Raw genomic sequence first — 142,964 nt, forward strand, 5'->3', positions numbered from 1 at the left:
GGACGACGGAGAATGAGATGGCTGGATGGCATCACCGACTCTGTGGACATGAGTTTGAGTGTACTTCGGGAGTTGGTGATGGACAGGGAGGCCTGGCGTGCTGTGATTCATGGGGTCGCGGAGAGTCGGACACGACTGAGCGACTGAACTGAACTGAACTGAACTGATAGTAGCAATAAATCATCCCAAAGTGAAATTAAGAGAACAATTCCATTCACCATAGCATCCAAAGGAAGGAAATACTTCGGAAGAAGACTAATAGACTAAAAAAAGATGTGTGTGACTTCCACACTGAAAAATACAAAACTTTGCTGAGTGGAGTTTACAAACTTCTACAAGAGAGTGTCTCTGTTCATGAGTCAGGAGGCACGATGCTATCAGAGGGTGGTTCCCGCCAGTGAGATGTGTGGATTCTCCCCAGTCCCTGCCCAAATGCCCAGAGACTTTTCTGTAAAAATGGAGAAGCTGATTCAAAAATGACCATGCAAAAGATCTAGAATAGACACAAAATTTCGTGAGGAAGGGCGGGGACAATGGAAGACTTACTCGCCCTCCATGATTTCAAAACCCAGCGTTATGATAGAAGCATCATGACAATACAGTTTTGTTGTAATTGTAGATGTAGAGCTCAACGGGACAGAATTGAGAGTTCATAAATAAGCTCATTTATTTATGGTTCAGGAATTTTTTTTTCAAAGTGCTAAATCCACATGGAAAGGATAAATCCACTTTTCAACATGTGGGAGATCCACGTACAAAAAAAAAAATGTGAGTTTACACCACTTCCTCAAAACATACACAAAAATTAATCCATAGGAGAAAATGTTCATGACTTTGCCTTTAGACAATATTTTCCCAAATACAGCACCAAAGCCCAATCCGTGAAAGAAAAAAAGTCAATACAGTGTAATTCATCGAAAATTAAAACTGCTTTCACATATCCTTTCAATGGAATTCTGGTTAGGAATAAAAAGAAAAGAATGACAAATCTGTGGTATAGCATGGATCAAGGAAATAAGCCTTGTGACTCCGTTTCTATGCAATTTCCAGGAAAGGCAAATCCAGTAGAGATGGGAAGAAGAGCAGTGACTGCATGGGAGTGGGCTGGGAAATCAGGGATTAACTGTAGATGGGCAGAGGTCATCTTCCTGAGTGATGGAAATGTCCCAAAACTGGACTGTGATGAAGGCTACATGGCTTAGGAAGCTGACTAGCAATCACTGAATTGTACCTTTTCCATGGGTGAATTTTATGGTATGCAAATTACACTTCAATGAAACTGAACAGTGCTTCTTTCCACCCAGATTTTTTAATCAACACCTTCCCTCTTTGGCAGCTCCTCTTCCATCCAAACCACTATTTTCACTCGTTTTATTCCTACAAAATTCTAGACCTTACTTAACATTGGTTAAGTAACACTCAAGGTAACAACCATTTGGTCATTTTCTGGAGTCGACCTTGACTCTCTGAGACAAGGAAGAAGACCTTCTTCCAGCAGGTTCTGGGCCTCACATCAGGGGACAGTCACTCTTCCTCTGAGGAAACACTTGGGGATGTGGGTACAGAACACCTAGCTCCCTACCCCATTCAAATGCAATGCGACAGGCACCCAGGACGACTTCCTTTCTTTCCCCAGGAAGAGATCTCTCTGGCTTTACCCAGGATCCAAAAGGACGCTGCTCAGCAATGTCCCCTTTCAGACTTTCCCTCATCCCTGAGACACACAGTCTGCAGGTCTGAGGGATGCCACTGTAGCTGGCCAAAATCTTGGCTTTCTCTGTCTACTGCAGACAAATAAAAAACGTGAAGACAGAGTGTGGTGGCAATAGAAAGGTGGCTTTAATTCTCAGCCAGCAGAGAGGGGAACAAAGGAGGCTCGTGCCTCAAAAACTGAGCGCCCTGTCCATGAGGAATCTAGGGGCCGATATAAGATGAGGGCTCCCAGGCAGGAGTCCGTGATGAGGAACAAAGCTCTTAGGATCTTGATTTCTTCATCTTGCACTGTTTCAAAGTCAGTCATAGACTGGCGCCAGTAACCCAGTAATTGATCCTGGCAGTTTGGTGACTCTGTGGCCTGTTTTCTGATATGTAACTACAAGGGGAAGGGTCTTGGAAGGGTAAACACCAGATATCAAAGAAAAATAGATGTGAAGTATAGCTCCTGTGGGCTTCCCTGGTAGCTCAGCTGGTAAAGCATCCACCTGCACTGCAGGAGACCCCGCTTCGATTCCTGGGTTGGGAAGGTCCCCTGGAGAAGGGATAGGCTACCCCCTCCAGTATTCTTGGGTTTCCCTTGTGGCTCAGCTGGTTAAGAGTGCTCCTGCAATGCGGGAGACCCGGGTTGGGAAGCTCCCCTGGAGAAGGAAACGGCTACCCTCTCCAGTACTCTGGCCTGGAGAATTCCATGGACTGTACAGTCCATGGGGTCACAAAGAGTCAGACACAACTGAGCGACTTTCACACTTTTATAGCTCCTGTAGAGTTAGGGTGCAGAAAAGCAAACCTTAGTTTCCGACATTCAGAATTAGGAGCAGTTAAATTAAAAAAAAACTAGGAATGTTCAGGCGTACTCACTGTTCTCTTTACATTCTTTCTTTTCAGAAAAGGGGGTTAAAACAAGCTAATTCTTCCTGATTTCCTTTTCACTGCAACACTACCACCCAGCCTCATCATAATCATCTCCCACAGAAGGCACCCAGCTTCCCAAAGCCCCAAACCACCCTGCCTCAGGCACCGAGTGCTCCTTCTGAAGCCCCACCACCTCACACTGTGTTGCCTTGCTGTGTGGGACTAGGGGACATCTCTCCACCTTCCTCATGTGACTGCAGCTCCTAGACCATCGCTCTAGGTGCAGGGGTGTTCTGCTTCTCCTGCTGTCCCCACTGCTCACACGGCCTTCCACAGAGCAGAGCCTCCATGAGACTCTGGGTGAGAATAAGCCAGTGAGCAAGGTACTTATTAACTCCGACCAATTTTACCCTGATTTCTTTAATAACTAATGCAAATCCAACTAAACATAGATATTTTAGTTTTATAAAATAACAGATTACCTAAGGTTTTAGAGTTAACTTTTATTTTTTATTCTCTATTTCCTTTTATTTCTTTCCCCATGCCCATAGTTTTGGGGATCTTAGTTCCCCAACCAGGGATTGAACCTGGGCCCCAGCAGTGAAAGCGCTGTGTCCTAACCACTGCCTTGTCAGAGAATTCCCACTTTCTCTATTTCTTGACTCCACCAATTTTATTGTTCTTTCCCATTTCCAAGAAAATTCCTGTTCTAATGAAATTTTAGCTTGTTCAGGGTCACAAAATAAAATAGGAAAGTTCCTAGTCTCTCTCACAAAACAGTAAAACTCCTGTCCTTAAACTGGGTAAGTGCCAATACATCTGTGATCATTGTCATTCACAAAGTTAGATATTGAAGTTTATTAAGACTTGAGCTGAAAAAAACAACATTTGAAAAATTCCTAAAGAAAACAGAGAGGAATCTCCATGTCACTGTGGAAAGAAAGAACCCAAAGACGTCCCACCAACTTGCCCAGGCCCTCAGGACTGAAATGGCTGACCGCTCCCTCTTCAATCACAGAGGGAAGGATCAGCCTCCCTTCCTGCCCCCAGGACACGCTGTTGGACGTGGGCCTGGAAGGAGCCTGGCTGCTGCTCTGGCTCAGGGCCCCTCTTCCTCCTCCCTTCAGCCTCTATAGATGGGAGTGGGAAGGACCTGGAAGCCCCTTGATTGATTTTCAGCAGATGCTCTAGGACGTGCCACTAGCTGGTCTCCGCATGGGCCTGGGGACCCCACAGGAACTGGTAGAGAGCGGGGTCACTGTGCGGCACCTACTGATATTCCAGGTACCCCTCCTGAACCCACTTGGGTCAGCATTCCCTGGGCTCCCATAGATGCAGTGCTCCCTCTCAGCATATATGCCCGTGTCGTTCAGGGTTTCCCAGATCTCCTCCTCATGAGGACAGCTGCCCTCCAGGAGGATCATGCCTAGAACCACCACCAGGAGGCCGGCCTTGGGCATGCTGTGCCCATCGCTCACTGGCATGTAGGTGTGCTTCATGTGGCCCACCTCCCTCACATCCACGCCGAAAACCAGCAGATACAGTGGGTCTGGGTGTGTGGACTCGGCACCTTCCTGGTCCTGCCAGGTGCTTGGTCCCTCCTCGTCTTGGCTGCTGGAGGCCTCATCTTGAGATGGGCTCCATGGAGCAGCGGCCATGGCAGGGGGTGAGGAATAGCCACCCTGAGGGCTCGTGGGGGGACTGTGCTTCAGCAGCAGCCAACTCCAGCTCCTCCAGGGTGACCAGGAACAGGACAGAGGAGGAGGAAAGCGAGGAGCAGGGGAAAGGGATGCAACCTCCTCCTCCTCCTCCTCCACCTCCACTTCCTCCTCTCTCTAAATGAACTGTCCCTCCACTGGGCTCTCAGCCTCCTTTGGGTCCTGAAGTTTGGCCTCACTTTCCTCGTGGAGCTCGCTCTTCCCAGGCATGATGACTGGGATCAAACCACAGACAGAAGTGAGGCAGGGTGTCAGATGGGGACCACAGGCCTGCAAGAGAGAGGGAGTGTGAGCGGCCTCGCCGAGAAACCCACCCTGGGTGGTCTGACACAGGCCACCGACAGGTCTCCTCTTGAGGGGTGCTCTCAGGCCTCATGGGGTTGCTCCTCCTGGGCAGGCTGTCCTCTACTAACCCGAAGAAGGAAGTGATGTACAGCAGAGCCCAAGGTTCCAGGGCTTTTACGGTGGGAAGCAGTGGGCCTTGTGGGGTCCCATCTGCTCTGGGATAGGGAGCCCCTGATGCACGCTCAGGGAACCCACCTCCCCTAGACTCCTGGCGCTGCCTGGACCTCCTCTGCTCTGCAACCTGCGGACACGAGCTTCAGACCTGTGCTTTCACCTCTGGGTTCCTGGAGCCCCTGTGAGAGGAAACAAGGGGGCACGTTGGCTTGCAGACTGTGGCATGGTGCTGGGCCCTCGGTGCTGACAGGAGGACTGGACTGTACTTGGTGAGGTTCCCCTTGTCCTGAGGTGAGTGATTCCCCCCTGTGCTCACAGAGGGCCCTCCGCTTCCTCCTGGCAGGGTCTGCGCCCTCCTGTCTGTTTTCCTGAGGCAAAATTCTCAAGACAAATTCCCTGTACTGAAAGGAAGAAAGAGAGGGGCCCTGAACACTGGTCAAGCCTGCCCAGGGGCTAACAGGGCTCCCAAGGGACAACAAGGGGTGGCCATATTCTGTGGAGTCCCTCTGTGCTGGGAGGATGGTGGGCAGTGAGCTCAGTCTCCACCTTGACACCCTGGAAACCCTGGGCAGTGCCTTCTGTTGACTGTGACCCGTCTCCTTAAGCAAAGGCCTTAACATTCATGACACCGGAAGTGAGAGCACCAATGCAGCCACCTATTCTGGGTCACCCCAGTGTCACCAAAGGGGCAAGGCAGGCTGGGCTCCAAGTACTGTGTGTGAGGAGGGGGTCTCCCCAGTGCTCCCCCTGACCTCTGCGAGGGCCTGAGTCCAGACCCTCAGAGGAAGGCCCCCTGGCCTTGACCAACCATCTGGCTGAGGAGGTGGGCCTCAGGGCTCTGATGGTTCCAGGGCTGGCAGGAGGGATTTCTGTGGCCCCTTCTTTGTGGTGGAGGTTGGGGTTCCCCACTCCTCCTCAGGGTCCTCACCTTGACTCCTGGTGACTCTGGGACTCCCCCTGCTGCTGAGCAGACATGCTCCCCAGATGGCTACTGCGGTGCAGCCCTCCCCCTCTAGGTCCGCCTCCACCGCAGGCGCTCCCCCACCCCCACCATGCAGGGTCCCCGCTGTTCTGGGGAAGCTGCCTCCTCAGTCCGTCCTCAGGACCTTCGCTCTGATTGCCGTGCAGCCTGGCCTGACCCATGCTGACCGATTCCCCCCGAAGCCTGAGCCCTCCAGAGCCCCCCAAGCATCTTGGCAGGAAGACTGCATCATCCTGGCCTCTGTGCTGGGCTCCTGCGGGGATACAGAGAACCACCCTGCAGGTGGGTTCCCTTCTTTCTGAGCAGGGGACCCAGCAGTCCTCCACAAGGGCAACCTCAGGCCTTTCCTGCTCAGGCTCACCCTGGGGCCCCTTGAACTCATCCCCTTCCTCCCGAACCCTGAGACGCTGCAGTAGGGGAGGGGTGTTTCCTAGTCATCCTCTGGGTCCTCCCTCACTGTCTGATGGAGCCCGGGCCCCTCCCTCTGCCCACCTGCAGCCTCCTGACCCTTCAACCCAGACCTTCAGCTGGCCCAAATGGAGAGGCTGCCCTCAGGGGGCAGCACCTGGAGCCACACGCCCAGGCTCCAGGGTGACAGCAGAGGTGGAGAGGGGGACGCTGGGTTCTGGGGTCCAGGGGCCGACTCTCCCTCAGGGTCTCCACCTAATGTCCCTGCAGGTCCTGGGCGGCCCGTCTGCATTCAGACAGCGCAATCCTCACACCAGGACCCCAGCCAATCTAAGACCCTGATGCGGAAGTTGGGACACACCACATTTGCTCCTCTCACCTGGGGGTCTCCCAGGCCTGGCAGCAGGGATGGATTTCACTGTGGTTGCCTCGGGGCCCGGGGTCCCCTACGTCCTCCCTCAGTGTCCTCACTTTCACTTTGGTCCCATGTAACCCTCCCCTCTCCCCGCCTGAGTGCCCACCCCTATCCCAGGCTCCCAGTCTCTCTGGGACCCAGATGAGGAAGTCAGCACAGGCTGCTTATCTCGCCCTGCAGCCTCCCGCAGCTGAGGGCAGGCCCAGTTTCTCTGGGACACTCCACCCTCACCCATATTCTGGAGTCCAGGGTCCTCCCAGTGTGCCCTCAGGGTCCTCACTGTCTGTCCCAGTAGTCCCTAGGCTTCTCATCTGCCCACCTGAGCCCCCACTCCCACCCCCATTGCAACAATCCCAGTCTGGCTGAGACCTAATGCGAATGTCAGGACCCCCTGCCACGTGCCCATCCTCCTGGGGCCTCCCAGGCCTGACGGCATGGGTGGGCTTCTCTGGACACCCCACTTTCCTACTGCCCCACTTTCCAGGCTCCAAGAGCCCTTCACTCCTCCCTCTGCTCCTCATGTTGGCTCCCTCCAGGACCTGGGCTCCTCCCTCTGCCCCCTTGAATTTTCTGCCCTGAGACCCATGCCCTCCCCCTCTGGTCCTCTGAGGTAGAACCGAGGGGGTCTCACCCTGATGAGCCCATTCGTCTGGGGTCTCCAAGGGAGGACACAGATCCTGTGAGGTCTTTGTGTATATACTTAGTGCATTGTACTCTCTGACCCGTGTTTAACGGGTTGGACATCATATGTCCTTTTGCTTTGACTATCCCTCATCTAAGTTTTGTGGATATAGATGATTTTCCTTCTATCATTTGTCCTTCCTCCACACTTATATGTGGTTGATTATTATTCTATCTGTTTATTTGCTTTTTCCAATGAGATTTCCTTTGTAATTTTCATAGTTGTAATTGTAACCTGTTCTTTTCAACTTTGAGAAGTCCTGTTAAAATTTCTTGTAAAATTGGTTTCATGGTGCTGAACTCTTTGAGTTTGCTTTTCTGCAGAACTTTTGAACTCTCTTTCAAATCTGAGCAATAGGCTTTCTGGGTGGAACACTCTTGAATGGAGTTTTTTTTTTTTTTCCTTTCAGCGTTTTAAAAGCAAGGTGCCCCTCCCCGTGGCCTGCAGCGTGTCTGCTGAGAAATCAGCTGATAGCCTAATTGAATTTTCTTGTAGGCAACTTACTGCATTTATCTTGCTGCTTCAATATCCCTTCTTTATCTTTTATGTACACTTTAATTACAATGTGTGTTGATGTGGTCCTCTGGAGGTTGATCCTGCTTGGGACTGTAGGTGTTTCCTGAAACTGGAGGTCTGTTTCCTTTCCCAGGATAGGTAACTTTTCAGGTATTGCATCTTCCATTATATTATCTAACAATTTCTCTCTCTCTTCTCTTTCTGGGACCCATATAATGCAAAGGGGACAGTGAGTGATGTTATTGTCTCAGAGGTCTCTTAAACTATCCTCATTTTTCAAGCTTCTTGTATATATTCAGCTTGAGTGATTTCCACTACTCACTCTTCATTTTCTGACCTGTTACTCAGTATCACCTAATATACTCTTGATACTTATTGGTGTACCTTTAACTTCAGCTGTGGCATTCTTCAGCTCTGTTTGGTTCTTTGTTATGTTTTCTCAGTTTCATTAAACTTCTCACTTCAGTTCAGTTCAATCGTTCAGTTGTGTCTGAGTCTTTGCAACCCCACTGACTGCAGCACGCCAGGCTTCCCTGTCCATCACCAACACTTGGAACTTACTCCAACTCATGTCAATCGAGTTGGTGATGCCATCCAACCACCTCATCCTCTGTCATCCCCTTCTCCTCCTGCCTTAAATCTTTCCCAGCATCAGGGTCTTTTCCAATGATTCAGTTCTTCGCATCAGGTGGCCAAAGGATTGGAGCTTCAGCTTCAGCATCAGTCCTTCCAATGAATATACAGGACTGATTTTTCTTTAAAATAGACTTGTTGGATCTCCTTGCAGTCCAAGGGACTCTCAAGAGTCTTCTCCAACACCACAGTTCAAAAGCATCAATTCTTAGACCCTCAGCTTTCTTTATAGTCCAACTCTCACATCCATACATGACCACTGGAAAAACCATAACCTTGACTAGACGGACCTTTGTTGGCAAAGTAATGTCTCTGTTTTTTAGTATGCTCTCTAGGTTGATCATAGCTTTCCTTCCAAGGAGCAAGTGTCTTAATTTCATGGCTGCAGTCATCAACTGCAGTGATTTTGGAGCCCCCCAAAATAAAGTCTGTCAGTTTCCATTGTTTCCCCATCTATTTGCCATGAAGTGATTGGACCAGATGCCATGATCTTAAGTTTTCTGAATGTTGTGTTTTAAGCCAACTTTTTCACTCTCCTCTTTCACTTCCATCAAGAGGCTCTTTAGTTCTTCTTCGCTTTCTATCATAAGGGAGGTGTCATCTGCATATCTGAGGTTGTTGATATTTCTCCCGGCAATCTTGATTCCAGCTTGTGCTTCATCCAGCCCAGTGTTTCTCATGATGTACTCTGCATATAAGTTAAATAAGCAGGGTGACAATATACAGCCTTGACGTACTCCTTTTCCTATTTGGAACCAGTCTGTTGTTCCATGTCCAGTTCTAACTGTTGCTTCTGGACCTGCATACAGGTTTCTCATGAGGCATTTCAGGTGGTCTGGTATTCCCACCTCTTTAAGAATTTTCCAGTTTGTTGTGATCCACACAGTCAAAGGCTATAGTGTAGTCAATAAAGCAGAAGTAGGTGTTTTTCTGGAATTCTCCTGATTTTTCAATGATCCAACGGACTTTGGCAATTTGATCTCTAGTTCTCTGCCTTTTCTAATCCAGCTTGAACATCTGGAAGTTCACGGTTCACCTATTGTTGGAGACGGGCTTGGAAAGTTTTGAGCATTACTTTGCTAGTGTGTGAGATGAGTGCAACTGTGCAGTAGTTTGCGCATTCTTTGGCATTGCCTTTCTTTGGGATTGGAATGAAAACGGACCTTTTCCAGTCCTGTGGCTACTGCAGGGTTTTGCAAATTTGCTGGCATATTGAGTGCAATGTTTTCACAGCATCATCTTTTAGCATTTGAAATAGCTCAACTGGAATTCCATCACCTCCACTAGCTTTGTTCATAGTGATGCTTCCTAAGGCCCACTTGACTTTGCATTCCAGGATGTCTTATTCTAGGTGAGCGATCACACCATTGTGATTATCTGGGTCATGAAGATCTTTTTTGTATAGTTCTTCTGTGTATTCTGGCCACCTCTTCTTAATCTCTAATGATTCTGTTAGGTCCATACTGCTTCTGTTCTTTGTTGTGCCCGTCTGTGCATGAAATATTCCCTTGGTATCTCTAATTTTCTTGAAGAAATCGCTAGTCTTTCCCATTCTACTGTTTTCCTCTATTTCTTGGCGTTAATCATGAGGGAGGCTTTCTTATCTCTCCTTGCTATTCTTTGGAACTCTGCATTCACATGGGTGTATCTTTTCTTTTCTCCTTTGCCTATCACTTCTTTTCTCAGCTATTTGTAAGGCCTTGTCAGACAACCACTTTGCTTTTTTGCATTTCTTTTTCTTGGGGGTGGTCTTGATCACTGCCTCCTTTACAATGTCACAAACCTCCATCCATAGTTCTTCAGGCACTCTGTCTATCAGATCTAATCCCTTGAATCTATTTGTCACTTCTACTGTATAATTGTAAGGGATTTGATTTAGGTCATACCTGAATGGTCTGGTGGTTCTGCCTACTTTCACTATGTAACTTCTCACTATGTACATCTATTCTCTCAAATTCTTTCAGCATCTTTACGATCATTACCTTAAACTCTTTATTTGGTAAATTGTTTTCTCCATTTCACTTAGTTTTTCTCCTGGGATTTTATCTCATTCCTTCAATTGGAACATATTCTGTCCCCTCATTTTTTCTAATTAGCTATTTTTATTTCTATATCTTTAGCAGTTGGTTTTATTTCTTGATCTTGGAGTAGTGGTCTTTGGAAGGAGACAACCTATGTATCCCAACAGTTCCCTGCCCTCTTGTCACCAAAAATATATTCTCTAGTTTTGCCCCCGTGGGGACTGCTTGGTCCCTTCGCTTGAGGCAGGCTGACTGGGGTGGGCAGCCTGGTAGGCATGGCTGACCCCTGGTCTGCTTGGTTGCCAGGCCTTACCTTGTGCAGAGGCTGATGATCACCAGTAGGTGCAGTTGGATCATGAGGTGTCTGGCTTCTGAGACCTGGGTGGTCCCAGGTCTAGTGCCAGCACACTGGTGGGTGGAGCAGTGTTCTGGGGTGGATGGTTACACAGCCAAGGGTTCCCAGATCTAGTGTTAGCCTGCTGTTGTGTGGAACTCATTCCTGACACAGCTGGTTTCAGGGTCCAGGGTGCCCTGAATCAAGTCTCTTCCTTCTCTGGAAATCCAGCTCCTATAGGGTCCCTGGTCTGCTGCTGGCCCATTAGTGGGTGGGCTTGGACCTGACATGGCAGGCTGTAGGGCTACAGTGGACCTGGGGTTGCTTCCTTCTCACTGTTGGATGCAGTGAGGGTCCTAATGCAACTGGCGTGCTCATGGGTGGGGCTGTGGCCATGCTCACCTATCTGTTTGGTCTGAGTCTTCCCAGTACTGATGCCAACAAGCTGCCTGGTGGGGCTGAGATATCTTGCCATAAGTGAGAGGGAGGATTTCAAAATGGCACTTGCCAGCACCCATGTCCTTTGGTAGAACCAGCGCCCTCAGGTGGCTGCCACCAGTAGCTCTGCCCCAGGGTGAGCTCCATTTACCTACTGCCTCTCCAGGAGCTCTCAGAGATGAGCAGGTGGGTCTCGCGCAGGCTGTTTCAAATTACTGCTTCCACACAGAGTCTTGGAGTGGGTGAGATTTTCCATATGTATTGAAAGAGTGGAGTCTCTAGCTGCTAAAACTGCCTGGCTCTCCTAACCTAAGAGTAAACCTGTTTCCTTTCAAACCCAAATGTTTTGTGGGTATGTTGTCCCAATGCATGACCTACAGGCTACGTGCACAGCATGGGGCTCGGACCCGTCACTTCCTGGGAAGAACATCTGCAGTGACTATTATCCTACCATTTGTGCATTGCCCACCCAGGGTATGGTTCTTGACTATACCATGACTCTGCCCAGCGTACCCATCCTGATGTGGTTGCCTTTCTATAATATATATATATATATATATATAAATGTGTGTATATAAATATATAATTCTATACATATTAATTTCATATATATTTCTATATATAAAATTATATTAATTTCATCACAGACTACTGCTGAATCCTCAGTGTCATACTGTTCCTCAAGAAGACCATTGAGCTACTAATGGTGAGTTGATCAAATATCTCACTTTCATCCTTGATGGAGGAGAGGTCTATCTTTGCTGAAATTGATAGGTACACGTTCTAGATGTGGGTTTCGCTTTCCTGCTAGCAGTGCCTTGTCTGGTGCCTCTATTTGAGGGCTCACAGAATGCAGGACTGAGTGACACAGAATATTTCATAAAACCATCCAGGACCAAGAGACCCTCTAATAGGACACCAGAGGCTCAGAGGCCAAGTGCCCATGAGATCCAAAGTCGCTATCTCAGCCTCCACCTTCCAGAAGCTGCTGGTCTTCTGGAGCAATGGAATGACCTCTACAAAGCAGACGTGATGTGCACACTGGGATATGAGAGCCCGTGGTGCTGGGGTGTCACCCTCCAGGGACCGGACACGCTCCACATCTGTCATCCTTAGTTCCCCCACAAGGTAAGATGCATGGTCCTTGAACCAGAGGGTAGAGTGACCCCACTGATCACCACTCCCAATGACCCATGACCCCACCTACCATCACTGCCAGTGACCCACAGGGAACTTGGACTTCCAGTCTCCCACGAGGAGGTTCTATACTTCCACAGCAGGACTATCCACATTAGCCACATCTAGCTATTTACATTTGACCTCACATTATATTATGGTAGAAGGCCAGGCCCTGGGATACACTAAGCACATTTGAGTTCACAATACAGTCCACAGTAGCCTCATGTGGCTACTGGTTGCCCTATTGATGGTGGTGACACACAACAGGCTGTTCCCAAAGGAAGAAGTTTTCCCCAGGAGATACAATAGCAGTCCTACCAATCTATGAGTCACGGTTCCCATCTAGGCACTCGGAATCCTCCTGCTCGGGACCAGAACACACAGAGAACTGTCCCCATCCTGGAAGGCAGAGCTGACCTTGATCCTAAGGAGTGTGTGGGTTACTCTGGCACAGGGGGAACAGCGAGGAAACATCTCTAACAGCCAGGTGATGTGTCTTGGGTTCCTCCTCCATTTTCCTGGAAGTGGCCGAGGTCCTGGCTGAGAGTGCAGGGGATTTAGAACGGATCTCAGGCAAGAGAGAGTGACCGTCAGTTGTGGTGCAGCAGCTGCTGCAACTGTGAGGGCCCAGCATTTGTCCAGTCTTTCTCTCTGAGCTTCTTTAGGAGGAGTGGAGACCAACCAGAATCCTCAAGGAGCTGTCCTCAGAGGAGGCCAACTCTCCAGATGAAGGGAGTGTATGTCAGTGCTGGGAGGGGTGGATTATAATGGATGCTGTGGTGCCACCCAGATCTCCTCTTTGTCACTAGCCCACTCATTTGCCCAGGGCCACCGGTGTTGGTGGATGAGGACTCAGAGCAAAAGTCTTCTCTGGAATTGCCCTCCACTGAAGGGGCTGCCTCTCTGGGGGAAGCTCGTTGTGAGAGACTACTCACAGGATCAATTGGGGATCATACAGTGGCCTGAACCCCTCACCTTGATTAGGTTGATCTCTGCAGGGTCTTCCTTTTTGATGTCTGCCTTCTGAAAATTACTATGACCACCGTGCTCTTAAATGGCACCAGAAGTGAATAACAGAATGAAATGCAAGTTACACACACAGACTTAGCCTTTGGAGGTTGAAGTCATGGGCTGGGATGATCCCTGTGCCCTGTCAGAAGTTCCAGGAATATGACCCCCATGTATTTGTGTTGGACTCAATCACAAAGCTATATCTCAAGGCTTCTGTGCCCTGATGGTTATTTTGGCAGGTCAGATCATCTTCTTGTCCCAGAGAATAAACGGAACAGAACTAGCAAGCATTTACCAGTACTATTATGATAAAAGTATTTATGCATCACACAGTAAGGCAGAGGAGTATGAATGAATGGACTCCGAGTTAGACATTTTCAATTGGCCTCCTGTTTGCATTTCATGAAGCACAAAGAAGTGGGCTTCAGGCTGGATACTTAGAAATGTTAGTATTCCCTGTGACAAGGAATAGTTCAGCTACAGTTGAGGCACTTACAATCAGCCTCCTGTTTGCTCTCTGAAATGAATAAAACAATAGAGACAGCGTAAATAGCCAGGGTTTGTCTGTTATAAATACCTAAAGTAACAGTCATGGCAAGGACAAAGAGGGGCAAAACCCTGTTTGAGTAAAGGATAAAATATCTCCACTCCCCCATCTTTTGGGACAAGGGAGACACCAGACATGTGAAAAAAGGCTCCTTGTGAGTCAAAAGTCAAGGGATAATGCCAGACCATAATGAGTCTTGATCCTCACAGAAACCTTCACTTTGAGATCCATCTTGGCTGAGGGGTGTGTGTATGAATGCAGGGGAGTGTCCCAGGGTAGGTCAGGTGTGGAAAAGAAACCAGATAATTGGCCGGAAGGAAGACAAATCTTTACCGCCTCTTGACTGTGCTCCTGCTCACCAGGTGTGACATCCACACTCTTTCTCACCAGGATTGCATCTCTGCCTTGTTTCTGTCTCAACTAAACTATTTCTTTATGTGCTCTCCCACTTGTTGTGTTGTTTCTAACGATACACTTTGCACCTGCATTTGCAGTTTCTGTCTCTGTGATAAATGCATTTTTCACTGGAGGCAATGATCCATGACAAAACAGCTTTCAGCCTCTAGCCCTTGCTAGTCTCCTGGCTAGGATTCCTGGCTCTCATCTAGGTTACCCAGGATCAATTCCTGGGCAGAGAATTAAGATCTCACTTCACACAAATGCTCACTGCTGCCTCACAAGATCAGTGCCACTGGGAAGAGCCCAGGTCCTCACCTTGGCCCTGAATGGACTGAGCCTGGACAGAACTTCCATCAGTCAGTCAGGAAGGAGCATTTTCTGCTTCTTGGGAGCTCAGCCCATGGATGTGGCACAAACCTGCATCCAGAATATCTTTCCACCCCATCCCAGATATCAGCACAAATGGGATGCTTTTCCCCCAAACAATGTGCTATTGTTATTTATATGAAAAGTTTTTTTTCTGTCTTTGTATTTATTTATTTATTATTTTTATTTTTATTAATTTAATTAATTTACAGTATTTACTTACTTTACAATATTGTATTGGTTTTGCCATACATTGACTTGAATTCACCATGAGTGTACATGTGTTCCGCATCCTGAACCCCCCTCCCACCTCCCTCCCCATCCCATCCCTCTGGGTCATCCCAGTGCACCAGCTCCGAGCACCCTGAACCATGCATCAAACCTGGAATGGTGATTCATTTCACATATGATATTTTACATGTTTCAGTGCTATTCTCCCAAATCATCCCACCCTCGCCCTCTCCCACAGAGTTCAAAAGACTGTTCTGTACGTCTGTATCTCTTTTGCTGTCTCGCATACAGGGTTATTGTTACCTTCTTTCTAAATTCCATATATATGCTTTACTATACTGTATTGGTGTTTTTCTTTGTGGCTTACTTCACTCTGTATAATAGGCTCCAGTTTCATCCACCTCATTAGAACCGATTCAAATGTATTCTTTTTAATGGCTGAGTAATATTCCATTGTGTATATGTCCCACAGCTTTCTTATTTTTTATATACAATATTGTATTTGTTTTGCCATACATTGACATGAATCCACCCCGGGTGTACTTGTATTTAAATTGGTGAATTGGTCTTGTATTTATTCCCAAACTGTTGTAGGTTTACCTAGGATCCCATGTTTCCTGCATGCAGCTTCCAGTAAGCAGAGGGAAAAGACACATGGACAAGGACCTGGAGTCTCTCCCCTGCCTTGCAGTGTATTCGGTGCTGGTAGGTATAGCTTGTGATGAACACAATGCCCGTCGTATGTTGAGGAGTTTCTGGGAAAGCCAAACATGCATTGAATCTCCAACTGTTTCTAGTCACCACTCTGTATCATCGGCACTTTCAAATGCAAGATCTGATTTAGCTTCCAAGGCTCTTGGGAATGTCAGGGAGGGTCCCCCCGGCTCCCTCCAGTGCTCTTTCTGCCCTTCCCTCTGCAGTGATAGCACCCACAGTCTCAGCGAGCTAAGGATGTGCCCCTGCCTCCTGATGCCAGACACAGTCTCCTGCTGGAAGTCCCGGCTGCCTCCACATGATGGAACTTGCCTGAGCACCTGCACAGGTGCCCACAGGCTCCCCAACAGCCCTGAGCTTCATGAGGGGCAGGTATCAGACAAGCGACAGTTAGAGGACAAGAACAGTGGGAGTTTTCTTATAAAATCCAGCTAGGATATGCACAATGCAGCACTTTTCAACTCCAGGGAGGATTCTGAGGTGTGTGAATTCAAGTTCAGTGCAGATTTTGCCACTGTGGTTTCCATAACCCCTCCTCATCTATGGCTTTAGGGCCTGAACACCTGGATAAGCTGATCCTTTAGGTTAAGTGCACAGCCACCAGTTTCAAAGAAGACATTCCATTAAAATCCTACCAAAAGTTTGGGAGTGCTTACCAAGACTTCTTCAAGTATATTCTCCAAGACTGAGTAGATTGTGCAGCAAACCAAAGTCCACTCCCAAAGCAGCATAAACAGGTGTCTAACTGTTCCTGACCATAGTGTAACTTCCCTTCCTGCCCCAGGAAATTTATCTAGGACAGAAGAGGATCTTCTAATGTGTATGTCCCATTTCAGATTTTCTTCTCACTCATAAGACACTGTGTATAACTCAGGCTGCTGCCACCGCCCAGGTTAATTACCATCACCTCTCACAGAATGAACGCAGTTTCCCAAAGCCCCAAACCACCCTGGCTCAGGCACCGACACTCAAGTGCTCCTCCTGTACCCTGCCCCTGGTTCCCCTGTTCTGTGGAACTAGGGGATGTCTCTCCACCTTCCTCATGTGACTGCAGCTCTTAGATCATCACTCTAGGTGTTGGGGTGTCCTGCTTCTCCTAGTGTCCCCACTGCTAACACAGGGCTTTCCACTGAGCACAGGCTCCACAAAGGTCTCTGGAGTAAATGAGCCAGAGTGGGGCACATAATAAGTCTGATCAGGCTTTGTGTACTTTCTTAAATAATAACTTGAAAAAATCCAATTGAACAGAGATAGTTCAGCTGTATAAAAGGACAGACAAGAAGTATAGAGGAACTCAGCTCAAATACATTTTATTTTTTAATTCTTACTAAGTAATATCGTACTTCCAAAATAGTTATATTCCAAGTCCATGGAATCTTGTTCAGGGTCACAAAATAAAACGAAAGTGTTCACAATGACTTTTGAGAAACAGCAAAACTCTTGTTCTTGACCTGGGTAAGCACAAACACACTGTGATCAACGTTACTGACATGGTGCGACACTGAAGCTCATTAAGCCTCCTATTAAAAGGAACAACATTTGAAAAATTTCTAAAGGAAGCAGAAGTGGATCTCCATGTCATTTAGAGAACAGGAAGCCAAAGATGCTACACACCAGTTCCCCCAACTGGCCCAGGCCGTCACGACTAAGGCTGAATGCTCCCTCTTCAAACACACAGGGAAGGCTCAGCCTCCCTTCCTACCCCCAGGACAAGCTGCTGGATGTGGGCCTGAAAGGAGCCTGGCTGCTGCTCAGGCTCAGGGCCCCTCCTCCTCCTGCCTCACACCTCTGCACACCGGGGTGGGAAGAACCTGGGACCCCTGCCATTGACCCTGCGCAGGTAGTCCTTGACTTGCTGCTTGCTGGTCTCCGCATAGGCCCGGGGACCCCACAGGAACTCGTAACGAGCAGGGTGACTGTGAGGCACCTGCCGGTACTGCAGGTACCCCGCCCGCACCCACACTTGGGTCAGCAGCTCCTTGGGCTCCCCATAGATGCCGTGCTCTATCCCAGCAAATACCCCCATCCTGCTAAGTGCCCCCCAGACCTTCTCCTCAGGGACCCGGTCCCCTTCTAGGAGAATCAGGCTCAGGGCCGCCACCAGGAGGCCAGCCTTTGGCATGCTCTGCCCATCCCTCTGCATCTCATTGAGGGTGAGGCCCAGGGTGGGGACCATGGCATAGATGTGCTCTCTGGGGTCCACCTCTTTCAAATCCAGGCCAAAGACCAGCTGCAGGCACTGCGTGGCTTTACGGAAGACCACGGGGAAGTGGGCCTGGTTATCCCTGAGGACCGTATTCAGCATTTCAGCCTGGAAAATCGGCTCCTTGGTGCCATACTTGAGGAGCAGGAACTCCAGTAGTTGTGTCGTCATCACACTCAGAGCCTGCTTGAGCAAGATCTCCGCATCCACGGCGGCAGCGGAAGATGAGACTGGAGGGGAGGAGGCCAGAGGGGTTGAGGCATCCTCCGCCTCAGCCCCCAGAAGCGGCACCTCCACTGTACCCTGGGCCTGGATTTGACCCTGAAGGTCTTCCTCAGGAGTGTAGAGCTCATTCGTCGGGACCACAGGCATGATGACTGGGGTCTTGTGCCCAGTGTGGTTGTGGCAGGGGGAAAATGGAGACCACTGACCTGGGAAAGAGAGAGAGTGTAAATGGTCTCAGTTTTGAAATGTGCCTCGGGTGGCTCTGACTGAGGCTGCTTACTGGTCTTCCTTGAGGGCTGCTCTTGGGCGTTACAGGGGCACTCCTCCTTGGTGGTAAGTCCCCTGTCAAATGAGGAAGAGAAATTCTGATTCAGGGTGCAGCAAGTACAGCCTGAGGTTCTGGGGCTGACAAGATGGGGGGAATTAGGGCGTTTTGAGGTCCCTTCTGTTCTGGGATGGGGAGCCCCTGTGCACACTCAGGACACCCTCCTCACCTTGACTCCTGGCACTCCTGTGGCCTCAGAACACAGACCTCAGGCCTCCACCTTTGCTTCCTGGTTCCTAGAGCTCCTGTGAGACAAATGGAAGGGGCACCTCGGGGGTAGAGTGTGGCACAGACCTAGGCCTTCTGTGCTGGTAGGAGGGGTTGACTCTGTGAGGTCCCTCCAGATCTGGGGTGGGTAGTCCCATCGGGGCTCACGTGTAGTGCTCACTTTTCCACTGGAGTGGCCTGGACCCTCCCCATTTGGGGGCCTGCAGGGAAACTCAGAACAAGAGCTAAGTCTGGACAGAAAGTGCTGAGGGGCCCCATACGCGGCCGCACCTGCCTAGGGCCTCCGGCGGGTCCTAGGCTGGGGAGATGCTGGGTCCTCACTTCTCACGTCCTACCTGGCCTCCCAGCACTGAACGGAGGGGCGGGCGTCTGCTCAGTCCTCCCTCGGGGTCCAGGGAGTCCAGCCTCTGCAGACCTGAAGCCTCCGCCCTCCACCAGAACACCTCACCTTAAGGCCCCTAAGAAAGAGGTGAATAAACTGCTCCCCCCTCTGTGGGGCCTCCAAGACCGCCCCCACCCTGCCCCTCCCTGCGCAAGAGCAAGGATCCCTCCCTGCCTCGGGGTCTAACAGCCTCAGTCCTTCCTCGCATGGAGCCTAGACTCTAGGCAGGACCCGCGATTGTCCCGTCCGCCATGTTGAAACCCCGCCACTTTCACCAGGTCCCCAGGCTCTCTGAGACCCGGATGTCAGGAAATCCTGCACATGATCATCCCGCCCGGGGACTACCAGGGTCCCCTCTGTTCCGGGGTTGGGTTCCACTCCTCCCTCAGTGTCCTCACCCTGACTCCCGGTAGGACCTGGGCTCTGTCCTCTCCCTACCTGAGGCCCGGCTCCTCACACCAAGTCCCCGCTCTCTCTGAGACCCGCATGTCAGGAAGTCAGACAGGCTTAGTGTTCTCTTCTCACCACAAGGGGTCCCAGGGCAACTACAGGGGCGGGGATCTGTAGGCTTCCGTCGGTCCTCCTTCAGGCACCTCACCTTGCCTCCAGTCAGGACCTGGGATTCTCGCCTCTCCCCAACTGAAGTCCTGGGCCCTTGTACCAGGGCTCCAGTCTCTCCAAGACCCAGAAGTCAGGAAGTCAGACCATGCCGGTTTCGCTCATTCTATCCCATGGACACCCTGGACTGATAACAGAGACGGGCTACTCTGAGGTCTCCTCTGATTGCGGTCCACGGTACCCTAGTCCTCCCTCAGTGACCTCAACTTGACACACCACAGGACCTGGGAATCGGCCCACCTGAGTCCGTGCCTCATGTGCAAAGTCCCCAGTCTGAGACCTGGATGTCAGGAAGCCCGCCCGCTGTTTCAGGACCCCAAGCTGTAACCCGGATATCAGGAAGTTAGACCACGCATGTTGGGCTCATCCTACCCCCGGGCCACCAAGGACCAACAGCAGCAAAAGGCTTCTCTGAAGTTTCCTCTGATTGGGTTCCATGGTCTTTTCAGTCCTCCCTCAAGATCCTCAGCTTGACTCCCTGCCGGAGCTGGGATTCTTCCCTCTGCCCACCTGAGGCCACTCCCCCATACCAGATCTCCAGTCTCACTGATACCCAGATGTCAAGAAATACGGTATGTATTCATCTCGCCCAAGTCCTCCCAGAGCCCACTCAATAACGGGGTCCAGAGTCCCCACAGTCCTCCCTTAGGGTCCTCACCCAGACTTTTTCAGATCCTAAGATCCTCCCCTTCCCCTTTGAGGCCCCTCCCCTTATATCAAGTCTCCAGTGTCTCTGCAACCTTGTGCTCATGCAGCGACCAGGGTCTCCCTGGACTAAAAGCAGTGACCACCTCTATGTCTTGGGGTCCCAGCGCCCCCCTCAGGGGTCTACCTTGACTCCTAGCACAGCTGGGCTCCTTCACTCTGCTGACCTGATCCCGAGGGCTGTGACCCAGGCCCTCACTTCTCTCCTCACAGAGGGGTCAGTGGCGTCACATATGACATCATATCCAATGAATATTCAGGGTTGATTTCCTTTAGGACTGACTGATTTGATCTCCTTGCTGTCTAAGGGACTTTCAAGAGTCTTCTCCAACACCACAGTTCGAAATTTAGGCTACCCACCACAGTATGCTTGGGCTTCTTTTGTGGCTCAGTTGGTAAAGAATCCGCCTGCAATGCGGAAGACCTTGGTTCAATCCCTGGGTTGGGAGGATCCCCTTGAGAAGGGAAAAGCTACCCACTCCAGTGTTCTGGCCTGGAGAATTCCATGGACTCTATAGTTCATGGATTCACAAAGAGTCAGACACAACTGAGTGACTTAAAAAAAAAAATGATTATATGTGCTTATATACTCATACATGGCCAAACCACAATGTATGTACGAAACATGTATATGTGGGTGTATGTTTGGATTTTTAGCTATGTATTAATTTTTGGACTACAGTGCTGCTGCTCAATTGCTTCAGTCATGTCCAACTTTTTGCAACCCTATGGACTGTAGCATGCCAGCTCCTCTGTTCATGGGATTCTCTAGGCAAGAATACTGGAGTGGTTTGCTATTTCCTTCCAGGGGATCTTCTTGACCCAGGGACTGAACTCAAGTCTCTTGCATCTCCTGCATTGCAGGCAGATGCTTTTACCACTGAGCCACCATATATATACTTAATTTGTTAAAGAGTATCTGCTATTACTGTTCGGAGAAGGCAATGGCAAACCACTCCAGTACTCTTGCCTAGAAAATCCCATGGATGGAGGAGCCTGGTAGACTGCAGTCCGTGGGGTCGCTGGGGGTCGGACATGACTGAGCGACTTCACTTTCACTTTTCACTTTCACACATTGGAGAAGGAAATGGCAACCCACTCCAGTGTTCTTGCCTGGAGAATCCCAGGGACGGGGGAGCCTGGTGGGCTTCCGTCTATGGGGTCACACAGAGTCGGACACGACTGAAGTGACTTAGCAGCAGCAGCAGCAGCTATTACTGTTTAGATCTATCGCATACTCCAGTCCTATATTTAGTTTCTTCTTTGTATCTGTTGAGATAGCACTTTTTAAAGAAAGGTAAGTCCTTTGCTGGCTGGTATGTCAGGTAGATATTTGCACAGACTCAGGAATCAGTTTGGTTCAGTTCAGTCACTCAGTCATGTCTGACTCTTTGCGACCCAATGGACTGCAGCACGCCAGGCTTCCCTGTCCATCACCAACTCCCGAAGCTTACTCACGCTCACGTAAGTCGAGTCGGTGATGCCATCCAACCATCTCATGCTCTCTCGACCCCTTCTCCTCCCACCTTCGATCTTTTCCAGCATCGGGGTCTTTTCCAATGAGTCAGTTCTTTGCATCAGGTGGCCAAGGTATTGGAGTTTCAGCTTCAGCATCAGTCCTTCCAATGAACACTCAGGACTGATTTCCTTTAGGATGGACTGGTGGGATCTCCTTGCAGTCCAAGGGACTCTCAAGAGTCTTCTCCAACAGCACAGTTCGAAAGCATCAGTTCATCGGCACTCAGCTTTCTTTATGGTCCAACTCTCACATCCATACATGACTATTGGAAAAACCATAGCTTTGATTAGACGGATCTTTTTTGGCAAAGTGAGTCTCTGCTTTCGGTTACCTCAATTAATCTGCCTTTACGGCTGTCCAAATGTTACCCCAGGGTATTTATACCTATGGACTGGGGCCACCTCAGCGTTGTGCGATGAAATTGGAGCAAAGTTTAAAACCTTGTCTCTTTAGCCATCCCACCTCTGCACCTATGCAGCCCAGAGCTCCTCCCTCACTTCCCCTCTGCTCCCCACCCCCTCCCCCAAACCCACGAGCCAGCTCCGCACAGTCTTCACTGTTCTTCAGGGCTTTCTCATGTTTTGTTGTTTAGATATTGTTTATAACTATGTTTTTAAAAAGACTTTTTAAATATAATTTTATTTATTTGTTTATTTTTGGCTGTTCTGGGTCTTTGTTGCTGCACGGGCTTTACTCTAGTTGTGGAGAGCAGGGGCTGCTCTCTAGTTGTGGTGCAAAGCTTCTCACTGCTGTCTGTAGCTTCTCTTGTTGTGGAGCAGGGGCTCTAGGCACTTGGGCTCCAGTAACTGTAGCTCATGGACTCCAGTGAAAGCCGCTCAGTCTTGTCTGACTCTGCGACTCCATTGGTTATACAGTCCATGGAATTCTTCAGGCCAGAACACAGTAGTGGGTAGCCAATCCATTTTCCCATGGGCTGTAGGACATAGGCTCAATGGTTGTAGCATACCGGCTTAGTAGCTCCACAGCATGTGAAATCTTCCCGGATCAGGGATAATGCCCATATCTCCTGCATTTGTAGGTGGATTCTTTACCACTGAGCCACCAGGGAAACCCAAGATTTTTATTTTTATTCTTTACAGCACTTTTCCATGAACACAAAAATAGAGAGATGCTACAGTGATTTTCCATTTACTTCCCGGCTCCAAACAAACATAGCCTCCTCGGTTATTAAGAACCCCACCAGAGTGGTACATTAATTATAACTGAGGAACTTACACTGATATGTCGTAATCACGCAGAGATTATAGGTTACACTAGAATTCCCTCTTGGCATTGTACATTCTATTGGTTTGGACAATTGTAAATGAAATTCCACTCTCTAGATGTACCAAAGTTTATCCTTTCACTGACTAAAGAACGCCTGGTTTGCATCTATGTTTTGACAATAATAAGTAAAGTTGCTAAAAACATTCATGTGTAGGTTTTTGTGTAGACATAAGTTCTCAAGTCTTTTGGGTAACAACCCATATGGTTGCTGGATCATACAGTAAGAGCATGTTTAGTTTTGTAAGGAACTGCCAAGCTGTCTTCCAACATGCCTGTGCCATTTTGTATTCTCACCAACAATGAATGGGAGTTCTCAATGGTCCAAATCCTCAACAGAGTGTGGTGTTGTCCCAGGAGCAAAGTTTGGCCATTCTAATAGGTGTGTAGAAACTGTGTGTGTGTCTGGGTGTGTGACATCATCAAGCGATATCTCATGCCGACTAATCACTAGGGATCAAACTGGGAAAGTCACAGCCAGACTAAAGCATTTTAAAGTCCTGAAACATGTATATTATCATATGTGAAATGAATCGCCAGTTCAGGATCGATGCATGTTACAGGATGCTCGGGGCTGGTGTGCGGGGATGACCCAGAGGGAGGATAAGGGGAGGAGGGAGGTGGGAGGGAGGTTCAGGAGGGGGAACTCATGTACACCCGGGGCGGATTCATGTCAATGTATGGCAAAACCAACCAATATAATATTGTAAGATAATTAGCCTCCAATAAAAAATTTAAAAAAATAAAAAATAAATAAATAAATAAAAAAATAAAGTCCTCCCTGAACAATCAGGAAGCAGCTTTGGGCACATTATGTGAGCAGGTTCACGTTCTCTGCACATAATTCTTATCCTGACTGCTTTCCAGAAGGAAAAGCCGAAAACAAAATTAGAAATATGAAAGAAAACAGCACATTAGGATCAGAAATGGGTAATTCAGAGCGTTTCACACCTTGAAAGACTTTGTGTGAGGAAGAATGGTTTCAGATCATGGGGTGTAGAGGAGACCCTCCAGTTCCAGGCTGTGCAGGGGAGATTCGGAATGAGGTTCCACACCCAAGGAAACATGCACTTGGGAGAAGAGGTGGTAAGTCCAAGGCAGAAACGCTCCCTAGACGTCCAATGGGTCCCCTGGGAGGACCCTCTTTCTCAGAGCCTTGTGGAGGGGTTTGGATCAGGATGGTCCACCTGGGAGTCTTTGTGCTCCTCCCCCTGGCCGTTTCCTACAGCCCAGAGCATTTGCCCTGCCCTGGGCCAGGACTGTGACCATCACCCTTGCTCGGTCTAGACAAGTTATGCCATATGTAACAGTTCTGACATGTGAGATGTGCCATTTCCCATAAAAGATTTTCAGGGAGAAAAGAAGAACTAGATCAATCAATGTACATGAGGGTCCGAAGATATGTACTGGTTCGGAACCTTCACAGTGTTGGGGAAGGTACATCTCTGACCCTCAGGAACAACAGCTACATCCACTGACCAAGCTTTTTACAGACAGCTCACATCAAATGGGAACTCACACCGATGCTTTCACCTTGTACTGTTATGAGACCCATTTTACAGCTGGAGAAATCCAGACTTTGGGTGTCCATGATTTCACTGGGTTATCAGTAGCAGGATACATATTCAAACTGAGCTTCATGTGGGTTCAAAGCCCCATCCCCCCAGGGGCCTGACCTGTCTCCCTGACGGACAAGAGGAATCCAGCTGTCCTCCCACCTGATGCCTCAGATCACATAATGGAGAAAACAGTGAAGCCAGGCACCATTGCCCATGAGAGACTGACACAGGATTTTGCCCGTGTGGCCTCCCTAGCCCCATCCAGAAACCACCCCTACTGAAGCGGACACGAGGGCCATAGAGGAGGGATAGGGTGTAGGACGGAGGGTGTGAGCATGGAGAAGGCTCCTGGATGTGGGGGTTGGAGGCCAGCCCGCTGAGGATGGCTCTTATGTTCAGGCTACAGCCCTGCTCTCTCATTCCACTGCCCCCTCTCCTCCCTTCTCTCCCAGCTCCTGGGGATTCCAAGCTCTCCTGCAGACTGGATGTCAGGCAGCGGGAAGCCTGTCCTTTAAAGCACAGTGATCATGGGTCTGGTGGACTCACGGCATCCACAGGGGAGTGAGTATCTGTGCCCTTCAGGGCTGTGTGGACACACATCCATCTGGGTACTGGAGCATACAGGACCTGCTCTGTACATATACCTGGTATCTCCATATATAAGTATATAAGATCAGGTAATCTCCAGACATTATACATATATATTGGACACACACCACACAGACATGTGAAATGTATTCCTCTCTGTGAATGAGAATTAAACAGTGAAAATCATGTCACTCCAGTTGGTAATATTATCTACTCATCAAACCAAGGGTTCCCCTAACTCACCTGCTGCTGTTTACTCTCTACAGCTGAAACATCTTTTCTGCAAAAGATTTCTGAAGTCTGGTGACCAGTGAAGGGGGCCCCATGAGAAGATATATGGTTCCTTGTGCTCCCCCACAGTAACAAGTGCCACAGCCCCCCCATCAAGCATCTGTGTCGGGACTGCAGTTTTCTCTAAAATGTCAAGGAGGCCCCCCCCCAGTGAGGACAAGGGGGTCCAGTTACCCCAGAACAGAGGATCCCATAGAATACAACTTCACCTCTAGTGGGGATCCTGGGGACCTGGGGCCAGCCTGTCAGACCTAGACCCCCACCTGGCTTCCTCAGTGAACTCCTGGAGTCAGAGACCTGGTCTGTTGACAAGTCTCATGTGGACAGAGGGAGGGACCCACATCCTGCAGAGACTCCAAGTGAAGACCAGAGGAGACTGAGGGTTCCCAGGGGATGCATGTGTGGCCCTCCTGACAGCCTTAGGGGACCACGAGGCATGGTGTCCAGATGTGACATCACTGATCCCACTGGGAGGTGGGGAAGTGACGGCCTGGGTCACAGAGCTTGGGTTCAGGTCAGCAGGGTGAAGGAGCCCAGCTGTACTAGGAGTCAAGGTAGACCCCTGAGGGGGGCTCTGGGGCCCCAGGACATACAGGTCATCGCTGCTTTTAGCCCAGGGAGACCCCAGCAGGGTTGTGGGAATGAGCCCCCCAACCCCGGTTTCCCTTTCAGTTGTCCTTGCTCAAGAGGGCTGGGTCTCTAAGGGATGCAAAGTCAGGTGGGCAGAAGGTGTCAGTGCCCAGACTAGCTGAGAGTCATGGTGAAGAGCAGAGGGAAGGCTGAGGGACTCCCAGGACATCATCTCAGCCCATGGCATCCTCAGCCACTAAGAAGACCTTAGCTTGGAGCCCTGATGCAATGTCCACAGCCTCCTCCTGGGGCTTCAGGGCAGTGAGGCCCTTGGTGTGAGGGTCTGGTCTCTGCTTTGGACTTTGGCATCCCAGGACCTGCCAAGGCTCAGGATGAGGACCCAGAGGGAGAACACGGGTGACCCCACAGTTCCATGCCTCTGCTGCCAGCCCTGGGCATCCCCAGTGGTGGGATGAGCACTTCACAGGGTGTCCTGACTTCCCTGTCAGGGCCTCAGACAGACTGGAGACCTAGGATAAGGGGTGGGATCTCATGTGGGCAAAGGGAAGGGTCCAGGTCCTCCAGGAATTCACAGGGAGTACACTGATGGAGGACTCAGGGGACCCTGGATCCCAATCTGAGGGGACCCCACAGATCACGCCCCTACTTTTGGCCCTGGGAGATCTCTCGGTGTGGAATTAGTAATCCAGGCCAGTCCTCACTTTGTGATATCTGGGTCTCAGAAAGACTGTGGACCTGGTAAGAGGGACGGGGCCAGGTTTTGGGAGAGGAGAGAATCCCAGGTCCTGCCTGGAGACAAGGTAAGATTCTGTGGGAGGACTGAGGGGACCCCAAGGGAAGACTGAGGGGACCCGATAGATCCCCGCCCCTGTTATCTGCCCTGGGAGACCCTGGGGTGAGAAGAGCACGCTAGGGCTGTCCTGTCTTCCTGACATGCAGGTCTCAGAGAGACTGGGGCCCTGGTGTGAGGAGCTGGGCCTCAAACAGGGAGAGGATGGAGCCTAGGTCTTAGCAGGAGTCAAGGTGAGGACCCCGAGGGAGGTCTGAGGGGAGCCAGACCCCAGAACACAGGGGACCCTGGTAGTCCCCGGGTAGGATGACCTCCTGCAGCATTTCCTGACATCCGGGTTTCAGAGAGGCTGAGGACCTCCTGAGAGTGGTGGGGCCCTAAAATGGCAGACGGGAGAATCCCGGGTCCTCCTGGAGTTCAGGCTCCATGCGAGGAAGAACTGAGGCTATTAGACCCCAAGGCAGGGAGGGATCCTGGCCCTTGTGGTGGATCTTGGAGGCCCCAGAGTGGGTTGAGCAGTTTATTGATCTCTGGCTTAGGGGCCTTTGGAGGTGAGGTATTAGGGGGAGAGGGTGGAGGCTTCAGATCCGCAGAGGGTTGACTCCCGAGATACTGAAGCAGGATTGAGTAGGCCCCCACCTCTGTGGTCAGTGTTAGGAGGCCAGGCGGGAGGTGAGGGGGCGGTGAGCACCGAGCATCTCCCCAGTCTAGGACCCGTGGGAGGCCCTGGGCAGGTGACACCACACATGAGGGCCCTCAGTGCTTTCCGTTCAGACTCAGGTCTTGTTCTGAGTTTCCAGGCAGGCCCACAAAGGGGCGGACCGGGACATCCCAGGAGAACAGTGGGCAATAAAAAGGAGTCCCGAGGGGACCAACCACCCCACAACTGGGGGACCTCGCAGAGTTCATCCCTTCTACCAGCACAGAAGGCTCAAGTCTGTGCCACAGTCTACCCCCTAGGTGCCTCCTCCAGTTTTGATACAGGAGCTCCAGGAACCAGGAGGTGAAGGCAGAGGTCTGTGGCCCGTGTCCACAGGTCTGAGAGCAGAGGAGGTCCAGGCAGTGCCAGGAGTCAAGGTGAGGAGGGTGCCCTGAGTGTACACCAGGGACTCCCCATCCCAGCACAGAGGGGAGCCCACAAGGCCCTAATCCCCCCCAGCGTGTCAGATCCAGAACCTCACACTGTGCTGACTGCAGCCTGGGGAGCCACCTCACGTCCTCCTTCACGTAGCCAGGGGTGAGGCTGATCTGCAGGAGCTCCTCTATGAGGCCCCAGAGCACCCCTCAAGGGGAGATATGTAAGTGACCCGAGTCAGACCACCCAGGGAGGGTTTCTCAGCCGAGGCCACTCGCAGCCCCGCTTTGCTGCAGACCTGAGTCCCCATCTGTCCCCCTGCCTCCTGTCTCAGACAGAACTCCTGTCTGCAGTTCGACCCCGGTTATCATGCCTGGGATGCATGAGCTCCGCCAGCCTGAGAGAGTCTTTCAGGACCCAAGAGAGGACTCGTGTCTGATGGAGGCACAGTTCATTTGGGGTGAGGAGTAACAGAAGGAGGAGGAGCTGGAGGTGGAGGAGGTGGAGCAGGTGAAGGAAGGAGATGCAGCTTCCTCCTCCTCCTCTCTCCCATTCCAGACCACCCTGCAGGAGGTGGCTACTGCTGCCACAGCCAGTCTCCCCCAGAGCCCTCTGGATGTCTGCCCCTTTCCCACTGCCATGGCTGTCACCCTGGGGAGCCAATCTGAAGACCATGGCCTCAGCAGGCAAGATGAAGTGCCAGGCACCTCACGTGACCAGGAAGATGCCAGGTTCTCGCTCCCAGATGCACTATGGGTGAAGAAGAAAGAGCTGGTGCAATTCCTGCTCAGCAGGTATCTTGCCAAGGAGCCGATCACAAAGGCAGACGTGCTGAATAGTGTCCTCAAATATTACCAGGACCACTTCCTGGTGGTCCTCGGTCAAGCCTCAGAGTACCTGCAGCTTGTCTATGGTTTGGAGGTGAAGGAGGTGGACCAGAGTGAACACACCTGTATCCTTGTCCCCACCTTGGGCCTCACCCTCAAGGAGATGCTGAGGGATTGAGCAGGTGTTGGCCAAAGCCAGCCTCCTGGTGGTGATCCTGTGCCTGATCACTGTGGAGGATGACTGCGCCCCTGAGGAAGAGATCTGGGGAGCACTCATCAGGACACTGATCATCGTGTGTTTGTACTTAGCCAGTTCAAGAACAAGAGATTTTCTCTTTTGTAAAAGAGATTGGAAATGCTTCCATTTTATTTCGTGGTCCTGCACTAGATAACATGGAATTAGAATGATTTTGAAAACGGGAATTTATTTTGCAGTGACATAGTTGATGGAAGAATTAGAAAATAAAAAGTGATAGTAGTGAATTCTTGCTTTTTATACTTGTTGTCTGTCATTTTGTACAGCTAAGGGATCTCGGTTTATTTGGATTTGCCTGGGTTATCAAAGGAAGTGGCAAGTAATCTGAATCAAACAGCCCCTGCTCACTGGCTCACTTATTCTGAAGACCTGTATGGAGCCTCTGCTCCGTGAAAGGCCCTGTGTTAGCAGTGGGGACTCTGGGAGAAGCAAGACACCCCCGCAACTAGAGTGATGGTCTAGGAGGCACAGTCACATGAGGTGTGTCGTGGGAGTGAGGGGAAATGGCACATTGCTGTGAGGTGTCCTTTTGGATCTTGGATAAACCCCAGAGAGATCTCTTTCTGTGGCAGGACGGAAGGGGTCCTGGCTCTTGCTGCATTGCTGCTGACCACAGGGATGGAGTAGGTGTTTTCTACCCCATATCTGCTAGGCATCCTGCAGAACTCCGGTCCCACTCCCTTGAAGTGATGCCCAGAAATCCATGGACTGATCCTTTCTTTCCTGGCCCTGGGGACCCAGAACTCACAGTGTTAACCAGCTTTTAATTATCTTGATTGTCATTGGGCATTGCAATCAAAGACTCGACATTTATTGGTGCTGAAATGATGAAAATAAGGGTTGGGATGGAAGACCAGCTGGGACACAGGCAAAGAGCATTTCTTGCTTCTGTTTCCTGGAGGAACATGGGTCCTGCTGGAATACTCCTCCACACCCAAATTTCACAGTTCCTCTAACTGGAAATGGGGCTTGCCGGGTAGCTCAAAAGATGAAGAACGTGAGGCAGCCAGGCACCGAGTCCAACACACACGCTTTGTGAGCCAAGGGACACTTTACAGCAGGCCAAGGGTTACCTGCAAGGACAGACTGCTGCCTGTTTCTGGGCCTGTGGGCCTCTCTGCCTGCCAACACTCAGCACAGCCCCCAGCCTTCCCCCATCACCCCCTGGACCCTGTTCCAAAACAGGGAGTTTAGACCAGAACAGAGAGGGAAAAACACTAACCTGTTTCCTAACAACACATTTCTCTCAAGCACCCAGACCAAAATGAGTGGCGATGCCATCTTTTTGTAAAGGTCAAAGACCCAAAGCCTCTCCCTGAGTCCAGAGCAGCACCACACAAGAGGAGTGCCGGACCCCGAACCCCCACCAAGTGGGCAGCACACCCCAGGGCAGGGCCAAGTCAGACCGAATGAGATGGGCACATACAGGGCACAGCAGTGACTGGACAGTGTCACCATGAGCTGGTCTCTCTGTCACCTTCCCCTTGACAGCCCAGCCTGGACAGGCCTCCCGCCCAAAGGGGGTCAGGTGCTTGAGGATGTCCACCTGGAAGACGTCTTTCCCGGCCCTCCCCAGGACGGGCTGCAGCAGCCAGCGGGGGTTGGCCAGCGCATCAGGTACTTCTGTTGAAGGCTGGGTAGCAGGGCTTCATTCTCCAGCGCCTCCACCTTGTCGGGACCTAGGTTTTCTGGGCACAGCAAAGTGTCCCCAATGTCCACAGACCTGTGTGCAAAGACAAGACACAGAAGGAGAACAAGGTGTTCAAAGTCATACCTGCTAGAGCCTAAGACCGTATCACAGAGGGGACCCGAGGTGAACTGGGCCCACTGGCTGAGCCTTTCGGAAGGGCTCACCTCAACAAAGGGAATTGGGGGCAAGGCCAATGAGGGAGGGAGCTAAATGAAAGGGAGAGGCCTGGTGCTCCACGAACCCACCAGGCCACAGGCAGCTCTCAGTCTGCCCACTGCAGGCCGCAGGGACAGAGCAGGAGGGCCCCAGTGGGGAGCCTGTGGGCATCAGGTCCGCAAGCGACTCACCAGCAGAGAGGGGATGCAGTGGGGCCTCATCCCTGGGGAGTCAGGGGACTTGCTCAGGCCCAGCTGTAGGAAGTGTGGGTGGGGAACCCAGGCTGGGTGCTGTGCTGCCTCTCGTGGTCTCTGCCGGGCATGCACACACACACATGGGGACACACACACACAGACACAAGTGCCACCTGCAGACCTGGACCCACCTCTGACTCTCAGAGCATAAACGGGGACTGAGGCCCAGAGTGGTGGTCAGGCACCTCGTGCCACCATCTCCCAGCCCAGGGACCCTCGATGCCCCTCTGAAGAAACCCTAGCCCCCCACCCCCACCAGCTGGTTCAACAGAAAACAAATGAGCACAAACCGGCTGAGATCAAGGGCAGTTCCAGGGGCCATGCGGGCAGCGCAGGGCAGGGCACTTGCCCGGCAATCGTCACTTGCCCGCGATCACTCTGCAGCTGAACTGGTCCCCGTCTCTCAGCAAGGCCTGGATCTGGGTGGGGCTCATCCCCAGCCTCTGCTCCAGCAGCTCCCGCCAGGCTGCGTCCTCCCAGTCCCGGTGCCGGATGTGGATGGCCAGGGTACACTGCCGGGTCCGCATAGCACAGGCCTCCACTGAGTTTCCCGGGTCTTGACACCATTTAAGACGAATCCCGCGTAAGGCTGTCGGAAGGACAGACAGCCGGACTTCATCTCCCAGGGCTCCCAGGACCTCATGTGGCTGCAGAAACACAGAACCACAAAGACCAGGAGCCTGACACTGAGGCCTCCAAGCTCACAGCCCTGGGCCAGACCTCAGCCCCACGTGCCTGAGCATCCTCCAAGCCTGCTGGAACAGAGGGGAGGATCACAGAGGCCTGGCTCCTTCCATCTGTCTCCACATGGTCCGCTGACAGGGGGCGGTGACCCAGAGGACCCAGCCATCACATGCAGTTTGTGGGGAGGTCAGGAAGGTGGGCAGGACAGCAGAAGAGAGGCACGAGGTGAGTTCCAAGACAGAGGGACTTGAAACCCTAGGAGCACTGAGGAGGGAGGGTGGGTCCCCTGGCTTCACAGCCCCATGGCCGGGCTCTGGTCGTCTCCCAGCACAGAAAGGCAAAGTCCTGGATTTGGCTTCCTCCACCCCAGGCCCCCACTGCACCCCTCAACTCCCCGGCCCCCATGCCTGCCCATGCTCTGCAGATCCCCGATCTTAGCCCAGGGCTGCTGAGGGCCGATCTGTGCTAACCAATCTGGCCTCGGCCCTGGGGCCACCCTGGACCTCAGATGGCCCTGCCAGGAGTCTTCCCCTCACCTTTGGAAGCTGTCTTCCTCCCAGCCCTTCCCACACCATGGCCTCCACTGTCAGCAGATGCCCCGGCCCCTGCCCAGAACCTAGAGAAAAAGCAAAGAGCAGGAACTTCTGGGACAGGCATGCTCCATGTCTTTGCCAGGGCCTGCGATGGCACCACACAGGGATCACAGAATTCAAGCCTCAAATAACCTGCTAGGTTACTGTCACCTCATTTCACAGCTGATGAGGTGCTAAGAGATAGAGATAGCCCATGACTGCAGGGGACCTGACCACACACACCTCCATTCTCACTTCTTTCCTTGTACCTGGAGGGAGTGGGGTGGAGGCAGAAGAGCAGAGCAGCGGGCCTGAACCTCAGCAGAGTCTCAGCACCTCGCAGGGAGCCTCCGTTTCCACGTGGCTGTGAGGACGGGGACAAGGTCCCAGAGGAACCCATCCTAGGGCCTCCTGGGCCTTTCCTTCCCTGAGCACAGAAGAGCCACAGTTCTCACAGGCCCACGAGGCCCCATGTGATCTGGCTCCTGCCCTGGCAGCCTGCTCTCCTCACCCCTGGATTCACCTCCAGTAGCCATTAAGGCCACCCTTCCATCCTTGGAACATTCCAGTGTGTTCCTACCTCAGAGCCTTTGTAGGGTGTGAGGAGTCACATCAGGTTCCCTCAAATCCAGGTGCTGGAGTCTCAATCCCAAGGACCTCAGTGTGTCTGTTTTCACCTCCCAGTGTCGGGGGTCCCACAAGGTACTGACTCTTCCCTCCTGAAGGAAGGGAAGGGAAAACTCACTGTGCCAATACAAGCACTTGACGTGAACACACCGTCACTGACTGAACCATACAGGAGGAGGCCCGGGGCACAGGGCTCACACCCGAGGTGCTGACACATGCCAGCAAATGGCCTTCTGCAAAGGCTCTCCCGTGTCCACTCCCCCAACCAGTCGAGCGTGCCATGTCCTCACGTACTGGCTGGCCCCGAGCATCATCATCCCACTGAACCTTTACCTGCTGGGTGACAAAGGGTCACCCTCTTCACTGGGTGAACACATCACAATGTTCCCTTCAGTCACACCTCTTGTCTTGATACTGCGCACAGGCACGGTAAATTCGAGTGTTCCTGGAAGTTACTTCAATACAGGACGGCTAGGAATAACTTGAATGTTTACATAATTGTTAGCAAGCCTCTAAAATATGTTTCTCCAAATCCAAACTACTTTCTCCTGATTTAATCTCCCCATAGCCAGATTCCCAATGTGCCCATGGTCACTGTATAGCCACCCAATACAAGAGCAAGAGTGATGGAGACAGCAGAACGGACACAGAGGTGCCCCGAGCCAACTGTGGCTAAACCACCTTTTGTAGATTTTACAAACCGGACGACCGGCATAGACCATAATGTCCGGGCCGCTTGCAGGCCTGGAAATGCAAATGACCCTGAAGCTTAATCTTAAACTTCATTAGCTTCACTCTTCATCTCTGTCTGGTCCAAAGAGTTACAGAAGGGAAACCAAACGCTGAGAAAAGGCTTGGGACTCAGATAACAAGCCGGAAGGGAGGAAGGTACCCAACCAGAGGCAAGGATCAGGCAATCAGGACGAATTCCAGACAACCAGAATGCAAAACTACCTAGGAGAGGGACTTCTCTAGTGGTCCAGGGGTTAAGCCTCCTTGCTTCCACTGCAGGGGACCTGGGTTCGATCCCTGGCCGGGGAACTAAGATTCCACATGCCTAACATCAGGGCGAAAAGAAATAAGTAAAAATTAAAGAGACATCTACATTTACTGAGGGCTCAAAAAAAAAACAAAAAACTACCTGGGAGTTAGTGACTAGCATTTGACCTAAAGAATGGAGACATAGCTTGAGTTGGGACATCACACAAGGACCCAAACTACAGAGCTGTCTTTCCTCCATGGTTGAGGTGAGAAACCTGGCATGATGTTGGGTAGACACTGAGTGGTAGGAAGAGGAAGCAGTTCAGGGGAGGCAGGCTTCTTGAACCAGCATAAGAGAAGAACCATGCTGGGCCAGCACAGATTCAAGTCAAGTAATGCAGAAACCAAAAAGACAAAGACAATGCTCTAAGTTTGTCAACACTGAATTCCCGGATGTTACAGTCATAGCATCCAATGTGTGCTGAGCTTGAAAGGACCTTCTAGGTTCCATGTTCCACACCACATCTTCTTTGGGGACAAGGAGCAGGTCACTAGTGCAGGGGTCAGGACTGGCCCCTTGGGGTTGGACTCCTGTCTCGCTACCACCCACACCCCACCCACTCTGCAGTGTGCCACTCAGAGCCCGCCTCCCTCTTCTCACAGGGAGAGGTATCCTAGCACTTCCGATGCTTCTACAGAGAGTGATCCTGTGTCCAATGGGATTACTGACATACTTGCCTTGCTTACCCGCTTGACACACACTGATGCCTGGGCAGGGCCAATCTCATCACCTGCCAAGTCCAGAGTGGTACGGCAGAGTTGATGAGTGCCAAGTGACTCGAATATAAAGAAAGCTTAGCACCTAAGAATTGATGCTTTTGAGCTGTGGTGTTGGAGAAGACTCTTGAGAGTCCCTTGGACTGCAAGGAGATCCAACCAGTCCATTCTAAATGAGATCAGTCCTGGGTGTTCATTGGAAGGACTGATGTTGAAGCTGAAACTCCAATACTTTGGCCACCTGATGCAAAGAGCTGACTCATTTGAAAAGCCCCTGATGCTGGGAAAGATTGAGGGCAGGAAGAGAAGGGGACGACACAGGATGAGATGGTTGGATGGCATCACCGACTCGACTGACATGGATTTGGGTGGACTCCAGGAGATGGTGATGGATAGGGAGGCCTGGTGTGCTGTGGTTCATGGGGTCGCAAAGAGTCGGACACGACTGAGCGACTGAACTGAAGTGACTCAAAGCCAAAAGTCAGCACCTAGTCATTGTCTCCTCTGGCAGAAGCATCTCTGGCAACAGTACCAAGGTAAACTGGGCCAAGTCTTTATCCTCAGAGGGATTGCAGTCTAGCTGGGGTAACATTGCATACATGCCCATGTGCACATGCACACACACAGAAACAGGAACCGCCCAAGGTAACCTTGCACAAAAATAGTAGTATAGAGAGCGTTCTGGAAGGTTGTGCACACACATACACACACACACAGAAACTGCCCAAGGTATCCTTTTATAAAAAGACTACTACAGAGAGGCTTCTGGAAGTTGCGGGGAGGAAGGAACAGTCCTGAAGGCAGCCTTGGCAGCTTCAGCAGGACACAGGAAGTGAGGAGGGAGGGATCTTCCGTGAGCAGCGTGGAGGGCTGGACACCCGGAGAGTCAGGCTGCGGGAGTGGAGGCACGGCCGTGACCATCAACGGGGCAGGGGGAAGTCCTGCTGCGAGGAAGGGAGGAAGGCCCGTGGTGGGGGTCAGAGCCCCGAGAAGAGTGGAGAGCGATGGCTAAGTCTGGGCCCAGAACTGTTTTCACTGACCTCATTTGACAGACGGGCAAGATGAGGCCAGAGAGCTGCAGGCACTCGAACGCCAAGTTGTGGGAGTCAGGGGTTGCCTCGGGGAAAGCGGTGTTTTAGGGTTCGTGGTTCTGCTACCAGGGTGGCCTGGGTGGCAGGGGCTGGAGAGCGATTAGTAATCTGCCTGAGTCATGTCAGCAAAGGCCCTGGGTTTAAGAGAGCTCAGGAACCACTGGATGAGCAGGGTATTCTTCCAGAAACTTCTTCTTAAGGATTCTATGTGGGACTCCTCTACTCTTCACGGCTGATTTGATGCCGGGGGAGCTGAGTGGGAGAGGGGTGGCTGGGAAAAGACTCTCATGCTTCATCGAAGGTGGGCAAGCGAGGCTCAGGCACAGGCCCTCCACATGTACCTGCGGTGACCCGAACACTCTGGGGACGTGACGGGAAGGCAGTGCACTCTGGATCGGTGTCCCAGACATACACTGAGCTCCATGGACCCCGTGACACCATCCCTGGCATCCCTCCTCAGAGATTTCAGATTCTAGGAGCTGTGCCTTTCTGTCCGCCTGTCTGGGGCTGGTCAGCAAGTTCCCCATCTTCTCCACCTCTGTAGTCCCAGTGCCGGGCCCCAAGGAGGTGCTCACACACCAGAGAGAGAGGGGATCACAGAAGGAAGAGAGGTGACCGGTGGCCGTTGACAGAGCTATTGATGGACCAGTCAGCAGACTGTCCACATCTGGAGGAGGGGGCAGTAAGGCACACTCCGTCTGTGATGCCCGCGTGCCTGATGCTACAGAAGCCCGTGGACAAGTCCTGGGAACACACACCCACTAGACTGTTCTCACTGACTAACCACCAAAGGAACACCTCTGTGTCTGGATGCAGCCTCCCTGGCGCTCAGTCTCACCTCGCTTCCTCAGGTGGTGTACATGCCACCTCCACCCCCATGGGAAAGTGGTCATCCTTCTTAATGAAGGGCTCATGCAGTGCCACAGAGCACACTGTTCTCCTGCCACATGCCACAAAGGGTACGTGCCATTTCAACACACTGGCTACTCTAGCAACTGGGCTTTTGTCTCCTTGCTAAAGTGGGTTCCCCTCCCTAGACATGATGTTACTGAATTGAAAACAAGACTGACAAGCAAAGCCCTGTGGTCTGTCAAAGCAGCCGGTCTTCTGGACACACACCCGAGGAGTCCCAGTGGAGTACAGAGGACAGAACACTGTACCAACACTGAACCTGAAGCACTCAACTCAGCAATGGACAGACAGGGTGGAGGCCACTTACATGAAGGTTATCTTTCTAGATGCCATGCCATTATGAGTATCAAGAAAGCACATGGATGCCAGACACACCAACAGCTGTCCACAATTCTGAACCTTCACTTAGACCTAGAGTGTGGAGACAGGCCTCAGCCAGGGTCTAAAAGCAGGCCACTTGTTCCTATCAGAAATTCCCTTAGAAAAGTATCCATTAGCTTACCTTTTGGCTCAGATGGTAAAAATCTACCTGCAATACAGAAGACCCAGGTTCTATCCCTGGGTCGGGAAGATTCCCCTGGAGAAAGGAATGGCTACCCACGCCAGTATTCTTGCCTGGGAAATTCCATGGACAGAGAAGCCTGACAGATTACACTCAGTGGGGTCGCACACAATTGGACACGACTCATCGACTAACACTTTCTGTATGATCCAGACTACAACGAAACCAAAGTGCAACTCTTCTTAACAAACTGCAACAGCTTCTTAACCCAAATGGTGTTCTTCAGAAAATATTTTACAGATGTTTCAGACACTGGCAATTGAGAAACAAATACTTTCTGTCTCCTTCACATGGCAGGTCAGTTTCCATATCTGTATAGTTGATGATGTTGCCCTTAATAGAAACATTCATTCAACAATTTTATGACACAATCAGAATGACAGTAAGAAGTCTGAACCAAAGGATGTGAAAGGTCAAAGGCAGTCTGTGATCAGACCTTTGCTTTTCAAAATGCTATACGTGGGCCAGACACTTAGGCATCAACTGGGATCTGGTCAGAAGCACAGAATCTCACATCCACCTCAGAACATCTGAATCAGAAGTCACATTTGACAAGATCACTGACGGATCTGAACTCACACTGAAATCTGAGATCTAGGTCACTGGTTTTTAAACTGTGTTCTGTGGCACACTTTGGGGGCCTCTATGACGAGTGGGCCAGGAAGAGATTAGGAAGAAAGGGGATGGGGAGCAGGCCTCGCTTCAGCTGAGCAGCCTGCCTCTGATCTGTTTGGGACGCTGAACCCCACACCACCCCCCAGTTAGATATCCCATGGGCACAAAGGTTGGAGAATCACTGTTCTGGACCAATCATCTCATTTTCTACATGCACAACTGAGAGCTTCCAAACAGCATAAGGGGATTTTACTGAGATCACATTATAGTCCTTTGAACACTGTTAGAGAATTCTGAAATTTACAAAGCCTGGGAATCATGAAAAATCTTCATAGGCAGTGTTGCTGGAATAACCTGCGAACTGCAGAAGTAGAAGCAAAGACAGACCCTGAGCCCCAGTGGGAGACAACCTGATGTCCAAGGCTGTGCCCTGGAAAAGCCCTGTAACATAAGCGTCATCTTGTGCTACCTGGTTTTCAACAGAGGAGAGAGACACCCAAAGATAGTAAGTGCCAAGGCCACACAGCAAAAGAAGAGCTGACATTCAAACCCAGGTCCCTGAATCCCAAAGCCCAGGCTCATGTCATTCGCATCATGAGCACAAATAGGCAGCCCCTCTGTGTGCCCTGTGCATTGGCCCAGCCTATGAGCTACATGGACACACATCCACTCAAAAAAGGAGCCATCTACCCTCACGGACCTGTGGGATGCAAATAATGGGCTTCTGTGCCAATGCCTGGGCTCCTGCTATAAGTTCAAGGCACGGAACATGCACATTCAGTTGCTATATCTTTGTGGTAATGAGAGTTAAGAATCCATTTTAATATCCATTGCTATATATCTAACATCTCCATGCCTTGGGAAAGTTAGAAGGGATTAAGAAGGCAGAAATGGTCAGAGGAGGAAAAGGAAACAAAATACTTTACAATGTAGTACATATTAGGTTTGGGCTTCCCTGGTGGCTCAGAGGTTAAAGCGTCTGCCTCCAATGCGGGAGACCCGGCTTCGATCCCTGGGTCGGGAAGATCCCCTGGAGAAGGAAACGGTAACCCACTCCAGTATTCTTGCCTGGAGAATCCCATGGATGGAGAAGCCTGGTAGGCTACAGTCCACGGGGTCGCATAGAGTCGGACATATTAGGTTTAGCACCTCATTTTTATATTCACACCCTCCAAGCACTGCATGGAAGCTTTCTGCCACGGAAGCTCTTATTGCCAACCACTTTTAATTAAAACTGAAGCTGCAAAAAAGAAGACAATCCAATCAAAAAATGGTCAGAACACCTGAATAGACATTTCTCCAAAGAAGACACAGATGGCCAAAAGGCAAATGAAAAGAGGCTCAACATTCTTTATTATCAGACAAATGCAAATCAAAACTCCTATGAAGTATCACCTTACACTGGACAGAGTGGCCATAATTAAAAAACCTACGAAGAATAAATGCTGGGGAGGGTGTAGAGAAAAGGGAACCCTTGTACACTGTTGGTTGAAAAGTAAATTGGTACAGTCAACGTGATGAACAGTATGGAGGTTCCTTAACCAATTACAAAAAAAAAACCCCAACAAACAACAACAACAAAAACAGAACTACCATATTATCCAGCAATCCCACTCCTGGATATATACCAGGAAAAGACAAAAACTCTAGTTTGAGAAGATACATGCATCCCAATGTTCATTGCAGTACTATTTATAATAGCCAAGATATGGAAGCAGTGTAAGTGTCCATCAATGGATAAGCAAGAAAAAGATGTGGTACACACACACACACACACACACACACACAGGAATACTACTCAGCCACAAAAAATAATGAAGTAATGCCATTTGCAGAAACATGAGTGAACCTAGAGATTATCATACTAAGTGGACTATGTCAGAGAGAGAAAGACATATATTCTATGATATTACTTATATGAGGGATCTAAAAAGATGATACAAATGAAATTATTTGAAAAGCAGAAACAGACTCAGAGAATAAACTTTTGGTTACCAAAGGGGAAAAGCAGGGGAAGGGATAAATTTGGAGTCTGGGATTAACAGATACACACTGCTATGTATAAAATAGTAGTACTGTGGTGCTGGAGAAGAGCCTTGAGAGTCCCTTGGACAGCAAGGAGATCAAGTCAGTCAATTCTAAAGGAATCAACCCTGAATATCCATTGGAAGGACTGATGCAAAAGCTGAAGCTCCAATATTTTGGCCACCTGATGTGAAGAGCCAACTTACTGGAAAAGACCCTGATGCTGGGAAAGACTGAAGACAGAAGAAGAGACTGCTACAGGCTGAGATGATTGGATGGCATCAGCGACTCAGTGGGCATGAGTTTGAGCAAACTCTGGGAGAGAGTGAAAGACAGGGAAGCCAGGTGTGCTGCAGTCCACGGGGTCCCAAAGTCGAACACGACTGAGTGACTGAACAACAATGTATAAAACACATAATTAAGGTCCTACTGTATAGAACAGGGAACTATACTCAATATCTACAATAACTTATAATGGAAAAGAATCTGGAAGTATTTATATAGTGAATCACCTTGCTGTACACCAGAAACGACGGACACAACATTGTTAATCAACTATGTGAAAGTCAGGGAGAGTCACTCTGTGGAGTCCGACTCTTTGAGATGCCATGAACTCTACAGTATACAGTTCATGGAATTCTCCAGGCCAGAATACTGGAGTGGGTAGCCTTTACCTTCTCCACGGGATCTTTCCGACCCAGGAATCGAACTGGGGTCTCTTGCATTGCAGGCGGATTCTTTACCAACTGAGTTATGAGGGAAATCCTAACTATACTTCAATTTAAAGAAAAAAAAAAAAAGTGAAGTTGGAAGAGCCGGCCAGCAGATGGCACAACGAGCAAGCAGCACATTACTGTCAAAGCCTAGTGTCATTTCAGAACAAAGCTGGCCCCTTTCCTAAAGCCTCCTCCAAGTGTCTTTTGGGGCAATACAACAGGCCAAGGCCACCCTCCCCATATCATCTTGTCTTCACTGCCTGCACTATTCCTTCAAAGGCAGTAAGCGAGGGGCCCACACTGCTAAACTCCTCCTGGTGCTCGAAGCTGCCACAGCTCAGGCCACTGGGGAGTTGGTCTGGGCAAACCTGCACCATGTCTTCCTTCTCTGCACAATACATGAGCAGCAGCCACTCTGCTCAGCCTGAGGGACACTGGGTGCCACATGGGGCAAATCAACCTTCTGCTGGGGGCCAGGAGAATCTGGGCCCAACGCCCTCACCTCTGTGTGTGTTTAGCTGCTAAGTCGTGTCCTACTCTTTGTGACCCCATGGAATGCAGCATGCCAGGCTTCCCTGTCCTTCACCATCTCGCAGTTTGCTCAAATTCACGTCCATTGAGTTGGTGATGGTATCTAACCCTCTCCCGAAAATAATTGTCAGAACATAAAGACCTAATGTCATATCTCTAAACCTCTTTCTGGATTCTGGAACAGGAATTGGAGACCTTATCACAAGCCAGGAGAAGTCAGCCTGTGGAAGAAGGTGCCCATGCCTTCAGCAAGGACAGGCTCCAGCTGCCAGAGCCGCTCATCCCGGAAAGAGCCATGCTGGTTACCTGACTCACCTGTGCGCCCCTCTTGTCTGTCTGTTGACTGAGCCTGTGTATGGGAGGCACACAAAGCTTTGTCCAATCACTGACTAACCAAATGACTGAATTAATGAATTCTTCTTGGGCAGATAGGCAATGGCTTACCTTTAAAACTGCAAGTGAGGGCATTAATCAACTGTATGCAGGGCAAAGGCCAGATGACTTAGAGTCGCCCCTGAGTGGGACTCAGGCTAGTATCCCAGCCCCTTTTCCATGACCTTGCTCCAGCTACACACATGGGCCCAGTTCCCTCCATGGGTCTGACCCTTCTTGGGGCCCTTTCCCCATTTCCCATCCAAGGAGACCCTCTTCACTATGAGAGCCAGCCCAGACGACACTCCCATCTAAAAAGCCCTCCATGATGTGAGTCAGTGTTTGATTCCCCACTCTTCATGCCCCCCAACCTCTGCCTCGTTTCAGGCTCTGCACTTTACAGGTCTGCCTGGAAGATGCGCTCCAGCCTCCCCACCCCCTAGCCCTGAGTGATGCAGGGGTGAGTGGACACCTGATGCCCTGCACAGTGGAGGAGCCTCTTGCAGGACGGGTGTCCTTGGAATTGAATGCACTTTGCCTTGTGAGGTCTGGCACCCAGACCTGCCCTCTCACATCAGGCTGTGCTTACACCGGCTCTGACTGATGGCCAGGTGGCCAGCACACTGGAAGCAGTTCTCCTGCCCAACCCAGCAGTTGTCTGATGCAAAAGACGCCAAGAACCCCTCCCACCAGGCTGTGTGCAGGGCAGAGTGTGGTGCCACCCGCCAAAGGCACCTGACGTCCTGTGTGTACATACAGCCACCGCTCAGGCACCAATTCCTGGTGTCAGATCTCCTGCTCGGTAAATAGCAATCACGAGGCCCCAGGCACTGTGAGGGGCCGACCACCGGGGCCCACTGTGGACACCACCAATGCCTGTCTGTGCTCTGCACCTCCCGACGGGCTGGCAGGAACTGTCAGGTCACCATCGCAGGTGAAGGGATGCCCTGCCCACCCCTGCCTGCTCCCTGTCCCCTTGGTGGTGAGTCCCCAGCCAGCCTCCGGCACCAACTCCCCCGCACCCCACACCCTGGAATAGCCTCACGAAGGACCCATCCCGAGAAGTCTGACCCTGGAGTGGTCCGAGGAGAGGTGGCGAGATGGGGCCTTGGTACGGGGTTGACATCCCCTGCCCCACTGGTTATGAGGAGCCACCCTGGGGGTAGTCAGTGTGCACTCAGCCCTGGGCTCAAGGCCACAGCCCAGCTGCTAGAACTTTCACTGGGCTGGCAGGGGCAGAGGAATTCCCTGGCAGGTGAGACGATGCAGGCATGTGGGACAAGGGGGGGATAGAGGGAAGTGACTTCTTTGCTCTGCTGTCCACAGGGGGCTGAGCAGCTCAGGGTGAAGAACAGTGAGAACTGGGGGCGGAGGGGCCAGGGTCTCACCGGTATCTGACAAAGCTTCAGGCAGTGGACAAACATCAGGCCAGGATTCGACAGGACTGGCTGAACGTCAAAGACACTGAACGTTCTGCCAAGGCAGGCCTGACCCGCTGGCATTGGAGGTCCTCTTGGGAAAACCTGCATCCCTGACACGAAGGCCAGGGAGACCGGGAGGCAGGCCCCTGGAGACCAGGACTATCCAGACGTCTCTGAACTTCTGAACCTGCAGCAGCAGTAGTTAATCCCCCCACCCGATGAAGAGCTGGTCCCCCCCACCCTGACTGCCAAGAGAGCAAACGGGACTGGAGCCCTCCCTCACAGGTGCCCTCCATCCCAGGAAGCAGGGGAGCTCGATGCCCCAAGTTGTGGCAGGACCCACAGCACTACCAGCAGGAGAGCCCAGGAACCATGGAGAGCTGGTCACCTACTGCACGGCCACCGAGCAGAGCAAAGTCACCACACAACATAGGCTGAGCTCGCCGGGCCTGGCGATGGGGAGACGGATGACACCTCCTTCCCCCGTTCCCACTGCCCAGGGACTGCAGCAGAGGTCACGGGGTTGTAGTGAGTGGTCAGGAGCCAGGGGCCATCACAAGGGTTGCCGCTGCCCAGGAGGCCAGATCCACAGAGCGGGGCAGGTGATCAGTACAACATGGCCTCCTTGGGGCTCGATGGGTGGGCAACGGATCAAGGTACAGTCCCAAACAACACTGAGGCCAAGAGCAGCCGCCCCAGTAAACAGGTCAAGATCCCTCGTCCAGGTTCGGCCCCCAAGCCAATTCTGAGATCTGGAACTGAGGAACAGGGATGGGGTGGGCCCCCGGGGGAAGGACGCTGCAGCACCACAGCAAACAAACAAGGGAAAGACCCCAGCCCCTCCCAAAGGGACCTCAGGCTCTTGGTCAGTGACTCTACATAGGGAGGTGGGACCTTCAGAGGGGTGGATGCTGCCAGACACAGGGTCAACTTGACACTGATGTGACAGACCCGGTTAACGCTGACTCTGCAGTCACTTCGGGAGGACCCCCTGGGCTGGGCTTTCTGAGCAGAAGGGGTCCAAGGGACACAGGGCCAGTCCGGAGGAATCATCAGTCAGTCTTGAGATGGGAGAGCCTGGAGTGCAGTATCCCCCAGAGCCAGGTGCAGAGCTTAGTGAGACCTGGGCGAACATGTGATATGAGTGAAAGATGGTAACTGAACAGAAACCCTGCTTAAACTCCAGTGAGTAAAAGAGAAATGCACAGAAAAAGAGGGGGATACTCGCCCCACTCATGAACTGGAGAACCTTCTCACCTCTGGGGTTGCCTCACGGGCGTCCTCTGCTCCTGACTCCTCACACCCTCTCTGTGCTTGGCCAAGTCGCCATGGTGGGCACGCAAGTACTCAAAGGGTAGACAGATGGGGCTCCCGCCCAGCGCACGAGAGTCCACTCACTGAAGTCCTCTCACCATGGGTACGGGTTGGCAATGTGCACTCCAGACCACCCTCCCTGCTCCTCAATCTCGCAAACTAAACAGCTGGACCCGTTCAGTGGGCCACAGCCTGCTGTCCAGAAGCGCCTTCCAGTGCTGGGGGGCCTGGCGCCCGGGTCATGGCCAACCTGCCCAGATGGAGGACAGTGAAGAGCACGTAGACCCCAGAGTTCAGGAGTGATGGAGACACGCAAACCAGCATCTCCCGCTCCCAGGTCAGATGCGATAAAAAGGCCTGTGATGTGAATGTGAGCGGGGCAGCACCAGAGGCTCACAGAAGCTCCCGAGGTCCCCCTGGGCGGTGCACCATCCCCTGGGCAGGCAGCACCCCGAGAAGTGGCAGCAAAGTGGACACCTGTGTCCTCTCAAGGAACTGCAGTAAAACTGAGATGAAATCAGAAATGCGTTCGGTTCTCAGGCTGGCCCCTCAATCTGGGCCGTATGGAGAGGGGCAGAGCCAACAGGAGCTGCCCTGGGGACAGAGGGGAAGACTGGTTGATGTCCCAGAGCTACACAGCTGCTCCTGGGCTTGTCCTGTGGGAATCCAAGGCCTGTAACTGAAGCTAGGCAGGGACCAAGGGACTGACACAGACGTGAAGGAGCCCTCTCTCACAGGCAGAGTGCTGGATGCCAGGGCAGTGTCTCCTCAGGGACGGCTCGCCCCAGATGCCAAGCCTCGGGATGGACTGCAGCCCCCAGTAGGAGGGCCTGAGGGACATGCGCTGACCTCTGGGGCACTTACGGCTCTGAGAGACCAGGCGAATACTGAGTCTGTTGCTAGCTTGCAAACAGAAGAGGGCAAATCTGAAACACAAAAATTCCAGGGCAGGATGAGTGCCCAGACCCCAAAAGAAGTGCCCACAACTCAGCACAGAAAGGACACATGGCTCAGCAGAGAGATGGGCAACAGGCATTTCAGAGAGGAAACCACATCGTTCAAGGAGGACACGAAGGAAACCGAGAGTCTGGGTCGAGCCTGCCCCAGGTCAGTGCTGCCCGCAAACGCACAGCAGGAGCAAAGTGGAACCTTCACCAAGCCTCAGAGACCCAGGTAGGGTGGGAGGCAGCACTCCTCGTGGCTTGGTCCGCACATGTGTGCATGTGAGGAGGGCTGGGGTCAGCCGCAGGGAAGCGATGGGTGCGGAGAAACGCCATGGAGCAGGTCCTCACAGCTGCCCCCATCAGCAGCCACACATCATAGAGCTCCAGTTCACTGGGCAAGGTCTCATTCAAAACCAGGATTTGGGAGGAACAGCAGCGGCCCACCCACCGTTCACAGGACCCTCCCTCATGATCTGAAACCACTACCAGCTGGTTCTGGAGGCAGCTGGTAACCACTCTTGGGGTGAGGAGCAGGGCGCCAGCATGAGGGAGTTGGGTCTGGTGACTGCTTGGGTCCCGGCAGTGCTGAGGCCTCAAATCCAGGAGGCAGCCTCTGCCCCTCAACTTGTGGCTGGGAGGCTTCTGCAAGGAGAGAACAGGCTGCACGCTGGAAGAGAAAGCACTGCTCCAACTCAGCATTCCCACAGCAGCAGTCGTGTGGGTGCCCAGGTAACGGGAACCAGTGAGACACTGACCCTGCCTTTCTGGGACTCGGCTAACCTCGGGGCGTGGGGGGTCCAGACTTGTGCACAGCAGCCACAGCCTGGAAGGAAGAGGGAGGCAAAGGCGGGCTGCAGGAAGATGCAGGGTGCCCCCAGAACTCCCAGATGAGAGCACCTGACACTTGGGTGGACGGATAAAGGGATGTTACGGTCCTGCCTGGAAGGAGGACAGTAGGTGCTCAGGACAAGAGGAGCCAGTGGTCCAGGGGCAGAACTGCATGAGAAAGTGTTGGGTCCCGGATGAGCTCTGTGCAAAGCGCACGGCCAGCACAGCCACCCAGAGTGCTGTGTGATGGTGAAGGAGACCTAGACCACCGGAAGCCCCCCCCAGGGCACCATGGACACGTTGGGGCTGAAACAGAAGAGGGCTCGGCTGTGCTTTCCATCCGGGATTGATGAGGACAGATGTGCGTGCGGTGTGACACAGAACCATGGTATGTGAAACACCGGTGGGAGGAGGAGAGACAGCAGGGGTTCAGGCTGGTGGGGGTGCCTAGGCTGACAGCACCAGCCCCAGGCCATGCAGTCTGAGCTCAGACAGTAGTGCTGGGGACAGGAAGAGGAGCATTTACTCTGATCAGGCACTTGGGAGGCAGGGACACAGCAGGGAGGGCAGCAGTCAGGAGCAGAGTCAGGTGGCTGCCCTGGGTGGGCTGAGCCCCCAGACGAGAGGAAGAGGACAGGAAACAGTTTTGAAGGTGAAGCTGCCTTTCTCTGGGACATCTCAGGTCCCAGGGGCAGCAGGAAACACAGTGAGGATTTTCCTTCTCATCTGCAAAAAAACCCCAGATAAAGACTGTTGCTCAGCACTCGGCCAGCAGCCCCAGGGTGGCTTGGAGGGGAGCCGGCCTGGGTTTTCAGCCCAGAGATGCGGAGTTCTGCCCAGAGGCCCCGCCTCTCCCCGCTCCCCTGGCCCCCGGGTTCCACGCTGAAGCTCGGATGCGGTCGCCACCACTTTGACTCTCGCCGAATCTCTCGGACTGGACGCCTATGGCACGGACTCAAAAGGGCACGGTCTGGGCTCCGCCATGGAGCTGGACAAGCCCAGTCGCCATGGGTTTCCCAGGCCCACAGCTCCATCCCTGTCAGCCCCGCCCCGCCCCGCCCCGGTGGCTCCACCCCGCCCTAGCCCTGCCCGGCCCCGCCCCGCCCCGCCCCAGCCCTGCCTCCTTCTCCAGAAGCTCCCCCTCACCCAGCTGTTTCCCACACTTCAGCCCCAGACTCCTCGCCCTGCTCCTCCCACCTCCTCCCCTCTCTTCCGCCAGGCAGCTCACTTCCTGGTCCTCCCCCGGGTCCCGCTCCAGGCCGCCGGTCTCGAGGCTCCCCCGGCCTGACCTTCCAGGCGCCTCAGAGCGTGGCGGATCCTATTTCGTCTCCTAGGGGACAAGGCCGGCGAGGGAAAGCGCCTTTGTTCGTACGTGCGTGTCTACGTAACTGCGTGCCTACGTGAGTACGGAAGCCCTACACACCGGAAATCAGGGGCTTCAGTGTTTGTGGGCGCGACGCGACTAAGGCCAACGAGTGCAGTCACCTGACAGCGGTCCCGGTGGCGGACTACTGTCCTGCCTAGTGGCCGCAGCCCGGCCATCCCAAAGCGCCTGGGACTAGCTCTGCTTGCAGGAAGGCGGGACCTGCCTCGTGCGCTGACCGTATCTCCGGGCGGGGGTTTCCAGGCTCTGGGACAAGGAGCGCCTGCCAGACGGCCAAGCCGCACATCTGGGCCCCTCCATGGTCACAGTCCCCGCCCACTTTCCTTCCACGTGTTCCTTCCAGCCTCCAGCTCCGCTCCCAGACTGTGACCTCACGCGAGCCCCACCTGATCCCTGCAAGACGCCCCCACCAGGCAGGCCCTGCCCCTGCAGGACTCAGTTGCTTGTCCGTGGTTCCCCTCCTTGTGGGGCCCAGCCACAAGTCCATGGAGGGCAGCCCACTGACTGTGGTGGCCCCCAGATCCTTCCAGAGTGGCAGTGTGAGGGGAGGAGTCGTTTTTGCTTGTTCCTTGTGGGATCTCCAGGAATCACCATCATTCCTGGGGAATGCATGCTGAGGCATCGTGGGGTCAACTGTCCCAGCCACGTGAGGACAGGCCAGCTGCTGTGATGAGCAGAACCCACCCTGAAGAAACCTGCACGTGTGTTTCACATCCTTGGGCCCTCTTGGGTCCCCGTGCTCTAAGGCCCCTGCTGAGAAGAAAACTGGTGGCTTGTTGTCCAACATTGCTGTCTTGTCACAGGTGATTTTCTTCCTGTTCCTCTGGTCCTCGTGCAGGTGAAGACGCCCAGATAAGCAGGCAGAAGAGTGTTTTCTCCGCTGGCCACCAAGCAGGCACCTTCTGCTTCCAGAGGTAGGAGTGCTTGCAGCCCCTTCCTGCTCAGGCATCCCACCCACACAGTTGAGATTCAGTGGTGCCCAGGAGGAAGGGGTTGGGTTGGCTGAGACACTGAGTGGCAGAAACTGGGCAAGCCTGGGATCCAGTCATATACCCCAGTAAAAGACATAGCAATGGCCACACCCCAGGGGCCAGCCAGGCTCCCTGGTAACCAAGCTGGACCCAGTGAAGAGGGTGACCCTTTGTCACCCAGCAGGTGGACAGAGATTCAGCGGGATGATGATGCTTGGGGCCAGCCAGTGCGTGAGGACATGGCACCCTTGCCTGTGGGGTGATGGGGAATGGACATGGGGGAACCTTTGTGGAGGGCTGTTTGCTGATTTCTGTCAGCACCTTGGGTGTGTGCCCTGCTCCCCGGGCCTCCTCTTGCATGGCTCTTCAGTCAGTGAGTGTGTGGTCGCTTTGAGTGACTGTATTGGCAGAATGAGTTTTCCCTTCCCTTCCATCAGGAGGGACAAGTCAGTAACTTGTGGGACCCCCGAACCTGGGAGGTGTAAACAGACGCATGAAGTTGTGCAGCGGTGGGGGAGTGTGCCTGAGGTGCTGGAGGTGTAGAAGTCATCCCCCCGCTCCCCGCTTGCCCCTGCGGAGGGATGTCTGAACAGGGCTGACTCTCTGGCTTCATTTGCTGGCAGTCGCGTCAGGGCCACATGGGCTGGGTGACTCAGACTACGAACCGTGTTGGTTCAGGAGGCCAGAAGCCGGGGTTGAGATGTTGGCTGACGTTGGCTCTTATGAGGGCTGTGAGAACTGTGGCTCTGCTGTGCTCGGGGAAGGACAAGCCAGGGAGGCCCTGGGCTGGGTGCCTCTGTGACCTTGTCCCCGTCTTCACAGCCATGTGGAAATGGAGGCTTTCCAAGGTGCTGAGACCCTGCTGAGGTTCAGGCCCGTGGCTCTGCTTCTCTGCCTCTCCCCCACTCCAGTAAACAGGGACACCTCTCCAGGTACAGGGATAGAAGTAAGGATGGAGGTGCCTGTGGTCAGGTCCCCTGCAGTCATGGGCCATCTCTGTCTCCCTTGGCGCCTCCTCGGTGCCTCCTCAGCCATGGAAAGGTGTGATAATAACCTAGTGGGATATTTGGGGTTTGATTTCTATGATCCCTGCATGGTGCCGTCCCAGCCCCTGGTGAGGATAGGGAGAACACCCAACCCAGTAGTTCCTGCTCTCCTTCATTCTTTCTGTAGGCCCTGGGCAGGAGCCGGGGCATCTGTTGACAGTGGAGACAGTGGTGTGTGAAGGGCTGGGAGGAAGGTGGCTCCCAAACTCATGGGGAAGACACCTGGCAGGGCCGTCAAGGGCAGCCCCAGGGCCGACGCCAGGTTGGTTAGAACAGATCTGTGCTCAGCAGGCCTGGGGTAACATGGGGGATCTGCAGAGTCGGCAGTGATGGGGCCTGGAGATGAGGGATGGGGTGGGGGCTGGGGGGAAAGCCAAGCCCAGGACTCTGCCTGTCTGTGCTGAGAAAGGACCAGAGCCTGGCCACTGGGCTGCGAAGCCAGGGCACCCACCCTCCCTCCTCAGTGCTCCCAGGGTTTCAGGGCCCTTTGTCTTGGAACTCACCACGTGCCTCTCTCCACCTGTCCCACCCTCCTTCCTGACTTCCCTGCAGACTGCCTGTGATGGACGGGTCCTCTGGATTGCCACCCTCCTGTTAGTGGATAGAATGGAGGCAGATGGAAAGAGCCAGCCATCTGTGACCACCCCCTTCCATGTCACCAGGCTTAGAGGATGCTTGAGCACATTGGCCTGATGTCTGGACAAGTACTGTGTGTTGGGCGCGGTGCCTGGATTCTAAGTAAAGCTGTGAGGGCAGAGCAACACCAACTGGTGTTCACCTTGTGGAAACCTTGTATTTGTCTTCAGGTTTGGGGTCATGTGTTTGCAAGGCCCTTGGCGGTTGGGGTGACCCTGCTTTCCAGTGAGGCTCTTGGGGAAGCCCCTGGATTGGGAGCTGGTGATGCTCAGCTGCTGATCAGAAACTTGTGGCATCATTGGGGGACCCAGGAGGAGCTCATTCTGCTTCAGGGTGCATGACTCATGGAAGGTGACACCCCCATGGTCAGGAGCCGGACTGCGTCTTCTGCTGTGCGGCAGGCAAGGCCCAGGGACCCGCCTGTCCTGGGATGGCCTCAGTGCATGGCTCAGGAGCCACAGTCTTGGCAGAATGTGTGAAATGCTGCTGCTTCAGATAAAAAGGGACCATGGGGACTAGACTGAGGCCTGCCTGGGGTGTGGGCTTCCACCCTCATCTGGCTCACCCAGTGCCGTGTGAATAGCATGGACAGACAGAGAGAACACAGACTCGCAGTTCTCATTTGATTCTTTATTTACTCCCGTGGAGTTTTGGTGTACTTTATTAGAGCCAAAAATAGATTTTTGGTTACAAAAGAGTGCTTTTGAATGTCCCTGGGGACCTGGCAGCTCAGGGATTGAGCTTGTCCTTGAACTCCTCACAGAGGGCACACCTGTAATCTGAGGACTCCTCCTGCTCCTCCTCTGCCTCGGGGGCCTCGTTTGGGGCCACAACTGAAATGGCTCCCCTCACGATGGAATCACAGGTGTTGTACAAAGTCATCACCGAACCATAATCTGGGTACCTGGGGGAGCTCTTGGGCAGTTCCCCTGGGCTGTCCCTTCCAGCAGTAGCCAGGGGTACAGACATGGCATTGCTGGATGTACCCTCTCCACTGGGGCTGCCTCTTCGCTGGGGAGATGGCTTGACCTGGGCCGCCCGGCTGCACTGCCCATAAACCAAAGGCCACAGAACACAAATGAGCGCTGGCTGGAGGTTCTGTGAACAGTTGAGGTTCCCTTCTGGACCTGCTTGTCAGCCTCCTCGGTGCACTAGTGATGGAATAGAGGACAGCATCTGGTCACCACTGCTTGCTTCTTTCTCTTTGGGGTCGCTGTTGTGCCGGTGGCGGGCTGAGCAGTTCTTCTGGGGTCGCAGTTCCTCTAGATGTTCTGCAGGAGGCGAGGCTTGTCTCTCTGAAACTTGGAGTAGTGATAGATCTGAAAGGAAATGAATCACTTTAGCCATCATGGGGGGCAATAGCTTTTCCTCATCGCCCTCCTTCCCACCGCTGTCCTGACCTTGCCTAACTATGGAAACAAGGTCTTCTCACTCCTGGCAGGTGCTATGGGGACTCCCTGAAATCAAATGGCCCCCTGGGGTCTGGAGTCATCCCGGTGGATCCTGTCTAAGGGGATTCGTGGAACACAACAAGGCCTGCTTTCTCCTCTTTCCTTAACCACCCTCTCATGAGAAAAAAGTTCTCCTGGAAATTGAAATACATCCAGCACTCAGCTTTTCTAGTCCAGTCTCCCCAGAAGGGCTTTGTACATTACCATCATCCTCTTCTTTCCCGCAGAGCAACCCGAATGGTGGATTTTACTGAACCCATGCAGGTTCAGTTCGCGGATGAAACTTTTGATGCTGTCTTGAAGAGCCTTTCTGTCCCTCTGCGCTGGAGGACCTCTGTCTGGAAGAGATCTGCCTCAGTGACCACCGTGTCTCCCTCGTTTCAGTGCACAGAGCTGAAGGCCGCATCCTCCACGATCATCCAGAGCTTCCTGGGGAAGGACAGCCCAAGGACGGCATTGTTCTCTTCCTCATTGGCTATTGCTGGGTTCGGGCCCTGTGGGGCGGGTTGTCTTGGGGGCCCAGATCTGGGCTCTCAGGTTGGTCCTACCGCTTCTCCAAAGCCTCCTCTGAATCCACATTTGGATCTGGGTGACATCAGGGGGGTACCCTGCTGTGGGCTTTCCATCAGTGGATGGGGTGAACGGGGCTGCACGTGCCTCATTGGAACTCTGACTAGCCATGGAGCCAGTCTAGTTCAGGAGCATTCTCTACCCAAGCAGTGAATGGTCAGGGCAGAAGGGCCTCAGAGCAGGGTGGTAGTGCCCAATAAATATTGTCTGTAGATTGTAGAATTTGGGTCGTGGGCCAGGCAGCAAAGTAAGTGATCCACTTCCTTACTTGTTTCATGATGTCACAGAGGTGATGTGGAGAGGCAGCCCTGGCCCAGTGTGGGGGAGGGTGTCTGGGGACAGAGATGGGATCCCCAGCTTGTCTCTGGTCTGAAAGTACAGAAAAGTATGTTTCAGGTTGTCTGCAAAGGCTCCCATCTGCTGCCATGTGCCTTGTTTCAGGGAGCCAGGCCCTGGATAGTTTGACAAACATGCCCCTGGCTCCACCCCTACCCTACCAACGGGCAGGCCTGTGGCTGCCTTCTGCTAAAGGACCAGGCCCTGGTGAGTCCTGGCTCGGCTATCACCGAGAGAGACCCCAGGGGTCAGATGGGCCCCTGGCGACTGTCCCTCCCAGAAGATGAGGTCCATAGCAGACTGGTTGGCCTAGCTTGAGTTGGTGGTTCCCCCCACCCCCATCCCAAGGCCTTGTCCCTCTTCTGGCTTTGGTCTCTTCTGACTGGTGCTGCCAGTTGGTAGGTCCCACTCAGATGGCCCGAAAGTCAAGAGTCCTGTTTCCTGCCCCCATCGCCGCCCAGGTCGAGCTTTCCCCAGTGTAGGGCTGTGCTCGAGCATGGTGGGAGTGACCTCACGTTCCACTTGACTGTTCCCCAAGCACCTGAGACACAGACTCCCTAGGATGCCGTGCGGTAGGGCACAGCCAAGCGCTCAGCTGAACTTGCAGCCTCCTGAGCTCTGCCCACCCCCAGAGGGCATCCCACTGCAGATCACAGGCTGTTGTCTTCAGTTTCCATTTATTCCCGTAAAGACCACTCTCGTGACCCTAGAGTTCTCACTTTGGGAACATCTGGGTGTGTGCTTTCCCTGTCCCCTTCCCTGGAGGCTGCCTCGAAAGCCCTGTTTGCTTTTGACGGTGGGGTGGTTGGGCTTCTGCTACCCCCGGTCCTGGACTCCCATGTCCAACTTGGGTATCTGTGGTTACCTGCCATTTCAAGGACTTGGTTGGGGGCTCAAGATACAGCCTGTTCTGTTGAAAACAAGCACTTCACTGGTCCTCTACGAGGCCAGCTCTGATCTTCTCCGCCCCTTCCCCTGTCCCCACCACCATCGTGGACCTGTTCTCCCTTACCCAGACGGCAGGAACATCAAATGATTTTGTTGGCTCACAGGTTAGGCGTTTTCCAAGGGGCCTCCTTTACACACACTCACTCGCAGGGACATGTCTGACTTATTGAGCTGCTGCTGCTAAGTCGCTTCAGTTGTATCCGACTCTGTGCGACCCCATAGACGGAAGCCCACCAGGCTCCGCCGTTCCTGGGATTCTCCAGGCAAGAACACTGGAGTGGGTTGCCATTTCCTTCTCTAACGCATGAAAGTGAAAGTGAAGTCGCTCAGTCGTGTCCGGCTCCTAGCGACCCCATGGACTGCAGCCTACCAGGCTCCTTGAGCTAGATGTGACCAAAGGGAGCCCCCATCTACCTGTATTTGAAAATGCATGAGAGTCTGGGTGTGGGACTGGACGAAACCTGAGTGCGTCACTGGTCTTCACTGCATATGGATGATGGGGCCGTGGGCTTGGAGGTGCATGTTCTCTGACCTTTTTGGGCCACTGTTCTTCAAAATCATGTAGGGGACAGACCGGCACCTTGGAAAGGTACGTGTGTTGAGTACACACATACAGTGCCCTAGGGCACTATCCACCTAGTTCTGCCACTCAGCAGGGTCATTTGCCCTGTGTGAGGGCCACAGCCTGGTGTCTGAAAGGGGAGAGCTAAGAGGGTGTGGAAGAGGCTCTCCCAGAGGCCCTTCAGCCTGAGGACTGGCAGCTGGAATGGAGCTCACAGGCCTTGACTTGGGCTTGCTCCCTGGGCTTTGTGCTCCTAAACAGGTTGATAAAGCATTCCTTCAGGTTGATTCATCTGACTGGGATATGACCGTGGAGGCTGTGATCTTCAGAGGGGGCCCCTGGTGGCTCCTCCGAAGGGGACCAAAGACCGTGCTATCTGTGGGCAGCCTGGCTATTGTGGCCTTTCCTGCCCCCACCCCCACCCTACTCTGGGCCCCTCCTCACCCCCTGGGTCCTGAGGGAGCTGCCTTTCGTGGTGTGGGCTTTGGCAGTGGGTTTGCGTGGCACTGAGGAGTCTTTGTCAGCTCTGGCTCAGGACACTTGTATTGTGCACACACGAGCCCTCATGGTGTCCAAGGCCTGCCTTTCTCAGCCTCGTTTTCCTGCCCCTGCGTTGTCCCCAGTCCAGAGGCCCTCCAGCTGCTCCCCTCCCTCGCTGCGGCTGGGGAGACCTGGAGCCTCAGGGGTTGTGTTACCTTCCCTCGCGTATCAGGGGAGGCTTCTACAGGGGCCTTATCCCAGTGGGCACTGGGGCCATAAGGTCAGACCATCCCTCCCTCCTGCTAGGTGAGGAGCTGGCCAGCCTGGCAGGTTCAGTTGGGCAGGAGGCCCCACGGCAGCAGCAGGGACAGGGCACCGCCCTCACGAGGGAGGCGCTGGGACTGGACAGAGATGTCGGCCCCCAGCAGAGTCAGTTCTCAGCAAACACAGAGCAGCCCCACAGTGCTTCTGATTCTCCTTGTCCCCTTCCTTCCGTGGGCCTGCTTCTTGTCACTTCAGAGGCATCGTGTAGCACTGAGAAGAGAATGGTGTGAGAAGTCAGAAGGTTGGACTGCGGCCTGGGTTGTGTGAAAAGGGTTGGGGCTCCAGAGGAATTGAGACCAGGGCTCTGAGCCCACCCCAGCCCTCACTTGCACGTGGTCCTGTGAAGATCCCAAGCCCCGTGGCCTAAGTTCTCCTGTGAAGCCAGCCGGTTTGAGGAACCCATGCGTTGGGCTGCAGGATGCGCCTGAGGGACAGGATGCAGCTACCAGGGCCTGGCGGCCATTGCCTCTGTGATGTTGGGGCAGGAATCTGTCACAATGTTGCCCCCAGACTGTCCTCCACTCTCCACTGTGGGAAGGGATTAGCTGCTTTGCAGTCCAGGGCTTGTCAGAGAATATGCACCTCAATAGGATGTGGAATAGCTAATCAGCCAAACAGGATGTTTCATAAATAAAACTAAGAAACTTTGCTGCTTAGACCATAGGGGACCATGTTAGTAGCTCAGTCGTGTCTGACTCTTTGTCACTCCATGGACTGTAGCCTGTCAATCTCCTCCGTCCATGGAATTCTCCAGGCAAGAATACTGGAGTGGGTTGCCATGCCCTTCTTTAGGTGATCTTCCTGACCCAGGAATCGAACCCAGGTCTCCCACAATGCAAGCACAATCTTCATCATTTGAGCTACCGGGCAAGCCCCATTTCCATATAACTGTTAAATTTGGGGGTGGAGGAGTGTTCCAACAGGACCCAAGCTGCTCCAGGAAATAGAAGCAAGAACCACTCTTTGCCTTTGCCCCAGCTGGTCTTCCATCCAAAACATTACTTGCCTTCATTGCAGCCCCAACGAAGGTCAAGTCCTTGAGTACAATGGCCAGTTACAATCAAGATAATTGTAAGCTAATTAACACCTTGGGTTCTGGATCCCCCGGGGCCAGGAAAGAAAAGGTAGTTCCATGCATTTCTTGGGCACCACTTCAAGGGAGTGCGCTCAAAGTTCTGCAGGATTCCTAGCAGATATGGGGTAGAAAACATCTTTGCCCCTGTGATCAACAGCAATGCAACAAGAGTTAGGACCCCTTACTTCCTGCCCCAGAAAGAGAGCTCTGCGGGCTTTATCCAAGATGCAAAAGGACACCTCACAGCAACGATCCCTTTCAGACTTTGCCATCACCCCAAAGACACACTGTCTGCAAGTCTGAGGGCTGCCACCATCCAGCCTCATGATGATCACCTCCCACAGAAGGAACCCAGCTTCCCAAAGCCGCAAACCACCTTGGCTTAGGCATTGACACTCGAGTGCTCCTCCTGGAGCCCCACCACCCTGCCCCGTGTTGCCTTGTTCAGTGCTACTAGGGGATGTCTCTCCACCTTCCTTGTGTGACTCCTAGACCTTTGCTCTAGGTGTGGGGGTGTCCTGCTTCTCCTAGTGTCCCCACTGCTAACACAGCCTTTCCTGGAGCAGATACTCCATAAAGGTCTTCGGAATATATGAGCCAGTGAGCAGGGGCCTCAGATTAATTGTCTGCTACTTCCTTAAATAACCCAGGCAAATCCAAATAAAGATAATTTAACTTTTGAGAATAACACACAAGAAGCACAGAAGGATGAATTCACTACAATTACTTTTATCACCTAATTCTTCCCCCATCAATACTACTGCTAAGTAAGCTCACATTTCCAAAACAGTTCTAATTCCAATTCGATTGTATCCCTCTCAGGGTCACAAAACAAAATGGAAGAGTTTCCAATCTTTACAAAACATCAAAACTCTTGTTCTTGAACTGGGTAAGCACAAACACATTGTGATCAGCATCATTCACCAAGCTAAGACACTGACGTTTATTTAGCCTTTTGTGAAAACAATCAAAGCTTGAAAATTTTCTAAGGAAAACAGATGAATCTCCATGTCATCATAGAGAACAGAAGCCCAAAGACGCTATGCACTGGTTCCCCCAACTGGCCCGGGCCCTCACTTCTGAGAAGGCTGACTACTCCCTCGTCAGAGGGAAGGATCAACCTGGCTGCTGCTCTGGCTCAGGCCCCCTATTCCTCCTCCTTCGCAGCCTCTGCAGACTGGAGTGGGAAGGTCCTCAAAGCCCTTTGTCTGACCCTGAGCACAAATGCCATGACTTGCTGTTTGCTGGTCTCCCCATAGGCCCGGGGACCCCACAGGAACTCGTAGCGAGCAGGGCGGCTGTCAGGCACCTGCCGATACTCCAGGTATCCCTCCTGCACCCACACTTGGGTCAGCAGCTCCCTGGGCTCCCCAAAGACACAGTGCTCCCTCCCAACACACACCCCCATCCTGCTCAGTGCTCCCCAGACCGCCTCCTCGGGGTCTCCATTCCTCATGATCACCCTGAGGACCAGCACCAGGAGGCCGGCCTTGGGCAGGCCCTGCCCACCGCTCTGCGTCGCATCACAGGTGAGGCCCAGGGCAGGGACCGTAGTGTAGGTGTGCTCCCTGGGGTGTACCTCCCTCACCTCCACCCCAAAGACCAGCTGCAGGCACTCCGAGGCTTGTCTGAAGACCACCGAGAAGTGCTCCTGGTTATCCCTGAAGAACTTCTTCAGCATTTCCGCCTTGGAGGTCAGCTGTTTGGCCAGATACTTGAGGAGCAAGAACTTCACCAGGTTCCTGCCACCATCTCATTCAGAGCTTCCTGGGGCAAAGCCACCGCAAGGATGGAGCAGGAGACTGTGGGGGAGGAGGCTGAGAGGGATGCAGCCTCCCCCGCCTCAGCCCCAAAGAGCTGTGCCTCCACAGGGCCCTGGGCCTCGCCTGGGTCCAGAAGGTCTTCCTCGGGCTTGCTCAGCTCAATCATCTCGACCATGAGCATGATGCCTGGGATCAAACCATAGAGTGAGGCAGGGGAACAGATGGGGACAGGTGAGGACCACAGGCCTAGATGGTGGCTAGAGGGGCTGTGAACGGCCTCACCTGAGAACCACACCCTGGGCAGCCACAGGCCACTTGCAGGTCTCCTCTTGAAAGGTGCTCTCAGACCTCACAGGGGTATGCCTGTGGAGCAGCCAGTCCCCTGGCGACTTGAAGGAGGAAGTTAGGTGTCTCCACACGGTGCAGTCAGCACAGCCTGAGATTTCTGGGACTGACAAGGTAAGCGGATTAGGCCCTTGTGGGGTCCCCTCTGTTCTGGGATGGGGAACCCCTGGTGTAGACTCAGGGCACCCTCCTCACCTTGACTCCTGACATTGCTGGGACCTCCTCTGCTTTCTGAACTCAGGACCCAGGCCTCAGACGTCTGCCTTTGGGGGCAACTCGGTGGTATCCTGTGGCACAGCCCTGAGCCTTCTGGGATGGTATGAGGGGTGGACTCTGTGAGGTCCCCTCAGTTGTGTGGTGGGAGGTCCCCTCAGGGCTCCCTTGTAGTGCTCACCTTTCCCCTGGCACAACCTGGTTCCTCCCCTCTGGGGGCCTGCAGGGAAACTCAGAACAAGACCCAAGACTGAACAGAAAGCGCTGAGGGGCCCCACATCCGGCAGCACCTGCGCAGGGTCTCCTGTGGGTCCTAGGCTGGGGAGATGTTCGGTCCTCAGCTCCTCCTCACGTCCTGCCTGGCCTCCCAGCACTGACCACAGGGGCGGGCGGTCTGCTCAGTCCTCCACTGGGGTTGGGGAATCCAGCCTCTGCTGACCTGAAGCCTCCGCCCTCTGCCTGAAAAACCTCACCTCCCGAGGTCCCTAAGCCAGAGGTCAAGAAACTGCTCACCCCACTCTGGGCCCTCCAAGACCCTCTTGTAAGGGCCAAGATCCCTCCCTGTTGGGGTCTAACCACCTCAGTCCTTCCTTGCATGGAGCCTAGACTCCAGACAAGACCTGCAAGTGTCCCGTCCGCCATTTGGAGGTTCCGCTGCTTTCAAACAGGTCCCCAGTCTCTCTGACAGGGATGTCAGGCAATGCGGCACGAGGTCATCCTGCCTGGGGACTATCAGGGTTCCCTCTGGTCTGAGATCTGGCTACCCTCAGTCCTCCCTCAGGGTCCTCACCTTGACTTCCGGTAGGACCTAGGCTCTGTCCTCTCCCCACCGTAGTCCCTGCTCCTCACACTAGGTCCCCAGTCTCAAAGAACTGGATGGTAGGAAATCAGGACAGACCTAGTGTGCTCTTCCCACCCCAAGGGCTCCCAGAGCCAATGACAGGGGTGGGGATCAGTGGGGTTCCCTCAGTCTTATCTTGGGATACCTAGAGTCTTCACTTGGCATCACTTCAGTTTTCCCTCAGGGACCTCAACTTATCTCCGGCTACGACTTCAGATTCTCTCCTCTCCCCTCCTAACGCCCCAACCCTCATACCAGGACCCCAGTTTTTCTGAGACGCGGATGTCCGTAAGTCTGCTCTCTATACAAGGACACCAGTCTTAAATCCAGACATTAGGAAGTTAGACCCGTGTACCAGGTCCCCAGTCTGAGATCTGGATGTCAGGAAGTCAGCCCCCTGTACCAGGTCCCCAGTCTCTCTGAGACCTGGATGTTAGGAAATGCAGCATGGGTTCATCCGCCCTATGTCCTCCCAGAGCCTACTCTGCTCTGGGGTCCAGGGTCCCCTCAGTCCTCCCTCAGAGTCCTCACCTTGACTTTCAAAAGAAATAATATCTTTCCCACTGCCCATCTGAGGCCCTGACCCTTCTAACAGTTGAATAATGTCTCTGAGACACAGATGCCAAAGTCAGAACAGGCTGCCAAGTGCTCATCCCACCACCAGGGTGGCCCAGGGCTGACAGCAGGGTCAGGGATCTGTGGGGTTCCTTATATCCTTCCTCAGGGACCTCATCTTCAGCCCTGGCAGATCCGGGGATGCCCCTTGTGTTGACCAGAGGCGGGACCCTCACATCAAGTCTCAGGGAGCATAGAGGGTGGATGGGCACATGCTGCCTTTCCTGACATCTGGGTCTCAGAGAAACTGGGGACCTGGGAAAGGGAGTGTAACCTCAGGTGAACAGAGGGAAGAAGCCCAGCTCCTCCAGGGTTTCAATTTGAGGGACAACTGAGGGGACCCTGGACCCCAATCAGAGGAGACCTCAGAAAAGCCTGTAGCTGCTGTTGGTCCTTGGCGGCCCTGGGATAGGATGAGCCCAAAGTGCATGGTCGCACTTCCTGACATCCGGGTCTCTGGCTGGGGAACTCGCATATGGGGCGGGGCCTCAGGGGGGCCGATTCCAAGGTCTTGTGAGGTTGAAGACCCTGAGGACCCTGAAGAGCAGTTAGAGGACCCTGGACCCCTAATCAGAGGAGACCTCAGAGAAGCCTGTCTCTGTTGTCAGTCAAGGGCAACCGTGGGGGCAGGATGAGCGCCACAGGCATGTGCTGACTTCCTGACATCTGGGTCTTGAAGAGACTGGGGTCTTGGTATAAGGGGCGTGGCTTCAGTTGCGGAGGGGCGGGGCTTCAGTTGCGGAGAGGCGAGAATCCAGGTCCTGCACGGAGGCAAGGTGAGGTGCCTGAAGGAGGACTGGGGGGACCCTGAGTGAGGACTGACAGAACCCCACAGATCCCTATCCCCATCCCTGTAGTCGGCCCTGGGAGCCCTTGGGGTGAGAAAAGCACACTAGGCCTGTCTGACTTCCTCACATGTCGGTCTCAGAGGGACTGGAGGCCTTGTGAAAGCTGCGGGGGTCTCAAAATGGCGGGCGGGACAATCACAGGTCCTGCCTGGAGTCCAGGCTCCATGCGAGGAAGGACTGAGGCGGTTAGACCCCAATAGGGAGGGATCTTGGCCCTTGCAAGAGGGTCTTGGAGAGCCCAGAGTAGGGTGAGCAGGGTGAGCAGTTTCTTGACCTCTGGCTTAGAGACTTCTTTCGGGAGGTGAGGTTTTTATGGGAGGAGGCTTCAGGTTGGCAGAAGCTGGACTGAGCAGACCCCCGCCCCTGTGGTCAGTGCTGGGAGGCCAGGCAAGACGTGAGGAGGAGCTGAGGACCGAACTTCTCCCCAGCCTAGGACCCGCGCGAGGCCCTGGGCAGGTGCGGCTGCATGTGGGGCCCCTCAGCGCTTTCTGTTCAGGCTAGTGTCTTATTCTGAGTTTCCTTCTACTCCTCCAAAGGGGATGGTCCAGGCCATGCTAGGGGAAAGGTGAGCACTACAAGGGACACACCACACAACTGGGTGTACTCACAGAGTTCACCCCCTCCTACCAGCACAGTCACCTCCATTTCTCTCACAGGAGCTCCGGGAACCAGGAGGCGAAGGCAGAGGTCTGAAGCCTGTGTCCTGAGCTCAGAGAGCAGAGGAGGTCCAGGCAGTATCAGGAGTCAAGGTGAGGGGGTGCCCTGAAGTGAACCAGAGGCTCCCTATCCTAGAACAGAGGGGGGCCCCAGAAGGCCCCAATTCCTCCCACTTTGTTGGCCCCAGAAATCGCGAGCTATGCTGACCGCACCCTGAGGAGCCACCTTACTTCCTCCTTCGGGTAGCCAGGGGACTGGCCTCCCTGGAGGAGCGCTCCTGTGAGGTCTGAGAACACCCTCAGGGGGAGACCTGTAAGTGGCCTGTGTCATACCATCCAGGATGTGTTTCTTAGCTGAGGCCACTCACACCTCCTCTCTCCCGGAGGCCCTTGGTCTCCATCTGTACCTCTGCCTCACTTTCATGTTTCATGTTTTTTGTTCGACCTCAGGCATTGTGCTCGTGGTCGAGATGAGTGAGCTCAGCAAACCCGAGGAAGACCTTCAGGACCCAGGCGAGGCCCAGGGCCCCCTAGAGGCACAGCTCTTGGGGGCTGAGGCGGGGGAGGCTGCATCCCACTTGGCCTCCTCCCCACCAGCATCCTCCTCCGCTCCTGTGAAGGCCTTGCGCCAAGAAATTCTGAATGAGATGATGGTTGACCTGTTGAAGTTCCTGCTCCTCAAGTATCGAGCCAAGAAGCTGACCTCCCTGGCGGAAATGCTGTATAAGGTCTTCAGGGACAACCAGGAGCACTTCCCGGTTGTCTTCAGCCAAGCCTCAGAGTGCCTGCAGCTGGTCTGTGGGGTGGAGGTGAGGGAGGTGGACCCCACGGAGCACATCTACATCTTGGTCCCTGTCCTGGGCCTCACCTGCGATGAGATGCTGAGCGGTGGGCAGGGCCTGCCCAAGGCCGGCCTCCTGGTGCTGGTCCTCAGGGTGATCATGAGGAATGGAGACCCCGCCCCTGAAGAGGCGGTCTGGGGAGCACTCAGCAGGATGGGGGTGTATGTTGGGAGTGAGCACTGTGTCTTTGGGGAGCCCAGGGAGCTGCTGACCCAAGTGTGGGTGCAGGAGGGATACCTGGAGTACCGGCAGGTGCCTGACAGCCGCCCTGCTCGCTATGAGTTCCTGTGGGGTCCCCGGGCCTATGTGGAGACCAGCAAGTGGCAAGTCATGGCATTTGTGCTCAGGGTCAGACAAAGGGCTTTGAGGGCCTTCCCACTCCTGTCTGCAGAGGCTGCAAGGGAGGAGGAATAGGGGGCCTGAGCCAGAGCAGCAGCCAGGTTGATCCTTCCCTCTGTGATTGACGAGGGAGTAGTCAGCCTTCTCAGAAGTGAGGGCCCGGGCCAGTTTGCAGAACCAGTGTGTAGCATCTTTTGGTTGCTGTTCTCTATGATGACATGGGGATTCATCTCTCTTTTCTTTAGAAATTTTTCAAAGTTTGGTTTCAGAGAAGGCTAAAGAAACTTCAGTATCTTAGCTTTGTGAATGATATTGATCCCAGTGTATTTGTGGTTACCCAGTTCAAAAACAAGAGTTTTGCTGTTTTCTAAAAGAGATTGGGAAGTGTTCCACTTTGTTTTGTGGTCCTGAACAGAATACAATGGAATAGGAATTAGAACTGTTTTGAAAATGTGAACTTATGTAGGAATAGTACTGAATGGAGAAGAATTAGAAAATAAAAGCAATTGTAGTGAATTCATGCTTATGTCCTTCTTGTCTGTCATTTGCAATAACTAAATTATCTCAGTTTATTGAATTTTCCTGGGTTATTAAAGAAAGTAGCAGACAACCTGAGACCCCTGCTCACTGGCCCATTTATCCCAAAGACATGTACAGATTCTCTGCTCCGTGAAAGGCCATGTTAGCAGTGGGGACACTAGGAGAAGCAGGACACCCCCACACTCACAGCAATGGTCTAGGAGCCAGAGTCACATGAGGTTTGTCTTGGGGGTGAGGGGAAACTCTGAAACGGATCATTGCTGTGAGGTGTCCTTTTGCTTCTTGGATAAACCCCAGAGAGATCTCTTTCTGGGGCAGGAAGGAAGGGGTCCTGGCTCTTGTCCCATAGCTGTTGACCACAGGGATGAAATAGGTGTTTTCTACCCACCATCTGCTAGGAATCCTAGTGAAATGTGAATCTTGCTCTTTTATGTATGGCCCAGTATTCCCTGTGCTAGCCCTCCTGTCTCTGCCTTGGGAAGCTGATTACCAAGTACATTGAAATAACAGTTATTTGGTCATCTGGACTTTATTTTTTTCACTTGTGAGCATGGTCTAGATTTCATTTGGATGAAATGAGTGAAGAGAAGCTGCAAAAGTGGACAGGACCTGCTATGTGACTAGAATCCTGGGATCTTTGAGTGAGCTGTGCCCAGCTGGAGACACTGCTCTCCATCCCGAAACACACACAAACACCGAACTTGAATGATATATTCTCCGGGAGGAAAACACAGAACAGCAATTCTGAGTGGTTTTCTAGTCCATTTCCAATTGAGCTGCCAATTCTCTGAGGCATCTTGAAAACAAAACAATTTCCACAGGAGAGAGGGACAGAGTCTGAGATCCAAATAATTCATGAGAAATAAGTAGTAGCCAGTAAAGATGCAACATCCGCCAGCGTCCCCAGGTTCAGACAGGTTCAGAAGTGTGGAGGCAGCAGAGACACAGGTTAAGGCTGTGCCTGACATCAAAAGGCAGGAGCGACTTCTGGGCCTAAGGAGGTGGTGGGGTCACTGCGGTGGGGGGTGCAGATGGGTGCAGGGGGCTGAAGGGGCAGCTCTCCCTGCTGAGTGCCAAGAACGACGGGAACAGGACATGTGATTCTGGCCACGTATGTGTCAGCTCCCAGATAGTCAGTGGATACTTGGAAAAGGTGGAGAATTTCAAGACCCATGTGACCTGCTCAGACTAGCCTCCCCAAAACAAAGGAGATTTTTAACCACTGCTCTTTGTTGAGCATCTGCTAGGCAGTGTGGAATTGGAGAGATGTCAGGTGTTCAGCCACCTCTTGTCTTACTCTCTCCCTGCACACATAGCGACATGACCCTGCCAGGCCTCTAAACTTAGGAAGGGTCATATGATGACCCAGGGCCAGTGAATTTTGAGCAGAAGCATTTTTGTCAGGACCGTTTGTTTTGAAGGGACACAGGCGCCTGGTGGTTAATCCTCAAGCCACGACAACACACAGACACAGACCACTCCCGAGTGTGGTTCCTCTCCCAGAGACTAAAGTCCTGCATCTCTGACCTTTGAGAGAGGCTGCCCCACAGGGAGCTGGCTGCAGGAATTCCTCCCACCACACCCACAGTCACACCCCTGCTGCCCCCCCGCCCCCGAGCTGCACTGTCAGCCGCCTCGGGGCTGTGCTCAGTCTCCATCAGGAGGGCAGCAGCCAGCTGCCAAAGTTCCCTGTTGGGGTTGGGGGCATCCTCCTCGTGGGCCCCAGCCCCGAGGCCACCCACCCCTGCTTCCCACAGCACCCCCTCTCCCCTGGAACCTGGCCTTGGGATATGTCCTGTCTGCCCTGCTGGCCCCCACCCCCCACCGCCACCGAGAGTGGATTAGGCCCTGGTCCTGATGACCTCATGTGTGTATCTTTATCTGGAAGTCCCAGAGCAGCATCCCCTTCCACGGTGCTTCAGGTGGAGCCAGCAGGACTTGACACAGCCCCTGGGTGAGTCTCCTCATGGTGGGTCAGTAGTAATCATCACCATGGAAGTGCAGGGCACATCTCTAAGATCCTGAGGTGTATCAGACCATTCCCTGTGGAATCCCTGTGGAACGTGTTGGAGTAAACTCAGGGTCTTTTGAACGTGACTGTGAGGTCCCGGCTTTTGAGCCTGAATGTCAGAGGCAGAGGGGTGTCTGGTCAGCCACCAGCAGAGCCAGCTAGGACTTTGGTGTCCCTAGTCAGGCTGTTTGAGCAGAGGACGAGCTCTAGCAGATGCCTGGGAGGACGCTCACCCAGGCGCCAGAGGCCCCAGACTCCAATGAGGATTCAGAAAGGAGCCAGGCAGGAGAGGACTCTGGGGGATTGCAAAGAGGGTCGGCAGCCCCAGAGACATGGAAGCAGCAAGCCCCTGGAGATCCCATCTGACTTGCCTGGGACTGCCCAGGAGAGGGAGCGGGGAGTAGATGCCGCTGCAGGTGAGCTGCCGCCCCGGCCTCCATGAGGACATCTGTGCTCTGAGGCCAAGGCTGGGGCCACAGCCCCGGGGGCACTTGAGGATGGATACATGACAGCTGTCAAAACAGGTACTCCTCATGCACCTTATTGGATATGACTGTTAGGTGTGGTTGGGTTCTTGCTCTGGGTACATAAGAACCTCAGGCCTTTGGCTGCTAGAAGGCCCAAACTGCCCCCTGCCCCCACCGACTTCTCTGGAGGTCATTTCCAGGATCCAGCATCTTCTGCAGCCGCCTCTGTGTGAAAACACACCACCCTGTTTCCAAGATCATCTTGCCCAGGTCATCACCGATCGGACAGGCGCCTCCCCTGGCTTAAAGATTCGGTGAATGTTCTGCTCCTCTGAGAATTCCCTATGTTTCCTCATGGCTTCCCTGGCGTCTCAGTGTTAAACAATCTGCCTGCAATGAGGGAGACACAAATGCAATCCCTGGGTGGGAAGTTACTCTGGAGGAGGAAATGGCATCCCACTCCACTATTCTTGCCTGGGAAATCCCATGGACAGAGGAGCCCGAGGGCGTGAGTGGGCTACAGTCTGTGGGGTCACAAAGAGTCAGACATGACTGAGAGACTAAGCACATTCACACGAACGCACAGCTAAAGGTTTGCTCTGGACCCTTGTATCCTTGGCAAGACACTGGCCCATGCCTGGATCTTGACAGACTTCTTCTGTGGCAAATAACACCAGCAGGCGTCTTAAAGTGCTTTTTGAGCAAGTACAGGGTTCCAGGTCTACACCTGGCCTTGGGTGGTGGCTCTTGCCATATCCAGGCAAAACATCTATGAGGTTGGATCAGGGCAGTGTTTGTGAGGCTTGAGAAAAAAGTGGATCCCGAAAATGTTTCTCTGGTGGAAGAGGCCTGGTTAGTGTATTATATGGGATTGGTGGTTAAGGGAGAGGAAAAGCTGAAGGTAATTTAGGAAAGGTTGTTTCACACTTACAGGTTCTGTGTGCTTGTGTTTGGTTTCCTTTCTATTTCCTTTTTTAACGTACTCAGCATGTTTTGCCCCAAATTTCCTTGCCTTTTTTATTTTGAAAATAGACTTTATTTTCACTTTTTCCTCTATAATACTTTTAACCCTTGTAACTCTTTAAGATTTGGAAAAAAAAAATTGTGAAAATAGCAGAAATCCCTTATGCCCCAACCCAGTCTCCCCTATTCCTAATATCTTACAGTAATATGATATATTTATTACAATTAATGAGGAAGTATTGATGCATTATTTATTATCAACTAAACCCCATACTTTACTCAGATTTCTATAGGTTTTACCCATTCCCGGATCCTGGCAAGGAAACTACCCTAACATTTGGTTGTAATGTCTCCTTGGGTTCCTCTTAGCTTTAACATTTCTTTGTTTTGGATGATCTTGACAGTTTTGAGGAGTACTCGGTAGATGTTTTGTACCATGTCCCTTGGCTGGTATTTGTCTGATATTTTACTCATGACTAGTCTGGGATTCCAAGTTTGGGGGAGGAATTTTACAGATGAAAAATCCTATTCTCATCACAGTGTGTCAGGTGTATATATTATTAGCACAATTGACCACTGATGATGCTCTCATTAATCATGTGGCTGAGGTAGTGCTTGTCAGGTGTCTATGTGATAAAGTGATTGTTTTATGCCCCCCTTCTATCCTGTCCTCTTTGAAAGAAAGTCACGATGTGCAGTCCATGCTTCAGGGGTGGGGAGTTATGCTCCACTTTCTACAAGTGGGAGTGTCTGCATAAACTGGAATTTTTCTGTGTGGAACACTTGTCTATCCTTGTTTGTGTAATTAAGAAATTATTTATGTTTCTCAGTATGGAATCATGGTATCTTTATTACACTTTGGGTTAAAATCCAATACAACTTCATATATTTTTATTTTCAAATTGTTCTCCGATTGGCCACTGGGAGCTGTTCTATCAACTCCCTTTGTATATACCTTTGTCATACCCATGGAAATGTTGCTTCCTCTTTTGAAAGTTTTTTGAGCACTTCTTTTTTTTTTTTTTTAATTTTCACACTGCACAAGATGCTCCAGGCTCACTTTCCATATTTCCTGTCCCAATTCTGAATCATCAATTTTTCCATGGAACCCTTGTTCCTTTTGTTGTCGAATGATATTGACAAAACTAGATCTGTACACTAAGTGTGCTCATTGGTACTGAAGGGTCATTGATTCTGGGACCTCTTGGTGGTCAGAACAAAGAATTATATGTGTAACTTCCTATCCTGTGTTTATTTATATATCTAGAAATATTTAAGATGGTAATGATTTCATGGGTATGACTCCAAAAACACAGGCCAAAAAAAAAAAAGAAAAACATAGATAAATTGAACCTCGTCAAAATAAAAAAAAAAAGTCTATGCATCAAATAACACAATCAAGGAAGCTACCATATGATCCAGCAATTCCACTTCTGAGTGTATATTCAAAAGGAAATGAAAATAGGATATCGAAAAGATATCTTCACTCCTACATTTATTGCAGTATTGTTCACAATAGCCAAAATATGGATACAACCTAAGGGTCCACCAGTGGATGAATGGATAAAGAAGATGCGACATATTCAATACACAGCCATGTGAGAGAAGGAAATCCTGCCATTGGCAACAACTTGGAAGGAGCTTGAGGGCATTATGCTAAGTAAAATAAGTGAGACAGAAAAAGATAAATACTGTTTGTTATCATTTACATGTGGAATCTAAAAAGACTCTGCACTTCCAATGCAGGGAGCATGGATTTGATCCCTGGTTAGGGAACTAAGATCCCACACTGTTGTGCTATTATTGTATTATCTGACTACTTGGTCATCTAGGCGAATCCATTCAAGGGAAGTACACAACAGAGTGAGGAAACTAAATACCCCCCACTCTGTGTGAGAGGACCAGAAGGAGAGTCCCCTGGTAGCCAGAGTGACGGCAGATAGTGGGGAAGAGCAAAGATGAGTAAGGGATCCCAGCAAGTTGTAGGAACTCCTGAGTTCAACCTGAGCTGTACATGCAGGAATCTCACCAGAGACAGAATATCAAAAGCATGGAGAACTGAACCATTTCCCAAGGGGCAGGCTGGGCCCTGCGTGATTCACAAATACTGTGGATCTAAATATCACTGCATCCATCAACCACAGCAAAACGTTTGCACATTTATTTCAAGCACATGTGAAACATTCAACAAGATAGAATCCTATATCCTCAAAACAAATTTAAAAAATCTAAATGATGCTGAGTATGCTCTCTGACAAGAAAAGAATCAAACTAGAAATCAAACAGTATGGAAGGAGAAGAAAAATCTCAAAACACTTGGAAATTAAACAACCGTCCACAGGTAAAAGAGAGACTCTCAAGGAAGTAGATACTGCACTGGAAAGAATTAAAATGAAAGGGCATAGTCTTGGAATTTATGGGATGCATCTAAATCAGTGTTAAGAGGGAAAATTATAGCAGTTAATGTTTACATTAAGAAAGAAGAAAGATGTCAATCAATAATCTATGCTTCCACATTAACTTAGAAAAAGAAGGAAAACTATACCCAAAGCAATCTGCAAACAAGCAAACCAAAAACAAGAGAAAAAAATTGAAATCAAAAATAAAGAAAAAAAAATCATGGGAAAAAAACTGGTTCATTGAAAAGATCAAAAAAATTGATAAAACCCTAGCCAGATAGACAAAATCAAAAATAGAAAAGACAAATGACTAATATCAGAAATGAAATACTGACTACCACTACAATTCGACAAGCCCTACACTAAAGATGTTGGAAGGATAAAAAGGAAACACTAAGAACAAATCTATGCACTGTGTGTAAATTCAAGAACTTAAGTGGAATTTTAAAATTACTCAAAATCCAGAAACTACCCAACTCACCCCTGATGAAATGTATAAGCTTTATAGTACTACAACTATAAGAGAATGGATATCACATTTTCAAATTTTCTAAAAGGAACATCTTTAGAACCTCAGAAATATCAAAAAGCTCAAGCAGAAATTGTTAGAACCAACGTTATCAGAACTCTGAAAAATTGTCAAAAGTTAGCAGCAACTAAGCTACCAAGACTGTGAGCTCCAGTGGGTCAGGATTACTGGTCATGCTCTGTGTCCTGGTGTCCACACTGGGCCTTGGCACTCAGTGGGAGATCAGAAAGTGTTCGCTAAATAATGTCTTACGGCTCCTGCAGTCTGGTTGGATCAACTTTATTTGGCCTCCAATACATTTACCTGGAGAAGGCGATGGCACCCCACTCCAGTACTCTTGCCTGGAGAATCCCAGGGACGAGGGAGCCTGGTGGGCTTCCGTCTATGGGGTCGCACAGAGTCGGACCTGACTAAAGCAACTTAGCAGCAGCAGCAATACATTTAACAGGTCAACACGACTATAAACACAAACAGGAGCAGTGACACAAGTATATCTCTGCAAACATCTGTAGGAGAGGTGCCTGACACTTACATAGCCAACAGAGACAAAACTATTTTAGCCCATGGGTAGCTTTAAAAAAATCCCATTTTTTTTTTCATGAAAATCTGATCACTGCTGTGAAAGAACAAAATGATGGCAAGAAAGAGCTTCTCATAGAATGACAAACTGAGCCCTTGTCCTCCAAGTGCTGGGAGAACCAAAGTGTCATTTAGGAGGAAATGACCAACCAGGCACAATAGGAAGGCTATTTAGGTTTGGAGGAGTACAATATTCTGATGACTTCCAGAGGTATAAAACCCAGTCCTTTCCTAAAATATCCTCTGGCACATTCAAGACACAGAGACCTTTGACTCTTCTAACAGGATAAACATTCTGGCCCTTCCCTGATAGTGTATATGTTAAATGTCAGTACACAAGAAACAAGTGCCCACATAGTCCGAATTCCAGGCCTGGCCTTCCTGTCACTATTACACAAAAGTGAGTGTATGAAACGAGCATTTAGTAATTCTGTTTCACTTTTGCTTAGGTCAAAAGGACCTGAGACTGTGTTTGGTTAGCAAATCCAACCTTCTAGCAACAGAGAGGTCAAGACAGTAAGGTGATAGATACCTAAGCACAAAAATAGGCCTAAGACCAAAATGCAGATGCAAATGCAATAGTGCACATGACCATAGGTTAGAGAGTCCTTAAGACACAATGTGGATGCTCAGTTGGTGTTTTCAGCTGTTCATCAAGACTTCATGCTTTCCTGGGTTTGGGGCCATGATGTTGAGCAGTCACTGGATGGAGTTTGATCTGAAGGAATAAAGAGAATACCGGTGAACTGAAAGTGTGTCTTACTGAAACAACTTGATCTCAAAATGAGCAAAGGATTGTTCTTAGATGGGAGTTTAAATGGTGCCCTTCTTTTGAGGTGTTCATAAGTACATTGCAAACTGAGAACATTTAAGCCTTTCTCATGCCCAGTGAGGAGAGTACATAAGAAAACAGATCCAAATCCCACTCCCAAAAGGAACTGAGGAGGATGAGAGAGCCCAGGTGTGATCATGTCACTCTGCTGCTTAATTCTCTGCTGCTGCTGCTTCTAAGTCGCTTCAGTTATGTCTGACTCTGTGTGACCCCATAGACGGCAGCCCACTAGGCTCCTCTGTCCCTGGGATTCTCCAGGCAAGAATACTGGAGTGGGTTGCCATTGCCTTCTCCGAGCTTATTCTCTACCACCCATAAAATAAAAGCTTCCCAGGTGGCGCCAGTGGAAATGAACCTGCCTGCCAATGCTAGAGACATAAGAGATGCGGGTTTGATCCCTGGGTTGGGAAGACCTGGAGAAGGAAATGGCAACCCACTCCAGCATTCTTGCCTGGAGAATCCCATGGACAGAGGAGCCTGAAGGACTACAGTCCATAGGGTCACAAAGAGTCTGGCACGACTGAAGTGACTTAGCATGTAAAATAAGGTCCAAACCCCTTCCTCTGATATTCAGGGTCCTTCTAATTTGGACACAAACCCCCATATATTCTCTATTTATACCATGATCCCGTTTATTGTTTCCCATGTTGGAAGACTTCTGTTTCACTGCAGGAAATAGGGCTGAATACTTTTTGTTGGGTTGTAATCTGTGTGACAATTTAGCCACAGTTAGCAGTGATTTCTGGCTGGTTATTTAGGAAATGTTCCAAGTGCTATCTTCCTCTCTTCCTTATTTCTGCATCTGGGCTCAAGAGAGGAGAAAACCTGACAAACACTGCTTCAGCTACTTAAGTGAGCAAGGTAAATATCAATGGTGATAGATCATGTGGATAGTATGTACCCTTGATATGATGTGATAAGAATGGCACTTTGTCTATCTGGTCTTCCTCCCCAAAACTCATCACCCCAGTTTAATACTGTGGACTAACATTTCTTTTTACGATGACTGGATGTTGATTTTTATTAGATACTTTTCTGTATCGATGTAGGTCTGATTTTTCTCACTCAATCTGTTATTGTAATAAGGCAACCCTGGGCTTATGTATTCCCAGATCCATCCCTCATTCCTCCTTGCTCTGTTCTAGATTATACAGGGGCCGAGTCTGGCAGCCTGCAATCAAACTAGCCAACAGTTGGCTGCCATTTTGGTTCAGCTAAACAGAAACACCAGCAGGAGATTAGACAGAGAAGTCAAAGATTTTTCTTCTTCCTCTGCTTCAGGTGGCTTGTCCTTCAGTGGTTCCAAATTCTTCATGGCTCCAGCCATTCAACCACGAGACTGACCCATCCTGGCTCTGGATCCTGTTGAATCCAACACCCAAGTTCCAGCAACACTATCTCCTTTCTTTGTCCTTCCATCCTAGAGGTGAGTGATTTCCTCCTGTTGCTAGTAATTGGGTTTCCCAGTTCTCTCCTGCTTGGCTTCCTACCACTTTTGTAACCAACCCCTTGCATTAAGTTCCCTCCATGGTAAATATTTATGGTGTTTCTATTTTCCTGGACAATCCTTGACTGTTACATGCAGGCAATTATAATGACTGATCTTCTAGTGTTAAACTCCTCTGCATTCCTGGCATAAACCCAGCTCTGTCACCAGAAGTTAAATATGTTTGTCTCTTCTGTAATTAATAATAATAATAAAACAAAATGCCCTGGGCTGTGAAACTTTCCCCAAATAATGTATCTTTCATCATCATCTTCACAGTCTTCTCAAAAATAATTTTTACATTTGCTAGTTTAGGGGCATATATTGAAAAATTCCAACAGCATAAGTGATAAAGTGATTTAGTCAACTTGTAAAAAATAATTCAAACAATATACGTGGAGTTAAATAGCATGGCTTGTGCAACAGAAGCAAAATGGTGCTCAAAGGGAAATATATAGCCTTAAATAGATGTATTAGAAAACAAGAGCGATTTAAATCATCCAAGAAATTCAAGAAGCTAGGTAATGAACATCATATGAAACCCTAAATAAGAGAAGGTAGGGAATAATGAAGATAAGTATAGAAATAGCACATGTACACCCACGGCTGATTCATGTCCATGTATGGCAAAAACAACTACAATATTGTAAAGTAATTAGCCTCCAATTAAAATAAATAAATTAATTTAAAAATAGAAATAAAATGCAATACACACACAAAAAAGAAAGCAGTAAGGCCAAAAACAAATGCCAATTACTTGAAAATATTAATGGAACAGACTGTTTAAAAAATATGACCAGATACTAAAGAAAAAAATAACATGTAAACAATATAAGTTAAGACTATATAAACTATAGATGCAGAAGATATTTAAATGATGTAAAAGCACAGCAAATATGATTATATGATTCCCTCAAGATAAGCAAATGGTGGACAAGGAAAAGTTTCTACATGTGAAAGTATTTCAGGTAATAAACTAAAATTGAATGAGAGAATTTGCAAATTACCCCTTTGCAACCCCCAATAGGTAAAAGAAGGTGAGGATCATCAATGACTGCCAACACAGCACAAAGGACAAGAAACACTATGTTCTTCTTAATGGAATTACATGGCATCACCTAGGTAGCAGTCTTGTAAATAAACAAGTTAATCAAGCTTCTAACTGTAACTACCAATTTAAAGAACTGTTCAGGGGCCAAACATGTTAAATGACATCAAACTGTTTCATTCAACACAATCTATATAATGGAAAACTTGAAAAATACAAAGATGATGCAGGGGAAACCTATTGATTAAAAAAGACTCAAGGAACATTAAAAACATCACCAAATATAGACGGTATTTGTGATCCAAACAAACTAAAAAAAAAATTAATGCATAAGGTAAATGTGAAAAATTACTAGATGTTTGCTCTTGTTAAAACATTTAAATTTTTAGGAATGATCATTGTTTGGGGTTTATGTTTTATAAAACATTCCTTGTCTTTTAGAAATGCATGCTGACATACTTAGAGATGAAACACCCTGATGTCTTGGATTACCTTCACATTAGTCCGTTGGCAGAGATGTGGGGAAGGTGAGTGTACACTGGAAGCAGATCGACAATGTACAGCAGATGATTGATGCTGGCTGATGCTGCTGATTGATGTCTGCCAAGTATATTGGGTCCCTTATACCATTCTCTACTGCTGTATGTGTTTTACGGTATCTGTTATAATAATAAAGTTTTATTATAAATATCATGCAATTAAATTTGAAATTCTGGGTGAAATGAACAATTTGTTTTTTAAGATAAAATCAGTCCATAAAGAAACAGGAAACTTTCAACAATGCAAACTTTACTTGTAGTTGAGAGGGTAACAAGCAGGAAGGCCAGGGATCTCCAAACGGAGGAAATAGCCTGCAAGTGTCAGACATTTTTATCTCTCTTAAACAGCAGGAGGAAACAAACCAGTGATATTTTTTTTCTTCTCTACACAAATTTAAAAGGAAGTTTCTCTTAAAATACTGTGTTGCAATATTGACATCTGGTTTCACCTGAAGTTAAAAATTCTCAAACCTTGAGTTAACCAATGCATTTTTCTTATGGAAATGTTGGTCTTCAGTTCAGTCACTCAATTGTGTCTGACTCATTGCAAACCCATGAATCACAACACACCAGGCCTCCTGGTCCATCACCAACTCCCGGAGTTCACTCAAACTCATGTCCATCGAGTCGGTGACGCCATCCAGCCATCTCATCCTCTGTCATCCCCTTCTCCTCCTGCCCCCAATCCCTCCCAGCATCAGAGTCTTTTCCAGTGAGTCAACACTTCGCATGAGGTGGCCAAAGTATTGGAGCTTCAGCTTTAGCATCAGTCCTTCCAATGAACACCCAGGACTGATCTCCTTTAGAATGGACTGGTTGGATCCCCTTGCAGCCCAAGGGACTCTCAAGAGTCTTCTCCAACACCACAGTTCAAAAGCATCAATTCTTCGGTGATCAGCTTTCTTCACAGTCCAACTCTCACATCCATACATGACCACTGGAAAAACCATGGCCTTGACTAGACGGACCTTGGTTGGCAAAGTAATGTCTCTGCTTTCTAATACGCTATCTAGGTTGGTCATAACTTTCCTTTCAAGGACTAAGCGTCTTTTAATTTCATGGCTGCAATCAGCATCTGCAGTGACTTTGGAGCCCCAAAATATAGTCTGACACTGTTTCCACTGTTTCCCCATCTATTTGCCATGAAGTGATGGGACCAGATGCCATGATCTTAGTTTTCTGAATGGTGAGCTTCAAGCCAACTTTTTCACTCTCCTCTTTCACTTTCATCAAGAGGCTTTTTAGTTCCTCTTCACTTTCTGCCATAAGGGTGGTGTCATCTGCATATCTGAGGTTATTGATATTTCTCCTGGCAATCTTGATTCCAGCGTGTGCTTCTTCCAGCCCAGCATTCCTCATGATGTACTCTGCATATAAGTTAAATAAGCAGGGTGACAATATACAGCCTTGACGTACTCCTTTTCCTATTTGGAACCAGTCCATTGTTCCATGTCCAGTCCTAAGTGTTGCTTCCTGACCTGCATACAGGTTTCTCAAGAGGCAGGTCAGGTGGTCTGGTATTCCCATCTCTTTCAGAATTTTCCACAGCTTGTTGTGATCCACAGTCAAAGGCTTTGGCATAGTCAATGAAGCAGAAATAGATGTTTTTCTGGAACTCTCTTGCTTTTTTGATGATCCAATGAATGCTGGCAATTTGATCTCTGGTTCCTCTGCCTTTTCTAAAGCCAGCTTGAACATCTGGAAGTTCACGGTTCACGTACTGCTGAAGCCTGGTTTGGAGAATTTTGAGCATGACTTTACTAGTGTGTGAGATGAGTGCAATTGTGTGGTAGTTTGAGCATTCTTTGGCATTGCCTTTCTTTGGGATTGGAATGAAGACTGACCTCTTCCAGTCCTGTGGCCACTGCTGAGTTTTCCAAGTTTGCTGGCATATTGAGTGCAGCACTTTCACAGCAGCATCTTTTAGGATTTGAAATAGCTCAACTGGAATTCCAGTACCTCCACTAGTTTTGTTCGTAGTGATGCTTTCTAAGGCCACTTGACTTCACATTCCAAGATGTCTGGCTCTAGGTGAGTGATCACACCATCGTGATTATCTTGGTCGTGAAGATCTTTTTTGTACAGTTCTTCTGTGTATTCTTGCCACCTCTTCTTAATATCTTCTGCTTCCGTTAGGTCCATACCATTTCTGTCCTTTATCGAGCCCATCTTTGCATGAAATGTTCCCTTGGTATGTCTAATTTTCTTGAAGAGATCTCTTCAATGTTGGTCTGAAGCTATGTTAATGTACTACGCATTTACCCCAAACTCTGTCTTCAAGTCGGTTCCACCGAATGGCTCAGAAACTACTTGACAAACCAGTATGTTATACTCAGATATTGTTCCCCAAATCTATGTAAACGAAATTATTTGTATGGTAATCTGCCCTTCTATAAGATTCAAGTTAATCATTTTATGGCCTGGGATGAATTGTCTGGTGTCAAGATTATCCCAAAATGCATCTTATGGGTGAGGGGCCTGGTGCCATTCTGAGTTTTAAGACATTCTTTTATTTCATTAACACACTGCTAGTGACTATATAACATCCAGTGGAAGACTAGCAGCGGGGTACTCTTTCTGCCTCCTTCTGACGTCTATGTCAGAAGCTTTCTCTATCTCCTTTACACCTTAATAAAACTTTATCACACAAAAACTCTGAGTGATCAAGCCTCGTCTCTGGCCCCGGATTGAACTCTTCTCCTGTGGAGGCCAAGAACCCCGGCATATTTTCTTTCAACAACAACCGTTCATGGTCAACACCCAAGCTACCTTCAAATGTTCCAAGACAGGCAGTTTGGGTGGCCAATTCTACCAATGGTCAGGGAAAAGTAATCTCCATCTTATGTAAACTCTTCTAAAGCACATACAAGAAAACTGGGAAATTATTTAACTTATTTTCCCAGACTAGCTCTCCTTGACTGTAAAACCAGATGAGTACTCCCACTCCTACCACGCAAAGAACACTTGAGCAAAGTTCACCCATAGAGTAGCAAATATCCTAAGCAAACTAATAACATATTCAATATAGCAGTGAATTACATGAACAGACAGGTTATGGCTAAAGAATGAATAGATGATTCAAACTAGAAAATAGCTCAAGTATAATTCTCCACAATAACAAATGAGGGGAAAACATTGAAGCATGTCAATGGATGTGGAAATAGCCTCTGAAATCAATTCAACATGAGTATGACTTTTAACAAATTGAGATTAGAAAGGAACTTCCATTTCCTAATATCTACAGCGAAAATACTTATATGTGAAATGTTCGATGCATTCCCATTAAAGACAGGAACAAGACAAAGATGGATGATCGCCCTTGGACAATGCAAAAATTCACTGGAACACAGAGTTAGAACTATACACATCAAAGGAAATAAGAAGTATGAATATTGAAAAAGATAATATTTTGTGACAATATGGTCATCCACATAGGGAATTCAAAGAAATTGATACGTGGAATACTCAAATTAATAAGAGATGAGAAAAAACCTTGTATGGAAGATTACTACAGTAAAACCAAGTGCCTTGCCACATACACAAAGCACTAACTATTTAGAAGATGTAATTAAAAAATGCCCCATTTGTAGCACAAATCCGAAAATCACCTAAGAAAGCTAACAAAATATATAAAATCTTAATAGAGGCTACAACACAAAATGTAGATAGATATGGAAAAAAAAGTCTCAAATAGTCTCAAATAAAAAGTCTCCAGCAGTATACTGTATTCATTAATGGGGGAAAACTGTTGTAAGGATTTCAACTCTACTTAAATTATTTATAGATTTAGTGCTTTACCTGTAGCTCTCAAGATGGTGTCGAAGTGTAGGCTGCTGTCTTCTGTTCCCGAAATCTACCCTGGCAAACTAAAGAAGAGAAAATGAAGCAAATGAGAAGAACAATACCGACCACAAAAGCTAAACAACAAAACATAAGAAGCCTCTGCAGGAGACCGAATTCTGTGTTGAACAAGATAATAAAATAAAATGCAGGAGGAGAGAGTGGGGGCGTTTCTGGCGGTAACAGTGCAAGAGATTCCTGCCCCTCCATCACAGGGCCAACAGCCTCCAGACACTTTGAGCTCTGTTCTATCCCTCAGGTGCATCCTGCAGCACAACACGCAGGGCTCCTCACGCACACTCGCCTCCCAGATGAAGAACTGAGGTCCCAGAGCTTAGGCATCTTCTCAGGACCACGTGCTAGTGAGGGCTGGAGTGGGCTCAGAGCCCTGGTCTCAATTCCTCTGGAGCCCCCGCACTTCCCGCCCACCCCAGGCCACGGCCCAACCTTCTGACTTCTCACACCTTCCTCTTCTCAGTGCTACATGATGCCGCTGAGGTGACAAAAAGCATGCCCGCAGAAGGGGACGAGGAGAATCAGAAGCACTGTGGGCCTGCTGTGGGGTTTTCTGAGAACTGACTCTGCTGGGGGCCATCATCTCTGTTCAGTCCCAGCGCCTCCTGAGTGAGGGCGGTGCCCTGTCCCTGCTGCTTCCATGGGGCCTCCTGCCCAACTGAACCTGCCAAGCTGACCAGCTCCTCGCTGCTGCCCCTTCTGAAGGCTGCACAGGAGGATCTCCTGTCCTTCCCTACACAGAGCTTTCCGACTCCCTGCAGAAGTCCTCTGGCTGTCCCAGCCCTCATTCCAGAACCCCTCCAACACTTACAGTCCCTTTGCTTGGATAGTAACCTTTAGACACCTGGTAGTCCTTTAGTCCTTCTGGACAACTTCAACACATTCTCCAAATATTTTCCCATTGGATTTGTGAGTACTCTGACTTGCCACATAATCAACTGGTTCTTTGGATATAAACCTGAAGCTAAAGAGAAGGATTTTTAAAATCCCCTGACATTAGCAGCTGGATTTTAATGGGGTGTCTTCTTTGAAACTGGCCACTGAACACATGCCCAGATAAATGAGCTTACTAGGTGGTCAAAACCCAAAGCCTCCATCCTACGTGGTAGATGAGGAAGGGCCACAGAAGTAGAGCCAAGGTTTTCAAGGCTGAACTCTTGAAAACTGTGGGATCCTCCTCTGAGGTGAAGAAATAGTTCCTTGGTAGCTCAGATTTTAAAGTAAAAAGAATTATCCATCTTTCCTTGGCCTCTTGTCTAGTACCTGACCCACAGGAAGGTCATGGCTGTCAGTGTGCCTAACGGTACCTGGGCAGGTGCTTAGGCAGGTCCAGCTGTGTGGAGGCAGCTGAAACTCCCAGGAGAAGATAGCCTTGCATCAAAATGGAAGAGACCATTCTCAGTCGACTGACGTTGCAGTCAGTATTACAGTCAGGATCGCAAAGGGAAGTACAGAAACGTGCTATGTGGTGACATGCAAATCTACCTGACATTTACATGCTCCTCTTAAGATTAATGTGACACTGTGTTTGAAAACTTCTGACATATAGGAGGCACTTAAGTATCTGGAGGATATCAAGGCAAATCTGGCTTTCTCAGAAACTCTTCCAAGAAACGAAGAAGCTAGACATAACACATGATAACAGCCACTCTTAATTGAGCGCCTACTCTGGATCACTGCATGGGAGAGACTACAAGTGCTTGTCCGTATCTCGTCTTCCTTTCCTCCATCCCAGACACAGGTGACACTACATTGCCTGTCTACTTGCAGTTAGGAAGGGTCATGAGACTAGCCATTGCCATGGAGATATGAGCAGGAGTATTGCTGTTCACGTCTGGAGCCAGTATGCCATTTCTGTGCTTTCTCTTTCACTCAGCAGCAAACATGGCAATCCAGTGGTAGAACTCCAGAATGGAAACAGCATGGGAACTGGGGCCCCCTCAGATCAGAGTTAGGCTCAGTTGTGTCTGACCCTTTGTAGCCCCATTTACTGAAGTTCGCCAGGTTTCCTCTGGGATTCTCCAGGCAAGAATACTGAAGTGGGTTGCCATTCTCTTCTCCAGGGGATCTTCCTGAACTAGGGATGGAAGCTGCATCTCCTTTCTCCTGCATTGCAGGCGGTTTCTTTGCTGTCTGAGCCACCAGGGAAGCCCAAGTTGAGCTATTCAAATTTCAGGTTTTGCCTGTTGTGTCAACTAGCAGTTACTTTAGCTGATATACAGCAACTATTTTGGCTTCCCTGATGGCTCAGATGGTAAAGAAAACACCTGCAATGCAGGAGACCTGGGTTTAATCCCCGGATTGGAAAGATTCCTTGGAGAGGAGCATGGCAACCCACTTCAGTATTCTTGCTTGGAGAATCCCATGGATAGAGGAGCCTGGTGGGCTATACCCCATGGGGTCTCAAGGAGATGGACATGACTGAGTGACTAACAATAACTAATAAACGTGTTATTAGAGTTACTTATGTATTGTAATTACAGTGATAATAGTGCAGGCACTCTTCTTGAGAAAACTTTTGAAACTTCAGACGAATCATATTTTTCCCTCTACAAAGTTTCCTCAAAATTCAGCCCCATCTTCAGAAATAACCACATCTAACAATCTGGTGTATGTAATTTTAAAGCTGATTCTAGACTTTCACACATAATTGTTTGTGAGTCTGAGGTGTGGGGCTGATTGTGACCATGATATGGCAGTGGCATGTGACAAGCTTTATATGGGCAGTACTTTGACAGGATGGCGTGTGAAGGGAAGTCCCTCACAGCAAGAGATCTTGCAGACATCATGGCAAAGGCTCACCACCGAGAAGGGCAAGATGCAAGAGAAGTCCCAGTGGAAAGGGAATCGAAGGGTGATGTCACCTTCCAGCACAGTGGGGAATCTCTGGGTCAGAGAGCTCAGAAGGCAGCAGAGGCTTGAAGTCTTATGGTTCCAGGTTGTAGTTATCTCATCTAGGCCCAGTTACTGTTATCTATGCCCAGCAGGTTTGGGGTACAGTTTTTCAGGGTATGCCAAGAAAGCAGGTTCTAAATGGTGAAAATCAGTTGATTTGGACTACATTTAAAGTAATTAGATGTTCAAAAATTTGAGCTTGTTGGGGAATATTTTAGGGAAGGGCTCCATCTCACACTTCTGTAACCATTCTGTAGCACACTCCACTCCCAGCCCCAAGCTTAACTTGTCTTCCTATTGTGCCTGATGGGTCATTTCCTCCTAAATGCCACCACGGTTCCCCCAGAACTTGAGGGACACTGGCTTAGCTTGTCATTCTATGAGGTGCTCTCTCTTGCCACCATCTTGATCTTTCACAGCATTGATCTGATTTTCCTAGAAAATGGGACTTTTTACAGTTACCCATGGGCTAAAATGGTTTGTCTATGTTGGCTGTGTAAGTATCAGGCCCCTCTCCTACAGATGTTTGCAGAAATGTACTTGTGTCATTGCTGCTGTTTGTGTTTATGGCCATGTTGACATGTATTGGGGGCCAAATAAAGTTGATCCAACCAGATCATGTGATCTGTAAGTCATTTTCTGATCTCCTACTGAGTGCCAAGGCCCATGGTGGCCACCAGGACCACAGAGCATGACATGTGAACTCTGACTTGAGCGACTCATGATCTAATAGGCAATCTGGCCACATACACTTTACGGGGTTCTCAAGGCAAGAATACTGGATTGGATTGGCATTTCCTCCTTCGGTGAACCACGTTTTGTCAGGACTCTTCACTGTGACATGTCCATCTTGGGTGGCCCTGCACGGCATGGCTCATAGCTTCATTGAGTTATGCAAGCCCCTTTGCCTCGACAAGGCTGTGATCCATGAAGGGTACCCTGATGCTAGGAAAGATTGAACGCAAAAGGAGAAGGAGGCTGCAGAGGATGAGATGGTTAGATAGTATCACCAAACCAACGGGCATAAATTTGAGCAAACTCTGTGAGATGGTGGAGGACAGAGGAGCCTGGTGTGCTGCAGTCCGTGGGGTCACAAAGAGTCGGACATGACTTAACAACTGAATAACAATAAATGGCCACTTAACAAAGTTCCTTCTTTATGTTCTAGAAGTACCAAGGCATATAGACAACAAAAATGGATAATCACAAATATGTTTGGTTTTGGGTGAGAATACTTAGTCAGACTTAGGTTTAAAGGAGTTGGCAAAGTACATGGCTATAAACAGGGACTCTGAATCCAGTCCGCCTGGATTTCAATCCTGACTCTTCCACTTCCTGGCTGAGTGATCTTGTGTAAGCTTTTGACCTATCTGTGCCTCAGTTCCCTCATCTGTAAACCATGACAGCAATAGTACCTAACTCATGGGGCAGTTATGAGGACAAACCAGGTAATATCTGTAAAGCACATTCAACAGCACATGGCACATAGTAAATGCCAAGTGAGTGCTTATTAAATCAGCAAATTCTGACCTCATCAGACACTGCTGTAGCCTCATGATTCTGTCATTCAGCTCGATAAACAGAACTTGGAAAGTCTGTAAAACAGGTAAAATTTGTGCTCCACTGAGATGTGATGAACGTGAAACACTTAGCCCCCTGCAAAGCGTGATATATGGCTATCCTTATTCTTGATGGAGGCCTGGAAGCCCTCCGATCCTCACATGCTCCAGAGGGTGCTGTTGCACCTCTCGAATGTTCTACATGGATGGCATCCCTTCCCATGATTTAAGCCTCCAATAGCTAAACTGCAGGGGATAACTTGCATTTCACTCTCCCAGTCATCTCTGCTGCCATTTCAGATCACAGAGGTCACAGTAATGATTTGAAACCAGATGATTGGTATTCCCTAGCCTCTTCTCATTTGGATAAAGAAGTATCAATAGATCAACATCCTGACATGTGCTGCTCATACCCGAACGCTTTTCCACCACACTGTCATGGGCATGTGCTTTTGTTGTGCATCAGACACATCCTGCTGTTATAGCAGAGGTAACTGGAAGCCTTGGCCCAAGTGGGAAATTCACATCAACAGGAATACTCATTATTTGCTATCAGCTTCTAATTAGTTCCATCACTCCTGTGCTCTTCAGAGCCCAGCTCTGGGTTTTCTCATATGTCTGCTTCCCTGGTACTTGAAGATGCATGTTGCTTTCCAGCACTGGTGGTCAGTCGACCAGGGTAGACAAAATAACCCAGCATCTGCAAAGGCAGGTCCCTACAGGGAAGGAGTGCCAGTGAGAAGAGCCAGACAGGCACTTCCTGCAATGCTTTCAGAAAAACAGCCATTGTAGCGACCATTTCTGTTATAGGGACCCCAAACAAGTTGCTTTAAAACTATTTGTGAATACATTAAAACTGCCATTACTTAAAATTGCCCAGCACCTCAAGAAACTTTGCAGACTTCACCTTGGGGCTTAATTCCTGAATCATGTCAAGAGCTGCCACACTTGCAGACACTTTGGAGGTAGCCAGTTGACTGTGACCCAATTTCCTCGGAGATGTCAGGCTGGTGGAGGAGCTAAAGGAATCAAGGGCATGCTAGTGGGTTTGTCCACACTTGTGTTTTCACTTATAACATAATGGAAACAGCTCCTTCTATCTTCCCTGCCACCTTTCCTTTTAGATGTATATGATGTTGAACATGGAAAGGCTCTGAGGGATTGTATCAGGCAGGAAAGGCTAGTTTATTCTGGTCCTCCATGACTGACTCTCTATGACTTTTCTGATCTAATCTTCAGATAGTTTGCTGGTCACTACTGATATATGTATATCAATACCAATGTACTCATTCAGTTCAGTTCAGTCGCTCAGTCGTGTCCGACTCTTTGCAACCCTATGAACCGCAGCACGCCAGGCCTCCCTGTCCATCACCAACTTCCAAGTTTACCCAAACTCATGTCCATCGAGTCTATGATGCCATCCAGCCATCTCATCCTCTAGTCCCCTTCTCCTCCTGCCCCCAATCCCTCCCAGCATCAGGGTCTTTTCCAATGAGTCAACACGTTGCATGAGGTAGCCAAAGTATTGGAGTTTCAGCTTCAGCATCAGTCCTTCCAAAGAACACCCAGGACTGATCTCCTTTAGGATGGACTGGTTGGATCTCCTTGCAGTCCAAGGGACTCTCAAGAGTCTTCTCCAACACCACAGTTCAAAAGCATCAATTCTTCGGCAATCAGCTTTCTTCACAGTCCAACTCTCACACCCATACATGACCACAGGAAAAACCATAGCCTTGACTAGACCGACTTTGTTGGCAAAGTAATGTCTCTGCTTTTTAATATGCTGTCTAGGTTGGTCATAACTTTCCTTCCAAGGAGCAAGTGCCTTTTAATTTCATGGCTGCAATCAGCATCTGCAGTGATTTTGGAGCCCCAAAACTAAAGTCTGACACTGTTTCCACTGTTTCCCCATCTACTCGCCATGAAGTGATGGGACCATATGCCATGATCTTAGTTTTCTGAATGTTGAGCTTTAAGCCAACTTTTTCACTCTCCTCTTTCACTTTCATCAAGTGGCTCTTTAGTTCTTCACTTTCTGCCATAAGGGTGGTGTCATCTGCATATCTGAGGTTATTGATATTTCTCCTGGCATTCTTGATTCCAGCTTGTGCTTTTTGCAGCCCAGCATTTCTCACGATGTACTTACATATAAGTTAAATAAGCAGGGTGACAATATACAGCCTTGATATTCTCATTTTCCTATTTAGAACCAGTCTGCTGTTCCATGTCCAGTTCTAACTGTTGCTTCCTGACCTGCATACAGGTTTCTCAAGAGGCAGGTCAGTGTTCCCATCTGGTATACATTCCCCGTATACCAGATGGTCTGGTATTCCCATCTCTTTCAGAATTTTCCACAGTTTATTGTGATCCACACAGTCAAAGGCTTTGGCACAGTCAATAAAGCAGAAATAGATGTTTTTCTGGAACTCTCTTGCTTTTTCCATGATCCAGCGGATTTGGCAATTTGATCTCTAGTTCCTCTGCCTTTTCTAAAACCAGCTTGAACATCTGGAAGTTCACGGTTCACGTATTGCTGAAGAATTGCTAGCTTATTGCTGGCTTGGAGAATTTTGAGCATTACTTTACTAGCGTGTGGGGCGGTGGCCAAGAGGAACAACCCCATGTCCAAGGAGCGGCGGCTGCCTGGGTGCAGGAGGGCCGAGAGGAGCTACTCCATGTTGAAGGTCAGGAGGGGCAACCTCGTTCAAGGTAAGGAGCAGTGGCTGCACTTTGCTGGAGCAGCCGTGAAGAGATACCCCACGTCCAAGGTAAGAAAAACCCAAGTAAGATGGTAGGTGTTGTCAGAGGGCATCAGAGGGCAGACACACTGAAACCATAATCACAGAAAACTAGCCAATCTGATCACACGGACCACAGCCTTGTCTAACTCAATGAAACCAAGCCATGCCGTGTGGGGCCACCCAAGATGGACGGGTCATGGTGGAGAGGTCTGACAGAATATGGTCCACTGGAGAAGGGAATGGCAAACCACTTCAGTATTCTTGCCTTGAGAACCCCATGACCAGTATGAAAAGGCAAAATGATAGGATACCGAAAGAGGAACTCCCCAGGTCGGTAAGTGCCCAATAACCTACTGGAGATCAGTGGAGAAATAAGTCCAGAAATAATGAAGAGATGGAGCCAAAGCAAAAACAACACCCAGTTGTGGATGTGACTGGTGATAGAAGCAAGGTCCAATGCTGTAAAGATCAATATTGCATAGGAACATGGAATGTTAGGTCCATGAATCAAGGAAAATTGGAAGTGGTCAAACAGGAGATGACAAGAGTGAACGTCGACATTGTAGGAATCAGTGAACTAAAATGGACTGGAATGGGTGAATTCAACTCAGATGACCATTATATCTACTACGGTGGGCAGGAATCCCTTAGAAGAAATGGAGTAGCCATCATGGTCAACAAAAGAGTCCAAAATGCAGCACTTGGATGCAATCTCACAAACGACAGAATGATCTCTGTTCATTTCCAAGGCAAACCATTCAATATCACGGTAATCCAAGCCTATGCCCCAACCAGTAATGCTGAAGAAGCTGAATGGCTCTATGAAGACCTACAAGACCTTTTAGAACTAACACCCAAAACAGATATCTTTTTCATTATATGGGACTGGAATGCAAAAGTAGGAAGTCAAGAGACACCTGGATTAACAGGCAAATTTGGCCTTGGAGTATGGAATGAAGTAGGGCAAAGGCTAATAGAGTTTTGCCAAGAGAACGCACTGGTCAAAGCAAACCAATGTACCAGTGTATACCAACATATTGGTATATACCAGTGTACCAATTTATACTGATATAAACCCAAATGTACAATAATTGATGAATAGACAGAATGTGTATTTATGCAGGGCTTCCCTGATAGCTCAGTTGGTCAATGACATATTATTCAACCATTAAAAAGGATTGAACTAAAAACTTACGGGGAAAGACAAAAGGAAGTGCTGACACTTATTCCAACCTGAACCAACCTTTAGCTATTTGAATGGGGCTAAGTTCCAGAGAATGGCTTTTCTTTCTAGAGAAGGATGTGATGGGTAATTTCTAGCTAGTGATTTTCTAGAGGGGGATTCAGATGTTGGCTAGGGCTTGGGAGTAGATGTATATATACACTCACACACACGTGAAAGGTTCTCTCTGGTTGCCCTTACTGATGCAACACCTAGAGGAGGATATAACATTTTAAAAGGACAACTTTTGGGAGGATATGAAGAAAGTGCAACCCACAGCTTTAGTCATTTGCTTGTCTCTGATAACAGCTGCAATTCACCTACAGCCTCCAATCCATGACAGGGCAGCAGAATTCCCAGGGATCTTGCTGTTCAGGCCGAAGGGACGTAGCACAAAGGAAGGTATTCCAAAGGCCCATGTGAGGCACCCGCTGATTGGCTGTCAGCTGCAGAGTCAAGAGTAACATCAGCACCACAAACGTGTGGTTCCCTAGCACCCACTGTGTTTGTTAACTTCCCTGAACAAGCACCAGCAGACGGCAGGGGAGGCCAGCCTTGGATCAATACTGTAGGGTGATAACGTCTCTGAGGGTTTTGGGGTTGGGGGAGTTGAATTCCTAAGCTCACTGACCTGCTTCAGGGATTCAAATCCCCTGTTCGATGCTGCACGACACAAGTTGAATCTTGAGGAGGAATTGGAAGAAAGGAAAACTCCATAATCCATGTCACACCCTAAGGTTTGAACACACAGTAGTAACTGGTTCAGAGGCTGTTCTTTAAACTGAGTTAGGAGCTGGGGAGGCTGTGGTTTGCACAGTGAGGCAGGGACCTGTTTGTGTGTACAAGCTGACTTTCACACATATTCTGGTCAATATGCCACAGGCTTTGCATAGACCCCATCTGTGGGCACAAATAACTTCACCAAGTGAGAAGAAAGCCAGTGGCCTCTGCAGAAACCAAAGCTACAAGTGAAGCCTCGAGAGATATAACTAGGTTACTGCTCTCTGAGCTCTTTCTCTGAGCCAGGCCCTTGGTTAGACACATGGGCAGTAGGATGAGAGGAAGGAAAATCAAGGAGGCAATGTTACCAGGAGCCAGGAGCACAGGCCTAGGGAGCCTCCGTTCCCCAGAGCCACTGACATGTTAATGAGGTCACTGACCTCTTACCTGGCCAGAACGGGATCGACTTTGTGTCTCCTGGCCTTTTCCCACCCACGCCAGTACCGAAGCCTCCAGACTCATCCAGCCACCGAGGTCTACCAGTTCTAAGTCAGAGATGTCTCGAACCCATTTTCTTCCCTGGCCACAGGCTGAATTCAGGCCTTCTTTCTTTCTGGTCTTCTAACTGCTCTCTACTCCCAGGACCTCAAATCTGTCCTCTACACTGCTTATGGGGAACTCTCTAGAAGCACTGACAGGACCACTGAGACAGGCTCTGGGCTTTCTGTAGGTAAGCGGAGGAAGTCTCCAGTTCAAAAGCAGCCCACATCATCAGCATTGGACAGCGGCTCTGGCGCTCTACCCGGCAGCCTAAAGGGCGGAACAACAGGCACGGAGCTGGCTGCCACTCCCGGGGGAAGTGGGCAGTCAAGAAGTGGGCCACCAGGAAATGTGGGCCTTGTGCCGCCTCTGCCCTCTATGCAAATGCCCAGTGCCTCCCGCCTGACTCTTAAAAATAGTCTTTGCAGTTCATGTAGCACCTTTCATCAGAGGATTTCACAAAAGACGTTCAAAGCAGTCTGCTTACAGACCTGGATCACAGGCTTCCCTTTCCCAGCAGTGTCTGAGGGCAGGAGGAGCAGGGCCCTGGCACTTCCTTGAGAGACTTTCTTCTGCTTGTGAATTCCTTCCTGGCCTTCTGAAATCTAAAGCAGAATCCCATTTAATACGAAGAATATAAACAAATAGCACTGTGTGTTTGAGCATGAGACTGAGGGGCAGGGGAGCAAAGAAAGTCAGGAAGAACTGAATGGTTAACAGTATTACCTCCTCTGGGAAGGAGGATGGGGGCGGGCTATATGGAATGATTGCTCCTTTCACTTCTGGGCTGTATGAATTTTTTTCCTCAAGAAAGTATATTTATTGCTTGGGTAATATTTAAAAAATCTCTTTGTAATGTATCATGAATATTGGTGAAAAAAGTAATGAAGCATTTTGGTGGGGCAGTAAACCAGTACCATGCAAATCTCAAACCCTAAAATATTAAACAAGTAATGAACATTTATATTGAATATAAATATAAATGAATATTGCCCTTGCTTCTTCAAAATAAACTTTAGAGGCTGCTTTTCTTGGACTTAAAGATACGGAAAGGAAAATATTTTTAGTACTAGGTGACACTCCAATATTCTTGCCTGGAGAATCCCATGGATGGAGGAGCCTGGTGGACTACAGTCCATGGGGTCGCAAAGAGTCGGACACGACTGAGCGACTTTACTTACTTACTTCACTATTAATAGAAGGTACTCATATCTTGCTTGCAGTGGCAGTTACACAGCTTAATGTGTTTGTCAAAACTTAGCATTGTACACTAAAAATAGTGAATTTTACTCCATGTAACTTATGCCTCCAAAATAAGTAAAACAATAGGTTATCATTAGAGGATGGTTAGCAGTCCACAATAACTACCACCGCTAATTGCAGATTTTCTGCATGTAAGACTGTTTATCAGCTTAAATACAGTATTTCATGTAATCCCCTCAATGATCCTGACACCATCATTAATTCTCTTTTTCAGATAAAATAATAGATGCTTGGAGATGCAATGTGTGCAGTGGCACAGTGGCAAGCAGCTGGTCTGGAACGGGAATCCAGCTCTCACACCATGCACCTGTACCGCCCTACACATGTCTGTCCAGGGGGTCCACTGGAGATGCCGTAGTCCTTCCTGCTGGACACCCTTGGCCTCTCCAGGGAGAATCTGGGGTGAACTCACTTCAAGTCTCTGCTCAACCGTGTCTTTGGGTCTGCCTTCATGTCCGAGTGAGGCCAAGGCCACCAAAGGCAGCAGCCTTGCACTCCCTGCCCACGTTCCCACCTGCTTCTCCCAGAGCAGCCTCAGTGGATGACACTCCAGTGTACACCTCGTCATGTTCCAACTAACCATCTGCCCACAGATGGACCCGCCCCATCAGAAGAGCAAAACAAGAAGCGGTTGGTCTAAGTAGCGTGGACCAGCTTCTATTACTCCATGTCCACCAAAGAATTCATCCCTGGTGCACCCTTTAATCTCCAGGACCATGCTCAGCTGCAGCGTCAGGAACCTCTTTGTGGGACTGAACCTCATTCGAGGCAACGCAGGACACAGGAGTGATGTGTCAAACCACAACTTGCTTGCTGGTGTATGGGCTCAAGCAACCCCGGAGTTCTGCTTGCGAGGGGGAGGAAAGCACATCCATACCAGGAACAAGCAGCGCAGTGTGGAAAGCCTACTGGGTGGGGGGCTGGGGACAGGAGGCCCCTGGCCACCAGACGTCCCCCCACTGGCCTTCAGTCACCTGCTGCTCAGACACAAATCCCAACAGCAGAGTGGGAGGGGGCAGTGAAGTGGGCCCAGGCACCTGCCAGGAGCTAGAAGGGGAGCAGGTACTGGGGGTGGGGACAGGGGTTAGTGGGGGCAGAATCCAGAGAAGGGCAAAGAACCCTAGGAAGGGCACAAGCTTGGGAGGAGGCCCAGGCGTCCTGGGAAGGTCATGAGAGAGGGGGACTCTGGGCCTGGGGAGGGATGAGGAGTGCTGGCCGGTGGCCTATGGGTTTCTGAAGAAAGACACTGGGTTTCTCCAGGGTCTGGAGAAAGCCGCAGAGTGTGAGGTCAGAAGAGGATGCAGGCTGTGGTGGGGAGTGGGGGCAGTAAGCAGATTTCAGAGATGGGCAAAGGGCCTCAGGCTTTGGGGGATGGGAGAGTGCTCCAAGGAAGAGATGGGGGTCCTGGGAGAGGGCTCAGGATCACAGATCAGGTTGGAGCCACAGGGTCTTGGGAAGAACACGGAGTCCTGGGGATTTCTGAGAGGACCCCCAGGGTCTGGGGAGGGCAACGCGGGGCAGGGAAGGGATGCCAAGTTTAAGAGAGGGTGCTAGGGTCCTGGGAAGGGGCGCTGGGTCCGGGGGAGGAGCTCGCGGGGTGAGAGGTGGGACTTGGAATTGGGTCGTGGGCACGGAATCTGGGGAGAGGTTCAAGGTCCAGGGAAGAAATTCCGAGTCCAAGGGAAGGGCAAGCCATCTGGGGAAGAAGCACGGGGTCAGAGATGGGGGAACCCAGAATCCGGGGAGGGATGAGGGACACTGAGAGAGGTCTTGGGGTCCCGGGGAGCAACACAGAATCCATAGGAAGAGCGTGGGGTCCTGGTAAGAGATGCAGATTCCAGGATGAACTCAGGGTCGCGGAGCGGGGGCCTCAGAGGGCTGAGGCAGTGCTTTACCTGCTTCAGATGGAGTCATTGTCCAGGTCCCAGCAAATGTACCACAGAATCACGCAGAGGATGAGCAGGATAGTGAAGAGGAACAGAGCCACGAAGATGGCCTTGGTCACCGGGGAGACCAGGGCCTGCATGGTCTCACCGAGGGAGTGCCGCGGGGTCCTGAAGGAGGGACAGCGACGAGAGTGGTGCGGCCTGCCACCTGCACCCGTGGAGAGACGCCGTGACAGGGAAGAATCTTCTGCGGGCCAGCATCCCAGGGGTGCCTGTGCCCTTGGGGCCAAGGGCATGCCCGGTCTGGTGGACACACCAGATCCCCTGGACCCCCAACCCGCGACTCCTTCACCGTGGTGCAGCCGGGAGGCTCTGCCCTTGGACGGTGGGAATCAAAGAATCTTAAGGCTGAGGGAGAACTGTCAGGCACTGCGGGGCACCTCCAGAGTGGACCCGGGGTCTCCTTGAGGAGAGAGACTGGGGAGAGGTGTGGGGGTCTCCCCCATGTTCCCTGGGGCATCCCTAAAAGACCATCCCTCTCATCTCTGTGGCACTTCGGGAAAGGACACATTGGGGAGGTCATACGCTAGTCCCATCCCATCCCATTCCGTGCCCAGCATTACATACTGACATTTTCCTGCACACAGTGACCGGTTCCAGGGCCGCCACTATCTTTCGGTGGATCTTTAAGGAAAACTGAAAGTCTCTCAGTTTTGTCCAGTTCTCTGCTTGTCTCTGTCCATGGAAATCTTGAGGCAACACTGGAATGGGTTGCCATTCCCTTCTTCAGGGGTTTTCCTGACCCTCAAAATCGAACCTGGGTCTCCTGCACTGCAGGTAGGATCTTTACCGTGATTCTGAGACACCAGGGGATCTCTGATCTCTAAGAAGGGAGGAGCCAAAAGTAGCCAGGACGGGCCAGGGCTGCTTGAACAAATCCCGAGACTTCTCAAAGACCACCAAGGTGTGTCCACCTGTTCCTGGGGTGAGCCAAGGCCCACTCTGGCTGCTTTGTCTCAACATACCCTCCCCACCCCCCACCCCGACTGCTGCCCTTTGCAGCCCAACAGCGGTTCTGGACCAGCAGCACCCCGTCACCTGGGTGCAGAGAAGCTACAGGAGATCTCAGGCTCCACCCAACTACACAGAGAGGATCTGCATATTAACGAGATCCCCAGAAGGGGGAGGGGCTTTCCTGGTGGCTCAGATGGTAAAGAATCCGCCTGCAGTGCGAGAGACCCTGGTTCAATCCCTGGGTCGGGAAGATGCCCTGGGGAAGGGAATGGCAACCCCAGAATTTCATGGACAGAGGAGACTGGCGGCTTCCATGAGGTGGCAAAGAGTCTGACACGACTGAGAGACTCACACTTTCACTTTCAGAAGGGGGAGGGGGCAAGTCACCAAGTGTTCACTGCCCCTTGTGCTGTGGTCTTCTGCCTTGTATAGTCCGTGAATGCAGGGTCATTGCGTCTTCCATATTCAGGAATGGCTTCCCCAGTTGCTCCTGTCTGCGTACTAAGTCGCTTCAGTCTTGTCCTGGGTTGGCAAGCGGGTTTTTTTAACCCCTACCGCCACCCAGTGGTAAATAATTCCCCGACAGCGCAGGAGCTGCAGGAGACCCGGTTCAATCCCTGGGTAGGGAAAATTCCTTGGGGGAGGAGATGGAAACCCACTCTGGCATTCCTGCCTGGGAAATTCCATGGACAGAGGAGCCTGGTGGGCTATGGTCCATGAACGACTTAGCATGCATGCATATTCAGAAGTAATCGAGCCTGATTTCTTCAGTGGAGACTTTCTAGAAACTCCAGTTAGTTACTCACCTAGCAAGAGTTGTTCTCAGTTCCTTAGGAGGGTGATTACATTCATTCTGGAGAAGAAATTTTTTCATGATGGAAGAGCAAGGACCGCGGAGAAAAAAATTGATCTTAATGGTTTAAAGGAAAACAGAAGTTAGGCCTTCTCTTCCCAGCCTCCACCCCACCTCCAAACCTCTGTTCTTGGCTTTTTCCTACTCTCCGGGTGGTTTCTCAGGTGGAGACAGGCAATAAATAGTGATTTATGTGTTCTGTAAGTCAACCCTGCAGTCTAGCCTGCTCTAGTGGGAGGTAGAAGTAGTACTTTGCCCATGGGATTGTCAGAAAACGTGATTGTCACATTTGCAAGCACTGGCTGCACGGGCCAGATCACCTTTCACTCCCTCAGCTGCCAACATGCCATTTACCAGTCACAGTCAGGAGAGCATTGCTGTAGGAAGGAATGAGGCCACTTCCAATTTGAGGGAGATCTTACATGCTCAGTCGCTCAGTTGTTTCTGACTCTTTGAGACCCCGTGGACCACAGCCCTCCAGGCTCTTCTGTCCATGGGATTTCCCAGGCGAGAATACTAGAGTGGGTGGTCATTTCCTCCTCCAGGAGCTCTTCCCGACCAAGGAATCGAACCCTCATCTTCTGCATTGCAGGCAGATTCTTTACCACTGAGCCACGTTCGAAGTATCTCTGAATGGGAATATCTCTGAACAGGTTTAGCTCAGTTCAAATAAGGACTGTTTTCCCATGGTCTTTGCTGCTGAATTCCTTCACTTGTCACTGCTCCTCTGCATTAGTGTACCATGATTTTCCGTGCTGAATCTTTTCCTATGGTGATAGCAACACCAAAATCTGGATTTACAGCTCAATTAAAAAAAGGTTCGGGGGGAGAACCGACAACATTTGGCCCCTGTGCCTGGTTGGTGTTTATCCTACGGCTGGGCAGCTTCATTCATTTTTATCAGCCACTGAGCCCCCACCAGCATCTGCACTCGTGTGTTCCTTTTGTCTTGTCCTGCACCACAACCTTCTGTTCTGGCCACAGAATGACCCTATTGGGACTTCTCACATAGGACTGCACTTCACACTTCCTGGTTAGCAGTGCAGGCAGTTTCCTAAACATTGGACCACGAGGGAAGTCCCCCAAATCCTGATTTTAATAGTTTTATTTAGATATTCTATTTATTCTTTTTAAATATTGTTTGAAATATGTCTATTGATAAAAATTCATATGGCTCACAATTTGTCCATTTAAAGTGTAAAATGCAGTCATTTTTCTTGTGTTTGGAGAGTCAGGCAAGCATAACCACAATGAATTTTAGAAAACTTCCAGCACACCAGTAGGAACCCAAGTAGATGAACATTCACAGACACTGTATCCACCACTACCTCCCCCCAGCCCACCCCAGCCTTGAGTGTGTGTATGTTCAGTTGCTCAGTCATGTCTGACTCTTTGCAACCCCATGGGCTGCAGCCTGCCAGGCCCTTCTATCCATAGGATTTCCCAGGCAAGGAGTGGGTAGCCAATTCCTTCTCCGGGGGATCATCCCAAGCCAGGTTTCTCTTGCATTGGCAGGTGGATTCTATATCACTGCACCACCTGGGAAGCCCCTAGCCTTAGGTAGCCATTAATCTTCTTTCCTCATCTCTAGATTTCCCTTTTGTGGATATTTCATATAAACGGAATCATAATATGTGGTCTTTGGTGGCTGGCTTCCTTCACCTAGCATGATGTTTTCAAGGTTCACCCACATTGTGTTTTTTTCATTTTGGTCTTCATGCATTTGGTGTCACATCTGAGAATCCATTTCTGAAATCCAGTGTCATAAAACTGTACCTCTGCATTTTCTTCTGAGAGTTTAAATGGCTCAAGTCTGGGAATTGATCAACGGACTGCGACTATCTGTTTTTGTGATTCAGAATAGACTTTTGTTCATTTGACCTGTGACATCTCTGCTCATACAGATCAAGTAAGAACTTACTGGGCTTCCTAACTCTTACTTCTAGGAAGATCATGAGCAACTAGATAAAACCATACAGCTGCCCAAGTCAGACTGTTCCGATTGGTGCTTTGACTCTTCTCTCCATTCCTGTAACCAGGCCCACCTGGCCCTTGCTGGTTGTGTGCTGCCACTTGGCTCCTGCCATCTGGTGATCTAAATACTCCCACTGCATTTCGGTTTCCCAGTTCCTACTGTGAGTTCTGGCCTGCAGAGAAGAGCAATCACAGAGTTCTTCAAGGGTGCTGGGGGTCCCCTCACAGTCTTGGGAAAGGTATGTCTTCAGAACTCTCCCAGTATGGATGAGTATGTCTTTAATGCCAAATCCACGCTAACAGTCAAATCTCTGTAAACCTCTGAATGCCTTCCTCCGTATTAAACCAACGCAGGGCTGATTTTTCCAATTCACTCACTGTGGGCCAACTTTTGGTCCATAGTTCAACCAACCAGACAAACTAATAAGAGCCCTTTCTAACTCCCAGAGTTGCAATATTAATTGCAGAATCTATGCTTAGTGATTCATTTTGGCCTGATCTAGCTTTCTGTGGGGAGGCTGATCCCACTGAGGGTGAGGAGGATGCTTCCAACTGAGGGTGGGGAGGATTCTTCTACTGGCAAAGATGACTCACCAGACTTGATGGGCTCAGTGTCCCCAGCTTCATCAGGGTCTCCCCACACAGCTCTATCACGATGTACAGAATCCCATTCTTTCCAAGTCAGCACCCTCATTTTAACAGGAAACACTCTAGTGGCAGAGTTCAACTTCTAGTGTAATTCAACCAGTTGCAGGATGAGTGTTTGCATGTGATCATTAGCAATCTCAACCCTGTATCTACAGGAGATAAGTGTCTGGTTATGATTACACATAGAATCTTTTAGGTCTTTTACTGTAGACTGAGCTAATCCTTTTCTTTCACCACTCTTTCCAACTACATTGGGAGCAACCAGAAAGCTCATCATATCTATTGATGTTCCAAAAATGTTCAAAAGCATCATATACACAGTCACAGAACACCTTGCACCCAGTACTTCTTTTAAGTGGTTCATCAGGCATATCCAAAGGATATATTTTCCATAAACCTATTGTCATAGACTATTGATTCTGTCTTTACTACAGAGTCATTAGCAGCTTTAAACCTTACAGAGTCATTAGCAGCTTTAAACCTAAGCAGATTACAGAGCTAATTCTAGAAACCCCAGAACCAATTGAGAAAATTCATTTTTTTAAAAAAATTAAAGTATAGTGGCTATACAGAACTATATGTTACAGATGTACACTATAGTGATTTACAGTTTTAAAGGTTATACTCCATTTATAACTATTATAAAACATTGGCTATATTCCCCATGTTTTGCAATATATCCTTGTAACTTATTTCATACATAATAGTTTGTACCTCTTACTCTCCTATCCCTAACTTGCCCCTTCCTCCCTCCCTCTCCTGACTGGTAACCACTGGTTTGATCTCTGTGTCCGTGAGTCAGCATCTGCTAAGTTAATGTTCAGTTGTTGTTCAGTTGCTCAGTCATGTCCTACTCTTTGTGATCCCATGGACTGCAACACCCCAGGCTTCCCAGTACTTCACCATCTCCCGGAACTTGCTCAATCTCATGTCCATTGAGTTGGTGATGCCATCCAACCATCTCACCCTCTGTCCTCCCCTTCTTCTCCTGCATTCAATATTTCCCAACTTCAGGGTCTTTTCTAATGAGTCAGTTCTTTGCACCAGGTGACCAAAGTATTGGAGTTTCAACTTCAGCATCAGTCCTTCCAACGAACACCCAGGACTGATTTCCTTTAGGATGGACTGGTTGGCTCTCCTTGCAGTCCAAGGGACTCTCAAGAGTCTTCTCCAGCACCACAGTTCAAAAGCATCAATTCTTCAGTGCTCAGCCTTCTATATGGTCCAACTCTCACATCCATACATGACTGCTGGAAAAACCACAGCTTTGACTAGACGGACCTTTGTCAACAACGTAATGTCTCTGCTTTTTAATGCACTGTCTAGGCTGTTCATAGCTTTTCTTCCAAGGAGCAAGCATCTTTTAATTTCATGGCTGTAGTCACCATCTGCAGTGATTTTGGAGCCCAAGAAAATAAAGTCTGTCACTGTTTCCATTGTTTCCCCATCAATTTGCCATGAAGTGATGGGACTGGATGCCATGATCTTAGTTTTTGGAATGATGAGTTTTAATCCAGCTTTTTCACTCTGCTCATCCACCTTAATCAAGAACCTATTTAGTTCCTCTTCGCTTTGTGCCATAAGATTGGTGTCATCTGAGTATCTGAGGTTATTAGTCTGTTTTATATTTTAAATTCAACATCTACGTGAGATCATAGAGTATTTGTCTTTCTCTGTCTGACTCATTTCACTTAGCATATTGCCCTCCAAGTCCATCCATGTTGCTGCAAATAGCAAAATGCCATTCATTTTTATGGCTGTGTAGTATTCCATTATGTGTATATGTGTCTGTGTGTGTATGTGTCACACCTGATTTATCCATTCATCCATTGATGGACACTTAGATTGTTTCCATATCTGACAATTGTAAATAATTCTACAGTGAATATTGGGGTGCATGTATCTTTTCAAATTAGTGTTTTTGTTTTTTGTCAGATATATAGCTGAAAAAAATATATATTCTGGGTCACATAGCTCAATTTTAGTTTTCTGAGAAACGTCCCTACTGTTTTTCAACAGTGACTGCAGCAATTTACATTCCCACCAACAGTGCACAAATATTCCCTTTTTGCCACATCCTTGCTACCGTTTGTTATTTGTGTTCTTTTTGATGATAGCCATTCTTATAGGTATGAGGTAACATCTCCTGGTGATTTTGATTTGCATTTCCCTGATGGGTTAGTGATGTTGAGCATCTTTTCATGTGCCTGTTAGCTATCTACCTTGGAAAAGTTTCTATTCAGTTTTTCTGCCCATTTTTAAAGTTTTTATTTTTTCCTGACACTGTTTTTGAGATATTTATATATGCTGGATATTAACCCCAAATCAGTCATTTGCAATATTTTCTCTCATTCAGTAGGTTCTTTTCATTTTTTCAATGGTTTCTTTTGCTGTGCAAGAGCTTTTAGGTTTAATTAGGTCCCTGTGCTATGCTAAGTTGTGTCTGACTCTTTGCCACCCTATGGACTGTAGCCCACCAGGCTTCTCTGGCCATGGAGCTCTCCAGGCAAGGATACTGGAGTGGGTTGCCATGCCCTTCTCCAGGGTATCTTCCCAACTCAGGGACTGAACCCTCATCTCTTATGTCTTCTGCCTTGGCAAGCAAGTTCTTTACCAGTAGTGCCAGCTGGGAAGCCCATTTGTTTATTTTTGTTTTTATTTTCTTTACTTTAGGAGATGGATCCAAAAATAAGGCTGTTGTGATTTATGTCCAAAAGTGTTCTGCCCAAGTTTTCATCCATAAGTTTTACATATTCAATCTTACACATAGGTCTCAAATCCATTTTGAGTTTGTTTTTGTATATAGTAATAGATAATGTTCTAATTTCATTCTTTTACATACAGCTGTCCAGTTTTCCCAGCACCACTTACTGGAGAGACTGTCTTTTCTCCACTGTATACTGTATTCTTGCCTCCTTTGTTGTAGATTAATTGACCATAAGTGCATAAGCTTGTTTTTATGATTTCTATCCTATTTCATTGATCTGTATGCCTGCTTTTGTGCCAGTACCATACTGTTTTGATTACTATAGCTTTGTAGTATAGTCTAAGGTCAAGAAGCTTGATTCCTCCAGCTCCGCTCTTTTTTTTCTTTTTACTTTATTTGAGGGTGTCTGGTCTCTGTTGTGGCACATGGGATCTTTGATATTCATTGAGGCATGTGGGGTCCTCAGGTGCAGTGATCAGAATCCTCAGTTTCAGCACTTGGGATCTTTTTAGATGTGGCATGCAGGGTCTTTATCTGTAGCACGTGAACTCTAAGTTGTGGCATGTGAATCTCTGTTGTAGCATGCTGACTCTTAGTTGCTGCATGTGGGATCTAGTTCTCTGATCAGGGATCAAACCAGGGCCCCCTACCTTGAGAGAATGGAGTCTTAACCACTGGATGGATCACCACTGAAGTCCCTCCAACTCTGTTCTTTTTTCCCAACATGGTTTTGGCTATTTGGGGTCTTATGTGTCCATACAAATTTCTAGTTCTATGCAAAATACCATTGGCAATTTGAATCTATAGATTGCCTTGCATAGTATAGTCATCTTACAAAACTGATTCTTCCAATCCAAGAACATGGTAAAGTTTTCCATCTTGTGCTGTCTTCAATATCTCTTGTCAATATCTTGCAGCTTTCCAAGTACAGGTCTTTTGCTTCCTTAAGTAGGTTTATTTCTAGGTAGTTTATTCTTTATGATGCAGTTAAATGGGATTATTTAATGGTAAATGGGTAATATCCTGAATTCTGCTATGTGCTTTTAGTGTACAGAAATGCACATAGATTTTTATATATTAATTTTGTATACTGCAACTTCACTGAATTCATCGATGAGCTCTAGTAGTTTTCTGGACCAGGATGCTGGGAGGTCTCTCGGCCAGAACAAAAGGAACCTCAAGTTGCCATGGGCAGCCAAGGGGAGCAGGGGTGGGTGAGCTTCTCTCAGGAATATGCAGGGGCAACCAGAACATACAGAGAGGAAAAGGGGGCCCCAGGGGTTCGGCCATTGGCAAGGACTGCCCTGTCACAATCCTGACAGCTGAGGAGGCAGTCGAGAGTGTTTGAGGGGTCCCAGACAGTCTAAAATGAAACTCGGCTTTTCAGGGGTCTGAGGCATCCCTGGGTCACATGGGAGGGCACTGAGTAGGGCTTCTGTCTACGGGAAACACCGGACAATTCTATCTAGCTCACCAGAGCTGTGTCTAGAAACATTTAATTCAGATGGTGTTTCAGCCCCCAGTTTGCAAGAATTGACAAGGAAACCCACCCCTCAATGGTGAGGGAGGCTTGCAGCATGGAACCGAGGTCCACCGGGAGATCAGTGCTTATGCACCTTAGATGCAGACTTGCTGTGAGACACAGCATGCTTCCCCTTAACCATGTGGCAGTCTTAAGTGTCAGGACCCTCGCCACCTCCTGTACCTCCTCCGAGTCCTCAGGACCCCGTGAGGCAGGTGCCCCTAGGATTACCCTTGTGGGGAAGCAGAGGCTCAGAGTGGGTGAGCCAGGCAGCTGGGGATCAGCAGGGCTGTGGTGCCCGCTGTGGCATCTCCTCCTCACCTGAGCCCTCTCTCTCACCCCACTGTGCCGGGCACCTGGGCCCCAGATGGCTGACGCCATAAGGTCAGAGGCATTTCTGATTCTGGAAGCCTCGGGAAGATCCTCAATCCCAGTAGCAGAGTGGGAGTAGGGGGCATTAGTAGGTTGGGCTGCCCGTGTCGGCTGCCCTGCATGGCCGCCACTTTGATGCTAGAGCACCAGCCCCCAGAGAAGGATGGCATCTCTCATGGCAGAGCCAGATGGAGGTCTCACGGACAGCAGTCATGGGAAAGGGAGTCACACTGTTGCATGAAGTCCCAGGGAGACTGCCTCCTCGCACCTGCCTGGGACTGTGGTGTGCAGAGCAAGGCCGGCCTGGGGTGGACATGGGCATGCTGCAGAGCCCAGAGGATGGTGGCCTGTCCTCCTTCTGTGACCTCAGGACCTCACCCGTCGCCTCCACAACCCCCACCCTTGGGCTCCTGCAGACTGATGGCAGGGCCCGGAGAGGGGCTGTGTAGGGGACCGGATGCCCGGCCAATGACAGTACACAGAGGGCCAGGTGGCTGTACCCTTGACCGTGGACCCCACCCTGGATGAGGCTGTGCTTGAGCGCAAGGGTGCCATGCCTAACCCTCAAGGCACCTATGAACATAGAGGAGGGGCTGACTTTGAGGGTTACACGTCTGTTGGTGCGTGTCTCCCTGGCCCCAGGGCTCCAGGACCAGAAGGCCATGCCCAGTTTTCATGAGTGCTCAGCCTGAAACTTCACGCCCACGCACAAGTGTCATGGTGCCTGCTGCCACGACGAGCATGGGCCAGGAGGCTGACATGCTGACCAGCCTGGGTGCAGCCGGCCATTTATTAGGTCACTTAATGACTGCCTTGCGATGTCAGCCCCGAGGAAGCAGAGGCCTTTGGTGAGGGGCCAAGCACCTTTGTGAGCCTGGACTGCTCCAGGGCACTGCACTGCCCCATTTCCAAGGAGGAGGGACGCACCACCCTCTGTGTGGCTATGGACAAGGAGGGTGCCACGATGGATGGGGTGCTCAGCTACAGGGTTGCTCCCTTTCTTCCAAATACAGGGCCTCTGACCCTCGGCTCAGGGAGATGTGCCTCTCCCTGTGGACCTTTCAGTTACCCTGGCACGACTCAGGCCCACGGGCCACCGCAGCTTCAGGCTGCTGCTAGAAGAGAGCGCTTTCCAGCCTTTGTTGAAGAGGCCGCACACCGAGCGTGGTGCCCTGCCTGGGGGAGAGGGCAGCCTCCTCTCCCTCCCCTTCCCCAGGACGCAGTGGACCATCGTCAACAGTCACCGCCTTGCGTCCAGCTGGTGGGAGGAAGACAGCACTTGCATAGGCATCGATGAGGAGCTCTTCGAGGAAATTTTGGAGAGGGTGGGCTCAGCAAGGTATTTGAGACAGACTGCATGAAGAACTTCGTCCGCCAGCTTGGCCTGTACGGATTCAGCAAAGCGCGCCAGGATGTGCTCCCCTCCCTCTGCCTGAACAACCTGCTCAGGGAGGAACCACCTGTCTGTGTCCTGAGCAAGGTAAAGGTGAGGGAGTACCTGCTGGGCCCTGGGGGCGGGGTGGGTGCCAACCTCAGGGCCTCCGGGGATGGTGGCCGGCCTGCAGGGAAAGCTGTGTGTAAAGACAGGACTGGGGACTGGCGTGACTGCCGGAGCTGCCAGTGCTGCGTGCTGTGTTGGGAGTTGTGAGGGGGAGAGCCTGAGCGTTCTCGGCACAAAGAAGTCACTGCCCCTCCTCTCTTTCTCCGGTGGGGATGTCTGTGCGAGATGACGGAGGTGAGCTGAATGCACAGTAGGGATCAGGTCAGGATACCCGGGGGCCAGCTGTCACTCTGTATCGCCGGCCTGTGGGCCCTTAGATCACAGTCACACCGGGGAAAGAGATGACACTGCTCAAATGCTGGGCCTCCCTGTCCTCCAGCCAGGGCACAAATGGGCCCGGGGTGGAGGCAGGTGGGGGAAGGGGTTTGTGTGCCCCCATGACTCCCTCATGGCTCAAACCTGAAAGAATCCACTTGCAAGGTGGGAGACCTGGGGAGGGAAGATCCCTGCGTTGGGAAGATCTCCTGAAGGAGGGCATGGCAACCCACTCCAGTATTCTTACCAGGAGAATCCCCATAGACAGGAGCCTGGTGGGCTATTGTCCATGGGGTCGCAAAGAGTCGGACATGACTGACTAAGCACATAGCTCCCAAAGCTGTGGAGCAGAAGTTTATTGCAGGGAAGCACAGGTCCTTTCCTGGGAAGTGTCCTGGTCAGTCAAGGAAGTGCAGGCCAGGGGTCGACCCCTGCATAGAAAGCAGAGAAGCTTCTGCACATGCCAAGTCCCCTCTCTGGGCCTTGTACAGACACTCTTGGGCCACTCTGAGTCATTTTCCAAGGGCAAGAGGCCATGGTGAGTTAGTGAGTGTCGAGGATGGGCAAGCTGGGGCACTGCCTCCTGTGGGACAGGGTCCCGCTTTCTCCATGAGGTCTGGGGATGGCTGGGTGAGGGCACCCAGGGGCCCAGCCAGGAGGGTGCTGGTTTCATAAGCCTTTTGAAACTCGGACTTTGCTATTCTCTCTCTCTTGGTGAGCCCCAGTTACAGTTCTGGTGCAGTCCCCTGTTTAAGAGAGACGGCCCACACCTCCTGGGGAAGATGAAGAGGAGAGGGGCTGTTAAGTCTGTGTCTCGGCAGGTGGAGGGCAGGCCGGCAGCCCTGGGTGTCCCTCCTGCGCCCAGCACCACACAGCCACAGGACGGCCTGTCACCCTGCCCTGAGGATGCTCAGGAGACCGCAAGCCACCTGGAACTCACCCCCGCCACCACCCTGGCTGGGACCTATGCTTCCCCTGCTCCTGGTCTGGGGACAGCAGCCCAGCCCCCCTTGTTAGGTCCTGAGGCCTGGCAGCCCAAGGGCACACAGGCTCCATTTTCTCTAATCCCTGCCCTGATGGAGGTGGCTCTGCCCATCGAGGGCCCGTGGCTCTGCTTCACCTGGCCTCCAGCCCAGATGGCTCCTCCTGTGGTGGTGGTTGGCTCCACCACTGTGCCAACCCAAATCTTCCACCTGCCCCCTGGGCAGCTCCCAGTGGCCACGCTGGTGCCTCTGTGCCCCACCTGGGTGCCTATCGTGGCTCAGGCCTGGAACCCCTTCTACTACTGCTCAGGAAGCCCCTCTTTCCCATAAACTCCGGCCATTCTTTCCCATAGTCCCCACCCCCTTCAGGTGTGCCCCCAGAAGACCCCGGATATGCACCCTATTCAGACAGATAGAGGCGGCCCTGTGGTCAAAACACTTCAGGGCAATAAAGAACCTGAAAACACGAGGGATTTCCCGCCCAGCACACATCTTCAGCGCCTCCATCCTGGGCCTGGCCGAGCATTTGAGTCCTCTCAGGCAGCTGCTTGCTCGCAAAGGCAAGAGAGATGGCTGCCCACAACCGGCACAATGTGGGCACCTCTTACACACCTGGGGAAGACCCTCAGATGCTCTGCACCCACTCATTGAAAAGACCCGCCAAGGGCTTGACAAGAGCCTGGCGGTGTGGCTTCACGGGCACAGGGACACTGTCCAGCAGGCTCCTCACTTGACAGATGAGGAGAAATTGTGCCTCCCCTTGTCGGGGGCCCCAAAAGAGCCCTTGCTCTCCTGAGATGCACAGGGCTGGAGCCTGTGGTCCCTGCCCGAGGCCTGTGGGTGTTCAGTTTGGGGGCTCGCTGGTGTCTGGACAGCAGGCCTGATGTTTGGCTTCATTGCAGGGCCTGCATCTGGTGACATTTTCTTGTTTCTCTTTTCTTTTCCTTTTTCAGCTGAGCACTCCGAGGGTGTCACACCTCAGCACCCTTTGCTCGCTGGGGTGTCCAGTTTATAACACGCTTTCTCTTAAAAGAGTGTTTGTCCTGAGGAGCATAGCAAATAGCCCTCCAGGGTCTCGCTGCAGAGACAAGGGCTCCGAGGTCAGGAGAGGGGAGAGCTCACACACCAGTCCACTGGAACCGGAAGGCTGGGTCTCCCTTGCTGGCAGTCTGGCGCAGGCAGAGGAGGTCCCTGAGAAAGGACTTGGGGCGGTGCAGGCCAGGGCTCTGTCAGCCCTGGCACTGAGCTACTGTGATGCCTGACCAGGCTACTCACTTCCAAGACAAAACACAGCCCATTACAAAGGTTCACTGCCTGGGGAACACCTTAACTTTTCAGAAGGTTTCATTCGATTTTTTTGTCTTGACTCCTGTATGCCTCCTGACCTGGAATCACACGCAGATGCTGCTATTTTAAAACCACATTCCCAGAGACATCAGCATGTGTGGCACCTGCTTACCTGTAAATCTATAGAGAAAGCGGAGATGTGCAGATTGCAGTCTCGTCATCTGCTTCCCACAAAAGGCAACTTTTATTTACAAAGTCAAGGCTGCCTGATATCAAAAGAGACCAATGAGGTACTTCACTCCCACCACTCAGTCCTTGGTGGATTTTGACTGATGTCTGTGGAGTGAAGCGGCTAAGCATGCATCCTCCTGGGCCAGGCAGAGGCGGCAGCCTAAGGTCACACAGGAGTGTAGGGAGGGAGCATGGCCCTGATAGGCTGGCTCTGGACAGTCAAACTGTCTTGAGCCCCAGGCATGCCCGGATCACCAGAGGAGAGGCCAGGTGGCTCTAGAGGCATGGGTTTAGTTCTGTCCCTGGGGCCGCACAGGCGACAGTGTCTAGGAGAGTGGAAATGCAACTCAACCTGACACGGTGTCTCAGAGAGGGGCCCTGCCTCACAAGTGCTCCAACTAGGTAAGTGTGACCCTGGAGGCCTAACCGGGCAGACCGTAGGGAGCCGGTGATCCATGGCCAACTCACTTCCCATCAGCTCTGCCCGAGCCTCCCTCAGCCCAGTGCTCATCTTGGGTCCTCAGTGGCTCTTTCGTCCCCTGGGCTCCCTTGTTCTGTCCCTTCACAAAGGGAGGTGCCATGGCCAAACAGGGATGAGGTGGGGAGACTGGAAGAGTCTGATTTCTGGATGACAGAAACAAGGTTTAGCCTGTGATGAGCAAACCTGGCAGTGGTCTGGAGTGCCAGCTCCCTGCAGGAGGAACCACCTGGGACTCCATGGGAACTGTCATGAGGAAAGGCCCTGGGATGAATCAAGCTACAACCTGGCAGGGGAGGCTGATAAGACACCATGGCCTGGGTTTTGTCCACGCCCAACCCCACAAACAAGGCCTGTGAATGGGCAGCAAGGTGCTCAGCTATCTGCTGAGCCTCTGGAAAGGGAGGGAAGGTCCCCATCTCCAGGGTCCGAGGTCCCAGCCAGGGGGCCTCCTGAGGTCCCATGCAAACCCCTTAGATGATGAGCTCTGCACACCCCTGACCTCAACAAACCTGGGGATGCCCAAGTCTCACTCAGGCAGCACCTCCGGCCTCCGAGCAGTGCTCTGGGGGGTTGTAGGGGGGCTGGGGGCAGCTAGGCCATCATGGGGGCTGGGCTGGACTGCAGGGAGGCTGAGTCATTGGCCCTCAGGGTCCCCAGGAGCAGGGCAGGTCAGCCACCCACCATCCCCCTGAATGTCTCTCCTTCCTGGTAGAAGAGTCTAAGGTCACCCAACTGGTGGGGACTTAGAACCCAAAACAAAGGAGTTCTTGGCCTCCAAGAGCCCCTCTGGCCACTCTGCACAAGAAGGGCCCGTGGAGGGGCATCCATGCAGACCAGTGGAACAGAGCCACCAGGAGATGACCCTGGGCATACCTCACAGAGGAGGAGTGTGAAGTCACTATGAGTGGCCAAGGCCATCTCCAAGCTGCTGAATTCTTGCTAACTCATCTGCCACTCCTCACCCTCTTTGGCTAAAACAACATCTTTAATACAAAAGTTTACAAAGTCTGGTGACCGCTGAGGGGCCCCCATGGGAAGGTGAGTGGTTACCTGTGCTCCCTGACGGACATGGGTGCAGCAGCCCCCCATCCAGCATCTGTGCTGGGAGTGCAGTCTTCTCTCAGGGTTAAGGAAATCCCCTCCTGAGAGAGGATGAGGGGGTCCAGGCACCCCGGAACAGAGGGCCCCATAGAATACAACTCCACCCCTACTGGGCCTCCTGGGTGCCCCGGTCTGGGCTGTCAGGCTGAGACACCAAACCCCCTTACTTCTTCAGTGAACTCAGGGATTCAGAGGCCTGGTCTTTGGGGTGCAGTCACAGGTGGGCAGAAGGAGGTTCCCATGTCCTGCCTAGACTCGAAGTGAGGACCAGAGGAGACTGAGGGTCCCCAGGGGGTGCATGTGCCGCCCTCCCAACAGCCCTGGGGACCAGGGGGAACGGCGTCCAGATGTGACGTCACTGATCCTGGTGGGAGGGGGTAAGTGAGGGCCTGGGTCAGGTGCCCGGTTCAGGTCAGCAGAGTGAAGGAGCCCAGCTGTGCTAGGAGTCAAGGTAGAACCCTGAGGGGGGCTCTGGGACCCCAGGCCATCCAGGTCGTCAATGCCCTCAGCCCTGGGAGACCCCGGCAGGGTTGTAGGAATGAGCCCCCTACTCCCGCTTGCCTCTCAGGGGTCCTGGCTGGAGAAGGCCTGGTTCTAAGGGGAGCAATGTCGGGGTGAGGGGTTGGTACCCAGACCTTCTGAGAGTCAAAGTGAAGAGCAGGAGGAGGGTTGAGGACGGCCGGTGGTATCATCTCAGCTCTGGGAAGCCCTGATGTCATGCCCACAGACTCTCCCTGAGGGTCCCAGTGAAGTGATGGCCTTGGTGTGAAGGCCCTGTCTCCAGTCAACAGAAGGGGCATCCCTGGACCTGTCAGGGCTCAAGATGAGGACCGTGAGGGAGGACACAGGGAACCCCACAGGTCCCAGAACCTGCTGTCAGCCCGGGCAACTCTGGTGGGGGCATGAGCTCGGGGTCTCAGAGACATTGGAGACTTGATATAAGGGGCGGGGCTTCAGAGATTGGAGGGGAGATTCTTAGGTTCTGAAGGAGCTTAGGTGAGGACCCTGTGGGAGGACTGAGGGGACCCCTCAAGAGGAAGGGGCCTATGTTAAGTGGCCTATGTCAGACCGTCCCAGGTAAGTTTCTCAGCCAAGGCCCGTGGTCCCCATCTGTCCCCTGCCTCACTCCTGTCTGTGGTTTCATCCCAGGCATCGCGCTTGTGGTCGAGATGAGTGAGCTGAACAAGCCAAGCAAGCACGAGGAAGACCTTCAGGACCCAGGCAAGGCCCAGGGCCTGGTGGAGGTGCAGCTCTTTGGGGCTGAGGCGGGGGAGGCTGCATTCCTCTAGGCCTCCTTTGCTCCTGGGGAGGGCGGCCACCTTGCCCACTATGAGTTCCTGTGGGGTCCCCGGGCCTATGCGGAGACCAGCAAGTGGCAATTCAGGGCGCATGTGCTCAGGATCAACCAAAAGGCTTTGAGGACCTTCCCACACCTGTCTGCAGAGGCTGCAAGGGGTGAGGAAGAGGGGGCCTGAGCCAGAGCAGCGGCCAGGTGATCCTTCCCTCTGTGATTGAAGAAGGAGCAGTCAGCCTTATCAGAAGTGAGGGCCCGGGCCAGTTTGGGGAACTGGTGTGTAGCATCTTTGGGTTCCTCTTTGCTACGATGACGTGGAGATTCATCTCTGTTTTCTTTAGAAAATTTTCAAACTTTGATAGTTTAATAGAAGGCTGCTGTTACTGCTGCTGCTAAGTCACTTCAGTCGTGCCCGACTCTGCGACCCCACAGACGGCAGCCCACCAGGCTCCACCATCCCTGGGATTCTCCAGGCAAGAACACTGGAGTGGGTTGCCATTTCCTTCTCCAATGCATGAAAGTGAAAAGTGAAAGTGAAGTCGCTCAGTCATGTCCGACTCTTTTCAACCCCATGGACTACAACCCACCAGGCTCCTCCGTCTATGGGATTTTCCAGGCAAGAGTACTGGAGTGGGTTTCCATTGCCTTCTGCAAATTGAAGGCTAAATAACATTTAATGTCTTAGTTTGTGAATGATGAGGATCCAAATGTGTTTGCAGTTACCCAGTTCAAGTACAAGAGTTTTGCTCTTTTGTAAAAGAGATGGGGAAGTCTTCAATTTTGTTTTGTGACCCTGAAAGGGATACATTGGAATTGGAATTAAAACTGTTTTGGAAGTATGAGCTTATTTAGCAGCAATATTGATGGGGGAAGATTTAGATAATAATAAAGGTGATCATAGTGAATTCATGTTTCTGTCCTTTTGGGGTATCACTCTCAAAAACTAAATTATCTTTGTTTATTTGGATTTGTCTGGGTTACTTAAGGAAGTAGCAGACAATTAATCTGAGCCCTTGCCCCCTGGCTCATTTATTCTGAAAACTTTTACAGAGTCTCTGCTCCCTGAAAGGCTGTGTTAGCAGTGAGGACACAAGGAGAAGCAGGACACCCCCACACCTAGAGCAATGGTCTAGGAACAAAAGTCACACAAGGAAGCTGGAGAGACATCCCCTAGTCCCACAGAACAAGGTAACAGAGGGTGGGGCTCCAGGAGGAGCACCCTGGGGTTGGTGCATGAACCAGGGCATTTTGGGGCTTTGGGAAGTTGGGTTCCTTCTGTGAGAGGTGATTGTGATGAGGCTGCATGGTGGCACCCTTCAGTATTGCATTGTGCCTTGGGGGTGATGGGAATGTCTGAAAGGGATTATTGCTGGGAGGTGTCCTTTTGCATCTTGGATAAACTCCAGAGAGATCTCTTTCTGGGGCAGGAAGGAAAGGGGTCCTGGCTCTTGTCACATTGCTGTTGACCACAGGGGTAAAAGAGGTGTTTTCCACACCGTATCTTCTAGGAATCCTGCAGAACTTTGGTCACACTCCCATGAAGTGATGCCCAAGAAATCCACGGAACTACCCTCTCTTCCCTGGTACCAGGGATACAGAACCCAATGTGTTAATGAGCTTTAAAATATCTTCTTTTGTAATTGGCCATTAATCAAGGACTTGTGGACCTAACAGAAGCAGAAGATATTAAGAAGACGTGGCAAGAATACACAGAAGGACCATGCAAAAAAGATCTTCACAACCCAGATAATCACGATGGTGTCATCACTCACCTAGAGCCAGACATCCTGGAATGTGAAGTCAAGTAGGCCTTAGAAAGCATCACTACAAACAAAGCTAGTGGAAGTGATGGAATTCCAGTTGAGCTATTTCAAATCCTAAAAGATGATGCTATGAAAGTGCTGCACTCAATATGTCTGCAAATTTGGAAAACTCAGCAGTGGCCACAGGACTGGAAAATGTCAGTTTTCATTCTAATCCCAAAGAAAGGCAACGCCAAAGAATGCTCAAACTACCGCACAAATGCACTCATCTCACACGCTAGCAAAGTCATGCTCAAAATTCTCCAAGCCAGGCTTCAGCAATATGTGAACCGTGAACTTCCAGATGTTCAAGCTGGTTTTAGAAAAGGCAGAGGAACCAGAGATGAAATTGCCAACATCCACTGGATCATCGAAAAAGCAAGAGAGTTGCAGAAAAGCATCTATTTCTGCTTTATTGACTACATCAAATCCTTTGACTGTGTGGATCACAACAAACTGTCGAAAATTGTTCAAGAGATGGGAACAAAGGACCACCTGACCTGCTTCTTGAGAAACCTGTATGCTGGTCAGGAAACAACAGTTAGAACTGGACATGGAACAACAGTCTGGTTCCAAATTGGTAAAGGAGTACATCAAGGCTGTATATTGTCACTCTGCTTATTTAACTTATATGCAGAGTACATCATGTAAAATATCAGTCTGGATGAAGCACAGCTGGAATCAGGATTGCCGGGAGAAATATCAATAACCTCAGATATGCAGATGACACCACCCTTATGGCAGAAAGAAGAACTAAAGATCCTCTTGATGAAGGTGAAAGGAGAGAGAGGAAAAGCTTAAAACTCAACATTCAAAAGGCAAAGATCATGGTATCCAGTCCCATCACTTCATAGCAAATAGATGGGGAAACAAGTGAAACAGTGGCAGACTTCATTTTCTTGGGCTCTAAAATCACCGCAGATTGTGACTGCAGCCCTATAACTAAAAGATGCTTGCTCTTTGGAAGAAAAGCTATGATAAACCTAAACTTTTAATTAAAAAGCAGAGATATTACATTACTGACAAAGGTCTGTGTAGTCAAAGCCATGGTTTCTCCAGTAGTCATGTATGGATGAGAGAGTTGGATCATAAAGACTGAATGCTGAAGAATTGATGCTTTTGAACTGTGGTGTTGGAGAAAACTCTTGAGAGTCTCTTGGACTGCAAGGAGATCAAAGTAGTCAATCCCAAAGGAAATCAATCCTGAATATTCACTGGAAGGACTGATGCTGAACCTCCAATACTTTGGCCACAAGCTAAGAGCCTGAGAAGACCCTGATGCTGGGAAAGATTGAAGGCAAGAGGAGAACAGGATGGCAGAGAACGAGTTGGTTGGATGGCATCACCGACTCAATGAGCATGAGTTTGAGCAAATTCCAGGAGATGGTGAAGGACAAGGAAAACCTGGCGTGTTGCAGTCCATGTGGTCACAAAGCATAGGACAGGACTGAGGGACTGAACAGCAACAACAGTTTATATTAAAATGTATTCACATGCTCAAATCCTACAGAACAAAGTATTAATATTTCCACACCATTTTGAGTCTGAAATTTTGCATGTCTCTTGAATTAAAGGTCATACGTGCTTTCATGCCAAGTTGCTTCAGTTGTGTCCAACTCTTTGTGACCCTAAGGACTATGGGCCACCAGGCTCCACTGTCCATGGGATTCTCCAGGCAAGAATATGAGAGTGGGTTGCCCTGCCTCCTCCAGGGGATCTTCCCAACCCAGGGATTGAACCTATGTCTCTTAAGTCTCCTGCATTAGTAGGCAGGTTCTTTACCACTAGTGCCACCTGCTGCTGCTGCTAAGTCACTTCAGTCATATCTAACTCTGTGACCCCATAGATGGCAGCCCACCAGGCTCCCCTGTCCCGGGGATTCTCCAGGCAAGAACACTGGAGTGGGTTGCCATTTCCTTCTCCAATGCATGAAAGTGAAAAATGAAAGTGAAGTCGCTCAGATGTGTCCCACTAGTAGCGACCCCACAGACTGCAGCCTACCAGGCTCCCCCATCCATGGGATTTTCCAGGCAAGAGTACTGGAGTGGGTTGCCATTGCCTTCTCCGAGCACCACCTGTGAAGCCTGAAATAAAAGATCAAGACTACTTTAAAAATAATTACAAGACAAACTAAGTTGACCAAGAACTTTCAAGAAAGGAGTACATTTAGGGAGGGGATAGCACTGAGCAAGTAACTAAGGATTTCCTTCTACTTCTACACAGGTTCGATCCCTCATCTGGAAAGATGCCACATGCCAGTGGAGTGACTCAGCCCAAGTACCACAACTACTGAGCCAGTGTTTTAGAGCATGTGCTCTGCAACAAGAGAAGCGTACACTGCAGAGTAGTCCCCCCTCCCTGCTCCCCACAACTAGAGAAAAGCCTGCACAGCAACGAAGACTCAGCACAGTCAAAAACAAACAATCTTTTAAATTTTAATTTTAAACCATATTTGATAGGTTTTGAAATTCTAAATTTACTTAAAAACGATTGTCTCCAAAACTAAGTAAATAAGCATATAACTAAAGCCATACGAAGAAGCTGAAGGCTCTTCTTGGGCTCTAACTTTGCCTGTGAACTGCCTGAGCCTCCAGGCCTTGGGGTGAATCAACATCCTGACAAACCTACTTCTTAATTTTAATGAAGTTTTAAATGGCAATGTTAGAAATGTAATCTCAAGGTAATGAAGCTTCAGAACTTAATTACCGCAACTGTGTGCCCTTATAAATGTATTTCAGTGAATCACGAGAGTCATAAAAGTCCTCAGTGTAAATAAAGCCTTAAATAGGAAGGTGAAAACCAGGCCTGTTCCACCTGCAGAAAACTGAACTTGTCTGTCTCCACTCACCCACATTTCTGTAGTCAAGAGTCCATGCTAAGAGAAGGTTTTGAAAGTCGTTCCGTATTTCTTACTGCCAACTACATTGGACACACAGAGGGAAACTTCCTTTTGAAAGCTTTCCAGTTACGAATTCACTCCAGACTCATGGCAGGCAATTCCTTTCACAAAGCTCTCACTTAGGTCCTGTGTATCTCAAGTTGGACAGCCAACACTGGACCACTATCACGGGCTATGACACACCGGGTGATGCATTCCCTTTCAACCACCTTCCCTCCAACTCTTTCTCACCCTTCTGTGCCAGAGGGAGCAACCCACTACAAACAAAACTGAATAAGCACTGACAAAACTGGAATAAGCTGTGGCTGTTTGTTTAATCATTGCCTTTTAAACTTTTCTGACAACAATCCACAGTAGGTAGTACATTTTATGTGGTGGCCTGGGTCACATAAACATATGTGTATTGGTATGTAACTGAAACAAAACACGTTTAATCATCTCCTTATACGGCCTGCCAAACGAGATCAAACCTGAACCCATTGTTATTTTACGTATATTCATATTAAATGTTAACATTTCATTACAATGATTCTACAGTACTCATGTTAAAGAGTCAATGAAAGAACTATTTAGCTATTTAAATATTTAAAATGTACAATAAATAAATATTTGAGTATGAACATATTTACATAATCAAAATCAGGCTGAAATGCATGACCACATACCTAGATATTGTATGTCTGTTTGTGTGGAGAAAGAGAGAGTAACCAACTAAACTTGGGACCCAAAACAGCGTATTCAACAAATGGACTACACCAAGTCATTGACTTTTTGCTTTTAAGTAAAGCTTCTCTGTAAATGGACTATGCTCTAGCTTGCCAAAGCAACCAACACTCTTCAATAATTCTAAAGGAAAGATTCTTTCAATAAAATTATATATAGATATAATTGCCTTTGAACAAAATCAAAGAGGGAAAAGAGTAAGTATTACAGGAACCTATTTTTTAAAAAATATTTAATATGAAAATAATCAATAGCACAAATAAGCAATTATGCGAATTACTAATGTTTAAATATTAATGCTACACTTAAAAAGGAGAGAGGATTCCTAAATCATTCTCAGAGGTAAGATGGTTTATCCTCTATGACAATCTCCATTTTGGCTGTTCTCTCTGAACAGAATAACAGGAGGAAAGAGTAAAGAGGATGTTAGTAATGACCATGAACACATAATGTCAAACCAAAGAAGACAACCGGCAGAAAAATGTTGATTACACTATCGCTCAGGGTGGCCGAGTAAAACTAAAGCCCCAAATGTCCAGACCCTGATTTTTATGTGCTTCTGTTGTTAATAATGTCCAAGAATCGATGGTTCTGAGGGACCCACAAAGAACAGAAGCAATGTCCTTGAACGAAATGTTTGGCCATCAGCGATAAGGGAGAAACTAGTTCCAGCAAAGAAGCAGCTGGGGGCACAGAAGCAAAGCCTGCAGCCCAGAGAGCAATTATATTTACCATCTAAAAGCCAAAATATATGTATAGGTATGCACAACCTCAACTAGAAATGCATACTCACCAAACACTGAGATATTGCTTATTATTTGCCAGTGACTGTTTAATTACTTCTTCTGAATATGAATGCATTTCTCACTGATAACTATCCTCGGAGGCATAGAATGGTTAAGAGATGTGTCCAGAGTTATTTAGCTGGCACATGACAGAGAGACCCAAGCTGGTTGTTCTTGACATTCATGCCTTTTTTTTTAAAAGTTTTTTTTCATGTGGACCAATTTTAAAGTCTTTCTTAAATTTGTTACAATGAGTTTCTGTTTTATGTTTTGGTTTTTTGACCAGGAGGCATGTGGGATCTTAGCTCCCAGATGGAATCAGACCCACACCTCCTGCATTGGACGGTGAAGTCTTAACCACTGGCCCACCAGGGAAGTCCCCATTCATGCTCTTGATTATTTACATTCTATGGCTTCTTCTCTGGAAACATCCTTGGTTCCTGCCCCGTCGGAAGCCTACCTCTCCAGCCTTCCAGTAATTCTGTAGGATGACCTACAACACCCCCTTGTAATTTCAGAGTTGGTTTCTCTTGTTTGCAATCAAAACCCCGATCGACTTGGTCCCAAATGCAATTACAGAGACAAGTTTAAGTGAACACGAAAGGCTCCTCTGAACTCTGGCCCAGCAGCAACTCAGTTACCTGAGGACCGAGCTGAGAGGGAGGTAGGCTTGGAGGTGGGGTACACATATTTATGGGGCTCATGTCAATGAGACAAACTCTCATCCTACAGGGTCAGAAACAGGAGCTGTGAGGAAACTTATGAAAGCAAGAGAGGTGTTTGTTTTTCTCAACGTCAAGCAGGTGGGTTTTGAGAGGTCAGCCTTGAAAATGTTTACAATTTTCTACCTAAGTCTACCGAGACAAGCAGCTATGGGTATCTTGAGGCCACAGTTCCCTGGACTTCATAGAGAAATTTAAGAAATGAAAACAAGAAGGATTAAAGGATATACTCTCCTTTCTATGCTCTCCTACTTCACCTTCCTCCGCCTGACCCGAGGTGGGCTTGGAGGGCAGCTGGCACAATGCTCAGCCGGCACTGAAGGTGGAGACCTGGCGCTGAGCAGATGCAGCCTGAGGTCAAGGCTGGGAGGGAGGGGAGGCGAGGAGGCACCCATTTCCATCTGCCCGAGGTCACAAGGCAAGAGCAACCCTGAGAGACCCAGCAGAATGGGAACAGACTGCCCTTCAGCTCCTCTGCCCCAGCCAAGAAGTGGAAATTTCAAATTGTGTCCCGAAGATACACCCTACTCCTTAGTCACTTAAAAAGAATCCCCTTTCCTCTTTTTTCATCACAAAAGCTGGCATAAACTCAATTTTTCATTCAAACACATACACACATTCTCATAATTTCTAAGAGTCCTTCCATATAGAATAGACACCACCTCTGGTCATACTTCTGACAGTTAATATTCCTTTCAACATCAGGAACTTATTCTGAGTCCTTGCTAATTTTTAGCTCCCCATGAAAACTGAGAGGAAATCACTGAATCCTGGCATCCTGACCTTCCCCCACTTTCAGACCTCTCACTCCCAACACCTCCATCTCACACCAGGCCCTCAGCTTCTGTTAGCTGGACAACAGCCCCCAACGGATTCTGCTGCCTTCAGCCTCTCCTTTCTCCTTTCTGCACCCCATCCACCTAGACTAAATTTTAAGAAATGTTTTTGTCAATAGACAGTTGACCACAGCCTTAATTATTAGATCCCATCGACATATAGTCTCAACACTATTCTGTCCCCAAACCCATATGTGTACTGCATGGAGTGGTTCTTGACCCGAAATTGGGTGCCCGGCACATCTCATCAAGAGAATGGCCTTTGTACAAAGACTTGAAGTAGGCAAATAGGTATCTGGAGGAAGAAGACTTTAGACAAAGGAAACACCGGCTGCAAAGGCCCAGAGGTGGGAGGATGCCCACTGTGATGGACAACCAGCAAAAAGGCCGGTGGGGCTAGAGCAGTGAAAGAGGGTAAGGATGTGGCTTTATCAGATCTGAGGACAAGCCTGTCTCCTTGTCTATAAAGCAAACTCTTTGCACTGTTAACACACCACTCACATTTATATCTAATGTAAAGTGTGTCAGAATCTCTGGGCAAATCAAAGTACAGTACATGCAACCTTTGCTGCCTAATAACTAACCTTGATTGTTATTTTACACCTGCTTTGTTATTTTCCTACTGTAACAGCAAGCTTAATTTTTGAGATCAAAGAACTGTCAGGAGCATAACACCTTAGGAGAAGTAGAGTAGTGCTTGAAAGTCTCCGTTAGAAGGATACCGTGTGTCACTTTTCATGGGAGCAGGCAGATCTTTCCTCTTGCTGACAGCCTGCTTTCACTTTTTTCTTGAGGTCTTAAAGAAAAGATAAGCCTACTTCTTGGAGCTGTATTCCAAATGATAGTTTCACTGGGATGCAGCACATAAATAAGATAAGGCCAGATACCACCCTCACCAAGGTAAGGGAACCTCAAGCTAGCGAACAAAGCCCAGCCCTGATGTCACTGTCACTGGAGGGTTTTCCCTCATCTCCAGCCCAGGGAGGTAGATGTCCTGCTCTTCTCCATGCTCTTAGGTGCTTTCTGTTCTATCACAGTCATTACCTTGCTAATTTGTAATTTGTACAGTTTTATAAGACTGTATTGTAATACTATGGACCTGTTTACCTCTCCAGCTGGACTGAAAGACTGGGATTATGCCTTTATTCGTTTCTGAATTCTCAGTTTCTCAAGCCTGAGGTAGCCATTCCTAATATATGTGCCTCCTTTGTCCTTCAAAGCTCCTGGGAAGAGGACACTTCCCCCATGCCTTGAAGTGAATGAGGTCATGTGACTTGCTCTGGCCAATCAGATGTCAGCAACACACCCTTCAGAAAGGTGTATTTAAATAACCTTGTGGAGTTCCCCATTCTTTCTTCACATTTTGCAGTCATAGTGAAAGGTGATGATGATGCAGAAATGCCCTACGATGGAGGCAGAGCCACCACACGGAGGAAAGCTCCCGTGGTGAGCACCCAGACACCAAACGGTCTTTCAGTGAGTAAGAAATAAACATCTATGGTGTTAAGCCACAAAGATTTTGCGGTATTTTGTTACTGCTGCAAAATCTAGACTATCCTGACAAATCAGATGATAAGTACCTTACACAGATTTTTAGAAGGAAGAAAATACATCAGGAAATGCAAAAGTGAGGGTGACTCACTGGACAGCAGTCTGGGGATGGAATGGGTAAGTGCTATATTATCATGAAGCTGCCTGTGGTGAAAGAACTGATTAACAAAATCATTAGTCTACTTTATTTTTTCATCTGTCTAGCCTTGTACTCCCAAAGCTAATTGCTTAAATGAAAGTTCTACATTTACTAGTGCCATTAAGGAATGAAATTGATTTTGCATTACACAACCTTAGTTCTCACCAAAGCAACGCCTTCTTGTACACATCTTTTGGATCAAGATAGAAGTCTCTATTTAAAGGGGACAGTTTTGAAAATGTAAAACTAATTAGAAATCAATGTTTGTAAACTCTGCATCCCCCAGTGCAGACCAGTGAGACAGTGGTTATCCAAGTCCATGCAAAAGTTCTTCTCCTGGGAAGTGAAGGAAGAGAGGGAGACATAACTGTTGTAAGAGTTTAAATCGCCTAAAAAAGAGGCGACATGTAAAAGTGGATTTGAATCACCAAGACTTCTAAAAGGGGCTTGTAGCATCCCTGTTTATATGAAATAGCCCTCAGCTGGGTCCAGGGAAATGGTAAAAGGATGAAGGAACAAGGAGGGCTGTGCAGGGAAATAGGGAGAGCTAATTCACAGAAGATGAGCTGGAAAAACGGCCCACCAGAACAGCCTTAGGGAACAAAGCTTGGGGGAGGAGGAGAGAAAAACATGCACTGTGGAGCCAAAGGAAACCAAAGCAATACTGAAGATAGGTAGCTCATCCCAAGAGAAGTGAGTAAGGAGATGAGTCCTCAAAACACCAGAAGAAGGCCTCCCATAGATTTCCTGAGGCCAAACCAGAGATGGAGATATTAATAGAGAAGGGCTCTTTCCCCATGGAGGGGGATAGGGAGGACCCCTACTCTAGGAGATAGAAACAAAGCAGATCAGCAAGAACCATCTTCACCTCAGGATCCAAGACTGGAAAAGAAACCTTTGATGGGGGCCCCCATCCTCCATGCCTGGCTCCTCCTTGTTCCCTGCACAGGATATGGCCTCTCTGAGGATCATCTGTACTAGGAATCCCCTTATTCCCTCAGGTCAATTTCCACTAACAGTTGACACTCACACATCACCACATCAAGGCAGCCTTCATCTAGGAAGACACCATGGCCTTCCTGGTGGACTCAGGATCCTCTCCTCTGTGGCGTGTCTTCTCAGGGTGTCCAGAAAGGAGGGAAAATTTAGCAGAAACAAAGGGCTCATGTGCATGAAATCTGTGCCACTGTAGCATGAGGTGATTCACCATGATTTGCCTCAACTGTATAAGGTCACACCCCCAACTCCCTCACAAAGTCTTGTTTTCTGACACAAAGGGATATGAAAACACAGGAAGGGAGGAAAAAAATTCCAGAAATCATTTTTCTTCATCAAGAAAATTTTTTCTTCCTAAAGAATTGTAACCATAAAAAATCTGAGATCAAGGGCCTATTTTATCTTTAAAACATTTAAGACAAAATATCAAGACAACCTCTACTACTCTCCCCCACCAAAAAAAATCTCTAAAAGCTGTTGAACAGTTTCAACCTGAGCATAACATTTCAATATAAAGAACCGATAAACACACAGAATCGGTACGAGTCTGTGCTATGGTCCTGCTTCATGGCGAGGGTACTGCAGAGGGTGATGTAGCTGAGTACCAAAACCATGAACAGCATTTTTCATCTTATTGACATGCCCATCACTGGAACCCATGGGCAAAGGAACTGAAGGCATGATTATTCTGTTCAACTACTTGTTACTTTGTGAATGTAGTTTGGGCAGGCACTTCAGAATATGTTCAATATACTGCGACAAAATTGAGCAAAATCAAAGTGCTGCAAAAAGACCTTATGACTCCTGTGTGGAGACTAACAACACTAAGGGGTGTCTGGGGAAACGGCAGGGGCAGGAAAGAAAAAAACAAACTGACAGGCCATTGTCGAAGACGAATGTAAATTCTTCATAAAAAAGCTCCTTTGACTCTGAACCCTCGCCGTGCAAGTTTATGCTTAGTGATGACACTTGGGTCACATTCTAGCAGTTGTAGCTTCTCACACAGGGACCTCTCTGGACCTTCTGAGATTAATCAGAATCAATGTAAAGGCTAGACTCCTTTCCTGTACTCTTCACCACTTCTTGTCTTATTCAGTCACCAAGTCATGTCCAACTCTTTGTGACTCCATGGACTGTGGCACACAAGGTTTCCCTGTCCTTCACTATCTCCCGGAGTTTACACAAATTTATGTTCATTGAGTCAGTGATGCCATCCAATGATCTCGTCCTCTGACATCCCCTTCTCCTCTTGCCCTCAATATTTCCCAGCATCAGGGGCTTTTCCAATGAGTCAGCTCTTCACATCAGGTGGCCAAAGTATTGGAGCTTCAGCATCAGGCTTTCTAATGAATATTCAGGGTTGATGTCTTTTACGATTGACTTGTTTGATCTTCCTGCAGTGCAAGGGACTCAACAAAGTCTTCACCAGCACCACGACTCAAAAGCATCAATTCTACAGCACTCAGCCTTCTTTACCCCAACTCTCATGTCCGCAGACTTCCCTGGTGGCTCAGATGGTAAAGCGTCTGTCTGCAATGCAGGAGACCCGGGTTCGACCCCTGGGTCTGGAGGATCCCCTGGAGAAGAAAATGGCAACCCACTCCAGTACTCTTGTCTGGAAAATCCCACAGACGGAAGAGCCTGGTAGGCTGCAATCCATGGGGTCGCTACGAGTCGGACACGACTGAGCGACTTCACTTCACTTCACTTCTCATGTCCGCAGATGACTACTAGAAAAACCTTTGACTATATGGACCTTTGTTGGCAAATTAATGTGTCTGCTTTTTAATATGCTGTCTCGGTTTGTCATAGCTTTCCTTCCAAGGAGCTGCAGTCACCATAGGCTGTGATTTTGGAGCCCCTTGACATAAAAAAAAAAAAAACCCTTCACCATCAATGCCCACTCCACTCATGATATTCTTTTTACCCAAGGCTACACCTTCTACCATCACTCTTCCCATCTTTTGGGAGCTCTTCTTATGCTCTGGTATCTATCAAGGGTCCTCTCAAAAGACAGCCTATCAAAGCTGTGCGGACGAGGTCCCAAGACCCAGCAGGAGAGGCTGCAGAACATAGGAGTTAGGAATGACAAGCCTTTAACAGCCACAGGCAGGAGGGACATGGGAAGACACAGCTCTACTGGAGACTGGAGAGAGCCAAAGTGATGGAGGAGAGGCTGCCCTGTTGACACTGGTAATAGACGGTCATAGACACTGCTGGTACTACACAGAAAGGAGAAGCAGCAGAAGGGACAGACACCCATCCCTGACTTCGCTCCTCCCCTGGCCTTCCACTGACTGAACCCAAACCAAAACCACATTGTGGGAGCCCTAGTGATGAACATCCAGAGGACAGGCTCCAAGGTGTAGATCAGAACAAAACGGAGAGGACAGAGGATTGACAGAGAATCGGTAGGTCAGCTGCCATGGACCGTTTGTGTTTCAAATGCTCACAACATTTTCAATCATCACTTACTCTGTGGAAACCAATCAGGGAGAGTTTCCAGTATTATTAATGCTAATAAGGTTCTTATACTCATGGTCTTCCATCTTGGTTTGTCCTTCCATCATGGAGGTGGCAAACAGAACACCAGGTAGACACCTGGCCTCAGTAATTTTCTGATATTGGAGGGAATCAAACTTTTAGGGCCCCTTAGACTGGTGTGAGTAAGTGTGGTTCATGTCCGAGTAGCATCGGCATCACCTGGAACTGCACAGAAATGCAGAATCTTGGCCCCATCCATGACCTATGGAATCAAAGTCTCTAAGACTGGAGCCTGGGAATCTGTGTTTTAAAATGCTCTTAAGGGTTCTCATATATGTATATGCTACAGTTTGAGGAGTACTCCTTTAGACCCCATCTTTGACATTTTAGGGAGGACAAACCATGGGTATCCTATCAGAGACCCTTCTAGTATAAGAAGCTCTTGACCCTGAGCTTCTTCAATGCTACCTTTAGCAAGATACCAATGCCTGAGCCTTGGTTGTCTTACTTAGTTGCTGTCATTTCAGCTTTTCAAAGGGCTTGATCTTGAAATTTCTCAGATTTGTCATTTCAGGAGACAATGATGTTGGCAGCAATGACAACAGCAGCAGCTTATACTAAGCCCTCTCTATACAACCGGTTTCGTTGGAAAAGTGCTGTGCATTTTAACCTACTTCCTCTCCTACCCTGTGAGTGGGCACTATCTTTGCTTCACAGATGGTGAGGTTGTGGCCTATGGGAAAACTCAGTAACTGGTTTCGTCTTTGTATAATAAAGATATTCCTTTGTATAATAAAGGAATATCTACTTCAGAGCTATGAGAACAGTATGAGAAAGCATTCTGCAAATATAAAACCATATATAAATGACAGCAGCGTGAACAGCCAACTACGGATGAACTGACCATGTGGAGTTTCATTAAGCTTTAACTTCATGGGATATTCAAGGTAGATTAGAATATGACTAGCAGGCTTCTTCCTTTGTAAAAAAATAAGTGCCAAGAAGAGTGGAAACTTCAGTGTTTCAACGGGTGCTATTTGACGATTTTTCATAAATTTGAAACAGTAAAGGAAAATAAATATTGATGCTAATCTGAACCTAAAAAATAGCTTTCCTTAATGACAAGAAATAGCAACAAATCTCTTATCTAAAGGAAGATAAAACCACCTGGTAAGCTCTCCCCAGATGTAAAGGGCTGCCGATACAAATTCTCTCCTGACACCTCTCCCAGAATTCTGTTTATGGCCAAACAAATGATTTAATCTTCTAGAAACAGATTCATAGGTAACATCATTTTTACTCTTTTGATATGATGGATTCTCTGTTTAATCAGAATCTTCCTCTTCCTTCAAATGCTCTTTCTATTAAAGCATTATCTTTCCCTCTCTAACTCCAGAGATGAGGTGAATATTAAGACCCATCTTTCCCTCTGTCTAAAATATGCCCCCAAAGTGTCCTGGGGGTTGAGCTGGCATCTCAATGGAGAAAGACTTTGGCTGGACAGACAAGGGCCAAGAAATGAAAACTGGTCCCCTCTCCCACCATCAACTGCATGATAGAATACGAGTATTCCATTTTAGAAACAGAGACTCAGAAAGGTTATCTGACTTATTCACATAGCCGGTAAATGACAAAACAGAAAAAATTGTCTTTTATACTATAACAAAGCCAAATTATATTTTAAAGGATTGAAACAGGCATCATACTTCCCCTGCTCTCTAAAAGCAATATCACACAGTTTCTTTATTTTCCCTACAAAAAATTTCATACCTATATATAAATTCACAACACAATATGATGGAGTGTACCATCTGTAGTGTTTGTTCTTTACAGTCAACATTTAGAGTGTTAGACCGAGGAGAAGTGATAAGCTGTTCACTTCCCTCAAAAGTAGCAGGAGAAAATAAAACAAATTTACAGTTGGCACCAAAGGCAAAAGTGTTAGGCAATCACAAGTATTTGCATGTACACCTCATAACAGCTACAGGTAAGTGATTTGACAAGGTGAAATTCGACTGAACAGTGAAACCACCAATGGGGCTGGTGTGAGTTGCTAGATCAGTCAGAGAAAGATATAGGAAGACAAACAGCTAGATTGCAGAAGCCCTGGTTTTCTGGACTCTAAATTTAGAAAGGTTTGTTTAGCTCTTAGTAGAAATCCTGAATTATATTTTTTCTACAGATGACACAAATGGTACAGAAACCAAAGAAAAGCACTTTACAAGGGAGAAGACAAAGCCTCATGAATAAAGCAGATAAAACATAAAAATGATTAATTGAGTCCCAGAAGGTAAGATCTGCCAACTTCCCACACAATGTACAGTGACTCAAAGGCAAAGTCTACATCTATTGGCATTTGTGCATATTCATGGCTATTAGTTTCAAAAAAATAAGAAATTCATATGGGAAATTTACCTTTTAAATTTTATGTAAAAAAAAACTGGAGGGAACCAAGAATAAACTTTCTATGTATATGTAATTTTACCTTCAACATTATTTTAAAGATAATCATGCTTTTTGTAGGAAATAATTTATATGTATTCTCCTCTGTCTTTTAAATCATTACCGAAGCAATTATCAGTGCTCAGATAAATTGTTAATATACTCTTCACTCAATTTTTCACACTTCACAAATAGATACAGATTTTGTTTGTGTTGGGATTCCCTGGTGGCTCAGATGGTAAAGAATCTGCCTGCAATGTAGGAGACCCAGTTTCGAGGGAATGGCTACCCATTCCAATATTCTCGTCTGGAAGATTCCACAGAGAGAGGAGCCTGGAGGGCTATAGTCTATGGGGTCACAAAGAGTTGGACACAATTGAGTAACTAACACTTTGTTTGTATTCATCATTTTACTTTATTTTTTTAACAGGAGAAAATCAAGCAAAAGTTTAGTAACATGCATACATGGGATAGATCCAGAAGTGAGTTACCTACATGCACCATTTTAAAGATGTGGTTTAATTTGATATTTCGACAAATAAACTATGCAACTACTATTAAAAAGTAAAATGTGCCTTACTGTAGTTGTTTAAGACATTACGATTTCAAGGTGGTGTGCATATTTAACAGGAGGATTCCTGCATGCTGTTTTCTATTCCTCAAGGATTCTCTGTTCCTTGTCAGTTCCTATTCCAAGAATGAGTAAAGCTGCATGCTGTTCTCAGGACTGAGGTCATGGGGTGAGACATGCAGTGACTCTTTTCGGCATCAGTGACCTTGTATGTATTAGACTATCCATATTATGGCTATTGATAAAATTTCACCCTGTGTAATAGCTGAGTAATCATCTTACTAAAGATATACACGCCTGCATTTCTGGTAACAAAGCACCTTTGCTCCATCAGAGCTTGGGTCCCCGTATCTTTCTTTCTTTCTTTCTCTCTCTCTCTCTCTCTCCCTCCCTCCGGCTCTCTCTCTTTCACTTTCTTATCGTTGACTCTGGACCGCCAGGTCCCGGTCCATTAAAGGACCCCAACACCTGTGGACTGTAGTCCTCAGGGCTCCTCTGTCCATGGGATTCTCCAGGCAAGAATACTGGAATGGGTTTCCATGCCCTCCTCCAAAGGATCTTGTTGACCCAAGGTTTGAGCCTGGTCTCTTATGTCTCCTGCATTGGCAGGTGAGTTCTTTACCACTAGCACCACCTGGGAAGCAAATTTTAAGATATACTATCGATTTAATAACAGTTTTGAAATGAAAAATGTTATATCCCGTTAAATGATCATATTATTTAACATACATCCCTACTTCAAAAATAATAAAATGAGAAAGAGATTGTAATCAAGGAAATGTATTCCTCTATTTGGAGAAAGGATACAGCTGAATAGGTAAAGCTTGTAATACAGAGCCAGATTACATGGGTTCAAACCTTGACTCCTCCAGTTACTAGGTGATCTCAGGCAATCCAACTGGCCTCTGTGAACCTCATTCTTCACTTTAGACAAAAAGAAGACAAAGAGAGCATCATCATACAAGGCTATTATGAGGATTCAGTGATTGATGTTTTTAAAGTATCTCAAACAACCCCAAGAAAGTACCTCAAACAAGCCCGAGATGATGAATGTTACATGATAGTTTGTTAAATAATAACAAAGCAACAGTTACAACAGAACATGGAACAACAGACTGGTTCTAAAATGGGAAAGGAATATATCAAGGCTGTATATTGTTACCCTGCTTATATAACTTATATGCAGAGTGCATCATAGAAAATGCCAGTCTGGATGAAGCACAAGCTGGAATCAAGATTGCTGGGAGGAATATTAATAACCTCAGATATACAGATGACACCACCCTTATGGCAGAAATAAGAACTAAACAGCCTTTTGATGAAAGTGAGAGTGGAAAAGTTGGCTTAAAACTCAACATTCGGAAAACCAAGATCATGGCATCTGGTCCCATCACGTCATGGCAAACAGATGGGGAAACAGTGGAAACAATGACAGACTTTATTTTGGGGGTCTCCAAAATCACTGCAGATGGTGACTGCAGCCATGGCTTACTCCTTGGAAGAAAGGTTATGACCAACCCAGAAGTGTATTAAAAACCAGAGACTTTTGCGAACAAAGACTGACTTTGCCAACAAAGGTCCATCTATTCAAAGCTATGGTTTTTCCAGTAGTCATGTATGGATATGAGAGTTGGACTATAAAGAAAGCTGGGCACCGATCAATTGATGCTTTTGAATTGCGGTGTTGGAGAAGACTCTTGAGAGTCCCGTGGGCTGCAAGGAGATCCAACCAATCCATCCTAAAGGAAATCAGTCCTGAATATTCATTGGAAGGACTGATGCTGAAGCTGAAGCTCCAATACTTTGGCCACCTGATGTGAAGAACTGACTGACTTGAAAAGACCCTGATGCTGGTAAAGAATGAAGGCTGGAGGAGAAGTGGATGACAGAGGATGAGATGGTTGGATGGCATCACCAACTCAATGGATATGAGTCTGAGTAAACTCTGGGAGTTGGTGATGGACAGGGAGGCCTGACATGTTACAATCCATGGGGTCACAAAGAGTCGGACACGACTGAGTGACTGAACTTAACTGAATTGAACAGTTATCACCACCATGGTGGCCACCTCCCAGGACTCACTGAAGCTTTCGCTGCACTGAGGTGAGCAATTTCCAATTCAACAAGCCAGTGAAATGCTTTGATTTGGGGAAATGTTTACTAAGGGCTTGACCTTATGCCACATTTTTAGAGGAAGGAAAGATGAAAAGTAAAATAATTATAGAACCATGGTGATGCTTCTAGCAGAAGGGCCTTTTAACTTAGGGTGTGTGGTGATCCAGGCTTCACAACATTCAGAAGCCCTCTGAAATGAGGTGTAAAATTATGCCTGCACATGCATTTTTCTGGGGTGCCATCCAGATTCCAGAAAAGGTCTGGGGTTAGGGAAAAATAAAACATTGAGAGCGATTTGTTTCAGGTAATCATGCCCATTAAAAGATAAATATGCCAAAGGTTAATTTTAGTAAAAGACAGTTAAGTATTCTCATTGACTTGATTCAATTGTAAATGCATTCTTTTACATTAATAGGTATGCACAGTTTCCCCTTCTTTATCTGAAGTTTCTTAGATATCAAACAAGTCACCATCAGAAATGTAAATCGTGGGTTATCAGAAACTCATTCTACCTCTTCATCCAGTCTTCCAGAAGAGGAAGCTACTTGCTTTATATAAACCTCCAAGTTAAATTGCAATACACAGCCAGTTTCCAAATCTCCAGAGCAATGGCTTCTGGAATGAGTCATCCCAAACCTTCCTGTTTCTTGAACAATGGCTGGCATTGTGGGGTGAAAACTGACAGCTGCTGCTCTAGCCACCACCAAATCCTGCAAGTGGATAAAGACTGATAGTGGAAGTCATTTACTTAAGACATTGGAGAGAAAATAAGCTGTTTTCTGCACAAAACTTGAATTTATATTATATAAATACCACAAACTAAGGGATTGTACCACTGGAGTTCCATTGTTTCAGTGCTCCACGTGTTATAATTATGTCCATGTCTTAGAAAACAGGGTACAGTGGCTCAGTGGTAAAGAATTCGCCTGCCAATGCAAGAGACATGGGCTTGATCCATGGGTTGGAAAGATCCCCTGGAGGAGGAAATGGCACCCCAATCCAGTATTCTTGCCTGGAAAATCTCAAGGACAGAGGAGCCTGGCAAAGCTACGCTCCATGGGGCCACAAAGAGTTGGACATGACCCAGCGACTGACCACCTGTGTGTGCTTGTGTGTGCGCACGCACACACACCCACACTTAGACAATATGGTTTTGCAGAAAGGCCACAGATATTGGAATCAGATAGTCCTGGGCCCCACTCTGCCTGTACTATTTCTTAGCTGGGTGATCATGGAAGGCTGCTAAACCTCTCTAGATGGTAATTTTCTCACAGTTGAAAATACCTTCTCCTTTTAGAGGACCACCGAAGTTTCAATCTACTAAAGACGTGCCAGAATGCACAATGTTGTCTCTGAACTTTCCATTTTCCATACCCACTTATAAACGATGTATCATACCAATAAATAGCCATGGGGGGGGAACCATTGATTTTAACTACTTTACCTTCCCATAAAATCTTATCAGTGCAGTTTAGTTGATCAGTCATGTCCAACTCTTGCGACCCCATGGACTGCAGCATGCCAGGCCCTTCTGTCCATCACCAACTCCCAGAGTTTATCCAAACTCATGTCCATTGAGTAGGTGATGCCATCCCACCATCTCACCCTCTGTCGTCCTCATCTCTTCCCACCTTCAATCTTTCCCAGCATCAGGGTTTGTTCCAAATGAGTCAGCTCTTCGAATCAGGTGGCCAAAATATTGGAGCTTCAGCTTCAACATCAGTCCTTCCAGTGAACACCCACGACTGATCTCCTTTAGGATGGACTGGTTGGATCTCCTTGCAGTCCAAGGGACTCCCAAGAGTCTTCTTCAACACCACAGTTCAAAAGCATCAATTCTTCAGCGCTCAGCTTTCTTTACAGTCCAACTCTCACATCCATACATGACTACTGGAAAAACCATAGCCTTGACTAGAAATCTTATAACGTCTCACAAATTAATCCTCAGTAATGCATTGCTACTAGAATGATCAGTATTCCTAACGAGGGTTGTAAAGTAACACTAAGGCCAAAAGAAAAAAAAAAACTCACAAGAACTCATGAGTCATCCCCATTGACTTTTATCCCACTTTCCCATCTATTTTTAGCTGCACAAGTTACCAATTACTGCCAAGTTCCTTTAAGACAGTGCAAGTATGGAACTCTGACCTACCTCTTGAGAAATCTGTATGTAGGTCAGGAAGCAACGGTTAGAACTGGACATGGAAAAACAGACTGGTTTCAAATAGGGAAAGGAGTACGTCAAGGCTGTATATTATCACCCTGCTTACTTAACTGACATGCAGAGTATATCATGAGAAACCCTGGGCTGGATGAAGCACAAGCTGGAATCAAGATTGCTGGGAGAAATATCAATAACCTCAGATATGCAGATGACACCACCCTTATTGTAGAAAGTGAAGAGGAACTAAAGAGCTTTTTGATGGGAGGAGGGAACAAGATGGAGGAGGAATAGGATGGGGAGACCACTTTCTCCCCCACAAATTCATTGAGAGAACAATTGAACGCTGAGTAAATTCCATAAAACAACTTTTGAATGCCAGCAGAGGACATCAAGCACCCAGAAAAGGAGCCTATTGTCTTCGAAAGGAGGTAGGAAAAAACATAAAAGATAAAAAGAGAGACAAAAGAGGTAGGGATGGAGCTCTGTCCCGGGAAGGGAGGCTTAAAAAAGAGAAGTTTCCAAACACCAGGAAACACTCTCACTGGCAAGTCTGTGGAACCTCAGAGGGCCACATAACCGGGAGGAAAAAGAAATAAACAATTAAAACCCACAGATTACGCGCCCATTGGTAACTCCCAGTGGAGAAGCAGTGCAGACGTCCGCATCCGCCACTATCAAGCGGGGGCTGGGCAGGGAGGTGCCAGGTGCACTACTTAGAGTGAGGACCAGGCCTGAATGCTGCGAGGGCAATCTGAGGAAACTAACTTGAGATAGCAAAGCAGACTGTGGGATAGCTACCCCGTGAAAAGGTGAAAAGCCCTAACCTAAGACTCCCCCAGACCCGTTCACAGAACAAAGGACTGAGCAGAGGTAGCCTGCTGCAGACGGCCCATCCCACATCCCCCACCGAGACAGGCAGGGGAGGGTAGCCAGAGCCAGAAGGGGGCAATCACAGCCCCAGTGAGGCATCCGATACCAAACTGCAAGCAAGCTTCGTTGCTAACCAAGACTTCTTGGGTTTCGGGCTGGTCGACATCCGCCTGAGACGGTGCGCCAGTTGTACACCCAGAAAACCAAGCGGCAGGGACCGGGGAGACAATAAGTCACAGCAACTGTGCTCACGAAACACTTGGTCACCTGAGCTGCTCAGACCGGGGAAGGGCACAAAACGCAAGCCCAACCAAGCCTGCGCCTTTGTGGAGTACCCAAGTACCTGAACCTGAGCGGCTTAGACCTGGGATGTGCATGCAACCCAGCCCAGGCCTCAGACAGTTCCCGGCAGAGCAACCTAGAGCCTGTGCAGTGTAGACTGGGACAGCACACACACCGTGAGTGGGGGCAAACCCAGTGTGGCCGAGACACTGCGAGCACTCCCCACAGACGCCAGTGATATTTGTCTGAAGCGTTCCTCCCTCCCCACAGCACGACTGAACAAGTGAGCCTTAAAAAGTGTCCACCACCGCCCTCTAGTGTCAGGGCTGAAATTAGACACTGAAGAGACCAGCAAACAGAAGAAGCTAAAACAGAGGGAACCACCTTGGAAGTGACAGATGGAGAAGTCTTAGGCTGCTGCAAGAATAAAACTGAAAACCAGAGGCAGGAGGCTTAAGTCCAAATCCTGAGAACACCAGAGAACTCCTGACTCCAGTTAACATTAATTGATAGGAACTCATCAAACGCCTCCATAGCTACACTGAAACCAAGCACCACCCAAGGGTCAACAAGTTCCAGAGCAAGACATACCACACAAATTCACCAGCAACACAGGAAAATAGCCCTGAGCTTCAATAATACAGGCTGGCCAAAGTCACTCCAAACCCACTGACATCTAATAACTCATTACTGGACACTTCATTGCACTCCAGAGAGAAGAAATCCAGCTCCACCCACCAGAACACCGACACAAGCTTCCCTAACCAGGGAACCTTGACAAGCCACACATCCAACCTCACCCTCATCAAGGAAACTCTACAATAAAGAGAACTCCACAAACTGCCAGAAGACGGAAAGGCCACCCCAAACACAACAATATAAGCAAGATGAAGAGGCAGAGGAATACCCAGCAAATAAAGGAACAGGATAAATGCCCACCAACCCAAACAAAAGAGGAAGAGATAGGGAACCAACCTGATAAAGAATTCCGAATAATGATAGTGAAAATGATGCAAAATCTTGAAAACAAATTGGAGTTACACATAAATAGCCTGGAGAGAAGGATGGAGAAGATGCAAAAAAGGTCTTACAAGGATCTAGAAGAAATAAAAAAGAGTCAATATACAATGAATAATGCAATAGATGAGATCAAAAACACTCTGGAGGGAACCAAGAGTAGAATAACGGAGGCAGAAGATAGGATATGTGAGTTAGAAGATAGAATGGTAGAAATAAATGAAACAGAGAGGAAAAAAGAAAAACTAATTAAAAGAAATGAAAACAATCTCAGAGACCTCTGGGACAATGTTAAACGAGCCAACATCCGAATCATAGGAGTCCCAGAAGAAGAAGACAAGAAGAAAGACAATGAGAAAATACTTGAGGAGATAATAGTTGAAAATTTCCCTAAAATGGGGAAGAAAATAATCACCCAAGTCCAAGAATCCCAGAGAGTCCCAAACAGGATAAACCCAAGGCAAAATATCCCAAGACACATATTAATCAATTTATCAAACACAAAGAACAAATTTAAAAGCAGCAACGGAAAAGCAGCAAATAACACACAAAGGGATCCCCATAAGGATAACAGCTGATCTTTCAATAGAAACTCTTCAGGCCAGGAGGGAATGGCAGGGCATACTTAAAGTGATGAAAGAAAACAACCTACAGCCCAGGTTACTGTACCCAGCAAGGATCTCATTCAGATATGAAGGAGAAATCAAAAGCTTTACAGACAAGCAAAAGCTGAGAGAATTCAGCATCACCAAACCAGCTCTCCAACAAATGCTAAAGGGCCTCTAGACAGGAAACACAGAAAGAGTGCATAAACTCGAACCCAAAACAATAAAGTAAATGGCAACGGGATCATACTTATCAGTAATTACCTTAAATGTAAATGGGTTGAATGCCCGAACCAAAAGACAAAGACTAGCTGAATGGATACAAAAACAAGACCCCTATATATGTTGTCTACAAGAGACCCACCTCTAAATGAGGGACACATCGAGTTTGAAAGTGAAGGGCTGGAAAAAAGATATTCCATGCAAATAGAGACCAAAAGAAAGCAGGAGTAGCAATACTCATATAAGAAAAAATAGACTGTAAAACAAAGGCTGTGGAAAGAGACAAAGAAGGAAACTACATAATGATCAAAGGATCAATACAAGAAGAGGGTATAACAATTATAAACATATATGCACCCAACATAGGAGCACGACAATATGTAAGACAAATGCTAACAAGTATGAAAGGGGAAATTAACAATGGCACAATAATAGTGGGAGACTTTAATACCCCACTCACACCTATGTGATCAACTAAACAGAAAATTAACAAGGAAACACAAGCGTTAAATGATACAATGGACCAGTTAGACCTAATTGATATCTATAGAACATTTCACCCCAAAACAATGAATTTCACCTTCTTCTCAAGTGCACACGGATCCTTCTCCAGGATAGATCACAACTTGGGCCATACATCTAGCCTTGGTAAATTCAAAAAAATTGAAATCATTCCAAGCATCTTTTCTGATCACAATGCAGTAAGACTAGATCTCAATAACAGGAGAAAAACTGTTAAAAATTCGAACATATAGAGGCTGAACAACACACTGCTGAATAATCAAAAAATCATAGAAGAAATCAAAAAAGAAATCAAAATATGCATATAAACGAATGAAAATGAAAACACAGCAGCCAAATATCTGCGGGATGCTATAAAAGCAGTGCTAAGGGGAAGGTTCATAGCAATACAGGCATACCTCAAGAAACAAGAAAAAAGTCAACTAAATAACCTAACTCTCCACCGAAAGCAACTAGAAAAGGAAGAAATGAAGAACCCCAGGGTGAGGAGAAGGAAATAAATCTTAAAAATTAGGGCAGAAATAAATGCAAAAGAAATAAAAGAGACCACAGCAAAAATCAACAAAGCCAAAAGCTGGTTCTTTGAGAGGGTAAGTAAAATTGACAAACTACTAGCCAGACTCATCCCGAAACAAAGGGAGAAAATCCTAATCAATAAAATTAGAAATGAAAATGGACAGATCACAACAGACAACACAGAAATACAAAGGATCATAAGAGACTACTATCAGCAATTATATGCCAATAAAATGGACAACTTGGAAGAAATGGACAAATTCTTAGAAAAGCACAACTTTCCAAAACTGAACCAGGAAGAAATGGAAAATTTTAACAGACCCATCAGAAGCTCAGAAATTGAAACTGTAATCAGAAATCTTCCAGCAAACAAAAGCCCAGGTCCAGACGGCTTCACAGCTGAATTCTACCAAAAATTTAGTGAAGAGCTAACACCTATCCTACTCAAACTCTTCCAGAAAATTGCAGAGGAAGGTAAACTTCCAAACTCATGCTATGAGACCACCATCACCCTAATACCAAAACCTGACAGAGATGCCACAAAAAAGAGAACTACAGGCCAATATCACTGATGAACATAGATACAAAAATTCTTAACAAAATTCTAGCAATCAGAATCCAACAACACATTAAAAAGATCATACATCATGACCAAGTGGGCTTTATCCCAGGGATGCAAGGATTCTTCAATATTTGCCAATCAATCAATGTAATACACCACACTAACGAAAGGAAAAATAAAAAAAAATATATGATTATCTCAATAGATGCAGAGAAAGCCTTTGACAAAATTCAACATCCATTCATGATGAAAACCCTCCTGAAGGCGGGAATAGAGGGAACATTCCTCAACATAATAAAAGCTATATATGACAAACCCACAGCAAACATTATCCTCAATGGTGAAAAATTGAAAGCATTTCCCCTAAAGTCAGGAACAAGACAAGGGTGCCCACTCTCACCACTACTATTCAACATAAGTTTGGAAGTTTTGGCCACAGCAATTAGAGCAGAAAAAGACATAAAAGGAATCCAGGTTGGAAAAGAAGAAGTAAAACTCTCACTGTTTGCAGATGACATGATCCTCTACACAGAAAACGCTAAAGACTCTACCAAATTACTAGAGCTAATCAATGAATATAGTAAAGTTGCAGGATATAAAATCATCACACAGAAATCCCTTGCATTCTATATACTAATAATGAGAAAATAGAAAGAGAAATTAAGGAAACAATTCCTTTCACCATTGCAATGAAAAGAATAAAATCCTTAGGAATATATCTACCTAAAGAAACAGAAGGCCTATATATAGAAATCTATAAAACACTGGTGAAAGAAATCAGAGAGGACACTCATAGATGGAGAAATAAACCATGTTCGTGGATTGGAAGAAAAAATATTGTAAAAATGAGTATACTACCCAAAGTAATTTATAGATTCAATGCAACCCCTATCAAGCTACCAACGGTATTTTTCACAGAGCTAGAACAAATAATCTCACAATTTGTATGGAAATACAAAAAACCTCGAATAGCCAAAACAATCTTGAGAAAGAAAAATGGAACTAGGGGAATCAACCTGCCAGACTTCAGGCTCTACTACAAAGCAACAGTCATCAAGACAGAAAGGTACTGGCATAAAGACAGAAATATAGATCAATGGAACAAAATAGAAAGCCCAGAGATAAATCCAAGCATCTATGGACACCTTATTTTTGACAAAGGAGGCAAGAATATTCAATGGAGAAAAGACAATCTCTTTAACAAGTGATGCTGTTAAAACTCGTCAACCACTTGTCAAAGAATGAAACTAGAACACTTCCTAACACCATCAGTTCAGTCGCTCAGTCGTGTCCGACTCTTTGCGACCCCATGAATCACAGCACGCTAGGCCTCAGCAAAAGAGGCACAGATGTATAGAACAGTCTTTTGGACTCTGTGGGAGAGGGCGAGGGTGGGATCATTTGGGAGAACGGCATTGAAACATGCATATTATCATATGTGAAATGAATTGCCAGTCCAGGTTTGATGCCTGATACAGGATGCTCGCGGCTGATGTACTGGGATGAACCAGAGGGATGGGATGGGGAGGGAGGTGGGAAGGGGGTTCAAGATGGGGAACACATGTACACCCGGGGCAGATTCATGTCAATGTATGGCAAAACCAATACAATAGTGTAAAGTAATTAGCCTCTAATTAAAATTAAAAAAAAAGAAACATAAGAAGCTGAGTCTAGGTGCAGGATGATGAAGCAGAACCAAAAAGGATGCATGTGGAGCTGAAAGGGGATTAATTAACAACTGGCACAAGCATCCTGAGAAAACTGCAGTTAAGGAATTCTATGAGTCCAGAGAAAAGGGAAATAACCTTTAATCTCCCCTCTCCTCAGATCAATAGATGGATAGACTCTAGCTGGATTCTGAGCTAGCACCTTTGGTCTCAGTCTATCTGCAGCTTTTAGCCGAGAGCAACCGGAAGCTACATGCAGAGCTACCTTGCACTGACGCCCAGGGCTGAGATGCTCGCCTCAAGCTCACAGACTCTTGACTTTGCTTCTGTGTGTGTGTGTGCAAAGCAAGCTGGCTCTCTCACATGTACAGGAAGCACAACCAAGATTCTCCAGGGACGAATGATGTGTCTGTCTTTGTCGCAGCTGCTCATCCAGACACCAGTCCATGGAGAGGGTTTTTACTGCTGAACTTTTTTTCCTTTGATTCCTGCCCAAGAAGAGGAGGAAGCCATGGAGCTAGGGATCATCTATTTTTATTTCTCCTATTTCTGCTCTTCATTTTGAAGTGAAATGATTTCATACAGCCCCCAGCTGACACCAAGTTCTCCTTTTCACTAGCTCCCCTACCGTGTTTATTACTGCAGTCAAGGAGATGTTAAAAAAAAAGTGCCAGTGCCAACTAACTGTGACAGGATTTTATTTCAAAATCATTCTCTGTTGCTTTACTTGTTTGAAACTCATTTCCATATTCTGTAAAATACTCCATTATTCATGTCCAACGCCTTTAGAAAGAGACCCTCTGAGAGGCCACACATGGGCAGGAAGGGCACTGTCTGGGAATAGAAGGCTGAGGTATTCCCATTTCTACCACTAACTGACTGTGTACACGACAATCATTTGGTTCCTCATCATGTCCCTTGGCTTTATTCCTGAACACTGCAAAGTGTGGGACCATAGTTACAGCCATCAGCCTGCAGGCATGACTAGAAAGTACCCCATTCACCTGTGGAGCACTGTTGAGGTAGATGTAACCAAGGGAATCAATTAGGGCAGGTCTTGTCTACACAGCTCCACACCCACAGTCCTTCTGATGACTTTAGATTCATATTCCTTTGTTCAGTCCAGTTCAATCGCTCAGTCGTGTCCGACTCTTAGCGACCCCATGAACCACAGCATGCCAGGCCTCCCTGTCCATCACTAACTCCCAGAGTTCACTCAAACTCATGTCCATTGAGTCGGTGATGCCATCCAGCCACCTCATTGTCTGTCGTCCCTATCTCCTCTTACCCCCAATCACTCCCAGCATCAGAGTCTTTTCCAGTGAGTCAACTTGTCACATGAGGTGGCCAAAGTATTGGAGTTTCAGCTTTAGCATAAGTCCTTCCAATGAACACCCAGGATTGATCTCCTCTAGAATGGACTGGTTGGATCTCCTTGCAGTCCAAGGGACTCTCAAGAGTCTTCTCCAACACCACAGTTCAAAAGCATCAATTCTTCGGCGATCAGCTTTCTTCACAGTCCAACTCTCACATCCATACATGACCACGGGAAAAACCATAGCCTTGACTAGACGGACCTTGGTTGGCAAAGTAATGTAATGTATAACAGACATACAGCAAAGTACACACATCGATAACTTTTTATGCAAATGTACGCCTCTGTAACTACCCTTTGATTAAGACAGATATTTCTAATAGCCCACCCCCCAAATCCCTATCTCTTAGTCAATATTCCCTCCTGCTCATAGAAGTAACTGCTATTATGACTTCTGTCACCATAGATTTGTTATGTGTCTTCTTGAACTTTATGTAATGGAAATCCTACAGTCTGTCCTTTTGTGTTTCTGGCTTCTTCCACTCAACACAGTCTGTGAGATCCATCCACAGGTAGCTCCCTCCTCTTTCTTTCTTAGAGAGAATAGGAAAGAGGTGGAGTGGTTCCCAAAGTTCCCTTAAACTATCCTTGATTGTTTAATTTTTTTCCCTTTTTCTGTCCAGTGTAGGTGGTGTCTACTGTTCTTGTTTCCTTCTAGTGTATTTTTAAAAATTCCAGACCTATTTATATTCTGCCCTACATGAGACTAACCTGAGATCTAAAAACACACAGGTTGAAGGTGGGAAGATGGAAAAAGGCATTCCATACAAATGAAAATTTCAAAAAGCAATATTTTTTTGGAGTATGTCTCCTGAGGCAAGGGAAGCAAAAGCAAAAATAAAGAAATGGGACTACATCAATCTAAAAAAAAAAAAAGTTGCACAGTGAAAGAAACTATCAACAAAATTAAACAGCAGCCTACTGAATGGGAGAAGATATTTACAAACAGTATGTCCAATATATATTTAGTATCTAAAATATATAAATAACTCATATAACAAACAATCTGATTGTAAAATGGTCAAAGCGTCAAAGAAAACATACATATGGCCAAGAGGTACATGAAAAGAAACTGAACATCAGTAATCATCAGGGAAATGCAAATAAAAACCACACTGAAATACCACCTCACACCTGTCACATGACTATCATTAAAAAGACAACAAATGACAAGTGTTGGTGAGGATGTGAAGAAAAGGGAACCCTTGTGCACTCCTGGAGAAAGCAAGAGAGTTCCAGAAAAACATCTATTTCTGCTTCATTGACTATGCCAAAGCCTTTGACTGTGTGGATCACAGTAAACTGTGGAAAATTCTGAAAGAGATGGGAATACCAGACAACCTGACCTGCCTCTTGAGAAACCTGTATGCAGGTCAGGAAGCAACAGTCAGAACTCTACATGGAACAACCGACTGGTTCCAAATAGGAAAAGGAGTACGTCAAGGCTGTATATTGTCACCTTGCTTATGTAACTTATATGCAGAGTACATCATGAGGAATGCTGGGCTGGAAGAAGCACAAGCTGGAATCAAGATTGCTGGGAGAAATATCAATAATCTCAGATATGCAGATGACACTACCCTTATGGCAGAAAGTGAAGAAGAACTCAAAAGCCTCTTGATGAAAGTGAAAGAGGAGCGTGAAAATGTTGGCTTGAAGCTCAACATTCAGAAAACAAAGATCATGGCATCTGGTCCCATCACTTCATGGGAAATAGATGGAAAAACAGTGGAAACAGTGTCAGACTTTATTTTTTTGGGCTCCAAAATCACTGCAGATGCTGATTGCAGCCATGAAATTAAAAGACGCTTACTCCTTGGAAGGAAAGTTATGACCAACCTAGATAGCATATTAAAAAGCAGAGACATTACTTTGCCAACAAAGGTCCGTCTCGTCAAGGCTATGGTCTTTCCCCTGGTCATGTATGGATGTGAGAGTTGGACTGTGAAGAAAGCTGATCGCCGAAGAATTGATGCTTTTGAACTGTGGTGTTGGAGAAGACTCTTGAGAGTCCCTTGTACCGCAAGGAGATCCAACCAGTCCATTCTAAGCGAGATCGATCCTGGGTATTCATTGGAGGGACTGATGCTGAAGCTGAAACTGCAATACTTTGGCCACCTCATGCGGCGAGTTGATTCACTGGAAAAGACTCTGATGCTGGGAAAGGTTGGGGGCAGGAGGAGAAGGGGACGACCGAGAATGAGATGGCTGGATGGCATCACCGACTCGATGGACATGAGTTTGAGTGAACTCCGGGAGTTGGTGATGGACAGGGAGGCCTGGCGTGCTGTGATTCATGGGGTCGCGGAGAGTCGGGCACGACTGAGCGACTGAACTGAACTGAACTGTGCACTCCTGTAGGAATATAAATTGGTTCAGTCACCATGGAAAAACACGAAAAATAGAACAATCATGTGATCCAGCAATTTCACTCATGGGTATTTACACGAAGAAAAAAAACACTAACTTGAAAATTTAATTGCACACCACTGTTCACTTAAGCATTATTTGCAAAAGCTAATGTGTGGAAGTAGCTGAGTCAATAACCGATGATAGATTAACGTGATACATATACAGTGGAATATTACTCGGCCATAAAAAAGAGATCTTGCCATTTGAAGCAACATAAATGGAGCTAGAGAGTTTTATGCTTCATGAAATAAGTCAGGCAGAGAAAGACAAATCCCACATTATCTCATTTATATGACGATTCTAAAAAATGAAACATATAAACAAAAAAGAAACTGAAAATGAAACCAGACATATATACAGAGAACAGATAAGTGCCACTAGGGAAGGTCACAGAGGTTGGGTGAAAGGGATGAAGGTGATTAAGAGGTACAAATCTCCAGTTACATAACACAGAGGTCACAGGGATGGAATGTACAGTATAATCAATATGGTCAATAATGCTGTAATAACTTTGGGGGTCAGATGGTCACCAGACTTATCATGGTGATCATTCCATCATGTATGTAAATATCAACTCATTATGTAGTACACCTGAAATTAACAGATTTCAATAACGAAGTTACCACTAGCACCAAAAAAAAAAAAAAATCCTAACCCAGTTAAAATAATCATTTTCCCTTTCCTCTGCCAGTTTAATTGTTGAAGTCAGATTTCTAAAGCTGAGGAAAAGATTCAGGGTTCAACTTTATTATGAAATGCTCCTGTGAGATCATTTGGATTGCTTCCTCAATTTCTAAGAGAGACATCCTGCTTAAAATACCAGCAGCAGATATTTTAGAATGGATAACCAGCAAGGACATACTGTACAGCACAGGGAACTCTGCTCAATATTGTGTGGCAGCCTGGATGAGAGGGGACTTTGAGGGAGAATGGTGGTGATTTAGCTGCTAAGTCGTGTCTGACTCTTGTGACCCCTTGGACTGTAGCCTGCCAGGTTCCGCAGTCCATGGGATTTTCCAGGCAAGAATCCTCGACTGGGTTGTCATTTCCTTCTCCAGGGAATCTTCCTGACCCAGGGATTGAACCTGTGTCTCCTGTGTTGCAGAGGCATTCTTTACCGACTGAGCCACCAAGGAAGCCCTGGTGGGGAGTTTGGGGGAGAATGGATACATGCATATCCTTTGGCTGTGCACCTGAATCTATCACAGCATTCTTAATCAGCTCGATGTCAATATAAATTTAAAAGTTTCAAAACAACAGTAACAGCAAGAATCAGCAACAGGACAGTGCTGCTTCCAAGCACTCCAGGGGCGCCCACCCCTCCAGTCACATCTCTGTATATTAATACTCATGTGCTTTGTATCTGTCCCCTTCTCAAGGGTAAGTTCCATGAAAGCAGGACTCAAGCATTCTTACTCATCTACATAAGCACAGGGCTAGCCCAGGGATTGGTGTGCCCTCTGCACTCAAGAAACATTTTCTGAACGTCTTGACTGAATCATAGCAAACATCTATTCCAGATGAGGGATGAGACACAAACTGGGTTTTTACTTTTGTCCACTTTTAACTGACGTCAGGGCTGGTGGTGGTTAATAAGGAGAGAGACGGGAACCTAGGAGACAGGTCTGATTCCCCAAAGCATGAAAAATGGGAAATGAGAAGCTCGAGAGCAGTCCTCTGGAGATGGGAGCTGTCAGAGTGGGAAACAGTCTGATTTAGACCAGAACAAGTTTGGAAGGGATCTGATGATGTAATGCAGTGGGGATGGCTGGAAGAGACAGAGCAAAGTGTTGGGGCCAGTTGGGAACCCCTCAGCAGACTCCAGTTGCCAACTCCAGCTTCATGTTGGACCTGCCAGAGGAGACTTAAACCATACCAGTGCCCCGGCCCCACCAAGGAGCAGTGGGTTTAGAATGCAGGTGGAGCAGGCATCCATGCGCTTTTGTAAAAAGTATCCCAGGTGATTCTGTCATGCGATGAGGATTGAGAACACCCACTCCAGAGCAAAGTGAGACTGGAGGGCTTCTCTCCAACCTTGACCCCAAAGTGTGTCAAGGCTGATTTCCCTTGTGTGCCCTGAGGGTGTCACACCCTATGCTAAAGACATCTTAGCAATGACAAGGTTGAGGACAGAGCATGGAGGGCCTTGAATGTCAAGGTAAGGAGAGTGGATGCTTTACAGCGATGGGGTGCACCAGGCACAACTCCACGGATTGGGGAACTGGTTCCTGGTAAGTGGCTTCACCAGTGAGTCAGCCTCAACTCTGAAAGCCCAGTATGGATTGCATTATTGGCAAGATCCACAGAAAGTACTCATTATTTCTGAATATGAGTTTTCTTCATCTATATCTTGCTAATGCCAGCTTGCATTAGCAACTCACATTTTCCAGGTGAGTGCAACTGGACCTTGCTGGCAGGGCTTAGATTGAGTACAGAGAACAAGCAAATTGATGGGGAAGTTTAAAAAATCTGAGGTTTAGAAAGTGCAAAGTCAACTGCACGGTTCAGCCTGCTTATATGATGACAGAGTATTAGAAAAAGCAAGTGCATCAGGTTAGCAAACATTGTAATTAGTGGTGCTGCCCTACACTGAAATCCAGGGGTTTTTTTGGCACAAAGAGCCAGCTGCAGAAACCAGTTCTCCAGCCATTTCCCATCCTGACCAAACTCTCTCCCAGGCAACCTGCACAGCTCATGTCCAACAAGTCCAGATGAGCCACTTCAATAGGTTGTTTGAATAATGCTCGCTGCTAAGAACAGTAGTCAATATAATTCAGCTGAAGGAGAAAAAAAATCCCTCATATTGGCAAGGGAAAGCTACTCTTACTCATTCCATAAACATGGATGAGATAACAACCGTGTGCCAGGCACTGTGCTAGGTGCCAAAAACTCGGAGGAAAAACTGTGATCCTTGTCTTCATGGAGGAAGAAACAGATGTAGAAATGGAAAAAGTATGTCAGTGTACAAAAGGGCAATGGCAGAGAAATGTGGAGTGTGTCATGAGTGTGGTTGCAATCAGAGAAGGCTTCCTGGAAGATTTGTTGTTCAAGCAGATAAGTGGAGCCAAGGAATGGCTGAGGCCACTCACACTGGCTTGCAAAGCCAATTGCATATATTTCTTTCCAGTTCTGCACTTAATGACCCGATTGGTAACCTGAAATCAGCAATGGTTTGAGTATTCATGCCTCAGAAATCAGCAAGCTCTACAAACCAAGCTTTTTCTCTCCTGGAGAGATGGTGGTTAAATCTTTCCCAACAAACCCCTGGGAAGAACGTAGTCAGGATAGAGGGAAGCACATTTCCGGAAAAGTACACACCATACAGACAAAGGCCTGGAGGCCAGGATAAAAGAAAGCAGAGGGGAATACACGACTTTTTAATTTTTATAGACTATAAAGTGCATAGCTGTAACAGCAGGAGATAAGACAAAAAGGGAGGCAAGGGCTAGGTTATTGAAGGCATCAGAAGCTGTGCAGAGCTTCTACTTTCCCCAGTAAGAGGTGGTAGGCGAAGAAGTTTTAAGGTAGGGTATAATAGGCTAGTATTCTGAAAACACCCTACTTACAACCACTGAAGCTTCTCCTTGATAAATATTAACATCTTATACAACATGAATTGAGATTAGGTTGAAGAAAATTTGCTCCTAAATCCACCCTCAAAGCCAAAAACAAAATTTTAAAGCAAAATAAGTTTTAAAAAATACAAAAGTTTTGCTTTAGCATCCATGATATCATAATTTGGTATCATGATAGCTAAATTTGGTTCAAGTAAGTGGTCCTATGGCGGTTTAGCAGTTTAGCTCTACTCAGATGATAAAAACCACACCGTGCAACTTCCCTGGAGGTCCATGGTTGAGAATCCACCTGCCAATGCAGGGGACATGAGTTTGATCCCTGGTCCAGGACGATTCCACATGGCACAGAGCAACTAAGCCTGTGCACTGCAACTACTGAACCCCTGTGCCGTGGAGCCCATGCTCTGCACCAAGAGAAGCCACAGCAATGAGAAGCTTGTGCACCACAACTAGACACCTGCTTGCCACAGCTGGAGAAAAGCCCCAGTGCAGAAATGAATAAGGACATTTTTTAAAAAGGCACAGTGGGTTAAATAGGGAGTTAAACATAAAGAGCTATGAAATATGACTGGAAGATACAAGGAAACTCCATATGGGGCACAAGGGCTGAGGGGGAGTACCCAAGGAAGAACAAACTGGGAGGGGTTCCCTCCTTGGAGAAGCGGGGATTCAGCCCACCATGTAGCAAGGGCATTTGCTGCAGAGCTAGTCTGAGCTGTCTGTCTGGCAATAATTATAATGTGCCTCTCTCTGGGGTGCAGGCTGGGGGAATAGACCAGCAGAACTTGTGGCTGAGGCATGCAGTGGGTGTCCAGGGTTGTCGCGGTCAGTGGGAGGCACTGGTTTTCATAAGGGACAGCAGCAGAAAAGTGATCGCCAGGCCAAGGCTGCAAGGGTGCAGAAGGACGAGGTTCTGGGCCTGAGGCTGGGACAGGCTCTGTCAGGTGACCTCACCCACTGCCCCTGGCCCACCTGGGAGCCACAGGAGACCCACCTCTTCCTGAGAGACCCTCTGGCCTCCTCTGCTGAGGAAGCCTTACACTGTAAGGTCACTTATTTTGTTAATTGTTATTTTACTCTCTCTCAATATGTGTGTGTATATTATACAATATAATTTTACCTATTTTATTGCTCACTTTAAAAGATAAATACTTAAAGGAATCCCATTATTTTTCAGACAGCATGCTGAAGGGTGTGCTTGTGGCTAAGGGGCAATAAGAGGAGGGGACACAGGTCCAGTGTTTCAGGGGGAACTGAAAACTGTGGTTATTCTCTTGGCTGTTTTAGCTCCATGGCCCAAAGAAGCGAGCAGGGCCAGGCTCTTTAGGCAGCCCTAGACTGTGGTGTTGGAGAAGACTCTTGAGAGTCCCTTGGACTGCAAGGAGATCCAATCAATCCATCATAAAGGATATCAGTCCTGGGTGTTCAATGGAAGGACTGATATTGAAGCTGAAACTCCCATATTTTGGCCACCTGATGGGAAGAGCTGACTCATTTGAAAAGACCCTGATGTTGGGAAATTTTGAAGGCAGGAGGAGAAGGGAACGACAGAGGATGAGATGGTTAGATGGCATCACCGACTCAATGGACGTGAGTTTGGGTGGAATCCCGGAGTTGGTGATGGACAGGGAGGCCAGGCGTGCTGGAGTTCATAGGGTTGCAAAGAGTTGGACAGGACTGAGTGACTGAACTGAACTGAGACGTTGAAGAACTGCTTGCCACTCATTCTTGGTGTCACCTTGCAGCCCTCAGCTAAGGCACAGCTCTGAGGAGGCTCAGCTCCACATCCACTGGGCTCATGCCCTGGGCAGCCCCACCCACTCACAGCACTGTCTGAGACGCTCACATTTTCTGCAGTTCCAGACCCCTGGGTCACACCACATGCTCCACTTTCCATCATCTCTCTTTGGGGAAAGAAGAAAACCATGTGCTGTGGCTGCTTAATTTTCTTGATGATGCAAACAAGCTCCTGTCTTGAGAGACCATGGTTAAGAGTCCAGGTCCTGGGATCAGGCATGTCCCAGTCTCAATACTTAGTTATACATTAAGCCTGGAAACCTCAGTTGTCCCATCTCTAAAATGGGGATGAAGAGCACCCATCATGCAGTTGTTAGAGGCATGAGATGAGATCATCTGTATAAAGCACAGTAAATACTTGGTAATAGTCACTGCTATTATGCTGCACAGAGAGCCAAAACTCAAACTCCTGAGAAACGGCCAACCATGCTTTGTCTTCCTCAAAATGCTAAAAACTTAAATGCATTTATACTTATTTTGATTTTGACTATCATCTTTACCCAACTGAAGAAGAAATGGGTTTTGCTGAAAAGTTTTTTTACTATCCTGGAT

General features: G+C 48.6%; 4 protein-coding genes, 3 long non-coding RNA genes and 2 pseudogenes across 10 annotated transcripts; 4 read left to right on the plus strand and 5 right to left on the minus strand.

Moving 5' to 3' along the window:
- Window positions 1-17,401: 17,401 nt before the first annotated feature.
- On the minus strand, window positions 17,402-18,196 carry LOC148773488 (melanoma-associated antigen 10-like). The gene has a single exon (XM_088833899.1). The coding sequence runs from the start codon at window positions 18,194-18,196 to the stop codon at window positions 17,402-17,404; it is 795 nt and encodes a 264-aa protein (XP_088690025.1).
- Window positions 18,197-24,151: 5,955 nt separating this feature from the next.
- On the plus strand, window positions 24,152-29,009 carry LOC148773489 (melanoma-associated antigen 8-like). The gene is made up of 3 exons (XM_088834313.1): window positions 24,152-24,196; window positions 27,890-28,006; window positions 28,563-29,009. The coding sequence occupies exons 1-3, from the start codon at window positions 24,152-24,154 to the stop codon at window positions 29,007-29,009; spliced, it is 609 nt and encodes a 202-aa protein (XP_088690439.1).
- A 206-nt stretch (window positions 29,010-29,215) lies between these two features.
- LOC129535096 (uncharacterized) lies at window positions 29,216-34,049 on the minus strand. Of its 4 annotated transcripts, none has more exons than XR_016036761.1 (5): window positions 33,404-34,049; window positions 33,024-33,162; window positions 31,478-31,834; window positions 31,125-31,244; window positions 29,216-30,810 (listed from the first exon to the last, which is right to left on the minus strand). It is a non-coding gene; the product is annotated as an uncharacterized LOC129535096 (long non-coding RNA). The 4 variants fall into 4 exon arrangements; XR_008681534.2 differs by having other exon boundaries at window positions 29,216-30,160; window positions 30,634-30,810; window positions 33,024-34,049; XR_016036760.1 differs by having other exon boundaries at window positions 33,024-34,049.
- Window positions 34,050-47,285: 13,236 nt separating this feature from the next.
- LOC148773490 (uncharacterized) lies at window positions 47,286-55,525 on the plus strand. Its single transcript, XR_016036759.1, has 3 exons — window positions 47,286-47,559; window positions 48,382-48,457; window positions 51,875-55,525. It is a non-coding gene; the product is annotated as an uncharacterized LOC148773490 (long non-coding RNA).
- On the minus strand, window positions 50,926-51,857 carry LOC148773491 (heat shock transcription factor, X-linked member 3-like; annotated as a pseudogene).
- Window positions 55,526-57,046: 1,521 nt separating the features above from the next.
- On the minus strand, window positions 57,047-57,886 carry LOC148773492 (melanoma-associated antigen 10-like; annotated as a pseudogene).
- A 3,807-nt stretch (window positions 57,887-61,693) lies between these two features.
- On the plus strand, window positions 61,694-62,479 carry LOC148773493 (melanoma-associated antigen 10-like). Its single transcript, XM_088833542.1, has one exon. The coding sequence runs from the start codon at window positions 61,694-61,696 to the stop codon at window positions 62,477-62,479; it is 786 nt and encodes a 261-aa protein (XP_088689668.1).
- Window positions 62,480-69,576: 7,097 nt separating this feature from the next.
- Window positions 69,577-78,008, minus strand: LOC148773494 (uncharacterized). Its single transcript, XR_016036925.1, has 4 exons — window positions 77,936-78,008; window positions 77,596-77,663; window positions 73,751-73,917; window positions 69,577-70,610 (listed from the first exon to the last, which is right to left on the minus strand). It is a non-coding gene; the product is annotated as an uncharacterized LOC148773494 (long non-coding RNA).
- A 23,286-nt stretch (window positions 78,009-101,294) lies between these two features.
- LOC148773495 (heat shock transcription factor, X-linked-like) lies at window positions 101,295-102,697 on the plus strand. Its single transcript, XM_088834314.1, has 3 exons — window positions 101,295-101,303; window positions 101,387-101,476; window positions 102,140-102,697. The coding sequence occupies exons 1-3, from the start codon at window positions 101,295-101,297 to the stop codon at window positions 102,695-102,697; spliced, it is 657 nt and encodes a 218-aa protein (XP_088690440.1).
- Window positions 102,698-142,964: the final 40,267 nt, after the last annotated feature.

Source organism: Moschus berezovskii, chromosome X (assembly GCF_049115385.1).
Source record: "Moschus berezovskii isolate FMDL1 chromosome X, NW_MosBer_1.0, whole genome shotgun sequence".
NCBI lineage: Eukaryota > Metazoa > Chordata > Mammalia > Artiodactyla > Moschidae > Moschus > Moschus berezovskii.

Bases quoted from the DNA above. Each gene is read 5' to 3' on its own strand.
- LOC148773488 (XM_088833899.1), bottom strand. From the start codon at position 18,196: ATGCCTGTGGTCCCGACGAATGAGCTCTACACTCCTGAGGAAGACCTT.
- LOC148773489 (XM_088834313.1), top strand. From the start codon at position 24,152: ATGAGGTTCCACACCCAAGGAAACATGCACTTGGGAGAAGAGGTG. The intron at 24,197-27,889 runs GTAAGTCCAAGG...TCTACCCCCTAG, and splicing joins TGCACTTGGGAGAAGAGGTG to GTGCCTCCTCCAGTTTTGAT. The intron at 28,007-28,562 runs GTGAGGAGGGTG...CTCCCATTCCAG, and splicing joins AGGCAGTGCCAGGAGTCAAG to ACCACCCTGCAGGAGGTGGC.
- LOC148773493 (XM_088833542.1), top strand. From the start codon at position 61,694: ATGAGTGAGCTCAGCAAACCCGAGGAAGACCTTCAGGACCCAGGCGAG.
- LOC148773495 (XM_088834314.1), top strand. The intron at 101,477-102,139 runs GCAGGTGGGGGA...CCCCTGTTTAAG, and splicing joins CAAATGGGCCCGGGGTGGAG to AGAGACGGCCCACACCTCCT.